Below are 133,153 nucleotides of genomic sequence, written 5' to 3'. Positions count from 1 at the left end.
ATCATGCAAGTATTTGCGACAATTTTTCGTCAAATAATGTTTAAAATAATTTTATTGCAAAACTACGCAATTAGGCAGTTCTGTGTATTGAAAAAAAATGAGAAAAAAATAAAATAATGACTTTTTTACTTGCTATAGTTTCTATATAGTCACTCTTTCAAATACTACAATATCAGAAATGTTAAATAAATGAGAATTAAACATATTATTACGAGAACACTTTGCAATAAGTATGTGTATATATATATGACATATATGTCATATATATATATGACATATATGTGATATAACTTACATATAATATATTACAGAAATAAAATTTATTGTGAAATATTTTCGTATAATATGAAATAAAGTTTTATAACATTAAAAAAAAGAACAAAAAACGGAGTGTTTAATTAACATTATTATCCATCTAATTTTTAAATACATCAGGCTCTCAATAATTGCTGCAAAATTTTAACAACAAAAGTACATGTGCACCGCTGATATAAAATCATTTTGATAAATCATTCTAGTTTATTGTGGATTTTCTAAATACATCAGCAAAACACAAAATTCATCTAGGTTTTCATTTATGTCTTGCATGTATGTTGAGATAGGTACTGCACCTCTCTGGCCACCTTCTAATGCATAGAGCATACAGTCTTATCCAATATAATACCGACTTTATTTTGGTATACTATTTAATATCTTATTAATGTTTACTGTGCTTTTCTATTATTCAATTTTATAATTTTGTAATTTTTATTTATAACTCATATTTACCTATAATATATAAAATAGATATTATTTTCAAGTTACATCATATTTTAATCACAGAGAATATGACAGATATATTTATAGCATTATTTACTTTAATCTTACCATTGATAATAATGCCAAGGAGTTTGGTGTTGAAAATTTATAATTACTTCGACTGTATATATAATTGTATATAAAATTGTATATAAAATCATTTTGACAATAAATCATTCAAGTTTATTGTAGATTTTCTAAATATATTAGCAAAACACCAAATTCATCTATGTTTTCATTCATATTTTCTGCATAACTATAATTATAATGTATGTAAAGAGTTACTGCATTTCTTGCACTTCTAATAATTTTTTTCCTTGTAATATAAATAATGAATGATGTATAACATAATTCATTTTATTTGTATGAAAATAAATAAGCAAGCAACAAAAAAAACGAAAAAAATTATTAGGAACTATATAGGAGATGGATTATAATGCATTCAATGTACAAATCTGGATGGATGTCGTTCTAAAAATTTTTAATGCAAATCAAGGACCTATTAAAGGATTCAAATCCATGTTAATTGCCAGTATGAAATCTACACATGTGTCACAAGATTTTGGGACGTATATAGAAAAAGCAGTGACCGAAGCTACTAAATTTGCATTCAGACATTTAAAAAAAAATTGAGCTTACTAATAAGAATGGATAAGCGATTATACTTGTTAAAAATTATTATATTATTAGCACAAGAAATACATATAATTGTAATAAAATCATATTTTTATCTCTATCTTTATATAAATGAATGTATGTGTTTGTCCGCTATGCAAATCTACAGTTTTGAAATTAAATCAACCTAATTTGGTATACTATTTTATGATACTCTAACTTAGACCGTAGACATATTTTGAGAACCGCATCATTACCGATTTTTTGGGATATCGGTTCTAAAATATTTATAATGTCTGTCTGTCTGTCTGACTTACCTACTGCGAACTACTCATTTATTAATGGAACGATTTACTGGAAACTGGTGCCAAAATTTGTCTAACTTTTCGGAAATAATGTACTAATATATAACATTCTTACGGTGGTGTGTACGTATGTTTGGACGTTACATTTATATATTTTATGTATATTTGTCAAATAAAGAAATATAATAAATAATATAATATAAATTATGTCACTCTTGGTCGTGTTCCAAAACTGCCAGTACTAAAAATCTATAGGTCACGTCACATGTATTACAGATTTTCAGCACTGGCAGTCAATTTCGGAACACAGCTCTACGGCCTGTATTACAATATATTGTACAAAATGTTTAAAATAGTCATTGGTAAAGAGGAAAATAAATTATTATTTGACGAGGTATTCAACGTACGTTGAATGTATACGGACGTAATGTAATGTACGTATTTCATGTTAGTTTTTCAAGATAAAAACGGGTTTTGAATGACAGTTCTTTAAAACGTTGTTTTTTTTAAACAGCTGTACATAATTTTGCACAAAATTGTACTTTTAAGTACGACATTCCTATAGAATGTTTCCCTTGGCAAAATCAAACAACTTTTTCTATTTTAAAAATTGTGTAAAAAATGTAGAAGAAATATATATATTATTATTTCATTAAATACATATATGTATATATGTGTATTTAATCCGTGGTTATAAATTAAGTTTTATATCTGTTTTTTTTTGTAATAACATTATTTATATCGATTTTGATTTTATTATAACATATTTCTTTTGTTAATTTCAAAAATTGGCTGTAGTCGTAATAGTTTGGATGATTTCTGAAATATTTTTGCTATAAACCAGGTAGCAGACAGTCGTCATAATGACGTGATTTTTACGTCATTTTATGACGTATGTTACGTCATTTATTCCTAGAGTTTAACGTAAAAATGACGTATTTTACACGGTCCTAAGTCACATCCCAAAGACGTCATTTTCTGACGTTTTATTGACGGCAAAAATGGGTTCAATGTACGACATACCGGTTTCTAGAAATGTTTTTTATGAAATTAAAATTTTTAAACTTGAAAATTTTGTCTACTTGATAAACGTTTATAAAAATATGTTCTTTTTCTTTATTTAAGAAAAAAAAAGTTTTTTTAACTGTTTCGTTACATGCCATGTGCATATAGACGCTCTCTCAAGGCGGTCACGTCACCCACCCATCCTAGTACAGTACCGCGTCGGAGTCGCTTGACTTCGATGATCCAGTGGACAGTGACGATCTTCTCACCCTGATGCTTTCTTATTAACTGTACTTATCTATAAAACAGGTACATCTTTAAAGTGTTCAAAAATCTTGTAATAATATCTTCTTGATAGTTATAACACTGCATGAAGTAGTTGTCATAAAACTATAATTACACACGCAACTAGATCCACTTATACCATAAATTCACCACGTCAATCATAAAATTACGAAACACTTTATAAATGTAGGAATATTCCTGTGAAAAATACTGTGAAAAATATGCCATTTTTACGTTAAACTTTAGGAATAAATGACATAACATGCGTCATAAAATGACGTAAGAATCACGTCATTATGACGACTGTCTGCTACCTGGGTAGTCACGTAAACGTCTATATAATGTCATTTTACAAAGTCTTTTTGACGTATTAAAACATGACGTTAAATATACGTCACTTAATCGACGAATGACGTTACTGACCAATTATGACCAAATATTGACGTCAAAATGACGAGTGCTTGCTACCTGGAATGTTATTATTTTCAGTATTATAATAAATAAAACATGTGCATTTTTTTCCGATTAAACACTAGAAATACCAAAAGCTATTTTCAACCGTTTCTATTTTTTAATATCTTGTTTTTTATTGTAAAAGTAGAAAATGTAGATTATAATAAAAAAATTATTCGATGTTTTTAACATAATTAATGTAACATTACTTTTAAAAATTGAAACGGTAGAAAATTATTTGATATTTCTAGTGTAAAGGTTACTTTAGACAATCTAATATAATTCACGTCAGAAGAATTATATAATTCTATTTGTTATGTTTTGTATTTTGTAATCTAGAGAACATTTGAAGATGTATAATTAATGTATGTATGTATACATATGTCTGTATCTGTATATATTTTTTTACATGTACCTCTAATTTTTTGAATGTTTTTTTATATATGCAATTTTGTCACAAACTGTCGTGAATTATAAATCGTGTAAATTAAAACTAATACTCTTTTAATATCTTTTCTTTTTCTATGTTCTGTCCTGTATATTTTTGTCTATCCTTTTATATTTTTTTTATGTCTATCCTTTATACCAATTCTATGTCTCTCTCTATCTTTCTCTTTCTTTGTTCTATTTGTATTCGTAGGAAATGTAAAGAATTGTTTTCTTTAATATTAAAGAAAACAATTTTTACATTTTCTCTTGACGGAAAAGACCACCGCACCTTCTCGCGGTTTCCGTTGAGCAACAATATGTACGTTGTGTCCATGCATTTATTTGAGAACAATTACAATAAATTTATCATATTGTTGCACAAATAATTTATTCCTTTTTTAAATTTTATATTACATGTATTTGCCATTAGCAAAGTAATTATACTATCAAAACAATATTTCTAAAACAAACAATATATAATTTAATGTTTTATTTCACTTTTCTTGTGTTAACAATAATTTATTTTCTACATTAATAACATGATTTTTTTTAGAAGAAAGCGTACATATTGGACAAGAGTGGATTTCTATTATTTACGCCTTTCTGTTTTTTATTTCTTATATACAGTTTATTTTCAAAATAAAGATAATATAGTTTTATTAGATATTATTTATGTAATTGATCAATTTTACTAACATTTTTTGTTATTACTTTCATTACTTATTTTAAATAAGAGACACACGATAGTGTTTCACGCCTAGTGTGGGAAGGGATATTTTATTGTCATATGCAATGTCATAATATATATTTTATTCATAAATCAACATCAGAAGGGAAACGTATGGCATGCCGTTTTACTTTTTAATAGCATAAATAAAATTATACTCAATATAAAAGTTTCAAAAAATAATTGTCTTCAGAAAAATTGCGATTCTTAATAATGAATTAAAATTATGTCTAGACATAATAAAAATTGACGAATTAAAATTATGTCTAGACATAATAAAAATGAATTAAAATTATGTGTACACATAATTTTAATTCAACCCATTTTTATTATGTCTAGACATAATAAAAATTGGCTGAATTAAAATTATGTGTACACATAATTTTAATTCATTTTTATTATGTCTAGACAAAATAAAAATGAATTAAAATTATGTCTAGTTTCTATATCTCTGATTCCCCTAGTCCGTGCCAGTTCTGAGCTGAGCGTTGAATGGCGGCCGAAGAGGACGACCACGACGGCTCGCGCCGCCACGGAAGCCTCGCAGCAAGGAAGATCCGCGGGAGGCCAAGGCACGGGACCGAGCTCGGATCCCCGGGACCGGCGCGAGAACGCCGATCGGTTCACCTCGCCCAGGCCCGGCACGTCAGCCAAACCCGCTTCCCGACCAAGCCCGACACGCCCCGCTCCTCAGAGCCAATCCTTATTCCGAAGTTACGGATCCAATTTGCCGACTTCCCTTACCTACATTAGTCTATCGACTAGAGGCTCTTTAAATGCGGATAAAAATGCGGAATTATTTTTATGTCAGACATAATTTTAATTCATCCAATTTTTATTATGTGTACACATAATTTTAATTCATTTTTATTATGTCTTGACATAATAAAAATGAATTAAAATTATGTCTTGACATAATAAAAATGAATTAAAATTATGTGTACACATAATTTTAATTCAGCCAATTTTTATTATGTCAAGACATAATAAAAATGAATAGAATAGAATAGAATATATTTATTTCTGCCTTCCGGCTTGAAATGGTTACACATACATATATCATACATTTATACATTTTATACATTTATACATTTTCATACAAATTATACATACAAATCAAATCCGACAAACAGAGCAAAATATTATAGCTTTAACAGTTTTCTGTCTCTGCATTTCGTTTTTCTCTTCTCTCCTCCAACTTCACCATCCATCTCTCTCCCTCTCCATTACCATTCAAAATTTTTCTTACTCTCTCCCCTATTCCCCCTCCCATGTCATCGCCCCCCTCCCTCGCGCATCTCTCCAACGTATGCTCCCAAGTTTCTTCCTCTGCCTCGCATACTCTGCAACTTCTTTTCTCATCTGATTCCCAGTACCTCCCACCACGCATCTCGTTTCCTAGTCTGAATCTTGCTATCCTTGTTACCGATTTTTCTTTTCCTCCTCTTTCCAGATACTCAGGTCTTCCTATTTCTGCTATCTCTTTGTACCATCTATTATATTTTGATTCTCTTATCTTTTCGTCTATCTCCTGTACTTGTATGTCTCTATCTCTACCTTCTATCTCTTCTATGCTACTCCACCCTTCTTCTCTTTTCCTTTCTATCTCTTCCGCTGCATATCCTCTACACTCGTAAAACTTTCTACGTTCTACTTCCCATTTTGACTTCTCTTTCCTTACGTCCTTCTTTATTTCCTTCCAGCATGCTCTTGCTATTTCGTTTCCTCCTCCGTTTTCTAGTTTTTCTTCGTATCTCATTGCTCTTTTAGCCGCTTTTGTTCTCATCTTAATTCTTTTAGCCTCTTCTCTTATCATATAACCCGGCGTGCACCAATCTAAAGCTAACGTCCATCTTATAAACCTCTCTTGTATCCTCTCTATATTCTTTCTTTCCTTCCATCCCCATACTTCTGCTCCATACATCGCCACACTTGCCACCAGCGAGTCAAAGAGTTTCATTCTTCTTTTCCAGTCTCCTCCAAAAATTCTTTTTCCTATTCCTCATACTTGCCTCATTGCAACTGTGGCTTTTCTTACTCTCTCTTTTATGTGTGCTTCTTGTCCTCCGTTTCTTTGAAATATGTATCCTAAGTAGCAAAATTATTTTACTTCCTCTATTTGCTCTCCTTTCCACTTCCATTCAATTTCTTTGGCTCTACCTCCTCCTTTCCTGAATCTCATGACTTTTGTTTTTCCAACATTCACTGTTAGTTTCCTTTTATCGAAGTATTTTTCTAACCTCCTTATCATTTGCTTCATTTCCTCTTCTCTCTCTGCAACTGCCACTATGTCATCCGCATATGCAAGCGTCCATATTTTTGTATTTCCTATAACTACCCCTCCCTCCTGCCCTTTTCTCATTACCTCCTCCAAGTCTGCCAGCAGCAGTATAAATAGTAGCGCACTCAGAGGGCATCCCTGCCTTACGCCGTTTACTGTCCAAAAGCACGGTCCTTTTTCTCCATTACACCTAATCACGCTTTTTGTTTCTTTATACAGCTCTTTAATTCTATCTCTCAGTCTTTTGCTTATTCCATTCTTCTCCATTACCTTCCATAATATTTCTCTATCAACTGAGTCAAATGCTGCCTTCAGATCTATAAATGTTGCCACTAATTTCCCTCTTTCCTTGCTAATCGCTCTTCCTATTACATAGTTTAATGTGTATATATTTTCTATCGTTCCTTTTCCTTTCCTGAATCCTGTTTGCGTCTCCGGTATTAGCTTCTTCTCTTCTATCTCCTTCTCTAGTCGTTTGGCTAAAATAGCTGCGTATATTTTGTAGCTCGTGTTCATCAGTGTTACACCTCTGTAGTCTCCTGCTTCTTTTCCTTCCCCTTTCTTTACTATGGGAACAATTATTCCTTCATTCCAGTCTTCTATCATTTCCCCTTTTCTCCATGCCATGTCACATATCTTCCATATTGCTTCCTTTAATCTGCTTCCTCCGTTTGTCCATACCTCGTTTGGCATTCCATCCGCTCCTGCTGCTTTTCTATTTTTCATCTTCTTTATTATTTCTTCTACCTCCTCTCTTCTTATTCCTTCCTGATTTTCGCAACTATCTCCTGTTTCTTGTTTTTCCTTTGCCGTCTCCTGCTTCGCTCCTACGCCTCCTAGTAACTTCTTAAAATGCTTGTTCCATTGTTCTTCGCTTATTTCTTCATTCACTTCCTTTCTATGTTTCCTTTCTCTATTTATGAATTTCCATACCTCTTTTTCATTTTTTGCTTTCCTTGCTTCTTCTATAATTCTTTCTTTTTCTTTCTCTTTTTTTTCTTTTATCATTTCCCTGTATTCTTTCCTCTTCTTTATATATTCTGCTTTTTCTCCTTCCCCTTTTTTCCACTTTCTTAGCCTCTCTTTTGCTTCTCTTCTTAGTTTCACACACTGTCCGTCCCACCATTTATTTTTTCTCTTTGCTTTATTGTCTATTCTAATTTCTTTCCAGCTTACCGCCCTTGTTACTGCATTTTTTATTTCTTCCATGAGCTCCTCCGGGTTCACTCCATCTATGGTTTTTTCTTCGATCTTCTCTCTATATCTTTCTACAGCTTCTTTAGACCAGTTCATTACTTTTTTCGTTTTCTTCTCCTCCCTTTTTCTTTCTTCTATTTTCTCCGCTATTTCTAGTGCTACATATTGGTGGTCTGAATCTATCTGCTCTCCAATTCTTACCTCTTCTGTTCTTTCCCATAGCTCCTGATTTCCTATAATATAATCTATTACTGTCTCTCCTCTCCCTCCGGTAAAGGTGAACTCTCCTTCTTTATCTCCCTTAGTTCCATTTAGTATTCCTAGCCCTTCCTCTTCCAGAAATTCTATCAGCTTTTTTCCTTCTGCATTTATTTCTTTGTCTTTTGATTTTCTTTCTTCTCCAAAGATGTCCATAATTCCTCCTTTTTCCCCTGTTCTTGCATTAAAGTCGCCTCCTATTATTATTCGCTCTCCTATGCCTCCTTCGTTCGTATATTCTTTTATTAATCTTATTTTTTTGTCAATGTCATTATTTACGTATACACTAATAATCTTCCATTCTCCCTCTTTTGTTCTTACAATTCTTTCCACTATTCCTTCCTCTTCTCTCTCTATTCTTTCTTCTACTTCGAGCCCTTTTCTTACTCCGGTAATTATCCCTCCTCTTGCTCTTCCTCTTTTCTTTTCTCTTGTCGCTGGTTGGCATTTCCATACGTATCTTTCTGGCATTATTTTTTTTACTTTGCTCCACTCTTTTTCTTCCACCCATGTTTCTAAGAATGTTATTATGTCCCACTCTTCCACTACCTTCCAAAACCCTTCATTTTTCCCTTTTAGTCCCGCTATGTTCCAGAAGCCTACTGTCATTCCTCTTTGCTCTTCTGCTATCCGCTTCTTCTTTCCTTCCGTTCTTCTCCTTTTTCCTCCTCTTCTCCTTCGTACAGTCTTCTCATTTTCTCATTCTCTTCCAGTCTCCTTTCTTTCTTGTTCTCTTTGAAATCTTCTTCCGTCTTCCAGTTTTTCTTCGCTTTCATTCCATTTCTTTTCGTGGCCGTCTATCCATATTTTTTGGTATCCTAATGTTGCTCTTTTCCCTTTCTCCCTCTCCTCCTTCACTATACTCCATAATTTTCCTTGAATTTTCCTCTCCGTTACTGTCATGTCGTCATCTATGTATATCTTTTTCTCTATCCCCATCTTCTTTCTGTTTATCATTATCTCTCTCTTGTCCTCCCACCTATTCATCCTTACTAGTGTCATTTTGTTTTCTCGTCTGCCGATTATTTGTACCTCGTCCACTTCTACTTCTTTTTTGGTGATTTCTTTTAGCAGCTTTCCAATCTTCTCTCTTCTCTCACTTCCGTCTTCAATTTTCGCTCCTTTTATTATTATATTATTTCTTCTTTTTTTCCTTTCTTCTAATTCGTTTTTTCTTTCTATCTCCTTCATTTTCTTTAACAGCTCATTATATTACTTCTCTCCCTCTCTCCTCTTCTCCGCCTCCTCCATTCTCTCCTCCAGCTGTTTTACTCTTTTTTCTATACCGGTTTTCAGCTTCTCCCATATCGCTTCGCTTTTTCTGTATTCTTCTCTCAGATCTTGTATCTCTTTCATCAGTTCCTCCTTATCTTTCTTTCTTTTTTTTTCTTGATCCTCCAATTTGGTCAGTATTTCCTTCAGCATTTTTTCTGTCTCTCTCTCCATGCTTTCCTTTTCTTCTTTCTCTTTTTTTACTTTGTTTGGTGGTGATCTACTTACTCTTCTCTCCTTATTAAATTTGTCTATAATCTCTTTCTCTGCCTTTTTTATTTCTTCACTCTCCTGCTCTCTTCTCCTTTTCTTTATGTTGTCTGCAATCGACCCTTGGCTCCCTGCTCTGCTTCTTGTTTCTGACAGTTCTGCTGTCCTCGCGTATCTATTCTCTGCGCTCTTACCTCCTTTAAACGATTCTTTATTTTCTTTCTGGTACTTTTCCTCACTATTTTTGCTCCCTTTGCTCTCCTCCTTCTTTTCCTCCATCCGCTCCTTTCTCTGTCCCTCGGTACTCCCTGTCTTCTTACTTATTTCCTATGTGCGGGAGGCGCGACGGCTTGGGACCGTGCTGGCATGCAATCCGTGATCGTGTTCACGCGCCGCGCACGTGCACGCGCACTCGGGGGTCTGACACACGAAAGCTACTTAAAGCTTATAACGTGGAACAACACCTACTGAAAATGATGCGATGTTCGGTCGTGTCTCTAAACACCCGATTTTTATTTCTTATGTCCTTACTGCATTCTCCGGGCCTCTCCTAACCTCCAAATTGCGAGCCGGAGAGCTGGAAATAAATATGAGACGTTATTGTTCTCGCTCTAGGAAACACATTCCCACGTTTTAGCGGGCAAGATACGTGACGATCGTAACGTAACGAATGGATTTTAATCGCTAGCATCCAGCGTGGTCCAGTTTACCTTTTCTGGCAGAGCGAAGAGGAGTTCACATAATAAAAATGAATTAAAATTATGTGTACACATAATAAAAATGCGGAATTATTTTTATGTCAGACATAATTTTAATTCATCCAATTTTTATTATGTGTACACATAATTTTAATTCATTTTTATTATGTCTTGACATAATAAAAATGAATTAAAATTATGTCTTGACATAATAAAAATGAATTAAAATTATGTGTACACATAATTTTAATTCAGCCAATTTTTATTATGTCTAGACATAATTTTAATTCTGCCGCTAGGGAATTTTTAAGTCCATTCTTATGAATCAAGCTTGAATTCGATGTCCACGTGTCCCAGGTTGTCGATGACGAGGTCCAGATAGCGCGCTCCGTAGTTTTCGGTGTCTAGGTGTATTGATACCTTGAATTCGATGTCCACGTGTCCCAGGTTGTCGATGACGAGGTCCAGATAGCGCGCTCCGTAGTTTTCGGTGTCTAGGTGTATTGATACCTTGAATTCGATGTCCACGTGTCCCAGGTTGTCGATGACGAGGTCCAGATAGCGCGCTCCGTAGTTTTCGGTGTTTACGTGTATTAATACCTTGAATTCGATGTCCACGTGTCCCAGGTTGTCGATGACGAGGTCCAGATAGCGCGCTCCGTAGTTTTCGGTGTCTACGTGTATTAATACCTTGAATTCGATGTCCACGTGTCCCAGGTTGCCGATGACAAGGTCCACATAGTGCGCTCCGTAGTTTTCGGTGTCTACGTGTATTAATACCTTGAATTCGATGTCCACGTGTCCCAGGTTGCCGATGACGAGGTCCAGATAGCGCGCTCCGTAGTTTTCGGTGTCTACGTGTATTAATACCTTGAATTCGATGTCCACGTGTCCCAGGTTGCTGATGATGAGGTCCAGATAGTGCACTCCATAGTTTTCGGTGTCCAAGTGTAATAATACGTTGAATTTGATGTCTAATTTTAATGAGGTTTGTTAATTATTTTGGTTAAAATTTAGGATAAACGAATCCGTAATTCGACATGTTGGCCGGTCGAAATTACGAATTCGTTTTTCCCAAATTTTAGCCAAAATAATTAACAAACCTCATTAAAATTAGACATCGAATTCAAGGTATTAATACACGTAGACACCGAAAACTACGGAGCGCACTATGTGGACCTCGTCGTCGGCAACCTGGGACACCTAGACATTAAATTCAACGTACGATTACACCTGGACACCAAAAACTATGGAACGCACTATGTGGACCTCGTCATCGGCAACCTGGGACACGTGGACATCGAATTCAAGGTATCAATACGCCTAGACATTGAAAACTACGGAGCGCGCTACCTGGACCTCGTCATCCACAACCTGGGACACGTGGACATCGAATTCAAGGTATCAATACACCTAGACACCGAAAACTACGGAGCGCGCTATCTGGACCTCGTCATCGGCAACCTGGGACACGTGGACATCGAATTCAAAGTATTAATACACGTAGACACCGAAAACTACGGAGCGCACTATGTGGACCTCGTCATCGGCAACCTGGGACACGTGGACATCGAATTCAAGGTAACAATACACCTAGACACCGAAAACTACGGAGCGCGCTATCTGGACCTCGTCATCGGCAACCTGGAACACGTGGACATCGAATTCAAGGTATTAATACACCTAGACACCGAAAACTACGGAGCGCGCTATCTGGACCTCGTCATCGGCAACCTGGGACACGTGGACATCGAATTCAAGGTATCAATACACCTAGACACCGAAAACTACGGAGCGCGCTATCTGGACCTCGTCATCGACAACCTGGGACACGTGGACATCGAATTCAAGGTATTAATACACGTAGACACCGAAAACTACGGAGCGCGCTATCTGGACCTCGTCATCGGCAACCTGGGACACGTGGACATCGAATTCAAGGTATTAATACACGTAGACACCGAAAACTACGGAGCGCACTATGTGGACCTTGTCATCGGCAACCTGGGACACGTGGACATCGAATTCAAGGTATTAATACACGTAGACACCGAAAACTACGGAGCGCACTATGTGGACCTCGTCATCGGCAACCTGGGACACGTGGACATCGAATTCAAGGTATCAATACACCTAGACACCGAAAACTACGGAGCGCGCTATCTGGACCTCGTCATCGGCAACCTGGGACACGTGGACATCGAATTCAAGGTATTAATACACCTAGACACCGAAAACTACGGAGCGCGCTATCTGGACCTCGTCATCGGCAACCTGGGACACGTAGACATCGAATTCATCGTACGATAACACCTGGATACCGAAAACTATGAAGCGCACTATCTGGACCTCGTCATCGGCAACCTGGGATACCTAGACATCGAATTCAACGTACGATAACACCTGGATACCGAAAACTATGAAGCGCACTATCTGGATCTCGTCATCGGCAACCTGGGATACCTAGACATCGAATTCAAGCTTGATTCATAAGAATGGACTTAAAAATTCCCTAGCGGCAGAATTAAAATTATGTCTAGACATAATAAAAATTGGCTGAATTAAAATTATGTGTACACATAATTTTAATTCATTTTTATTATGTCAAGACATAATTTTAATTCATTTTTATTATGTCAAGACATATAATAAAAATGAATTAAAATTATGTGTACACATAATAAATATTGGATGAATTAAAATTATGTCTGACATAAAAATAATTCCGCATTTTTATTATGTGTACACATAATTTTAATTCATTTTTATTATGTCTTGACATAATAAAAATTGGCTGAATTAAAATTATGTGTACACATAATTTTAATTCATTTTTATTATGTCAAGACATAATTTTAATTCATTTTTATTATGTCAAGACATAATAAAAATGAATTAAAATTATGTGTACACATAATAAAAATTGGATGAATTAAAATTATGTCTGACATAAAAATAATTCCGCATTTTTATTATGTGTACACATAATAAAAATTGTATGAATTAAAATTATGTGTACACATAATAAAAATGCGGAATTATAATAAAAATTGGCTGAATTAAAATTATGTGTAGACATAATAAAAATTGTATGAATTAAAATTATGTGTACACATAATAAAAATGCGGATTTATTTTTATGTCAGACGTAATTTTAATTCATCCAATTTTTATTATGTCTAGACATAATTTTAATTCATACAATTTTTATTATGTCAAGACATAATTTTAATTCATACAATTTTTATTCTTTCTAATAAAAATTGGATGAATTAAAATTATGTGGGTATAATTAAAATTCAAAGTTTGATCATCTAAACATTTATGTATTTAGATAAAATTTTTATTCGTTGAATTAAAATTATGCCTTGACATAATTTTAATTCTGAATTTTAATTATGTCTTGACATAATAATAATTGTAGGATTAAAAATTATGTCCTGCTATAATAAAAATCTGGTTTTATTTTTATACACGTTGTGCGTTGTATTTGAGCATAATTTTAATTTAGTAAATTAAATAATGTCAGGATGCGTAATACAAATTCTAAATTATTTTTATATTTGGACAGAATTTTTATTCGGTAAATTATTGTGTCGAAACATAAATTTAGTTTACCGCATTATTGACTCAACATGATAATATTTTAAAGAAATACTATTTATCTAAACCTTCTTAAGCTTTAAATAAGAAAAGTGGGTAATACGGAAATAGTCTTTTATAAAAATAAGGTGAATAAATTTTTTCCTTTACTAAGAATGGTTTTATAAAGTGATTTACTTTCATAATGTAACGCAAAAATAAAATGCTTCTAAATTTAAATAACTGATGTCATAATAAAAATTGACACGTTTAAATTGTGGAAGCATGTAAATTACAAAATTTAAAAATGCGATTTATTCTGTACATTTTAAATAATGCACGCCTTCAATGTGTTCCTACGAAATTGCATTCAATTTTTCAAAATTTTGCAAAGTGAAAGATTTAATTATGTTAAGACATAATAAAAATGCATTATAATTATGTCTTAACATAAGAATAATGCTACATTTCTTTATAAAACGCTGTGAAACGCCGTTTTATTTTTCAGTAGCAAAAATAATATTTTACTTGATATAAACGTTTCAAAAAATAATTGTCTGAGAAAAATTGCAATTCTTATTCATGAATTAAAATTATGTCTAGATATAATTTTAATTCATCCCATTTCTATTATGTCTAGACATAATAAAAATGAATTAAAATTATGTGTACACATAATTTTAATTCAGCCAATTTTTATTATGTCTAGACATAATTTTAATTCATTAATAAGAATCGCGATTTTTCTTAAGACAATTATTATTCTATCTTTTGTATTGAATGGAATATTTATTATGTTATTAAAAAGTAAAACGGCTCGCCTTATCAATTTTTATTATATTATGACATAATTTTAATTGGATGAATTAAAATTATGTCTAGACATAATAAAAATTGGACGAATTAAAATTATGTCTAGACATAATAAAAATTAGATAAATTAAAATTATGTCTTGACATAAAAATAATACCGAATTTTTATTATGTGTAGACATAATTTTAATTCGTCCAATTTTTATTATGTCTAGACATAATTTTAATTCATTAATAAAAATCGCAATTTTTCTTAGACAATTATTTTTCGAAACTTTTATATCGAGTACAATATTATTTATGCTATTGAAAAGTAAAACGGTGTGCCATCCAATTTTCGTTAAATTTTACTTTGACGAATTAAAATTATGTCTAGACATAATTTTAATTAATTATTTTTATGCCTAGACATAATAATAATGTTTCTAAACCATTTTTCTCTTTATTGTAAATTGGAGAATTAGTTTTTATTTGTATACTAAAAATGTTTGCTATTAAAAAGTAAAACGGCATGCCATAGGCTATAGCTATGGCATGGCTATGCTTATGTATGCGCTCTTCTACCCGCCCGAAGCTGGCCGAGCCGCGCCGAGTCGCCGGTCGCCGCCGAGCGCCCAGCGCACACGTACACGGCTCCGTCAGCTGTGTGCGTGTCCCCACCAGGCGCGCAGGCAGCGGGCAAACAGCACCATTGGCACCTCTGAACACAGCCCTTGTCAGTATGTTACCACGGAAATTCCCCATAAGCTGCTTTTACTAGTGAGAATCGTTTGTCCCAAAGTTTAGCCTAATTACGTAATGAATCTCATTAAAATTAGGCTCATTTTAATCAGTAAGATCAGCCGCAAGCTGGTACAGAGCCGGTTTTGCATTTTGGCTCTTAAAAATTTATTATAAATAAAATACGGACTCGCAGCTGACCCAACCTGACCCGTGTCTAGCTGCGCGTTTCCCCACATTTATTATAAATTTTATTTCGATCCTTTTTCCAAAATCCGGCTCTGTACCAGCTTGCGGCTGATCTTACTGATTAAAACGAGCATAAGTAAAATGAGATTCGTTAATTAATTAGGCTAAACTTTGGGAAAAACGAATCCGTAATTCCCGACCGGCCGACAGAGGTCTCCACTCTTACTCCTGTCGACCCTTAACTTGAATGACGCGACGCGCGACGCGTATAGTGGAAACGCACCCTTAGTCCGTATCCAGGACCCCTATTCTGTAACCTGTAACTCGTAACGACAGTGTCGATATCGTTACGTTGTCGTTGCGCAGGTATACTATATGGAAAAAAAGCTGCGCAACGACGATATAACGATACCGACACTGTCGTTAGAGTTACAGAATAGGGCTTCAGGCTACCGACTGCGAAGGCCGACCCGACTGCCGATCGCGACTGCCGACTCACATCTAGCCAATCACAACGAAGCGCCCGACTGACTGGTCGGCCGACTCGCATTTTATGTTCCGCGGGTGTCCTGTGGATATGGTAAGAGATATTCTCTCTGCTGTGGTGGGATACTTCATGACGTAAAAAGAAAGGTGTTTCATTCCCGAGATGCGCAGTGGTCTAAAATAATGGCTGCTTTCTGACCAATCAAAAAGCCTCCCCAAATGTAAAAAGCAACATGGCTACTTCCGTGATATGTAAGAGGTTAGATTGTTAGCCGCCGCATGAGCGGATTCTCGCTTAGATCCAACCGGCGATCCAACGACTCCGAGAACGTGACGAAGGCGTTGTCGCGCAGTATCAGATGCCTCAAATTCGGCAAGCCGGCAGCCGGCCAGAGAACCGTCCTCCACAAACCGTCCTCCACCAATAGTTCGCAATTGGTTGTCGTTGAGATACCCAGAGTGTGCCCAACTTTTGAAACGCGCCTGGCTCCACCGTGCCTTCGGCCACAAGGGGAAGTGATCCGTTAGTTTCTTGGGCCCAACGAATCTACGGCTACTACGATAAGAGGTTTGTCTTGACCATCTTGAAATGTGCCAAGTTATTATTAATAAGCTACATACTATATTTTGTTTACAGAAACTAGATTGTTAGCCGCCGCATGTGCCTTCAGCCTTCCTTTCTGTCTATGCTAAATGATAATGAGTTACGGGCTTTACTGGATGAAGCTATAACATACAAATGTCCGAAAGATCGGGAAGGAAAGTCTAATCTTTTTAAAGTACGTACGGGCTTTGAAATATTATGTATTGAACATAAAAATGCTATTGTGTTAAGATGTATAGATTGATATGTGTGCTTTGTAGGAACTTTTGCAAGAGGCAGAAGCGGACAAGACTGAGGAAGGCCGTAGAGTGATATCTAATTCACGCTGTCTTCCGGGTTCAAATCGCAGGAGGCATAAACGGGAGTCTGTGTCCGAGCGTTTGACACATGGCGGATCATTGCAGAATTTAGCGCAGCCTATAGCTTCGGAATTCAATAGTAGTTTTGCTTATCTGACGTTTAGTTCGTGTCATACTTACGGAAGTAGTAGGAGAAAGAATAAAAAATACACAGGACTCAGTGTCTCTGCTAGACAGAGAGAAGGTGGATCATTACCGTCAAATGTAAATGCATCGCATAACCTTGCTTCTTTGGCTAATTTAGATCTAACATTCGATAAGAAGGTATTTATCATTAGAGTTAATAATAATATTCATAAATATAAATGTCCTTGTTTTATTAGTGCATGTAATGAATTATATAAAAAATTTCTTTGAAAGACATTTTATTGTCATAATATTGTAACTTTGATGAGAATGTAAGCAACACATTGGAAATTTTCTTATCTGTTTGTGAAGAAGATCTTCTACGAGGAACGGTCAGCTTATGATTGGACCTATAAGGAAAAATCCAAGTCTCTAGACAAACCATCGTACACCAGTTTACCGCGCAGTTTTTTGGGCCCAACGAATCTACGGCTACTACGATAAGAGGTTTGTCCTGGCCATCTTTAAATGTGCCAACTTATTATTAGTAAGCTACATATTATATTTTGTTTACAGAAACAATGCCATCGTGTTCTATAAAAAATTGCAAAAATCGAACATGCGACGGAGATGCAAGAGGAATAACCTTTTTTAGATTTCCGAAAGAAATTCCAATTCGTAAGTAATGGCTTAATGCTTGTCAACAAACTGAGACAAGTTTGAAAGTTGATTCAGGTAAGTTGCTGTAATAAATGTATTTCCTCTTATTATCTTAAATATATTATCATTTATGAACTCATGTTTGATAAGACTTTGATTTGTTTTTGGACATACTATCCAGGTAGCAAGCACTCGTCATTTTGACGTCAAAATGACGGACTTTTGACGTCAATTAACGTCAAAATGACGAGTGCTTGCTACCTGGGTAAATTTCCTTAAAATATTTTAACTTTTTTTTTAACACCCTGTGTAAACTATACATATTGTAATAAGTATATTATGATACAATTTTAGCAAGAATATGCAGTGACCATTTTGATACAAATTGTTTCATAATGGAATTCACAAAACCGAGGTCAAAAAATACACTTGCCAAAGAAGTACGACGATTAAAAAAAGGTTCTGTCCCATGTAAAATGTTAAAACTATGTGCAGGAATAAAAAGAAAAAGAATGTCGCAAAATGAAAAAGATAACGAAAATAATAAAAAGATAAAAGGAAATAACGTATTGTAAGTATTTTCTACATTTTTTAATATATTAATATTTATATATGTATGTGTGTATGTAAATAAAAAGTAATTTTTTGATATTTTTTCAGAATAAAAACTGGTATACCTACGTATGCAGAACTTGTGCAGTATGCAAAAGAGAAACAGGAACTAGACATGTATGTAGCTGTATATCTTTATAAGCTTTCTCTATATACATATATATACACACACACACACACACACACACAAGCACTATAATTTATATAAAAATGTTTTGTATGTTACAGAAATAAAGAGATTAGCAACAATAGTTCAACGAAAACATTACTGATAGAGCTTCGAAACTCTGAGATAGACAAGCAACAATTATTTGAAGAAAATCAAAATCAAAATATTGAAAAAGACAATATAAATGTTGAAGGAGAAACACAAAATATGACACGGGAATATCTTGAAAATATCGAACAAAATGATACAATAGAACTAGATATGTACGTACCTATACATCTTTATTATAAGTTTTTCCCTATTATACTTAATACATTTATATGTATATACATTTTATATAAAAATGTTTTGTATTTTACAGAAATGAAGAGATTAACATGGACAACAATGCGAGTTCAATGGAAACATTAGTAATGCAGCTTCGAAACAGTGAGGAAGAAAAGCAACAATTATTTGAAGAAAAACAACAATTACTTGAAGAAAATCAAGATCTTGAACAAAAAAACGAACAATTAAATAAACAAATATCACAGTTGCAAGCTGAAGTTACAAAAATAATGAAGAATAAACAGAAAGAAGCCGAAGCAATAGCAACCAATGCTTTGAGTAAAGTATTTACACCAGGTCAAATTTCAATATTAATGTCGACACGAAACCGCGTACATTGGTCGCATGAAGACATCATGTCTGCCATTTCTTTACGCTCGTTAAGTCCAAAAGCATATAAATATTTAAGGAATGTTAAAAAGGTATCATTGCCGTGTCTAACAACTTTGCACAATTGGGTAGCTAAGTTTACAGTTTTACCTGGGATTTTAAATGAGGTTCTAAACATTATGTCAAGTAAAGGACACAATCTTTCAACAGTAGAGAAAATAACTGTTTTAACATTCGACGATGTATATATTTCAAATAAGTTAGACATTGACAGAAAGCAACAAAAAGTTTATGGGCCTCATAAGACTTGTCTGTTTATCATGGCTCGAGGTTTATTCAAGAATTGGAGGCAACCAGTTTATTATAATTTTGATGTATCAATGTCCCGTGATATTTTATTTACTGTCATACAAGAGCTATATAAAATAGATTACACTGTTATTGCTGTTACGTGCGATATGGGTTCAAGCAACATGAAGTTGTGGAAAGATTGTAATATCGGAGTTGAAGATTATAGTCGTTCCAGGGATAAAATCACAACAAATATCGAGAAACAATGTTTCATTACGCATCCCGCAAACAACTCCCTAAAAATATTTTTTTATGCAGACGTTCCGCACCTTTTGAAATTAGCAAGAAACAATTTGCTAGATTCTGGATTTAAAATTAAAGAAAACTTTGTGGACAAAACATGTTTAGAACAACTACTAACGTTGAATAATGGTGATTTGAAAATATGTCACAAATTAAGTACACTACATCTTGATGCGAGAGGCACGCAACGACAAAACGTGAAACTAGCAGCTCAAGTTTTCTCAAATAAAAATGCACTAGCCATTAAATGGTGTGGAGAAAATGGTCTTCTTGGCAATACACAATGGAAACATACATCCGAGATATTAAAACTTTTCAATGATTGGTTTGATGTCTTCAACAGCAAATTTAAATATGACAAATGTGGAGTATCAAATGCCTATGGCATTAACGTAGAAGAACAAAATAAGATTATTAGTAATATGAACGAATTTATGATGGAAATGCGAGTTGGGCAAAGAAAGAGTTTATTGCAATTCCAGAAAGGAATTTTATTATGTAACAGATCGCTGCAAGAAATGTTTGCACATTTACAAGAGAAGTACTCATCTGAAATGTTTGACGTAAAATATGTGTTAACGAGAAGATTAAATCAGGACATTCTAGAAAACTTCTTTTCCTACATAAGATCCATGGGAAGTGGATATGATCATCCCACACCCGTAGAAGTAAAAAATCGTTTGAAATGGTATATCCTTGGAAAACACTCAGAACATGTATTTTCTGTACGAAAAAATACTGAAGGAGATGGTAGTTGTGAATCGTTAATTACTATAAGTGATGTACATAGTCCAGATTCTGTTTATCCAGCAGACCGATTGTCTGATGAAGAAGAAGATATATTACTTAGTAATACCCCACAAGTCGGACAAAATGTCGATACGACAATTAGGGAGGAAATATATAATCATAACATACCAGAAGAAACTGGAGAAGGTATGAAAAAAATTGAAACTTTTTTGTAAATACTTGTGTAACTTCCCATCGTATTATATTAATCATTGTATTGTATTAAAAAAGATTCGCCGCCGGTCTCATTATGTTCATGTATATAGTTGTCCTTAACTTTATACATCTATGTATAAAGTTAATGATAAATAGCGAAATTACTGATAAAATTGAGATATATTATTAATGTACCAATTATTCATTTTTCTAGTGCAAAATTTAAGTAATTATGAGCCAAATTAATTAATTATGAGCCTAATTGTCCATTGCGTTCCACCTTGAATTTTTTTTACAGTCGTTTATTAGGATTGCCCTACTTTTAAATTGAGCGCTTTTTAATGTATTATTATTATTAAACTACCGATATCGATATATTATTAGTAATTTAATATTAAAACTTGACAGAGTGACGTAAACCAATTCGCTCATAGTATTATAACAAAGTATTATGCGTTCAAATTCTCGAAAGCTAGCTTCTTTACTATGCTCTCTCTTTATGTCGATCGATTCAGATAAAAATCTCCGAAGTCTTTCTTTCTCTCGCGATATTCCTAGAGTAAAACTGTACAAAAACTCCACGAGAGTGGCGATATTTTTCACGGATCTGGTTTGAGTCTCGGCTCTTGGGGAAGGTACGCATGTAGAAAGAGTACGCCAACACAGTTTATCCTGCTAAAATGGTTATCAATCTCTATAAGTTCTTTATTGTTTACACTTAAATTATAGAATATCTAAACGTTTCTTTTTTTTCGATGTCCTGTGAAATTGTACAATAGAGTTACAAATAAAGATAAAGCCACACTTTACGTATAATCTGATTCAGTCTTTGCTAATGTTACATAATAACGTGCCAAAGAACTAACAGTTAGACTATTTAAGAGGCTATTTAAGAATTTTAATTAAGATACTGAAAGCATAAAACTGTTCAGCTACCTTTACACAAAGATATTGGTCTTCTTCTTTATGAAATCGTCAAATTATGATTATGATACATTTCTACATTATCACCAGCATCGAATCTAATCTTATTTATCGTGATACTCTTGAGAAACTGTTAATCCATTGTCTTAACTCGATCGCGGCGCAGAACTGCGTCCACCAATGTTGTTCCTCTCCCTCCAATCGATTCCCGTAAAAGCTGTCTACATATTGAACAGTCGATACAACGACGGCGGATTAGTCTGAAATTAAGCACACGTTAACAATCACTCTTCTTCCTAAAATCACAATTCTCTTTTCAATCGCATACCTTGATTATGACATAGACCAGCACGGGAGTCAGATCGTCGGCAGCAGGTATGCCTCTTTCCGACGCCATGGAGAGGAGATTCATGATGGTAGTCGCGCAACGAAATACACACTGCAACTTATCCCTAGGAGTCTTATACGCCGATATCACAGCCAATTCAGCCTGCGCCCATGACCAGTGGCATTCGTAATGATGAACTTTTAAAATGTGTAGGTCCTTGTGATTTGGATGAGTTACGACCTTTGCCAACTTTTTGATGTGACCGTGAAAAAGCTGGTCTCTATATACATCTCCATCTTCATTTAGATAGAGCGCATTGTGGTATATCCGTGCCATGACGGTTCTTTCAACCACGACTCGCCAAATCTAACTGGTTGACGCTCGCCGCTGAAAATAAGAAATAAGTTCAGACGTCTCTGAGCACTCCGTTAAGATCAATTGCGAGATAAATAATTATATTCATGTACATTGCCAGATCAGATCGTTATCCATTTCCACGTGGACCTTCCCTAGAAAATTATCCACGAGATCCTGTTTCTCGTCTGCTAACGTAAGCTTTTTAAACTCTTCGCAGAAACGCAGGAGAAAAGCCTTCTTTTTTCCAAAAATACCCTCACACAAACGGATACAAGATGATTATTGATAGCATCCCGATCGCACTTAACTCGCACGCATAATCTGAAAAATATTATTATTAAACGGTTAACATCTTACATTTAAACATCTTACATTTACTTATACGTTACATACAAAGATGATATTTATATATAAACAGTACCTATCTAAGTGAGCTAATGTCGACAGCAATCCCTGACGACATCTGATTAAATATGCGATATAAGGAGATCGCTTTTGATAATCCTCTCGAAGTGATTTGAAGAGCTTTCTACATCCATCGTCATTAAATAGACGCACGCAACGTAAAGTTCATGAAGATGAGCTAGTAATGCTCTATTCTGCAGGTTTATAGCTTCTGCCAATTGTAGTTGTAAAAACGCAACCAGTTCGTTTTCTTTCTGCGACTAACAATGTCTCTGTAATAAAATGTTATATGGCAAATATTTGAGCATTAAATAATTAAGTAATCCATAAAAAAAAATCACACTTTGTTTTGTACGCCATGATTGAAAAATAATACAATAAATACCTCTGAAGTATTCCATGGAATGTGTTGAAGGTCAGCAGTGCTAAGTACCATACGTAATTTTCTTTTAGCATCTGCAAAAGCATAAGAGTTCTACATTATTCGAATCGATTGAAAGTCTTTCATCTTCCACCTCTTTTGTACGGGACTGATTGCTTTCGACCGAAGCTGTATCGCCTAGCTGCGCTTCGCTTTCTTCTGTATTTCGCTAATATATCATCGGTAGTATCTGAAATTAATCAAAAGAACAATTTATTACTGTCTAAAACTTGCAGGAAAACTTTCCCTTTTTTTAAGCATTATATACTTTCCGATTTATCTTCGATTCTACAAAACTATTAAAACAGAAACCGTTTATATTGTAAAAAAATAATATATAATAATTGTTAATAGTTATTTATTAATATCTTACCGCCCGCGACATTATATACCGGATGATGTTACATCTTCAACTTGATGTTACTCTACAAACTTTATATTGCTTGTTTCGAAGAACATTCTCTGTTCCAAATAATACACCTATCCTGTCATCCTCTTTCTTATAACGCACCTGATTTGGCGATGCACCTAGCTCCAGAGCTTGACAACCTTGAGCAATCTTAGAGAGATCATTGACGAGCTTCTCGAAGAGATTCGCTGCTGGGATCGCAATTGTAGTTAACGTAGATGTCGACGACGCTCTGGGCATCCGCACAGATCCTCGTAAGCGCATGTATGACCATCCACTTGTGCTCAAAAGAGCTGCTACAGGTCTCGAGGATGTTCATAAAGATCTCCTTAAAAAACACCTCAATCTGCATCTTGAGGTGCATCTTGAAACGGGCGAGCAGCGCCAGGAACAGCGCTAACGACAGCTCGAACACTTCCGGCATCAAAGACACGCCATTCTTCGACAGCACGACACACAAGTACTGTTTAATGGCGATAACAAACATCTCGTTAGAGCGCAAAATTGGACCGGCATTCTGCAAGATTCCCAGAAGTAACTGAAGCGACAAGATCTTGGAACGGAGCTCGTGCGATATTGGATCGGGAGTGCCGTCCGGCAGCGGTTTCATAGAGAGCTTGCAGAGAGCGCGAAACACCAGGATTGCATCATTTTGCAGCACATGGGTGAATTTTGCAGTTACCATGTTGTCATTCTCAGCGGCTGCCTCGTCACCGTTGTTCTCCGAACTACCGTTCTCCAAACTGACTTTCTCTTCCAATGGCACCACGGATTTTACTACATCAAGAATACTCTTGACAATTGTTTGAGAATCAATGTTATCATTACTAGGAGCATTCTCTGGACTAACCTTGGCTTCAGTTTCGCCGTTTGCTATGACAGAACTCTCCTGCTGATGTTCCCCATCAAGCCTCACGATCTCTTCCTCCGCCTGAGTCTCCATTCGCGCAAAGATCACATTGATCATCTGCGTGAGAGTCGCATGGGCTGTTGTTTGATTCACCAGGTTGCGCGACGCCAAGTAAACGTTGTAAACAGTACGAATTGTTTAACAGTACCGTACTCTCATGTACCTCCACACCTCCGCTGGCTTGTCATTACAGTCAGCAGAGCTTTAATAATCTGCAGTTGCACACCCTCATCGGTCTGTGGACCGGTGAAGCAACCGCAGATTGTCTCGACAATGCGCACAATCAGCAGCATGTTAGGCTCCGTTGAATCAGACACATTGCCAGATGGCTATATGCGATTAACTTCGGCAGGCAGTCCAGTGCTGTGTCACCACAATCCGTAGTGACTAGCTCTGACATGCTGATTCAAATGGCAAGAAGTACTTCTCAGCGGTAATGACATTTGAGTCGCTCAATTGGGCTGTGGCAGGGCGTTTGAGATAACCTCTTTACCCTGCACAGCTGGTACATCTTTGATCTCGTTACGGAGATCCTCTGCAAGACAGAATATTAGTCACAAACTTAATTAGCAACTATCGCTTATAATTACAAGCTTATTAGTCTGTATATTTATTTATTTCACTATAAAATAATTTTTAAAACGTTTATATTAATTCTGATTGCAGACGGACATTCGAGAACACTAGCGCCTTCTTCTTTTAACATAAATAACTAAAAATCTATATTTCGGCTAATTACCGAGTTTATAAATATTTAATTAAAATTATCTGGGTGACTCACAAACCTTTTTAATCACACTTCATAACTCTTCATACAAAATACAAACGATTCCGTATAAAAACTTTTATTAATTTATCTATTTCGGCTAAATATGCATGGTGTAAAAATAATTAATTAATTACAATTAAACGAATGACTCACAAACCTTTTCAATTGCACTTTAAAAGTCTTCATACGAAATACAAACGATTTCATATGGTAGATTCTTTCCCGGATATTCATTTCCGGTCAAATACATATACGAATGGGTCGGCCTTCGCAGTCGGTAGTCTGATACGGGCTTTATGAAACGGACCGATTTTCATGTGGCCAAATGACGTGGTCACGTGAGCGCTCTGTTACATGTATGTATGCATACCATAGACATATTATATCTAGACCGAGCGTTAAGGAGTGGGGGTATAGGCGCACGTAGAAAGAGAGACACTCTGTTGTGTGGCTGTTCGTTCTCTCTCGTTTCGCGCATGCGTACGCAAAATATGTGTGATGGGAGGGAGGTATTAAGAAAGAGGAGCGAGGTGGAACGAGAAACTAAAACTTGGAACATGAAACGGCTAGAAGTTGCTGTAGGACCACAGAGTAAATACGTTTATACGTTTTACATATAAAAAGATAATGCTTTTTACGGCGAGTTTGTTTATCGGTATTTATTCAAGTTTATAAAAGGACGCCAATAAAATAAAGTAGTGAAATAAAGTGCCTGGGGAACGTGAAAACTCTCTTTCTCTATGGTAGATGGTGACTATATATATCAAACGTTAATAGATACTATAAACAGATGACGTAAAAAGCATATTACTCTGTGGTTCTGCAGCTATGGCATAAAGTAAATACCATCAACATTAGGAATAAACACAAGTTGTATGTATTGGTTGTTATATATATATATATATATATACATATATATATATATATATATATATATATATATGAGCTATTATAATCTTAAAATCGTTACTATTTTAAGTGATAATTATTTTTAATATTTTATAGCAAAAGTGTGGCTAAAATTGCCGAAAATTATGAAGTGCCACATATGTTACAAAGAATGGAATCCTTCGTTTCCATTGCAATTTCACAGGTAATGTATAATAAATCTGAGTATGGTTAGATTTTATCACATATATATTTATTTATTATATATAAATATTCTTCAACTTCAAATCAAAATAATGTAAAGTATTATATGTTTATAGTTTTCCAAAAGATATGCAGAAAGGCGGAGGATTCTCATTCAGGGAATTGCAATGTATAAAATAAAGTCTAATTGAATACCAAATAAATATAAATAAGGTATAATTATAAATAAATATATAAAATAATTAAGGTATAATTGAATACAAAATAAAATCACAGATGTATTGGAACTGTTGCTTAGTGTTTATTAGGATATACTTATCGTTTACATATAAACTGTTATAGTATTAATGTGTTACATTAACATAAAATAAATATTAACAATTAATGTTATAGAAACATATAACATTAAGTGTTGTAGTATTAAAAATGTATAGAGTAGTTTTGTTTATATACTTTTAAAATAGCAGAGAAAACTTTAACATATGTATTTTATTCAGTATTATAATTCGAATTTTATTGATTTTGAAAAAGTGTTAATTTATTATTTTTCATTCTTATTCTTCGGGTGGAATTTGTAAGCGTTGTACTGTCATGTTTAAGACGCGCGTTGAAAAAGTTTTCAAAATTAATTTTATTATTTGACTTCGGTGATCAAACAATGGAGACTGTTCATAAATATGTCTATCTGTATTAAATACATATGAAGGAAGTGAGCGGAAAGATTGACATATTAAAACATTTAATATATTTTTAGTTGTAAATAATTTGTCTTGATTACTTCTGAAAGTTTTTTCTGCGTTTTTACATATTATAATAACATCAGGTGATGCTACATACAAACCACCGCGATTTTTTCGCTGTAACAGTTTACCAGTAAATGTGTTTGATTCTTTCTGTGCCTCGCTTGCAATGAGCAATTGTTTACAAAATAAGCAATCAATTTTATGTGTAATAGTTTTAGCAACAAATCCAGACATGTACGTAATAACTTCCTCAGCATATTCAGTTAAGAACCAATTATTGTTTTGATTGAAATAATCATGATCCATAAAAATAGCATTTGCAGCATCTTGATCAGAATCATTATCTGCATTTTGTTGTATACTATGTGCAGTTACTTGCTCGTTTCTTACAGATTCATTATTAGATACATTAAGTAGTACAGTGTCGTCTTGTGGAATGCAGTTTGCACTTAAAGGAACAGACACATTTGCTAAATGTAATATTTTTCTATAAGATGCTTTGAATTGTTTCGCACTCGGATTATTGTTCCAACCGTTCATTCTTCTAATCAAAGAAAAAAAAGTTTCAATATGGTCTTGGGATAATTTGTATGTTAACAAAAACTCTATTGTATTTTCATTAAATAGCTGTTCTGCTAAAGCAATACTATTTTGTAAATCAATAACAAACCCAATAAAGCCTGTTTTTCGTACACTTTGAAGTACAGGAACGTCTTTAATTTTTAAAGATTTAATATATAAAACAAACCTCTCAATGTTATCTTTTAGAATACGTATTTTATCTTTCGTTATTGCTCGTTTGGTTTCTGTTTTATTATTTAAATTTTTAGAATTTAATATGTCAAATACGTCGTTAAATGTCTTGCAAAATGTCGCGGTTGCTGAAGCTCCGGCAAAATGAGGTAATTTTAAGTCATATTCTCCAAACCCAAGTGCAGCAGTTACCGAATTACTGAAAACTTGTGCTGCTAAATGTACTTTCATTTTTTCGTTGTAAAAGTATACATGTCTACTTCTAACTTTAGTCGCAAGGTGTAATTTTTCCGCGTCTTGTAACGAAACTAATTGCCGTATAAATTTCCAACTAATTATATGATTTTCGTTATCACTTAAGTCTTCCTTACCAAGTGCATTTCTAACAAGTTTTATCATGTGACACGCGTCATAAAAAACATATATACGTTTAGACTCATCAGCGGGATGGACAAAATATGGTACAATCTGTTCAATTTCAGTTTGTTTCAAACGTGCGCCCAATTCTTCACACATAGATATATTGGAAGATACTCCATCAAACGTAATACTGACAATATCTAGATCGTTTTCATGAAGTGCACATAAAATAGTCTTTAATAACTTTGCTTTTTCACGGCCATTTAATTTATCAGTGAAGTAATACGCAATTGGAAGTTTAAAATTCTGGTTTATTGCAACTAACATAAAGACAAAAATTTCACTAGCAAGCGGCACTTTATCTTTAGCAATGGCACCGATGTCAACAAAACCATGTGATTTTTGTCCATCCCAATCAACACTTTTTCTAATACTCATTTCATCGAAAGTTAAATTAAACACTATTTTCTTATTTTTTTCGCGAGCATTTCGAACTACATTGCGTACGGTTTTTAATGCTTGGTCAGATATACCGGAGTCGCTACTAATATTTCGCATCCATGTTCGAATAGTAGTTGGATGTGGAAGACATTTTAAAAACGTTTTTCTTAGGAATGAATATGCCGCAGGGGAGTGAAAATGGAGCGTACAAGCAAAACATCTCAAAGCGTGTGGAAAAACTTTTGGCTTTCGCTCATTTAAAAGTCTTCTTAGTAATTCTTCTACAGGACCAGGCACTACATCCTATAAGACATTACGATATTATCTCATTTACCACCCGTAACGTGATAAATTACATCATTTATACTTTACCGAAGTATTCGGGTTCTCTATACGTTTATATACAATTTCGAAATAAAATAAGAAGAAACTTGTTATTTTAACTTCTTACATTTACCTAATTACTTTTACATTTACATAATTACTTACTTTTCTTTACTTTCTTACTTTCTTAATTGTTATTTTAACTTTTAAGATTTACATAATTATTTTTACATTTACATAATTACATACTATTCTTTACCTACTTTCTTTATATTATATCTACATTTACTCTTATTATTGTCCTAAATACAATTTTAATTTCAGCACTGCCGTCCTAAATACAATTTTAATCTCAGCAGTGCTTATATTAACAAATACTTAAGTATAATACTTGCTGGTTGGCAATCTATTAAATGACTTCTGTACAAATATCAATATGAACTGCACATTTTTATGTTATATTTTTATATAATAAATAGGTTGCCGGCCAATAACGAGCAATGTTAGACGTTAAAATTTCAAAATTTATTAATGTAACATTACAAATGGTACGTTTCGGCAACACTGTGCCTTCCTCAGCCAATTTTAACAATTAATTGAAATGCCACGAATCATGTGTCAAGAGTACATGATTCGTGGCATTTCAATTAATTGTTAAAATTGGCTGAGGAAGGCACAGTGTTGCCGAAACGTACCATTTGTAATGTTACATTAATAAATTTTGAAATTTTAACGTCTAACATTGCTCGTTATTGGCCGGCAACCTATTTATTATTTGACACACACGAGCTTGACCTTTAATTATAATTTTATATTCGTAACAATTACTGTTAACTGAAATATAATTTACAAGTATTTTAAGTTATTCGTTAATTACGAAATACATAAAAATCTGCAGTTTCAAAGCATTATTAATTACTAACCTTCAGGGCATTTGCAACATCTTCTGTTACCAAATTTTTAGCTTTCAACATTTGTGTCATAGATTGCAGCGATATTAATTTTTTTTCTAATTTTGATTTTCGTGCAACAGACATTTTGTTTAAATATCTATTATATCGTAGATATTTTATAAATGTTATCCAAGCATTACTAGTGAACTCTGTTTTTTTTAAACATTCTATATTATGTTTACCAGTTTTGACGAAAACCTTTTCAACTTCGTCAATATTACATCGTTTTCTGAAACAAAAGTTTATTTATAATATTTGCAAATTGGAACAAATTAGAATGTTTATTTTTGTGTTTGTCTCACCTTTTCCCACTGCTATTTTTTTTTGAAAGTATTGCTCCATTACTAGTATTATTGTCACCATTATTAGTATCATGTTCGATACCCATTATTAAGTCTTGACTGTCTTGTGTGTTTGTTATATTGCTTGTGTTTTCTCCGTTTGTAGTATTATTGTCACCATTAGTAGTATCATGTTTAATATCCATTATTGAATCTTGATTGTCTTGTGTGTTTGTTATATTGCTTGAGTTTTCTTTGTTTTGACGAGATCTATATGAAACAAAAAACATTTCTTTATATCTGATGCTTTATGTATAAAATATATGTATATCTATATGTACAATTTTTATGTAATAACCTTTTACTATAATAACAATAAATAATATAACCTTAATAAAAGTATAATTTATTTAAAAAAAAAATCGTAATCTTATCTTATTGAAAAGTCTATTGTTACCTTTGCATAAAAATAGATGGAATTGCAGTTTTGTATAATCTTTTACATGGTACAGGTGTGCCACAGTAATAATAATCTTTCTGTGCAAAATGATCACTGCAAATTCTTGCATTTTTGTAAGCACTGATAGTGTACCCAATGCTAGCAAACCATTTTTCTCGCCTTTCTGCATCTTTCGGAAAACTAAACATAATACTATACATTATTTTAAATTAAAGCTGAAGAATATTTTTATACCGAATAATATATTTATTCCGCCAGTGATTATTAACAGAAATAATTACTTTAAACCGACTTTACAATATTTAACATCGTTTGATCTTTCCGATATGAACATCCGATATGAAAAACTGCGAGCCAACTTGGTTTGTCGGACACAGTACTTTTTAGATCAATCGTCGAGATGTTAATTCCGAGACGTATAATATTTTTATATAAAAAAATACACATGTGATAACATCTAACCACTTCCAGATTTACACATTACCTGTGAAATCGTCGTGGAAACGAAGAATCGAATTCTTTCCAACATATATAGCAATTCACCATTTTTTGCAATTTTAGCCACACTTTGGCAATTTCAGCCAAGCTCCTCCGAACTGCGTTTGCGTTTGTGCCCGCGTGCCTGTGTGTGTGGGTGCGCGCGCGCGTCCCCGACGCCGTACGTGCGTCGCGCGTTCTCTGGGTCCTGCGGGTTCCGTGGGTCCTGTGCCGTAACTGCCGCACCGTGCCGCGGGTACGGGATGTAGGGATGGGCGAGCGGGCGGACGGACGCACCACCACGGCCACCACGCACGGCACGCACCACGTCGCGTGTCACTCCCTCGGCCTCGGTCGTCGTCGTCGTTTTCTCTCGCTCACGCTCTTGCTCTTGCTCTCGCTCGCGCGCGCGCGCGTCCTCGTCGTCGTCGGGTCTCCTCCCTCGTGCCACTGGTCCACGGGCTCGGGACACCTGTCGCGATTTCGCGCACCGTGATATCCGGCCTCCGTGTCGGTCCCGGTCGGCGAGTCGGTCGACGGACGAGCGATCGGTCGATCGTAACCTGCCAAAAGTACCAAACTCCGCACGTTCACGCACGTTGTACGCGTTCCAGCACTTCACTTTGCACAACGCGGTTTCCGCTTATACGCACTTATACGGCCATAACCAATTTCAGCACTTCTAGCCGTTCTGTTTCAGTCGTTTCAGTTCCTTGTCCCTTGTTCCACCTCGCTCCTCTTAATGCCTCCCTCCCATCACGCTTATTTTGCGTACGCATGCGCGAAACGAGAGAGAACGAACAGCCACACAACAGAGTGTCTCTCTTTCTACGTCGCCTATACCCCCACTCCTCAAATTTGAGCATATGCTCGGTCTAGATATAATATGTCTATGATGCATACATATGTATGTCATACAACTACCACAGTATATACAGTATACAGTATACCAGTATACCACTACTACCAGGTAATACAGTCGGTCACTCGTTTCGAGAGATTAGTTAGAGGTTATTAAATGGCGATAATCGTGTCAAATGTGAAGAGATCACCGCCACTTGTCATGTGAGTTAATAGGGCGAAGCACGAGGAATCAATGTGTTATTGTGGAAATAGTTGAGATCATCCAGGAGAGAGCGAGCGAATTCGCGAGGAGAGAACATATTGGTGAAACTCGTGCATGTCGCATTACAAAACGAAAAACCATCTCGGCGAATCGACCGCAGCCACATCTGGCCTTGATGAAAATACACAATCAGCTGTCCCTATCGCCTGCTGTTTATATCTCCCGGTGACAACACAGTTCGTCCTACAAATTCTTGCTTCCGCTCGCTAATTACATTCTAATGAATTCTGATGTCTTACCGATTACTAGGAAAGAGACTCGACGAAAGATTATTGATCTTAAATCGCTCGCAACCGAATAATTTCATGAGAGTTACGTCTATTTGTGCCATTTGATCAGCCAAAGTGGCAGGTCCATGAATCCCCCACAAGCCTCCTTCAATGTGACGTGATATACCCTACGTGTCATCAATTTGAAGAGAAACGATAGCGTCCTATGTATAAAAAGATAGAAATAAGCGAGACGAGAAAGGATTCGAGGGAACTCACATGGTGCACTCTCTTTTCGTATTTTTTGTGATAAAATGGGGTCATCGAAATGAGATAGATTAGTTGGAAAGATTTTTGGTGGACCATGTGTGCTACTAAGAGCTTGAGATCTTGACAAAAAAGGAGAATTTATTTTTTTAGCAAACAATGGCTTGCGATGGTCTTATTTGGGGACTGTTGTTTGTGGGATGTAGCATACAGGCATTATGGGCTGTATCCAAAGACGATCCATCGGAATACATGAATAAGGAGGAGAGAGAAACTTTGAAGTTTGTATTATTTACTACCCTACACGATTAAATCTCTATTATGAATTGTACTTTTCGTAATCATACTATTATATTTTATAGAGAGGAAGCGAGGGATATGTTTTATCATGCATATAATGCATACATGGTAAGTAATATTTGTGATTTATATATATATATATATATCTTTATTTTTGGTTTATGTAATTAACCCTATATTACTTGCATAGGTAAGTTTTTTTTACATAATTACTCACATGTGGTGTATTTTGCACTCCAATATTATCTCAATTTTTTTGTCTTTTTTTTATGATTTACAATTAAATAAAGATTGTGATAATATTCTATATATTTTCTAGATTAAGATAAATGCAAAGATTTTTCTTTAAGTAAAACAATTTATGTAGCATTTTTGATCGATAAAAAAGTTTTACTCTGTGAATTTCTAAGACTGGAGTGTATTTTTCATCTCACACAAGTAACGTACAGTTAATTATACTGGTTAATAATAGTAATATCTTATATATATGTAAATATAAGTTATAAATAGCTAAAGTGTGTATATGTTACGGGCAATTTGATAAATTGGGCATTATGCATAATGGCCGGGCATTATGCATAATTCCCAATTTGTTCGGCCAATATGATTAATAGAGAAGAATTAATCAAATTGCCCGGTCATTATGCATATTTCCCAATGCTAAATGGTCATTTTGATAAATCATCTCATTTGAGTTGATTTTCCCGGCAATCTTAAGCTATCTAACCTATACATTATTTTTCGTATATAGTGAACGGTTACTACGTTTACGCGAGCAGATATTTTGTATTTAACTATTTAAAGCGCGTCATCTAACCTATGTAGGTTAGTGACGCGCTTTAAACAGTTAAATATTTTTAAAGCGCGTCAACTAATCTATGTAACTGTTTAAAGCGCGTCACTAACCTACATCTCGCTTCGCGGGGCAGAGCGACACTTTTTTCTGTCAGATTCGGTTGTTTTGTGCAAAAACGCGTCGATTAAGCCTAAGTTTAACGAAATCGGTGAGAAGGCCACTATTCGGCACATTTACCAAATAATTTATTAATTTGTCTGTTATAAATTATGTTTAAACACAAAATATAAAATATTTTAGTGCATGAACTCATTGTAAGTAAGAAAGTTGAAATTATAGACAGACTGCCATTTTTTTTAAAAAGATATTTTAATATGTTAATCACATTTCCCACTTGTCTGTGGGCATTATGCATAATGACCGGTCAGTTTGATTAATTTGAACATTTTTGCTTTTATTATTCAAATGTCCCGAAAGAAGCGGGCATTATGCATAATGCCCGGCCATTATGCATAATGACCGGATTAATCAAATTGCCCGTAACATATATAAGGGAAAACCATTCTTTAAAAAATTGTTACTTCCTGCTTTTCATATTGAGCCAAAATAGACATTCTAATATAGATAGATATAAGTAAGCTTTTCATAACACTTGAAAATGATTGTTATATGTCTATTATTAACCTGTTGTTGCGACAAATATTATCACATGCCTCTAATTAGTTCATGAGGGAAGTGATTGGGATATTATTTTTCGTAACATTTTCTATATATTCTGTATCATTTTCTACATAGTTGCTATATAGCCTAAACTTTGCTAATATGCTAACGAATTGCGTTAGCGTAATTAAATTGATATCAATTTAATTATGTGATTGTGCTGTTCTAACTTTAGTTGAGATTGCATTTCAAGTCGGAAAGTAATAGCCCGTGATTTGCGAAGAATATCAAGAGACACGGTAGTGTCTCGCGCAAAGTATACACGAAGCGAGACCGCACCGTGACTCTTACGCGACGCGACGAGTTGCGAGTAACCCAAGATTTTAAGATCTTGGGTAACCATATAAATTTCACGCGAACAATATTACTAGACAATTAAGATCCAGTCCAGCAGAAGTGGAATTCTGTAACTCTTAACGACAGTTTTGTTATTGTTTTATTTGCGTTGCGCAGGTATTACATATGATAAGAAAGCTGCGCAACGACAATATAACGATAACAAAACTGTCGTTAAGAGTTACAGAACAGCCTGTCGTATTTCACTTACTTGTAATTGTTATAATTTTTTTCAAGGATAATGCATATCCTGCTGATGAACTGATGCCATTAAGCTGCAAAGGACGATATAGAGGCTCTGAACCGAATAGGGGTGATATAGATTCTACATTGGGAAAGTAAGAAACTAAATTATTTATAAAAGTATCTATATGAAATATGAATTGATTATATTTCTGTAATAACTTTATGCTTCTGTTAAATTCTTGATAATTATTACTTCTTATTAATATTAATATTGCTACTGATAACATAACTTATTCTAATTTGCGTACTATTATTTGCAGTTTTTCACTTACTTTGGTAGATACACTGGATACATTAGTGGTAAGTTGTAACAACAAATATTGTTTGATATATCAATGACACGTAGTACTAATTCTACTTATATATTAATTTTATTTTATATATATTAGGTACTGGGGGATTTGGAAGAATTCGAAAATGCAGTCAAACTTGTTGCTAGAGATGTAAGCTTTGATACAGATGTTATTGTTTCCTTATTTGAAACAAATATTAGAATGCTTGGGTAAGTGAGACTATTGCAATCAAAATCAAAGCTTTTATATATCAAGTGTTTACTTAAAAATAAACATTATTTATTATAAGATTTTTATGTTAAATGGTATCTGTTTTGCTGTTTTTTTACAGAGGTCTTCTTAGTGGTCATATATTGGCCGAATATTTACAACAGAGAGCCGATATAATGCCATGGTATAGAGGAGAACTTTTGGACTTGGCTAAAGATTTAGGATTTAGATTTTTACCAGCATTTAACACAACTACTGGAATACCTTATGGCAGAGTAAGTTTGATACATAATGATATGCAACGTATTTTATTGGAGTGTTATACTGGATTAATGTATCAACATACATTTATCAAGCGGTACGGTACTGTGATGCCAAAGCTAAAAAATATGACTATATTCACTACGATTATATTAACATAGTCATTACAACATGGTACTACTAAGCTTATCTGGAGTTTTTACATCAAAATCAAACTTTTAATTAAGATATCTTAGAAACTATAGGCATAATAAAACATGTATCGTCTTTTTTTTACATAATTTTTATCGCGCGCGTAATTTGCAACCTGTCTGATTAAGATCAATACAGTCAATCTTGAGACCTCGAAATCTCAACAGCAAAAATGTCACTTTTTTCGCAAAGCGAGTTCAGATTTCAGTCACACGTACACACGCAAAACTAGTTTTTCTCTCAAGTCCCATTCGCAGCTCTCACATATGGACATACGTGCACATTTGAATATATGTGATATATATATGAACTTAAGTAGGCATATATTTTCTTGTACATTTTCAGCGGTCTCACAACTGCATTGAAGCACATATTTGAATGAATGTGCGATGTATGTACATAATAAGCATGTACACATTATTCTTTTAATACGTTCACGGATGACGATTAATAGCGCCATAATGTTAATGAGTTTTTAAGAAGAAAAGATTGAGATTTTTGTTTATAAAATAAGATCTGATTAATTAAAATGATTTAATAATGTTTATATATTTGCACACAACATATTATAACCATTCCCTTTCTCTTTCTTCTTCCTTTTTTCTGGGAGGGAGGAAAGGAGAAAAAAGGAGAGAGAAGATAATTAATAAATAATCTTGCAGATAGAATGATACAAATTTTTTTTATTGTTATGTAAATGGTTTTAAATCAAAGAACTTTTGTGTAATAGTATATTACACTACAAGGGCCGAAAGTTGAATTTTCGGCCCTGCGCGTCATGATGCCGCGAGGCGAAGCCGAGGGCATCATGACGAGCAGGACCGAGATTTCAACTTTTGGCCCGCGTAGTGTATACGATTTTTCTTCATAGCCGGTCGAAAGTACGTTATTAATTTTACTTTTTTTAACTTTAAATGTTAATAAGCATGTTTTTGATGCCTGCCCCCGACATTTGCGGCACGAGCGAAGCGAGTGCTGCTGGTCGGGGGGGGGGGGCAGGCATCAAATACATTCCAAGAGTCAAGTTAAAATACACAACCAAATTATTTTCTTCACAGTTTGACAGTGAAGTTTTGTGTTCTATCTGCCACTTTTTATACGTGTCGTAAACAAGATTGTATCGATCAACATACTTCTTTGGCAACGTATCTGTATTTATTATCAATCGCGCTTCTGCATCGAAATTTCGTATAACTTCTTCCTCGTCTACGGATTCATCAGATGACATATTGACAGAACAATATTGATGACTATTTTTAAGGTTAAAGGGCGTTAAGGTTTAAAGTTATAGAGAGCGTGCGTGTACTTTTCACAGGGAGTAAATGTTAAACTTTCGTCCCTGCTATTAGGGACGAAAGTACGTACTTTCGACCGAGGTATGAAGAAAAATTATGTGTACACATAATAAAAATGCGGAATTATAATAAAAATTGGCTGAATTAAAATTATGTGTAGACATAATAAAAATTGTATGAATTAAAATTATGTGTACACATAATAAAAATGCGGATTTATTTTTATGTCAGACGTAATTTTAATTCATCCAATTTTTATTATGTCTAGACATAATTTTAATTCATACAATTTTTATTATGTCAAGACATAATTTTAATTCATACAATTTTTATTCTTTCTAATAAAAATTGGATGAATTAAAATTATGTGGGTATAATTAAAATTCAAAGTTTGATCATCTAAACATTTATGTATTTAGATAAAATTTTTATTCGTTGAATTAAAATTATGCCTTGACATAATTTTAATTCTGAATTTTAATTATGTCTTGACATAATAATAATTGTAGGATTAAAAATTATGTCCTGCTATAATAAAAATCTGGTTTTATTTTTATACACGTTGTGCGTTGTATTTGAGCATAATTTTAATTTAGTAAATTAAATAATGTCAGGATGCGTAATACAAATTCTAAATTATTTTTATATTTGGACAGAATTTTTATTCGGTAAATTATTGTGTCGAAACATAAATTTAGTTTACCGCATTATTGACTCAACATGATAATATTTTAAAGAAATACTATTTATCTAAACCTTCTTAAGCTTTAAATAAGAAAAGTGGGTAATACGGAAATAGTCTTTTATAAAAATAAGGTGAATAAATTTTTTCCTTTACTAAGAATGGTTTTATAAAGTGATTTACTTTCATAATGTAACGCAAAAATAAAATGCTTCTAAATTTAAATAACTGATGTCATAATAAAAATTGACACGCTTAAATTGTGGAAGCATGTAAATTACAAAATTTAAAAATGCGATTTATTCTGTACATTTTAAATAATGCACGCCTTCAATGTGTTCCTACGAAATTGCATTCAATTTTTCAAAATTTTGCAAAGTGAAAGATTTAATTATGTTAAGACATAATAAAAATGCATTATAATTATGTCTTAACATAAGAATAATGCTACATTTCTTTATAAAACGCTGTGAAACGCCGTTTTATTTTTCAGTAGCAAAAATAATATTTTACTTGATATAAACGTTTCAAAAAATAATTGTCTGAGAAAAATTGCAATTCTTATTCATGAATTAAAATTATGTCTAGATATAATTTTAATTCATCCCATTTTTATTATGTCTAGACATAATAAAAATGAATTAAAATTATGTGTACACATAATTTTAATTCAGCCAATTTTTATTATGTCTAGACATAATTTTAATTCATTAATAAGAATCGCGATTTTTCTTAAGACAATTATTATTCTATCTTTTGTATTGAATGGAATATTTATTATGTTATTAAAAAGTAAAACGGCTCGCCTTATCAATTTTTATTATATTATGACATAATTTTAATTGGATGAATTAAAATTATGTCTAGACATAATAAAAATTGGACGAATTAAAATTATGTCTAGACATAATAAAAATTAGATAAATTAAAATTATGTCTTGACATAAAAATAATACCGAATTTTTATTATGTGTAGACATAATTTTAATTCGTCCAATTTTTATTATGTCTAGACATAATTTTAATTCATTAATAAAAATCGCAATTTTTCTTAGACAATTATTTTTCGAAACTTTTATATCGAGTACAATATTATTTATGCTATTGAAAAGTAAAACGGTGTGCCATCCAATTTTCGTTAAATTTTACTTTGACGAATTAAAATTATGTCTAGACATAATTTTAATTAATTATTTTTATGCCTAGACATAATAATAATGTTTCTAAACCATTTTTCTCTTTATTGTAAATTGGAGAATTAGTTTTTATTTGTATACTAAAAATGTTTGCTATTAAAAAGTAAAACGGCATGCCATAGGCTATGGCTATGGCATGGCTATGCTTATGTATGCGCTCTTCTACCCGCCCGAAGCTGGCCGAGCCGCGCCGAGTCGCCGGTCGCCGCCGAGCGCCCAGCGCACACGTACACGGCTCCGTCAGCTGTGTGCGTGTCCCCACCAGGCGCGCAGGCAGCGGGCAAACAGCACCATTGGCACCTCTGAACACAGCCCTTGTCAGTATGTTACCACGGAAATTCCCCATAAGCTGCTCTTACTAGTGACAGAGAGAAACCTGAGAGAGGCCATCCCGGCATTTTTTGTCAATTTTTCTGTGTCACATTTTCCGACGCGCACCCTGATAAAGTGCGTATCAACTACGTCGTTTCGCTCGGTAACCGCACATGGTTTGCGTCCGTGCTAATGGTTCGTGTCCGAACTAGCCAGTTAGTGGGGATATGCTGCGGCCTCGCTCGGCCACGCTCGGCCGCGCTCGGCCGGCCCGGCGCCTCGGCAAGCTTCGAGCGAGGAGAGGACAGACATACGATTTACGATTTACTGTCTCCGTCTATGACTGCTAGCTGCCTTGGCACGCGCCGGCTATGCGACGTCGCCACGATGCCACGCATTTCGGATATCGCGTACGGTGTCTCGCCGAGTGCCGAATCTCGAGTTGTTAAATATATATATATATATATATATATATATATATATATATATATATATATAATATATTAACATAAAAATTAAAATTTGTTAACGTAATACTATTTTTGTTAAGTAAGGAAGGAAAGGATTTTTAGAAGTCAGAGGAACAGCTACGCATAAATAAAATATATCACCTATATGTATATTAATATTGTTATTTTATTTCAAAGTAAATTAAAAGAAGTACGATATAAAAGTATGATATAAAAGTTATATATTATTTCTCATAGTAATGAATTTGGATTCCGGTGATTTTTTTATCTTCTCCTGCTGCGCCTCTGCCTCTTCCTCTACCTCCACCTCGTCCTCTGCCACTGCCTCTGCCTCTGCCTCTGCCTCTGCCTCTGCCTCTCCCTCGCATCGCGTTGTATACCGCCCGCACCAACGAGCTTAACGTTTCAGGCTGTAACAAAAAATAAATATTTTAAGTAAAATGACATTTTCGTGTATATATATATACGTAAATAAATTTCATTATTAACACTTTGTCGAACGCTGTCACGTATGCGTCACATGTGATATGTGCGATTGCAAAGTGTTAATAATCATTATCAATAATGATAAGAAATTATCCCATTATTTCAACACTTACGTTTAATACGATCGGCTGAGTCGCCGTCGGAGCCGTTGCTGTGGTCGACATCGTCGCCGTGGCTATGGGCGCCGTTACGACCGCCGGGGTCGTCGTTGACGTCGTGGCTCTAGAGGCCGTCGCGGCCGCCGTCGGCATCGTGATCGTGAGGGGCCGTCACGGGCCTCGGGGTCGTCGTTGCTGTCGTCGGCATCGTGATCGTGACGGCCCCCACGGCCACGATGCCGACGACGGCCGCGACGGCTCCTACGGCCACGATGCCGACGACAGCAACGACGACCCCGAGGCCCGTGACGGCCCTCACGATCACGATGCCGACGGCGGCCGCGACGGCCTCTAGAGCCACGACGTCAACGACGACCCCGGCGGTCGTAACGGCGCCCATAGCCACGGCGACGATGTCGACCACAGCAACGGCTCCGACGGCGACTCAGCCGATCGTATTAAACGTAAGTGTTGAAATAATGGGATAATTTCTTATCATTATTGATAATGATTATTAACACTTTGCAATCGCACATATCACATGTGACGCATACGTGACAGCGTTCGACAAAGTGTTAATAATGAAATTTATTTACGTATATATATATACACGAAAATGTCATTTTACTTAAAATATTTATTTTTGTTACAGCCTGAAACGTTAAGCTCGTTGGTGCGGGCGGTATACAACGCGATGCGAGGGAGAGGCAGAGGCAGAGGCAGAGGCAGAGGCAGAGGCAGTGGCAGAGGACGAGGTGGAGGTAGAGGAAGAGGCAGAGGCGCAGCTGGAGAAGATAAAAAAATCACCGGAATCCAAATTCATTACTATGAGAAATAATATATAACTTTTATATCATACTTTTATATCGTACTTCTTTTAATTTACTTTGAAATAAAATAACAATATTAATATACATATAGGTGATATATTTTATTTATGCGTAGCTGTTCCTCTGACTTCTAAAAATCCTTTCCTTCCTTACTTAACAAAAATAGTATTACGTTAACAAATTTTAATTTTTATGTTAATAAATTATATATATATATATATATATATATATTTAACAACTCGAGATTCGGCACTCGGCGAGACACCGTACGCGATATCCGAAATGCGTGGCATCGTGGCGACGTCGCATAGCCGGCGCGTGCCAAGGCAGCTAGCAGTCATAGACGGAGACAGTAAATCGTAAATCGTATGTCTGTCCTCTCCTCGCTCGAAGCTTGCCGAGGCGCCGGGCCGGCCGAGCGCGGCCGAGCGTGGCCGAGCGAGGCCGCAGCATATCCCCACTAACTGGCTAGTTCGGACACGAACCATTAGCACGGACGCAAACCATGTGCGGTTACCGAGCGAAACGACGTAGTTGATACGCACTTTATCAGGGTGCGCGTCGGAAAATGTGACACAGAAAAATTGACGAAGAATGCCGGGATGGCCTCTCTCAGGTTTCTCTCTGCTAGTGAGAATCGTTTGTCCCAAAGTTTAGCCTAATTACGTAATGAATCTCATTAAAATTAGGCTCATTTTAATCAGTAAGATCAGCCGCAAGCTGGTACAGAGCCGGTTTTGCATTTTGGCTCTTAAAAATTTATTATAAATAAAATACGGACTCGCAGCTGACCCAACCTGACCCGTGTCTAGCTGCGCGTTTCCCCACATTTATTATAAATTTTATTTTGATCCTTTTTCCAAAATCCGGCTCTGTACCAGCTTGCGGCTGATAAAAACGAGCATAAGTAAAATGAGATTCGTTAATTAATTAGGCTAAACTTTGGGAAAAACGAATCCGTAATTCCCGACCGGCCGACAGAGGTCTCCACTCTTACTCCTGTCGACCCTTAGATGGAAGCACATAAAATTGCAGGAGCCATGAAAGCAGAAGCTATACGCGCATGCGCTATGGTATCCGTAAAAACTCTAACAGATACCATCGCGCATGCGCATAGTTATGGTAGCATGCGCATGCGCTGCCAAGCTATAGTGACAATAGGCGGCCGATACTGAAATGTTTAATTTGTTATTTTTTCAATAAAAATGCAATAAATCATTAAAATTATGATGGAGCAATAAGGAACAATGAAGAAGCAATCGTTCTATGCCCTATAAAGTTGCATAGATTTATTATAAATATGTTTTTCAATAAAAATTAGAAATTTTTCGTTTTTATTAAATATCTCAAAAAATAATAATTTTAAAAGGGGAGCAATCGTCGGTTCTGAGGGAGCAATTAGGGAGCAATCGTTTGAGCTATAGTAAATTAAAAAATATGAACTTGCAGCGCCAACTTATTTCCGGTCCCGCGATTTGCCTATACCCAAATCCTGTCGGTATGTGCACGTTTTTGGTTCTCTTCCGTGCTGTGTCTACTATTTTGTGGTAATGTCAACGATTTTTGGGTTCTCTTTTATGTTATGTTCACAATTTTTTGGTTTTCTTCCGTTAGATTCATGATTTTTTGGTTTTATTTCCAAAGAGAATCAAAAAATCGTGGACATAGCACGGAAGAGAACCACAAAAATGTGCACATACCGACAGGATTCGGGTACAGCCAAAACGCGGGCGACGCTGCGTTGCCACATCTACTTACTCGCGAATGCTCGCGAACTATAACTATCAACTGCTATTTCAGTCTAATTTTGATCGCTTTAACTTGTAATATATTTGTTATTAGATGGTGAATACGTGTTTTCTTGCGTTCTAAATGTTCCCATTAATTTACTGTACGCGTAGGCACGTTTTTTGAGCGTTTATATAGTAGATATTAAAGAAAATTGGGATCAATCATTGCCGTCAACGCCAACGCTTTCTCCATATAACCCCATGTAAAACGACGCATTTTTGGAAATTAATATCTCAGCTTCTGGATGGTCAATAAATCTGAAATAATTCTCACACATGCGGTAGATCCTACACTATCATATATATTTTTTACAAACTAAAATCTAGAGTTGACCAAACTGCTTCAACCTCCTAGCGTCATCTTGGGATCTGAAGCTCATGGATACAGATTTCTTCGTGTGTTCTAAAGTTTACGTTTACGGAAGTTGTTATGCGAAGGCGCTTACCTATCTACGAAAAGTGACACGATAATTACTAGATACCTAGTAAAATGATAATACAAGGTCAATTGGAGTTTTCCAGTTTTATTTACAAACTTATTTATTAATTTATAATACATGCATTCTGATTTATTGTAATTTTTATTTTATATAGGAATAGGTAATTCTTTTGCAACTAATACCAAGATTTGATCTACACTGAGACACCAATTTGCTATATTTTTGGATACTTTGCACCAATGTTCGCCGTGATGAGGTTCTGCAGCGATACATCTTTTCTTTATATCTTCTTGTTGCTCTTCCGTGCCATTCAGTAATTCAAATTTGTAAAAATATGCCCATGCATCTCCTAAATCAGGATCTATTTTCACCGTCCTGTTGAACCAATCTCTACACTTTGAAATCTTATGTTCGCACCAAAATAATCTGAAAAATGTGTACAATATTCGCATTATTTCACAAAGAGAGAGAAAGAGGGGGGGGAATATAAAAATACTTTACTATTCTAAGTAAACTTTTACTACGTTTACGCGAGCGTTACTTCTGTAGTAACTTACGATATATCACTCTTTTACGCGGAGTAAATTATCGTAAGTTACTACAAAATCCCGTTTACGCGAAGGAATTATCGTAAGTTACTACAGAAGTAACGCTCGCGTAAACGTAGTATTTGAACAAAAACTTACTTCGATACCGCCAAAAGAACGTGTGGATCATGTTCGCATTTTTTAGTGGCATCAATACTTTTAGTTTTTCGTTGAGGTCGCGGTTCCATAAAAATTGCCTCTGCATAGAGTAGACCCGATGTAGGACATTCTTGTAATGCCTTAGCCATTAGTGTATTGGCCATGTCGCGCGCGCCACCGTTTCTTAATTCATTCCGTATAGCTTCCAGCCATAATTCTGCATTTTTAGGATTCTTAAGTCTCGCTTTCTCCAAAACTGAACGCGCTTTAGTTACTTGGTTTTTCTTGTGCTCCAATCGCGCCAGCAGACACCACAAAGGTATCGAATTTGGACATTTTTTGATCTGATCATAATAAAACGTATGAAAGTAAATATAACATTTCTTTGTATAACATTTCTTGCATTATTAAATTAGAGGAAAGTCACTTACCGCTTGATTATACGTTTCTATCGCTTTGTCTAAATGACCCTGCTGTTCCTCAATTTGACCTTTCATTAACCATAATTTAGGAAAGTCATCAAAGGCTTCTAGAGCTTCCTTTAATAGATGCAACGCTGCGTCAAGATTATTAAGGGCCCATTCCAATTTCGCGCTTTTCATCATCACTCTGGGCGTCGGTGCGGATGCTCTGGCTTTTGCCAATAAACGTCGCGCTCTCTCATATTCTGAGTTTTCAGATTCAAGCTTCACTGCCGCCAGCCAAATCTCTTCGGAATTTGGATTAGCTTGAAACGCGAGAGATAAGATACCTCTAGCTGCTGGTACATCACCCTGAGAAAAAAATGAAATTGGAGGTAAGAAACAATGATTAAAAGAATTAAATAAAATGGAATTAATGATAATTGTGCACATGATTACATGATGAATCTACTTACAGCCAGCCATTTTGATTTAGCACCCATCAGCCAAAGCACTTCGCTCTTGGGACAATGAGCAACTGCTCTTTGTAATAAAGTTTCCAAGGATTCTCGCGTGCCGTATGTCTTTTCGAAATAAGCGGCGCGCAACCATATTGATTTTTTACTGGGAAATGCCGTTAACGCATACGCATAGACAGCTCTGGCGCACTCCAAGGCTCCTTGTTGGGCGCACTGCAACCAATAAATATCTCAGCATGGGTATTAATTTTCGTGCATTTATATCGTGCGTTTGTATTACATAGAAAATTACAAAGAGCCTTACAGTCTCCGCATCTTCCATCCAAGTGTGTTTCCGGTCTTCTTCTTCTACGCCAAAACCAATAATGGCTTTAACTATAACTTGACAACAGTGTACCGCTTCTGCTTTTTCAGCTTCCATAGCTTCCTTGAACCAATGTTCTCTGTTGATCTCTACCCCATTCACGCTCAACGAGGATATAGCACGTTCGATGATCTTCTCTACCATGTGTTTGTTGCCATTTGCTTCCTCCAATTTGGCAGCGGTAGTCCAAATTTGTCTATCAGTTGGGATATTCTCTCTGGCTTTGTTCAAGACTTTTCTCGCATTATCGTAAGTCTCCAATCTAGCAAGAGCGAGCCACAAGTCCACGCTCGTCGGACAGCACTCAACCGCACGACTGAGCAAGATGCGCGCGTCCTCGGGCTCTTCCAACTCAACGGCCGCTTTCCACAAACGCACCGAATTTGGGATATGTTCCAGCGCCTTTCGGTATACTCGGCGCTTCGCTTTCACTTCTATCTCCAAGTCCGCGGCCTTTATCCAAATTCTGACAGACGTTGGAATGTGACGTACCGATTGTGCTATCACTGCTTTCGCCGTGTCTGGCGGTTGCAGTCTCGCAGCTTCCAACCACAGATCCTCAGAAGTGTTGTTTACTTCGCATCCCTTCATTATTAAGTTTCTCGCTGCTTGAACCTTTCCAGTCACCTCTTCTAGACGCGCAGACGCAATCCATGCAGGAGGATGATTAGGGTTAGTCTCCCGTACGGATTTTAACAATAATCGAGCTTTCTTTATGTCGCTACAAAGATAAAGATATTGTGTGTTAAATATATAAATATAATCCATTTATAAGTTTAAGTTTTTTCAAGTTACATACGTATATAGTATATAATAATCATCCTTACTTTATGTCACCACCATAAGTAGGTATCATGCTCTGCAAATCTGTAAGGTATCCTTTTGGATCAACCACGGTTTGACCTTCCACAGAATCGGATACCTGATTCAGCTTGACGTTCATCAATGTGTTTCTGGCCTGTCCGATCTTTCTGAGATCAAGATCTCCCGTGGGAGTCAACATACCGGGTGTTGCCACACCTGGCATCATAGAGGCCAGACCGCTAGTTGGATCAATACTGGTGGACGTCTCGCCTCCTAAATTTCTCGCCAGTACAGAATCTGGTAACGGGGTGAATTTCTCTGCTCTTGGATTACGCTGTTTACGATTTCTGGCATCTCCCACCTCAGGAACGTTTTTCCATTCGTCCTCGGTTACGTTAACCAATTCTCTTTTCAAATCTGAGAATTGCTGTTGAATCTTGGGACGTTCCTGACGATAGCGCTCCAATTCTTCCCTGAGGCGCTTCTCTCTGTATTCCTTACGTTTTTCATCCATTCGTTTGTCAATAGCTTCATAAATCGCATCTGCTTCTTCGTCATCTTTATCATAAGGATCCTAGCAGGAAGATGAGAACATTATTATGTGTAATTATTATCGGAGACAGCTGTACTTACCTTACTGAAAAGAGAACCTCCATATCCTGAAAATTCATCATAATTTGAATCGTTCAAATCCTCTTCATCTTCCTCCTCCTCTTCCTTCTTTTTCGCACGTTTCGTAGGTGGAGCGTGTCTGTCATCTCTAGAATTCAGAATAAATTATTACGTATAATAAAAATCTGCAAGTCTGACATTTCCTTATTTGTACAAAAATTGTAGTTTACTACTTACGAAACGTCATTAGCATCTCGAGCAGGACCGATATCAGACCGTGTTGTAAATCCTGTTGCTCTGGTGAGTAGAAAAAGTGAGGTTAATTACACATATCACAATCGTTAATTCATTGTAGTTGATATTAGAGACAAATAATTGCAAATGCTATATATTGAGTCAAAACTTACCCTCTACCAACACCGGCAACATATCCCAAAGGTGCAGGTACACCTAAAAAATGCTTTTTATTTCGCGTATTCAGCGAAACCGAGGGAACCGCCATCTTGACGTTATTGATTCTCTTTTTTTCTTCCTCTCTGGGCTGCGTTCCAAAATTCACTCTAGTTAACTAAAATGCTACAGTGTACGTGACGTAAACTATAGATTTTAGTTACCCAGAGTGAATTTTGGAACGCTACCCTGTTTAATTCCGTTCCCGTTCGATGGCTATGGGTCCGATCCTTAAGCCCGGTGTCCACGATGCAAGAACTTGGTCCAAGTTTTGGTTTAAGCCAATGAAACTGCTGTTTTACTGTAAGAGCTGAAAGTTGATTGGCTTAAGGAGGTTGAAGCGATCCAGTTGAGTCAATTGACGGTTTAGAAAAGTTTTTTATTAGGTTATTAAAAAATCTGTATTAGGTATCATTTTATTCTCCATACGCTGCTATTGCATAAAACGTATAGTAAAAATATCATATTATGCATCTTTATATTTTAATTAGCTAAAAACAAAACATTTTTTTGCCAATGCCAACTTGAAAACTTGTGGTATTGCTAATTATTTCAATATAAAAATGGCATAAATATATGTTTTACCGTTGATAGAATGAAATAATGATTCTTACTGGTAGCTCCCTTGACAATTATATAAGCTATCGATTTTTTAATAACTTTCCGTCGATTATATTAAATACGATTGAAACTTGGCAACGTTTCATTTTTATGGGGTTGGTAGCAGTACTCGCCTCCGTGTTGAAGCTCCGGTAACTTAGCCGGTCAACTTCGACTTTATTAATTTTTATATTTTTTTATCGTTTGTTGGTCGTTTGTTGGTGATTGTTGGCCTAATTACAACGTTTGTTAGTTTTTAATTTTTTTTAAATTAAAAAAAAAATTAGCATTAAGTTAGCCGGAAAAATTTTATTTTTAATTTCAAAAAAGCCTAATCGATGCGTAATCGTTTGCTGATGATTGTTGGTCTAATTTTAGCGTTTGTTGGTTTATTATTAGTCTTAAGCCTGATCTACAATGTGCTCTTTGCTTTCTGTTTTTTGCGCTTAACCTGTTTGCGACTATCCCGTATTTCGCAATTGCGTCGCGTAACGCGATGTTTTTTGTTCTCTGTCGCCTAAGATAAAAATTGACGAACTTCAGAAGAGACAAGAAACGTCACGTTACGCGACGGAATTGCAAAATACGAGATAGTCGCAAAGAGGTTAAGAGCAAAAAACAGAAAGCAAAGAGCACATTGTAGATCAGCCTTTAAAAACGAAAAAAACGAAAAATTATCTCAAATATTAAAGTAATCGAAGATTGGGTTTATTTGCCTACGACTTAAACTTTATTTCTATCAATTTAAGGCTAACATCTATAAAACTGCCATATGAATACGGGCCTTAACATCGGCAGAAAATCGCGAAAAGATATTCGTATGTATTTGACATGAAGTAGTATAAAGAGACATGACTCCGTAGTCACGAAGTGGTCACAAAAAATGTTCCGTATGGAGGAATGTTTGCTAAATGGAATAGCTTGCAACATTTCGTCGCCTTCTTGAAATTGTGACAGCTGTTGAGACACGAAAAGGTTAGAAACACATGATCACACGTGTATACGGTAGAGAGCCTCGTAGGGAGAGAGTGGCGAACTTGTCACGTGACCCCCTTTCCTCTGATTGGTCGCGGGCGTTAAAGCTCCTTGTGACGTAAAGAAGAGGTTAAGGCAGGTTAATGTTTACAAACTGTTACAAACTAAGGGTCCGTCGCGTTACAGCAATCGAGTCTCCGTAAGTGATACATTATTATTAATACTGAAATTAATACTGAACACGAAAAAATTTGCCCTCTTCGATTTTATATACATGAAATAAATTCAGTTTTCAGTGTTTCCTGCATATTACAAAATGCCTGGCAGGTGCAATGCTCCAAGATGCACAAATTTAAATAAAGAAGGATTTTGTTTAACAACATTTATTCAAGATCCTAAATTAAGGCAACAGTGGATCGATGCTGCTGGAATTCCGGATTCGAACCTTTCAAAATCAGCTGTACTATGTGAAGTTACAAAAGAAAGAAATAGAGAAGAGAACTTCTTACAAATCTATAAGGCAATGCAAGTAAAGTTAAAAAATGTTGTACAAGAAAGTGAAGTTTTAAGGGAAAGAGTTCATTGTTTACAAGATGATTTAATGCATATTAAGTCATTTGGATCTCACATATAACGCACTAACTCTTTGATGATGTTTGTTAATTCTAAAGGAGAGTAATAATCGACGCTGACTGGCAATAGCAATATATAAATTTATTATATATCTCTGTGAGATATATATATAATAAATTTATATATTGCCAGTCAGCGTCGATTATTACTCTCCTTTTGATTTATTCACTGGCAAAGAAAAGGTTTATTCTTTTTTTGATTGTTAATTCTGTATATATATTTCAATTATATAAGTTTCGTCTGAAAGAGATAACCGAATTCGATCTTGTACTTTTAATACTAATAATAATATTTGTACTATAAATACATATTTGTGCTATAAATGCATATTTGTACTATAAAAACATATTAAAGAATAAGTTATTATTTAAATATTTGTTTTTTTTACACCAAAACATTGTTCTTTATAAAGGAAAAGTTTTCTTCTCTTTCTTAAAATAAATTTTGTATTGTACAAAAATTACATGTTGAACATACAAAATTTCATGTAAAAGATATGTATTTTAATAATTAATATAGGACGTTATATATATTATAATATTCTTATGTTGCTTTTGCCATTCCATGAACAAATAATAAATACATAGAATCTATTAACAATTATTATTATATAATATTTATAGTTATTAGGCTTAAATGTAAGAGATTACAATAATAGTCAATCAAATAATGAGTTTAGAAAGTTCTGGAAGTTAATAGTAATGGAGTATCGACGATATCATTAATTTCATCAAGATTTCAGAAATAAAACCTTAAATCTATGCATCATATTTTCAACATTAAACTGTTAATAAAATATGTTATAACAGAATATGTAATAAAATAATTTTTAACAAGGAAATGTTATTTTATTTTTAGTCATGAAAAGTTTCATTTTTAGTCATAAAAGATTAGTTATAAACATTAGTCATAAAAAATATAAAACATTTTTCTTTTACACTTACTTTTTAGTATAAAACATTTATTTATAATACATATTTGTAATAAATTCGTAACGTTTTATTTTATAGAAAAATACATATTAGATTATATATCTCTTTATACATTATATACAACATATATTATATAACATGTATTATAAAGATATATATTAGAACGACAACACATATATAGCCACATCTATAAAAAAAAAATCCTGAAATAACGAATTACATATAATATGGCCTTTAATATAATAACTACTTAGAACAAATAAAAGATATTGCTAGCAAAGAAAAATATTAATGAGATCATTTGTCATTTTAAATATTAATTTTAACATCATATATGATAAAATAATATCACATAAAATAACATCATATATGATAAAAAATTATATCACAAAACTATAATACTTTTGTTTAAATATTACATTAGAATAAGCTAAACAATATCACAAGACAACTGTAATACTAGAATAATACTTTTGTTTACACTATATAAGAATAAACTTGCTTTTCATTTTAATATCTTCGTGCATATTTTTTTTGTTTAAACCTGTCAGCTAATAATCCTGCTCCCATTGTCTTACTTGCAAAAGCTGATGATATTTTCTCTGAATCTTCTGTAATACTTAAAGGAACTGACAGTTGTTTTAGACGCATTGACACAAATCGGGATATTAATTTTTCAATGTTCATATCGGAAAGACGTTATATATATTGCCAGTCAGGTCGATTTAAATTACTTTAATTGTTATTCTATATACTGGCGAAAAGAAATTTATTATTCTGTTTATTATACACCGTCGACCTAGTAATCGGTGCTCCATCTTACAGTTGTTATTGCGATAAATATTACCACAGCCCCAGTGGTCGAATTGGCACGACACCCGCACGGTATACGAGAGGTTCCAGGTTCAAACTCTGGCTGGGGTAATATTTTTCGCAATAAAATTAAAAACTATTTAATTTAGAAATTACATCAACGGACCAAAATTATGGTCAAAATTAATAATGTCTCGATATTGATCTGAAAAAAGTGCTGTGTGAATCCGACAAACCAAGTTGGCTCACAGTTTTTCAATGTTCATATCGGAAAGACGTTATATATATTGCCAGTCAGGTCGATTTAAATTACTTAAATATTAATTTTTGTTTAATATCATGGCAAGTGCTTAAAGGAAGATGTTTCAAAGCAGTATTAAAATGGGATATAAATTTGTTATTCAGAGATTTGCCTAAGAGTAATAATCTAGACTTGGATTTCCATATAATTCTTTCTGTCCCTTCAAGAATATTAAATACTTCTGTACTGACTTTTATTTGAGCTCCAGGAGTATAATCTGAAATAGCTACAAAAGCAGATAAAGAGGATGGTGTATACGTAAAATCAGAATTGTCTTGTAATTTTAGGTAACAGTTTTCACATTTGATTGAGGCTCTCAACTTGAAAACAACATACCCACACATTCTATAAAATATTTTTTTTACATTCTCTGACATAGGTTCACAATCACTTAATTTAGGGAAATTGCAGTGTGTTTCTATAGTTTCTTCTTTTTCATTTTCGTTCAATTTTGTAAGAAGTACAGTTACAAGGGAAGGTGCTTCATCATATGTATAACTAGAAGTAGATATTGCTCGATCTCCGCCTGAGGGTGCATCCCGATGGAGAAGAAATAGCGGAACGGAACAGTAACGGAAAAGAGATATGGTGGGGGGTTAACCAATCAGAGTAGTTCCGTTTCAATTCCGTTCCGTTATTTAGTGAGTGGGTTCCCTATGGCACGGAGCTGTTACGGAACGGAAAAGAAACGGAAAAATTTCTAACCTATTCTGTCGAAAGTTCGCAAATAAGTGCAGTGGATCGATTGCTTTGCAACATTTTTATTTTTGCAAATAAAGAGCAATATGTCGTCATCGGTAGGTATTACATGTGAAAATAAAATATATATGTTAAAATCCTATGCTAATTAACCGAATGTGATATATTTCATTAATTTCCAGAAATTCAAATGTGGATATGTTCAAAGCGTCCTGTTCAAAGAGCAACAGCATTAATTCCTTCCACATCAACAAGTGACAACCTCAACGTAGATGATGATCTTATTCCCATCATCAATGACAATCCTACGTCACTGTCTCCAGTCTCTCCGGCGTTATTGCTGTTATTCTCACTCTCGACGTGTGTTTCTAAAGAATCTAAATAATAACAGATTTAGTTTTACAACAAATTTATATATCATTTACATATTCTCTAACCATTAGTTATATTGAATATATATATTGCCTCTCTTGTACACAAATATACGTACCATTTATAAAGAGATTTCGATCTTTATCCATTATTAAATTCGCATGATTTGCTAAGCAAGGATGTGAAAGTTTTCCGTCTTCATCGAACCAAACAATCCAGCGACAATATCCACATTTGAATTTCTGGAAATTAATAAAATATATCACATTAATTAGCATTAACATATTAATAACATAGGATTTTAACATATATATTTTATTTTTACATGTAATACCTACCGATGACGACATATTGCTCTTTATTTGCAAAAATAAAAATGTTGCAAAGCAATCGATCCACTGCACTTATTTGCGAACTTTCGACAGAATAGGTTAGAAATTTTTCCGTTTCTTTTCCGTTCCGTAACAGCTCCGTGCCATGGGGAACCCACTCACTAAATAACGGAACGGAATTGAAACGGAACTACTCTGATTGGTTAACCCCCCACCATATCTCTTTTCCGTTACTGTTCCGTTCCGCTATTTCTTCTCCATCGGGATGCACCCTGACACACACATCTGTCTTAATCTCGATTTGAATTGAAGAGCAGTTGGCTTGGAGCATCCTCTACGTACATTTGCGAAACCACTTTCTAAACTGTCTTGACTTGCTCGGCCTGGAAAGAAGAAAACAAACTCTTCCTCGTTTAAAAAACGATCTTGTAGTTGAATCATTGATTCTGTGGTAAGTATTACATGAGTCTGGGATGGTTTCCACGAACCACATCCAACTTTCATATTTTTGAAAATGTGACAAACTAGTTTTAAATGTTCTATTGCATTATTGTATTCTTGAGGATTGTGAAAACTTAAAGCATGGTAGAGATTTCTTCCGGTCATTATGTCAAACCATTTTTTAATCAACCTGATAAACCAGGCTGTTGTTTCCATTTCTGGAATTCCATCACCTTCTTGGACTAGAAATTTTAATGCATTTGCAGTGGAATAATTTATAACGCTAGTAGAATTTGAGACTTTCATTCCATTGAAATGGCTAGGTCTTAACACTGCTTTGTTTAACTTCGGCGCAAGTTTTATCTCTTTGTAATTTTCAGATTGATATGATTCTAACCATTCAACATGACCCATGTCAACAACATTACTAGGTAAATTGTATAGTTCTATAACATCTTGTGGCAAATAAATAAATTGACTTTCCATAGCCATTTCTTTCAAATTCTTAAATACATGAACAGGATCTGGAATCAACTGTAACGTAACCGCCGGATCGCAAGGATGTGGCACAGCGTACACCATATCTGCCTTTGTAGTCTTGAACCCCATTTTTGTGAGCAATCCTCTGTTTCCCATGTCACAGACTAAAATAATTACTTTCAGACCTATATGATGACACTTTTGAAGTATTTCTATAATAACCTCTTTAACTGCATCATTCATTGAAGAAGGTGGAGTGAAGTGGTAAGCTACGTACTGCTTCCAATGAAAACCAAGTCCAAACCCAGTTGGGTTGGCAAATAAGTTCGTTCGGTTTTTTAATCGGAGTAGGTTTACTATCTCTTTTCTACAGCGTTATCGCACAACGCGCCTGCGCAGCTGAAAAGCGACGTTCCACCTAACCTATTTGTAAACATACGCCGGTTAATACCAGAGTATTGTGCGTACTGCACGGTTGCAAATATGGAAGAAAAAAACGTCCATTTTCGCCATATTTTACTTTTTTATTTCAAAAAAGACAAACGAGCTGCGGAAGCTCATAAAAAGATTTGTAATGTGTATGGGGACGATGCTTTAACAGAACGTGTGTGTCAAAAATGGTTTGCCAAATTCCGTTCTGGAGATTTTGATGTTAGTGACGCGTTCCGTTCTGGTCGTCCAGCAGAGATTGATTCAGCTGTAATAAAGAATACCGTCGACAAAAATCCATCGCAAACAGTACGAGAAATTGCTACGACACTTAATATATCCCACACAAGTGTAGAAAACCATTTGCGTCAGTTGGGATACGTTTCTCGTCTCAATGTTTGGGTGCCGCACGAATTGACCGAGGCCAACTTAACCGCTCGCATTTCCATCTGCGACGCGCTGCTGAAACGCCAAGAAAACGATCCATTTTTGAAGCGGTTGGTTACGGGAGATGAAAAGTGGATCGTCTACAATAACGTAGTAGGTAAAAGATCATGGGGAAGCAGAAGTGAACCACCACAAACAACCTCGAAGGCAGGATTACACCCAAAGAAAATTATGCTCTCAGTGTGGTGGGATTATAAAGGTATCATTTATTATGAGCTCTTACCATCAGGCAGGACGATCGATTCAACTGTATATTGCTCCCAATTAACGAAATTGAATCAAGCAATACGTTCAAAACGTCCAGAATTGGCAAATCGAAAAGGAGTCGTCTTCCACCACGACAATGCCAGACCCCATACTTCATTAACTACTCGGAACAAATTATTAAGGCTAGGCTGGGATGTTTTACCTCACCCTCCTTATTCACCGAACCTGGCACCCTCTGATTATCATTTGTTCCGGTCGCTGCAAAATTCTCTGAACGAGAAAAACTTTGCTAATAATGAAGCTGTTAAAACGCAACTGGATCAGTTTTTTGCCGGTAAACCTCAGACGTTTTATGAAGGTGGGATTATGAAATTGGTAAAAAGATGGCAAGAAGTCATAGAAAAGAATGGTCAATACATTATTGATTAGTATACATTTTGTATATTAAATAAATTGTATTTTATACCAGTCAAAAAAACCGAACGAACTTATTTGCCAACCCAACCTAACTGGAAAACTAAAGATTTACATGCCAATTTCTCTGTATTGCCAGGCAACGTTACATTTCCAATATACATTCCTGTACTTGTATCAAATTCAAGCTGCGTTTTAATCGCCATCTCATCAAAAACAAGACCGCAAATCTTCCATCTTGGCGGAATAAGAGGAACGATCAATTCTAGATATTTAAAGATATCTTCAAGTATCCCTGGTTGAAATTTGATGTGCTCTATCTTTTCTCTTAAAGTTCTTGATGCAGGGAATGGAGCAACAAGCTCAATTATCTGCTTATAACCGTGTGATCCACATGCAAAGTGTAATTTCAGTCCCTTTTTGATTGTTTCATTCGACCACTTGGAACCTCTTGTAGTACCTTTTAAAATTGCTTCTTGTTGGTCTTTATTAAAAACTTTATTAATTATATAAGTACTTTTTTCGACTTCTTTTTCTAAGTAATTAACTCTACTTTTCAGGGCATCTTTTTCCTTCTCAGCCATTTTTAATTTTTCTTGTAATAGTTTAAAATCCTCTGGACTAGGTAAACTCTCCGTCGACAATATTTTATTTCGAATAATTTCTGGTGATGTATTTATGTCTTCGACTGTATCAGAATCTGATCTAGAATTTTCTTTCTCAGACAATGCCTTCTTCAATGTAGAATCCTCTACACTAGGCGAACTCTCCGTCGACAATATTTCATTTCGAATAATTTCTGGTGATGTATTTATGTCTTCGACTGCATTAGAATCTGATCTAGAATTTTCTTTGTCAGACAATGCCTTCTTCAACGTAGAATCCTCTAGACTAGGCGAACTCTCCGTCGACAATATTTCATTTCGAATAATTTCTGGTGATGTATTTATGTCTTCGACTGCATCAGAATCTGATCTAGAATTTTCTTTTTCAGATAATGCCTTCTTCAATGTATCTACAGTAATGGGTTTCTTCTTTATGATACAATCTGAGGTATGAACATATCTCTCAGTTCTTCTTTTCTTATAAGATTGAAACGTAGTACATTCAGTATTTTTGCGAACAGAAAAATAATTATGTTCTTTAAATTCATTGACACACTGGCCTTCCTCAAAACTTTTATTTTCTTGCTCAAACTTGCTTGGGAAATTATTCCTTGAAAATACTTTTTTATGAGGAAGAGATTCAACTAATTCATTGCATTGCAGTTCTTTCGACTGAATTTCTGCAAGAGGTTTCCTCTTTATAGATCCATCACACTTGCAAAAGAAACTTGGTATGATATTCTTTTTAATAAATTTCTTGTTGCCCACGCAGTATAACGCTGATGGACGAAAATGAACCTAAAATGAGAGGTACAAGTACATTAGAGAAAAATATCTGTTATACCAAAATACATTTATACATACATACACTTCAGTACTAACTTCGCATAATACAGCTGATTTTGGAGGGTTCCAATCCGGAATTCCAGCAGCATCGATCGATCCACTCTTGTCTTAATTTAGGATCTTGAGTAAATGTTGTTAAACAAAATTCTTCTTTATTTGAATTTGTGCATCTTGGAGCACTGCACCTGCCAGGCATTTTAATATGCAGGAAACACTGAAAACTGAATTTATTTCATGTATATAAAATCGAAGAGGGCAAATTTTTTCGTATTCAGTATTAATTTCAGTATTAATAATAATGTATCACTTACGGAGACTCGATTGCTGTAACGCGACGGAACCTTAGTTTGTAACAGTTTGTAAACATTAACCTGCCTTAACCTCTTCTTTACGTCACAAGGAGCTTTAACGCCCGCGACCAATCAGAGGAAAGGGGGTCACGTGACGAGTTCGCCACTCTCTCCCTACGAGGCTCTCTAGTATACGGTAATAAATGTAAAATATATCAGAAATGTGTTTCATAAGTAAATATAATATTTTATAAACGTATAAAAACGTTTTTCATTGGGCCTATACTAAAATAAATAATAATACGCATAAGTATATATTATATAATTATAAATAAGCAAAAATAAATGTTAAAATTAAAATGAAATATATAATTTAAATACGTTTACCTTAATTAAAATTAATATAATTAAATATATTTTAAAAAGACGAATCCCGGATACAAGTAGAGAAACATAAGAAACTTAAGAATAAAACACAATGGAACATAAGAATAGACATATATATTTTAAATATTTGCAAGATAATTTGGAGTTGATAACTCTTCCGTCTACAGAGTGGAGTTATTCAAGAGGAAATGAAAAGTTTTTTGGTTTCCAAAAAGTAGAAAGTGATTATAGTGTAAAAAAAAGAATTGCTTTTTTTATCAAATAGACAGGTTAATATTTATATAAATAATGAAATTCATTCTTTTTCAAAATTTATTGTAATTGTAAATATTGAAATGAATTGTTACAAGTTGTTGATAAATTATAAGAAAAAAGTAACAATCGTGAAATTAAGATAGCTTAAATGTAAATTTAATTGTAATATGTAATATTTATTTCGATAGTTCAATTCATATTAGATACTGAAATTGTTATATTTGTACGATCATGAAAGATCAAAGAGTATCATATCAGGTATTATGTTATTTTAATGTAAATTATGTATACATATTTACACGTGTATGTATATAATTATGTATATATATATATATATATATATATATATATATATATACACATATGATTTTTATAAAGAAATTGGAAATTAAATAAATGTCAAACAAATCATATTATAAAATAATTGTATTATAAAATAATTGTATTATAAAATAATTGTATTATAAAATAAAATTGTGTGCTTTAGTTTTTAAAATAAACATTTTGTTTAACTTGGTATTAAACTTACAAAAAAATATAGGTATAAAATATATGTATATTATAATTATAAACAATTAATGTTTTCAGAAAACAAGTTTTTATTATTTTTTTAGTTTTATATTCTTTTTGTAAAAATGCATCTTCCTTAATAATATCTTCGGACTTGAAGTGCAACTCACAAATTCTACTACTTTTTTTTATTTGTACATTTTTTGTACACATAATATTGTACCATGAGATAAACATATCATTCTATAAAAAAAATTAAATTTTTGTTTTGAAATAAAATAAATAACATAAAAGGCATGTTTGTTTATTACTGACAGTTCATTGCCAGTACTGTAAATCTATAGTTTATGTCATGCACATTATAGATAGTGAACTGTCAGTAATAAACGAATATGCTTAAAGTAAATATACTCAAGCTTACAGCACACAATACTATTTTATGTGCTTTATTACTTGCCGGCTCCTGTGCTAGCGAATCAATAGACAGAGTTGATAATCATTTTGTCTGCCAATTCGCTAGCACAAGAGCTTGCAAGCAATTTAGCAGGCAAAAAAGCATCGTGTGTTTCATTCTAACTGTAGAAAAAACTTGAAACAAAGTACTTCTTTGAATATAAATACTTACTGTACGAGGTGTAAACAAACTTTTCTTTTCGTCTCCTTTTCTGCCTCCTCTGCTGCTGCATCCTTTAACGCAACAGGCCATTTTTTTCAGAATTTACTTTATCTATAATGTAATCAAAATTAAGAGCATTAAACTTGAGACATCTAAAGTAAAACATCTCTATTATGAGTAAAAAGTTGAAAATATTAATACAGCAAAAATATACTATTTATATTAATGTGTGTTTGGACTTAAAAAATATACAAAATCTAATTATTAATAACAAAAAAAATATTGCTCAAAATTAAATATTAATAATTACTTAATTTAATTTACATGGAAATAATTTTAGGTTATAAAAGCTTCTTCTTCCTTACCTCTCAACGAAGCTGGCACTTGATTTCTGTCACACAAGATGACACAATACGGCCTGATACGGCCACAATTTTTAAGTCCTTTTGGGACGAATTGACCAAATGCGATTGCATCAGTAACCTTTACAAATCAACAGATTCACACCATGGTAGAAATACAAGGGTATGCTCTTGCGCATATTTCCGAACCCAGCCAATCAGCGACTTGTTCAAGCTTACGTCACACTGAGCGGCACATTTAAGCAGCGAATCTATAATAGTCATTTATAAAAGCATTTTGAGCGGACAATATGTGAATACAAAATAATGTTGATCATTTATGTGAGAGAAAATTCTGTTTTATAAATAAATAAATATATATAAACGAAAATATATAAATATAAAAAACGCACGTGACATACGGATAAACGCTCATCGTTTCCCGAATTTGTCTCTCGTTGTAGATGTTAGAAACGTTATTGTTATTTGACGAATTTTATAATTATTTTATGTGGGTTTGTCTAAATATATGATATTACAGAAAATATTATTATTATTAAGAAAAAAAGAATTGTGTGCATTGAATAAAAATCATTGCGACGTACGGAAAAATTTCACATAAAACGAGATTTTAATTTCCAGTCATTTATTATTAAAATTCTGCGAATTATTAGTTTTAATCAAAACTGGTCGGAAAACGATTGGAAAAGAATTGTCAGCTGAGACGCAAAACAAAAATATATTGTGGCGTACGACATAAAGAACTATATATGCAGAGGAAATATGCAGATAAAAGATCAAATAACAATAAATGCAAATATTTAATATACAGGTTTTTTATTAGTAAATTTTGACATCTTTCTTTTTTTTTGCCTGTGATTTGCGATTGCAATCGCTCGGTTCATTTCGCGCAGCCTAATATATGTCCTAGTCCTAATGAGGCATAGTAATGCCTCTCTCGGTATTTTCAGTGCGGCTACCTGGGCTTCTAGACGACGTCTGAAAGCATAAAACTATATAGTGCTACTTTTAAAACTACACCCAGCAAACCAGAACTATATATATTTATGTATTAGTAATATAATAACGATATGTAATGTCAGCACATTTATGTGGTTTGTTATGTAACTGTGTAAATATGGTTGAGCTGACATTACATATCGATGTTATATTACTGACACATATACGGTTCTTATTTGCTGGGTATACTTTGTGCTTGATGGGAACAGTAATTTATAACTTACATTTGTAACATGATAGCTTCTGTACTGGACGATGCTGGTGTCTGTTCTTCTGTACTGGACGATGCTGCTGTCTGTTCTTCTGTACTGGACGATGCTGGTGTCTGTTCTTCTGTACTGGACGATGCTGCTGTCTGTTCTTCTGTACTGGACGATGCTGGTGTCTGTTCTTCTATACTGGACGATGCTGGTGTCTGTTCAACATCCATCGAAACTTCATTTGATACAGGCAAAGGCATTGTTTCAGCTAACACATTTTCGTTTGATGTTAGTGGAGGTACTGCATGGAGATGCAACGTCGGGATAGCATCAGGATGTATCTTCCTAGTTCGTGTAGGTGAATAACCTAGTAGATGTTCTTGTAAGGGCTTCGTAAAAGCTTCATCAGCAAAATGCTTCGAACATATCCTAGCTGAAGCAAACAAGGTTTAAGATTCTTAAATATATGCTTATAATAATAAACAAGAGAAATCTGTGGTACAATATTAGTTGCTTTTCCATTTACATCAAAACTCAGATAATTCTCACTTGTGACGTCATAACTCAGTTAAATGCACGTTCCTTTTGCATGATGGCAAGTGAGATTCAGCTGAGTTTTTATCCACAATCGAGACTGTTGCGATAATCTGGGAACGCACGGTTGCGAGAGATAGGGTAGCACAGAGAAATCAGACCGTTATGTATGAAAGTCGCATTTATTCTGAAGACGATACACACTCGCACGCCGGTAGCTGATATCTGCGACAGAATTCGGAGCAGGAGCACAGGTGATAAGAGAGGGGTGGTTTGGTCTATCCCGGCCCGCCTCGTGCCGACCTCGTGTCAGCATTCCGATCGCGAAAGTTCGAGAAGCGCGAAAACTAATCGTCCTCAACAGAGACCATGTGCTTTAATGAATCTAATAAACTCACATTAAAAGTGAGGCTATGGACCGGTATTATTATTATGCGATAGCTTTGTCACCAAAATAAGCAGGTAAATACAAAATGACATATCTTACCTGAGTATAAAAATACTCACATATCTGAGTGACTCAGATCACTTGAGTGTAAATGGAAAGCAACTATTACTATACAAAAGTACATACCATTTTTTGGTGAAATATTTTCTTTTCCGCATGCTTGACGCCACTTATTGCACAGTGCTGGATCCTTTGGGAAGGAAAAATATTTTATTTTATTTCCTTCGATCTTTCTGGTCTTTGCCAGATAGTTCCCACACCCTTTCACATTACACGTCATTGCGTACACTGTAATAATCACAAACTGTATGTCACAATCACTGTAATAATCACGAATTACTCGACATAAACAGCGAACCGAGCGAACGCAGCCATTGCGAATCACCGAGTACATCCGATTCATTCCGATGCTACACGAATATGACGTAAGCTTAAACAAAAGTGGTGGGAATGCGCAGTGGTCTGACACGGTATGAGCATACCCTTGTATTTCTACGCAGCAGCTACATAAGCACAATTCACCCTGACCAATCAGCGTCATCTCACGATCACGTGATCATTGGCGAATCTCTGTTACACTATAGGATCTCTACCCAAATCCCAAATATGTATTTGCGTTATTTAAAAAATCACTAACCTCCAGCGCTCCAGGTGGTGATGGTGTCAACTACATAAAATGACTTCAGACTTCACTAAGCGAGTTCACCCCCCACTAATAGAGTTTCCAGACCTGTATTCACGACCGTGGTCCGTGGTCCCTTCTGTAACACAACAATAATGGCATACAGCATACTCATTCATTGATCACGAAATGTCAGCATAACAGTTCTTGTGTGGTTATTATCTGCTTCCTCATATTTACTTACATTACACGAATAAGATTTGGCTTCGAAAGTGACGCTGTGCTAAGCGTCAAGTTACGCATTTGTGTTAAAACGTTCGTGGGGTAAGTGCGACGGAAAAACAAGATTTATGCGTGATACGTAACGATTTATTTATATGTATTATATTGAATTTTGTCCATATTGATGTGTGAGCTTTCCTATCATTCTTATATAGAAATTAGAAATTGAAAGAAGAGAAAGGATATATATATATATATATATATATATATATATATATATATTTATGAAGAGTGAGTTTTTTAAAAAGTAGCTTTGTCCTTCATATTTTCAGAGCTTTGTATAATCGCAGCCAAAAGTTTAGTCAGTGTTATTCAGAGTGATTGAATCTCCATGTTTTAAGAATTTTTAATACCTTCTTTGTTTACAAACTAAAAAAAAATTTGTCATTTAAATAGAAGGATGTCTTGATATATCAAAAATATGGAAACGTCTTTTTTCTATAAACTAAATATTTATTTTTTATATTTATGGGAGATTAGGTAATATCACTTTATCAGCTCATGGTAGGCACCAGCGTCACCAGCGTGGCTGCCAAGTTTAACCTATAAATATATTGCTTTTATTATAAGCCGCAGGGGGAAGTGATCCGCGCAGTTCCTTGGGCCTAACGCACCCACGGCATTACCGAGTTCAAAACACCGCGGACATACACGAACAATTATACATACACCCATACACGTACACAGTCTAGAGTGTGAGGAATTACGAGTGAATGAGTCTATACTGCGCAGTTTTAGTCATTATTAGTTTTAGATCAATTGTGCCAAATAGCCTAGTGCTGAAGGCGCCTAATCGTCCTCACCCGAGGACAAACTGGAAAAAACCCCCCTGCTTTTATTATATATATTATGTACATTTGCTTATATTTATGTCGCATACTAATTTTGATTTACTTCATAATATTTTATGTCTTGAATATTATAGATAGAACTTTTACTCAACTATTTGACTTTAGTAATTTTCTTGCAATTGTGTCTTCTAACAAAGTTTCAGATTTAGAGAAAAAGATTTAACTAGCACAGATTTACAATCAATCGCACGTTCCTGTTCTATATTTGTTTATAATAAAAAAACTTAGAAAGGACTACTTGACATTGAATTTTGATAAAGATGAAATTAACATTGCTTATTTGTGTTTTTTTATATTAAATATACATAAAATGTTTATGCAAAGAAAATTTGAGAAAAAAGAAAATAAGTAAGTGTAAAAGTAATTTTTTTTATATATATAGAACTAAACGATCATTAAAAATTACAAAAGTAAGGCAATTCGCTAGAGTATCTGTGATTTTATTTGTCGAAATCTAATAAATCTGTTCACTTTTGTCATTTTTACCTTTTTTCAAGATAAGTACACAATCGACCGTCTGTGTCCTGATTCTGTAACTCTTCATGACAAGGTCGTTATTATTATATTGTCGTTGCGCAGGTGTACTATATGGTAAAAAAGCTCAGCAACGACAATATAACCGATAACGATACTTAGAGTTACGGAATAGGAAAGCAGTTACCATCTATATATACATGTGATTGGTTAAGATTTTCTTACTATTTTTAAGAAAAATGATTTAAATGATTATTCAGCAGTTCAAGTTTAATAAATTAAATTTTTATTGTGTCTTGGTATTTCTTTTATTAATACAAAAAATTAATCTGATCAATTTTATTTAACTCTGTATGAAAATATGCAGCAAAGTTTATAATTACTGTTTAACAAAGGCTCTTTCTAAGCAAATATTATTTATCATATATCGTTTATCCAAGTTTTCCAGAAAATGAATTTGAATGTTTTGAATCATTAAAAAATTTTGTAATATTAATTTTAAAAGTGATATAAGCTGTTTGTTTTAGCTGAACTTCATAGTTCATCTTTTCTTCTTTTCTCTCCAGCACGAGAAAAGGAAAAGAGGAAAGATGAACCGTGCAACAAGTTCAGCTAAAACAAACAGGCCTATGGCCTATGGTATAATAACTGATTGTAAAAGAATAAAAGTAGCTACGTATTAGCTTTTCTTTCAGTATTAAATTCTTATTCTTTTGCAGACAACTAAAAATGACAATTTACGAGTTATATCATTGTTAAAGCAAATGAGCAAGAACAACTTTTTTACCAAAAAAAAATATTGAAATATATTAATTATAGAAAAAACAGAATAAAATATAGTTAAATATAGTTAAAAACATAGTTAAATTATGCTTTATGTACACGCATTAAAATTTTTTACTTACTCTTCGTGATATTTATAGTTACTTGTATAGAAAAAAAAGATTGCCTCTTCTCTAAATTGTAGAATCATGAATTATTTGTACGTTCTCTTATACATGTCGCTAATTTTTTAAAAACGTTTATTTTTTATATTTTACAGGTAAAGGAAGAAGATGAAAATAAAGCGCAGTAAGTCTCTTTCTCCTGAACCATCTAGTAGCAAAGATACAAAACGTATAAAACTTGAAGAATTTGCAAATTTTAATGGAAGAACGTCATCTCTAAACATTCTTGAATTCTCGGATGATGTTTTACTTAATATATTGAAATATTTACATCCGCAAGATCTCATGGCGATCAGTTTGTGAGTTGCATTTATTTCTATCATATCTTCTATATTAAACCTTTTATGATGGTTTTTTTTTATAATTGGTTTCTTTGAATCACAGATGTTGTCAAAGATTTGCGCAGTTAGCGCAAGACAGAACTCTGTGGAGAAGAGTAGATTTTCGAACAAACCCTATACTTTTAGATAATTTGAATCAGTACATGAAGTTTTTACAGCCAATAACAATGAGTCTAGCAATACGTGGCAATCTGATTTGTCGCGAAGGTTCATCTCTTACACAAAAATTTTTTAACAATGTGAAAACGCTATGCGACCAACTTAAAGAATTGATTATTGAAGAATATTACATCAATGGAGATAAGGTATATTATAGAAATGTTTATAATCTCATATCATATTCTTGTGTTTAAAATGTTTATTGATATAAAAAGAAGGTGTTTATTTTCTTTTTGTCTTTCTCTTTCCTTCTATCATAAAAGAATATATATTTAATCTACTACAATGCGACTTTTACAGATTCATATAACAGATTTTCCATGTACTATCGAAAAGCTTTCATTAAAAGGCTGCAAAATGAATTACTTACAGAATAATAAGTCTTATTTTTTTAAAATGGATCTTCACATGCCTAATTTGACAGTAAGTTGATATTTTATATGTAGATACATATATAGATCTTTTAACGTCCAAAATAGTACATTGTTTCTGTATTTTTGATACTATGAAATACATTTACTTGTAATATATATTTGACACTCGATTTATTTTTCAATAATTAAATTATTTTGTTTATGATTTTTATATACATATTTAGTTTTTGAAATAAAAATTCGTCTATGTGGACAAAAAATTATTTCAAAACATGATAAAATAAATACACATGTATGCATGTATATACATGATATTTATTCATCGTTTCTCTCTCTATGCTGTAGGTTATAATTTACAGCAGTTGTATAGTATTAAACATTTAATATTATTTTTAGTGTTTGATCTTAAGTAATTGTGAATGGTTTACGCCGCATTCCTTACTAGTTATCAGCAAAATACCAAAACTTAAGGAACTCAGATTGAACTCGTGTCACCGTCTGGGCGAGTGTGTTGCTTATGCTAGTTTAGCAACTAGATTTGGATTCAAGACATTAGAGGTATAATATTTTTCTTATTTATATATATTTTAATTCATACTATAGCAATTATTCTTAGGCTTAATCTTACTGGAAAAACATTTTATTTCCACTGAAAAAGAGATATTTTTATGTTTTATATTTTATATTTTATGTTTTATTTTTAGGTTTTAGACTTACGGGATACAGCACTTGGAGATAGTGAAGTCGGTTGTTTTAGTAGTACTAAAACTCTAACGCATCTCTATTTGGAATGTCCTTCTACATGGAGAAATGAAGAATCGCCCGAAGCGGTTATACAACAACAGGCTTTGCGATTACCCATTTTTGAAGACGGCAATCTAGCACAGGTATTTGAAGAAAGTATATTTATAAGTATTGAATACAACGATAAGTACATGTTTTTTTAAGTATAAAATGCCTGATAACATTATAAAAAGAATTTTTTAAATTTAGTTTTTAGTCGAGGATGCATTTTCTTTTGAGAATTATGGATTTCAACGATGTTTGATATCAGATAGAGCAATCTGTGCACTTGGAAGTGATACTTGCGATAGGGAAGTAGTAAATAGCTTCCTTGCTCCACAAGGAATGATAATATTACGAGAAGATAGGCGGATATCTAATAATCCAAATCTTAAAACATTAGTCGTTAGGTAAGTCATTGATTTACTTGACAGGAAATACCGAAAAATTTAAAAACTCTTAAGAAAAATAAATAGAAAATACTTTAAATGGTTCTTTTTCAGAAATTATCCACGTGTAACAAATTCGAGTCTTATCCATTTGGCTTTAAATGCATCAAGATTGGAATACTTGGATGTTACTGGTACTTCTGTGACAAGAGATGGTATCGAATCCTTCAAATCACAAAAAAACAATGTTAAAGTAGTCTCGTCATTTGATGAGACATAGTTAAGGTCATATATCTAGCAAATTAGGAATTAATGAATATTTATATTTTATTAATACTTTTCGCAATTTAGAAATTATAAATACTTTTCGAAAAGTATTAATACTTTTATATTTGAATACATGTTATGCTTCGAGATTAAGATCTGTCTAATGTTCAAACTATTTTCTATAAATAAATAATTTTGATTAAATATAATTTATTTGAGAAAGTAAGACAGAGATAGGTAAAATTTGTTTTTTTTTTACGAGCCTGCAGTATAATTATGTTATGAAATATCAAATATTATATATATAAGTACTTTCTAGATATTGATTCTAATCTTGACGTTTTATTAATTATGATATAACACTTTATTATAACACTCATTACAATTATTATATCTATTATTGTGTTATCTCTCATTGTGGCTTTACTTTTTATTTATTTTCAGTATTATTACTATTATTTTTAGTCTTCTTTTTCTCTTTCATTATCTTTGTACTGTCTATACTATATTTTGACAGTCATGTAAGATGGCTTTTTGTATTATTATGGAATTATTATTTTAATAACAAATAAATAAATAGATAAGTGAATATTATATATAGATATCATTACTGAATATTATTATCTTGATTTATGCATGAAAGCGTACATAAAGCGATATATTTAATATACCTATGTAATGGACGTTAGTGTGTCTCATACTTGCAAATACATATATGTGCTGTATTATATTATTTCAAGTTTTTAAAAATTATTATATCATATAAATAAAGAATCATATAGAGTGTATGTATATTAAATATATTAGATTTTTTGTGAATAAGGTGCAAAAACATAAGAAAACAAATATATATGTTTAACTGGTATTTAAAATTCAACATTATGATATTCTAACACATTGTACGAAACATTGACTGCATGCTTATAAAATGTAATCTTGAAAAAAGAATATTTTAATCTTTACAGTTTTACAGGTATAAATTGCCAATGTAAAATATAAAATAAAAGCTTTATGACACGGCTAAAATTGAGAATAAATCGAGTAAATTAACGTTTTAGCTGGCAAATTAGAATTATCCATCACTATTCTTTAGAAAATTTATTTCTATCAAAAATAAAGTGTTAAAAATTGATTGGTTAATACCTTGTACATACGTTGCAGGGTTTGTATTGTAAAGAGTGTATACAACTTAATTCGAAAGATAAATATATCTTAAAAACATTTCAAGTCTAAAGAAATAATATAAGAAATATATTTCTACAAACATAAGAGTGCCATACTTCTTCTTGAAATCAGAAACATAAGGGAGGTTAATCTTGAATTTGTAGTGAAGAGAGTTATTGATATACAATTAAGTAGCCAGGTGATGATTCTGTATATTTTCTCATGTAGGACTTATTTTTGAGAAAAAAATAAACTGAAAAGATTAGAAGATTCATGATCGTTTTGATTTTAAATTGTGAATAGGCATGTACATGTTATCATGCTTTGATAACGAATTATCAATGTTATCCAAGATACAAAAAATATTTAACAATTTATTTAAAACTAGCATGCCCCGCCGGGCTTCGCCCCGGCCCGTTTTTTCCCCCTTTTCTTTTAAGTTATTATGCTATTTGGGGCGGAGACGAATCCAATAAATCATAGATCATTAAAATCTGTCCAGCCGTTGTTGAGTTATATGGTGTAACTAACCCGACTTTGTTTTATATATATAGATATATTTTGTATGTGTGTGTGTGTGTATTTATTTAATTTTGTGCGTGCATGTGTGAGAAAATAAATCAAGCTCATATTACATATATCATATAATATAATATCAGAATAATGGCATATGTTGTGTAGTGTGACTAACACTACAAAAGACTTTGTAGTGCTGTAATGCTGTAAGTTTCGTAGTGTTGTCCAGTTACTATTATGATTAGATTAGAAACAGAAAAGAACAACGTACTACATACATTGAACCAATTTATCTGTCAATTGTTAGTTTTATATATGTATATTATATATATATAACTCTTTAATTTATGATATACCTCAATCCGAAAGAATATATTTGTCTTCAGAAACATTTATGCTGTTCAAAAGCATCTATCGTAAGAATTTAAATCTGATAAATCAAACAGATAAAATATATAGATTTATATGAAATTATATGATTTAAGGAAATTTAAATCAATTGATTTTTTAGAGTCGAGGATCACGTAAATACATCACGGAATTTTTGCGTATCATGATATACATATGTACAAAAGTTTGAGCAAGTCTTTTAAAATATCTGAAGGCAAAATGGAGCATTGTAACATGAATAATGGCATGCGTTTAACTTCCGAATATAAGAAAGAATTATCCATCACTATTATTGAATACCTTGCTTTTACCAACGGGTGCAATGTTTCAAAAAGCGAAGGAACGTGATAGTGCATTATTTTTAAAGCACACATTATTCCAAGTAAATCAGAATGCATTTACAAAGAATTGTAATATATTTATTTAAGTATTATATATTTGAAACATTTATATATTAATTTAACACTATACATTATGTATTCAAAAACAAGCATTTCTAAAACTCCAACGACACTCACTTTAAACCTTCGTATTTTCTATAGTTTTAATTTTTGGACTTTGACCCGTGGAAACTTTTGATCAGCACCACCTAAACCACATTTTTCAATTTCAGCCAATTTAATCGGAACCACCTATAAAATGTGCGGAATCCTTCGTTTGGAAATGGTATTAAGACTTAATGATCCAAAATTAAGAATTTCTCTTCGCACTTAAATAAAATTGATGTAGAAAAGATCAAACAATTAATATATGTACCTATATTATTAAGAGCTACTTATGTGTAACATGAAAAATTAATACAAACTTATATATATATATATATATATATATATATATATATATATATATATATTATATATATATAGAGCACAGGATAAAATAAAAATATACTACTTTATGAAAAATTATTGATTTATAATATGTAATACTTCATTATATACAGTATTAATCGATCTGATTAATCCATAGAGCAAAATATATGATTAATCTTCTTATATAAAATAAGCTTGATCTGCTCGTTTGTTTGGGTAAATCAAGAACAAAGAAAGTTGAAAAGCTGACAAAATACAACCCATAAAATTTGGTATTTGTATAAATTGGTCACTGAGCAGACATCCATATGCGAACCACTGGCAGGATACTATCATGGAGGTCATTATGACTGGAAATGGTAAACTTTCTGTGCTTTTCATTCTCATCACATGTGCCTATAACAAATTTACAAATATCGATTACCGATGCAGTATATATAATAAAAATCAGTATAATATAAAAAAGAAAAGATCAATTTTCTAATCAAAAGTTTCATTATTTGAACACTATTCAATAAGATTTTGTGAATACATATAACAAGATGTGTTATTTCATACTTACAAGTGATATCAATGGCGATGCAAAGAATAATATAGTCAAACTGCAACTAAAAAATCCTACATATCTCTCAGCTAAAACTTTGTCTCTTTGATAAATACTGTACAGATATACAAGCAAAACCAAACAAATCGCTACTGTAAACTGCTTAATAGTAGTTGATCTTTTTACGTTGTATAAAATATGAATTAATACATAACATATTTGTAATATTGTTCCAAATATATTTACAGATATAATGAATGAATCTCCAATAAGTATTCCATATCTTAGCCACAGACTACAACTGTAATGATAACAATAGAATTCTAAATTAAAGTCGTTATTTACTAATATTGGCAAATATTGCTTGATTATATATTACGATACGTACGACATGAAACACGTCACAAAGGCCAATCCCGAGTTATCCCCAGTTGTACCATTTCTAATATATTTCTTGCATACCAATCTAAATAAGTACAAGAAAATTTATTGACTTTGTTTGATAGACAAATCCAATAGAATTTAACTATTAGTACTATTACTACATGGTAAAATATAATGTAGTTTCATAAGATATCCAATAAAAGTATTAATTTAACATTTTATTAAATCTTTTTAACAAAATGTGCAATTATGTCAGTGTTATGCTGAGTAAAAAATGAGTAAAATAATATATACGATAAATTACATTTGAATAAAAAAATACGTAAATTAATAGGTCATACGAAAAAAAATAATCCTCTAGATTAATATGTAACGTTAAATTAAATAAATTTTTAAATAAGTAAGACATAAATCACGATAATAAATTTTTTAAATAAATAAAAAATCAAATGCTTAGTAAATTATCAAGGTTATTTGTTATCGTATTATACTCACACGCCAGCTAGAAACTGTAAAACTGTACAACTTGATGCCGATAATGCAAGTACATCCTTAATCTCCATCAATGATTTAGAACATGCATTTCTTCCACATTAATTATCATTTGACAATGTATTCAGTTTATCTAATCACACTATTATGCCCGATCTACAATAGCTGTAGTAAGCTGTAGTAAGCCTCAAGATGTAAGAAATTGACCAATCACAGTCGATTATTCTCCTCACATTCGCCTGTAATTGGTCAATTTCTTACAGCTTGAGGCTTACTACAGCTATTGTAGATCGGGCATTATGCTCAATATCAGAGAAATCAGAAACGTCCCTTCTGTCACAGTATATACTGTGCTTCTGTCACAGATTAAGGCTGAGTTTCCACTGAGCGCGTCACGCGTCGCGTCGTCCGAGTTGAACCAATCAAAACATCCCATTTCGACCCCGTCACAAGAATGTAATGAAATGGGATGATGGAAACTCAGTGGAAACTCAGCCTAATAGACAGATAGCCAAAGATCATTCGTATGTATTTGACCGGAAATGAATATCCGGGAAAGAATCTACCATATGAAATCTATTTCGTATGAAGACTTTTGAAGTGCAATTGAAAAGGTTTGTGAGTCATTCGTTTAATTGTAATTAATTAATTATTTTTACACCATGCATTTAGCCGAAATAGATAAATTAATAAAAGTTTTTATACGGAATCGTGCCGAGCCATAGTTACAATAGGCGGTCGATAGTGAAATGATTAATTTGTTATTTTTTCAATGAAAATGCAATAAATCATTAAAATTATGATGGAGCAATAAGGAGCAATGAAGGAGCAATTGTTCTATGCCCTATAAAGTTGCATAGAGTTATTATAAATATGTTTTTCAATAAAAATTAGAAATTTTTCGTTTTTATTAAATATCTCAAAAAATAATAATCTTAAGGGGATGCTAAAGCCGTCCAAATTACCGACAATTCATTTCAAAGCTCTCATTTTGAAACGGCTTTACAGATCGCAAAATCCTTTTACAGGGATAAAGTAGAGGTACTAATGAAGGGTGGGATTGTCAAATAATTAGTAATAATTGAAAAAAATTTTAAAATGCTGTCACCTCAAAACCTTATTTTCTGATATAAACAGTTGTATACGTAATATGTACGAAATTAAACTTTCCCACCCTTCAGAAGACGTGCACAAACAATAACGTACCTTTGAAATTGAGATTGAAAGCCTGGAATAAAAATGAGAGCTTTGAAACGATCGTGTATATTTTTCACAAAAATATTCACGCAGAGCAGCAATTATGTCACAGCAGTAGTTCACGGATCTTGCGAGAGATGGCGCGATGGCGCACGCAGCTGTGGGCAGTTTCGGGGTTGGCTACATTGTCTGGTTCCTACACAGCAATCGAACCCAGGACAGATATATGATACAGATATCTCGTTAGGCATTTTTACATTTCTTGCAATTATTACTAATTATTTTACAATCCCACTTTTCATTAGTACCTAAACTTTACTCCTGTAAAAGAATTTTGCGATCTATGAAGCCGTTTCAAAGAACGAACTTTGAAAGATATGTGGTATAGTACAGATATCGCGTTAGACATTTTTACATTTTTTTCAATTATTACTAATTATTTTACAATCCCACCCTTCATTAGTACCTAAACTTTACTCCTGTAAAAGGATTTTGCGATCTATGGAGCCGTTTCAGAGAACGAGCTTTGAAAGATATGTGGTACAGATATCGCGTTAGACATTTTTACATTTTTTTCAATTATTACTAATTATTTTACAATCCCACCCTTCATTAGTACCTAAACTTTACTCCTGTAAAAAGATTTTGCGATCTATGAAGCCGTTTCAAAGAACGAGCTTTGAAAGATATGTGGTACAGATATCGCGTTAGACATTTTTACATTTTTTTCAATTATTACTAATTATTTTACAATCCCACCCTTCATTAGTACCTAAACTTTACTCCTGTAAAAAGATTTTGCGATCTATGAAGCCGTTTCAAAGAACGAGCTTTGACAGATTAGGGGCCCGATTTTCTATCTACAAACGTATGCGTAAACTCTGCTCTAACAGAAAAGCTGCAAGCTTATTGGCTAAAAACTGTGCGACAGAGCAAATCAGTTTGCAGCCTTTCTGTTAGAGCAGTGTTTGCGCATATGTTTCTCGTTAGAGAATCGGGCCCATGTGGTACAGATATCTCGTTAGGCAATTTTACATTTTTTTCAATTATTACAAATTATTTTACAATCCCACCCTTCATTAGTACCTAAACTTTACTCCTGTAAAAGGATTTTGCGATCTATGGAGCCGTTTCAGAGAACGAGCTTTGAAAGATATGTGGTACAGATATCGCGTTAGGCATTTTTACATTTTTTTCAATTATTATTAATTATTTTACAATCCCACCCTTCATTAGTACCTAAACTTTACTCCTGTAAAAAGATTTTGCGATCTATGAAGCCGTTTCAAAGAACGAGCTTTGACAGATATGGGGCCCGATTTTCTATCTACAAACGTATGCGTAAACTCTGCTCTAACAGAAAAGCTGCAAGCTTATTGGCTAAAAACTGTGCGACAGAGCAAATCAGTTTGCAGCCTTTCTGTTAGAGCAGTGTTTGCGCATATGTTTCTCGTTAGAGAATCGGGCCCATGTGGTACAGATATCTCGTTAGGCAATTTTACATTTTTTTCAATTATTACAAATTATTTTACAATCCCACCCTTCATTAGTACCTAAACTTTACTCCTGTAAAAGGATTTTGCGATCTATGAAGCCGTTTCAAAGAACGAGCTTTGACAGATATGTCGTACAGATGCTTCGTTAGACAAGGACAGATATCTCTCGTATTATTATTCCTTTCTCTATGTATGTAATTTGCATGCACCCATTTATTCCTCTCTCTCTCTGTCTCTGTCTCTCTCTCTCTCTCTCTCTCTCTCTCTCTCTCTCTCTCTCTCTCTCTCTCTCTTTCTCCCTCTTTCCCTCTCTCATTGCTGTCCCTCTCTCTCTTAATACACTGGGTAGCGTACACTTAGTATGGTAAAATCAGGATTTTTTGGAATTCTAGGATATATTTGAAGAAAAAAAACGGTAATGTTAATTAGGACAAAAAACTCTGTTTAATATTTCGATGATAAAATGTTGAGAAATATAAACGAAAATACATATATAAATGAAATATATGTTATTTTTTTTATTGTTACTGTCGAAAGTAAATAATATTACATATAAAACCGTAATGCAATTGAACATACATATTCATACACATGCACACGCATACGCAATCGCACGAGCACGATACGCATACGCACATAAATATATTATTTTTTTTTTTTTTCTGTAGGCCCCAGGCCCCGTCCACGATGACGATATCACGGACATGGGACTTCTCCAGGATCATGCTCCTATTACTTTGTACTAGAACAATAAGAATAATTCTGCATAAATTTTTATTTTGTGCCTTTATATCATATGTATTTTTCAAGCAAAGTGCATTTGCAGAATTTATGCGATGGAAGATGTATACACACACACACACACACACTACGTTAACGCGAGCGTTACTTCTGTAGTAACTTACGATATATCACTCGTTTACGCGGAGTAAATTATCGTAAGTTACTACAAAATCCCGTTTACGCGAAGGAATTATCGTAAATTACTACAGTAGAAGTAACGCTCGCGTAAACGTAGTAACAGACTCACACACTACACCATGTGTTTATATGGGGCGTTCCACGCCAAATCGGACACCATTTGGGTTTTGCATCTTCGATTTTTTTGAAAATTTTTTATGTTATAGTATTGGTTGAAAGAGGCCTCCATGATTTTTTTCAAATTTTTTTGTCGAACCGTTTTCAAAATATCGATTTTTGAAAAATTACGTTATTTTTTTTAAACGCCCATAAATTTACGAAACATGGGCCAAATGGAACGTTTTTTTTTTTTTCAAAAAAATTTTTTTTAATTTTTTTTAACTGTATTTCTATAAGATTTTGAAATTTTTGACACAAATTTTTGATTTACAAAAAACACGTACTGATCGATTTTCTCCAAAATTTTTTGTAAAAAACTATCATCGATTTCACAACTTTTAAGCCTAAATTTATAATGAGATAATAACGGGATCTATTTTTTTTTCGATTTTTTAAATTTCCATCTTTTATTTATCCGTGCTGAAAAATATCTGAAAAGAAAAAATAATGTACACAGGAACTACTATTAATAATTATCTAAGACATAGTGATTACTTACTAAATAGTTTACAAATTGATTTCAGAAAAAAATACAGTGAAATTAAAGCGTTTATTATTTATGCTTGATAAATTTTTTTTTATTAAGTAGCGTTTATTTTTTTACACGTTTAAATATTTTAAAAATTCGAGATTCAACAGATGATGAAAATTGTTTAAATCTCAAAGTGCCTTCTCCGTCTGGAATTACACAATGATATTTCTGCGTTCCTGTTATTGTCTTAGCTCTAATATATCGCTTGTCTAATGATTCTTTGCTCTGAATATAATCTTTGTTAGAGAAGAATTGCGCATAGATATTTGGCAAAAAATTTAATTTTATCGCCCAGTTATATAGTTCTTGAGGAGTTGAGATTTGTTCGTCATATGGAAGTTGAAGACTTGCTCGTGCCGCTATTCTCTTAACAGTTCCTTCTACTCCATCACAAGGACCTTTGCCATGAGCTGTTGCAAAATAATGCTATTCAGCCAAAGTCTTCTTCATGAAAATTAAGATTTACAAAATTTTTATAATTTTTAAATTGTTGAGGTGCTCCGTCGGAAAATTTGCCAAATATCTATGCGCAATTCTTCTCTAACAAAGATTATATTCAGAGCAAAGAATCATTAGACAAGCGATATATTAGAGCTAAGACAATAACAGGAACGCAGAAATATCATTGTGTAATTCCAGACGGAGAAGGCACTTTGAGATTTAAACAATTTTCATCATCTGTTGAATCTCGAATTTTTAAAATATTTAAACGTGTAGAAAAATAAACGCTACTTAATAAAAAAAAATTTATCAAGCATAAATAATAAACGCTTTAATTTCACTGTATTTTTTTCTGAAATCAATTTGTAAACTATTTAGTAAGTAATCACTATGTCTTAGATAATTATTAATAGTAGTTCCTGTGTAAATTATTTTTTCTTTTCAGATATTTTTCAGCACGGATAAATAAAAGATGGAAATTAAAAAATCGAAAAAAGAAATAGATCCCGTTATTATCTCATTATAAATTTAGGCTTAAAAGTTGTGAAATCAATCGATGAGTTTTTTACAAAAAATTTTGGAGAAAATCGATCAATACGTGTTTTTTGTAAATCAAAAATTTTTGTCAAAAAGAACCCCGCACAAAAACCTATGGAAATGGGTTCTCGGCGAATTTGTCTGAAACTTTGGGAAAATGTTGTTCATGTCATCTTGATCAAAAGTTCTCATGGCAACAACTTTCTTTAAAACAGAATTTTTGCTCCAGGAGACCTCAAAGATGGATATTTTATCACGCGATCACAGATGATTTTACCCATTCAGCTTTTAGAATAATGATTGTGTGTGTGTATTGCATAACCCATGAAACCTGAGAACAAAATCGGTCCTTTTCAGGGCCATAATAATGTGCAAAATCCGATCGCGCAACCTTCTTGCGGTGCACATTGGATAACGCTAATCCCGACGGTTCATACTGTTATTACTGTTATTCATCAATACATTAGGTTATTAGGTTTTATGGGTTATGCAATACACACCCAAACACACACAATCATTATTCTGAAAGCTGAATGGGTGAAATCATCTGTGATCGCGTGATAAAATATCCATCTTTGAGGTCTTTTGGAGCAAAAATTCTGCTTTAAAGAGAGTTGTTGCCTTGAGAACTTTTGATCAAGATGACATGAACAACATTTTCCCAAAGTTTCAGACAAATTCGCCGAGAACCTATTTCCATAGGTTTTTGTGCGGGGTCCTTTGAAAATCTTATAGAAACACAGTTTGAAAATATTTTTTGATATTTTTTATTAAGTGTGTTTAAAAAAAAATTTGAAAAAAAACGTCCCATTTTTTTGGCCCATTTTTCGTAAAATTATGGGCGTTTAAAAAAAAAGTAACGTAATTTTTCAAAAATCGATATTTTGAAAACGGTTCGACAAAAAATTTGAAAAAAATCATGGAGGTATTTTTCAACTAATACTATAACATAAAAAATTTTTTAAAAAATCGGAGATGCAAAACCCAAATGGTGTCCGATTTGGCGCGGTACGTCTTATATATATCTTCCATCGCGTAAATTCTACAAATGAACTTTGCTGGAAAAATACATGTGATATAAAAGGCACAAAAGAAATTTATGCAAAATTATTCTTAGTACAAAGTAATCGGAGCACGATCCTGGAGACATCCCGTGTCCGCGATATCGTCATCGTGGACGAGGCTCCGGGCCCAGAGAAAAAATAATCGTAATACAAACGATAGACCCTCGATATTGTCGTACAAAATATATGTGTATCTATCCTTATAGCTTCTTCTCCTCTCTATATTATAATGAAAGAAACGTATCCTACTGAAAAAGGCCCGTTTAGCGAAATAGGAAGCCGATGCCAGCTAGTCTCACGCGAAAAGCGAACGTCGAATTTATAACACAATGGCTGTGTTCGGGAAGCGCGCTATTAGCGCTATTGCATCATTCTATCTTTATCGCTTCATCAGGTGTAAAACAAGGATAAAATAAGCAAATAGCACTAATAGCGTCTTCCCGAACGCACCTAATAAATTAATATTTAGCATCTCTATCGAATTTCTATCAAAAAACGAGACAGGTCATTTTTTTGTTTTCTAAGAGAATTCAATCACTCTCTCTAACCGAATTTCACTAATATTTAAACGTCAGAAACGCACGTGGTCCGAGTTAGCACAGGTCCGACAGATTTCTTTCTATAGACGGCATAGTTGCCAAAATATATTTCATGAAAAGAAAATTAATCTACAAAAATCAAATAATATTATGAGCATTGCACAAAAAAATATACACGAAGAATGTATTTTGAGAATCAGAAAGATTAAAAAAATGCGACAAAGTTTTTTCCCTCCGGATGAAATTCCAACGTGCACTTCTAAGGTCAACGCGCATCCTTTGCTAAACGAATGAATTCATACACGTTTTGCAGCCAGATTTTTATTGACGTGATACAGACGGGTGTACATCTGAGCCTCAATAAAGCGCAAGTTTAATCGTAAATCAGTTATGCGAAAGATCTTAGATCTTATATTTGTCAATAAAGTTATAAAATCCGCAAATAATGCGAAAATTTGCGCATAGTCCCTCGTGATCGAATATAATTGGATCGCGTCGCTTCGCTAATGATCGGATGAACATTTTCTAAAAAACGCAACAAAATATTTGCTCCACGAAATAAGCTCGCACAAATCGCATCTGACAAAACTGAAATTTAACAATTATATGTAAAATCATAAAGCTATAAATTAGTTTTTGTTTTTAACAAGAGAAGTTGAGACACGTAGCGATAAAATTGAATGAATTTCCAACACGATAAAGATAAGTTTAATAATTTTCTTCTACGGTTTTCATTTCTTTTTTAAAAAATAAAGATGTTAAAAAAAATCAAAATAAAGTAATATGTAACAAAAGTTTCTCTTGGTGTAAATTTTTAAAAGGAGAAAGCAAGTTTGAAAGAATAATATGATGAATCAACATTCTCTGAATACATATAGAAACCATTCAATTTTTTCCCGACGCGTTGTGGAAAATATGACGGCTCCGTATAATCGTTAATTACCGCTAACGAACCGTCGTAAGCAAATTCCTCGAAACGTTCGCTACAAAAGAAAACGAAAACAATTTTGGGACAAGAACGGAAGCGTTCGTTTGATCGTCATCGTCTTCGTTTCTAAGCCGAAAAGATGTACGTACTCCACTAAGATAAATTATAATTATTCTTGATATCAGCATTCGCGGCACCCTAAAGTCCCGATGGATAAAAACTAAATACTTAGTAGCATCCGAGTTTGATTTAGTCGGGCAACGTGAACACAGTTACACGTTTGCCCGTCTCTGTGAAAAAAAAAACGCGACGATCACCTTTTTTCTTTCTTTTCAAGTACTCTGTATACTTGTAAACTATAAATGTATAAAAACGATTAGGTACTCGCCGCGATAGAAAGAAAGTAACACAATACAATTTCTTTATGATTCTCGAAATCAAATCTGTTTGGATTTCTAAGCACAAGGAAAAACATCTCTTTTGCTTATGTATTATTCGACAAAGCAATGATACTCTTCATGGAGTGCAGTAACGGCTGTCGCATACTAACAATGGAAACGAAGACGAGGGCAAAAACGGATAAAAGATTGAAAAGCGCACTCGGAAGGGAAATGAAAGCACCGCGAGTTTCCTCTTCTCGACGGTCCTTCGACTTTATTCGCGAGGCAACGATACTTTACGCAAATATCCAGTATTCTGTATACAATCATAATTAGCTAATCATCCGTCGACGAAACATATCGCTCGCGTTAAAACAGCCGCTTCGGCGTAAACTGCACACGTTATGCAGTTATAGATAATTAACAAACTGAATAAAAATCTTAATTCTTAATATCATTATGTTATAATAATTAAGATTTTTATTCAGTTTGATATCTATACTGTTCATCAGCTGCGTTACCCTCTACTCTGATGCTAAGAGACTGAGTGTAATAAATCAATACTATATAAATTTAATATTTATTGCATTTGTGTTATAGAAGTTATTGTTTTACCCCATCAAGAATGGATCGATAGATCCTTTGAAATAGTTTTACATCATTCATTTACATTACAAGAAAAAAATTATTTGAGGTGCAAGAGATGCAGTAAATTGCCAAGTCTAATAAGTACCCGCGTCAATATATACTATGTATACTAATTCACATTCTCAATTGTGCTACTGTTATTATTTGTCATCAGACAATTATAAACATACACATAATAATTAGATAGATATTATATATATATACGCATGTGTGCATAAGAATATATGTAATTTATAAAAAGCGGGTGCTTATCAGCCTTGATACGTTACTGCCTTCTGCTACGCGGACGGCCAGAAAGCATTTTCAGGTTCAGGCCGTATTGCTAAAGAATCCAAGACGCGGCAACGCCGCGCGGCGTTGCCGCGTCTATAGCATATGTCTCTCCACCGTGCGTCCGTGTGAGCAATTTAGTGGTGTGTGTACGTGTACGGACATACACCACTTCATAGAACCTGAAATTAGTTGGTAACACTGAAACCGGAGTTTCGTGTTGTCACCACGCGAGGTCTCCAATATCAGTTCGGCCTTTGCTTTTAGTTGACAGAGTTGACATTACCGACGTCGAGGAAGTTCGGCCTTAGCTTTAGCATCCCCTTAAAAGGGGAGCAATCGTCGATTCTGAGGGAGCAATTAGGGAGCAATCGTTTGAGCTATAGTAAATTAAAAAATATGAACTTGCAGCGCCAACGCCGCCAACTTATTTCCGGTCCAAAGGTCCGGGTTGAGACGAGACCAGCATTTCTCACTGGTTTCAGCGCCATACCGTGTAGCGGCCAATGCAGTAACTACGTTCTTAAAATAAAGCGGGTCATTTTCGGACAAAGTCGCTAATAGTCGATAAGTCGCGTCGTTATTTTCTGTTATTATCGTTGTGCAGATATAATATATGATAAAAAAGTTGCGCAACGACAATATAATGATAACGAATTGTTGTTAATAGTTATAGAATTAGAGCGCACTGATCTCTAAGCCGAGAACTCCGCATGACGTACGTGTTAGAGAAGTTATATTGCAATCAAAATTAAGTATGTTAATAATTATTGTTAGGACTTTCAGCCCTTAGAAATTTGTTATGTCAATTATAGTTAAAAAGATATTGATGATTAACAAATGGTTGTTCGAGTCGACGTCGAATCGACGTCGATAAAAGACATCGATCGAGCACATCGATTCAATGTGATTTTGTCTCTGAAGTCGATGTGTTTTCGATATCGATGGAATTTCGATGAAATTTCGATTTGCATATGTTTTGAATCCCATAGCAAATATCAGGTTACGCGTGTATTCAGACATCATTGTGACATTTAGACTCATTACATAGTTTACTTTGTCATCTTCGAAAAGAGGTCGAATCGACGTCGAATCGAATGTGGTGCACCCTCTCCCCTCATTTTCCTTTTTCCTTCCCTCCTGATAACATCAATAAACAGAACAACCGGCCATGTATGTGAATAAAATATGATAATACCTTTGGAATTCAATCGAATTATAATCTTTGATGTGGCATCATTGCCTGTTTGAATCAAGAGGATTGTGTACAGAAAATCAATTTTGAGATTAACATCAATTTTAATGATCACATAAAGAACATTTTTAACGACTACAATTGAAAATATGCATACATTTATACATTTGACTATAATGAGATCAATGAAACTAACTGAAATGACCACAGAAAAAATAAAAAATGTTAAAATGTTAAAAATAAAAAATGTATACAAGAGCTCTTAAAAATTAGTAGAGTAAACAAAAATGATAAAAATTGACAAACCAGTTTTGGTTTATACAAGAAAACCTATAGGAGAAAAGGAATCAAATTTCTGTACGAAGCATGCATATCTATTTGAATATTTTATAAGGAATGCCATAATGAACAGAAAAAAAAGTATTTTTTACTTTTAATGAACTGTGATAAACATAGGCAAACACTAAATTTAAAACAAATATAAGTACTAATTTACAATCTTGTTTTAAAAAAATATTTTAGCTCTAATCCATAAGCTGTGACTACAGTCAAATGTAAAGAGAATCGACTGTGATTGATTACAATTTAGCATTAAGGCTTCAGAAATTTAAATGATTGCATCTAATGTCAGAATAAATCTACTGTGGTAATGAGATGACAGACAGTTTGACTCATAGGAATAACATGCTAAGTACCTCACAGCACAAATTTCTTAAGTATTTAAAAATAACTACTGTATCTGAACAAATAAAATTTTTGTTACAATAAATCTTCCCAAACAAATAAAATAACTAAACATATTACAATAAAACTTCATTAAATCTTCTCAAAAATTTAATACAACCTCTGACTATGTTACAATAACTAAATAAAAGGAATAAAATAATATATATAGGTTTTAGTACGAAAATAGATATATTCCAGTAAACACAATGTTACATGTAATGTAAATGATAGTTGTAATTTCCTACTCAACAATGTAACTATTATATAACATAAGTGTTACATTACATTGTTACATGTTAAGTTATATTGTTGAATAGGAAATTTTAACTAATATGTACTTTACATGTAACGTTGTGTTTACTAGGATGTCATCCTACACATATTTTAGACAACAACATTATTGAATTATAGTAGCTGCATATTTGGTTGAAGAAGTACTCTCTTCACTACTACTGCTATAGTTCTGCCTCAATCCTTTTTCTTTCCTGGTACTTTTTTTCTGACTAGGACATGGCTGCTGACTAGAAGTACTAGTGCTACCCTCTTGATCTTTCCATTTGGCATCTTTGAGCCAAACTTGTACTCCTTTTTTACACGCTGAGAAGTCTGTATCATCTATTTTTAAACTGACAGCACCTGAATAAGGCAAAAGCACAGATTGTATAAAGCTGTACACTAATTTATGTTTGTTCAAACTACAAAACAAATGCAAAGGAAAATTATTACTCTTTTTAAACATTATATTGTTTTATGTAAAAGTAAATCTATGCCCATAGTTAAAATAAAAAACTCCTATACCCAGTTAAATATTAGTCAGAAAATGAACTCCAACTTTCACTTCCATGAAAAATAAAAGCAAATAGGTAAAATTGGACAATTAAAACAATTTAACACTTTACATTTCTTTATTGACAGAAAACCTACATTTTCATATCAAGGCTTATTAAATAAATAAAAAAACACTACTTCTGGATAAACTAAATACTAAAACATAGAATTTACAGTACATTATAGTTTAGAAACTTTTAAATCAAATGCATTTATTGAACTAAGTCCTCAATTAGGTACAAAATGAAACATTGAGCAATGATGCATTGGAATCAATACTTGCTTTAACATGAATTTTAACATGTACTGAAAAGATCAATCTATTGAGAGATGTGAAACACATGTTTCACTAGAAGTAAATAACATTCTCACCTTTGAGGGCAGTCCACAATAACAGGTTCTCAAATTTGCGTTTGCCTGCTAGACCACTAAAGCTATATTCACTACCAACAATATTAGTAAAAATCTGCGCCATCAATTTCATTGCAGATGTCCTTTCCAATAAAGGATTTTTGGAGACATATGAACTCAGATAAATGGACTGAAAAGAAAAAAAAGTATTAAGTTTCATAAATTAAACTTAATGAAAATTAACAGATTAAAATCAGTCTCAGTTACTACACAGGATATTACACTTTTAATTCAAGTAGGAAAGCATACATACTGTGCATGAAAAATTATCTTCATCTTGTACAAATGTCTCCATTTGAGAAACTTCCCTTAAAGTCTTCAATGGAAGAGTTGGCATGCCTTTAGGTTTTGACAATACTTTTTCATTTGGCAGTATATGTATAATTAGTTTTGCCACATTGCTTGAAACCGTTTCAATCTTTCCATTCAGTTCTTTAAGTAACTTCAGCACATCTTTTTCAAAATCTGAAATAAAGATGTATCAAAACATCAGTTTAAGTTAATCAAATGAGAGAGAGAAAGAGAGAGAGAGAGAGAGAGAGAGAGAGAGAAAGAGAGAGAACAATAAAATTTAATTATGCAAAGGGAAATAGAACATACCTGAAAAATATGATTCATGCAAAGATTGCACTTCCTTTACAGGTGAAATAGACAGCTGCTTTCTTACTTTCTTTATATTAGAGTCTTTGCCTAAGATTTCTGTGTTCTGAGTAAAATCATCAGATAGGAAATTATTTTGCTCATCTTTATGTCCAGATGACAGTGAATGTCGTGCAGCCTCCCCTTCTTGCACAAAAGATTGTGAATGTTGCGAGGCGTTTCCTTGTCCAGGTGAATGTGAATCACGTTTAGTCTTCCAGTTGGAAGAAATACTTTTCACAGGGAGCGATATCTTTTGTTCCATTTGCTTCTTTCGTTCTAGAAGTTTCGCCCTAAGTTCCGCTGTAGATGAAGCATCAGAACCCCTGTTCTTTCTCACTATCCTCATAGCTTTATCATTCTAATTTTGCCTATTGGAAGTATTGACCTCACAAACTTTCACAACAGACTTCACTTTTGGTTGAGCATTGAATCGAGAAAATTCTTTACCTTTGCTTGGTAAAGCAATGTTTTTAAAAGGAGCTACAATCTGTTTCTTTAGAGGAGGTTCATTTTCATCTTCAGATGAAGGTATCGTTTTCCGCCCTCTCCTTCTGTGACCTCTTTCAAGTTCCTTCTCAGTTTCATAAGAGGAATCATTGAGTCTATTTTTAGCACCTAGATGAGCAGTCAAGTAATCAGCTAGAAAAGAAAGAACAATGAATGAGACACAGTGAGCAAAAGATAAAATAATAGATGCTATACTGTTGTTGATACAAACCATAAGATGATTTTATTTCGCATGGTAAAAGAGTCCATGAATTATCATTAGGTGGTGGTGTGTGAATCTTGATCATTTTGATAATTTCATGTTCAGTGAAAGATTCAGGAGGCCAATAGCATTGATATGTGTTAGTCTCTTTTTCAAACAAAAGCCATTTACTGCTTGCCACCTCATAATATACATCATCAGATTCATCAGGGTCAGAAGATTCTTGAACAAACTTGACAACAATAAACTGAAACAAGGAAAAAGGACATTAGTTACAAAATACAAATCTTGACACATTCAGTACAAAGCAAAAACATATGATTATATCAAATATTTACATACATGTCTATTGAAGTGTATCAACACAATTTGAAACTGAAATTTAATACAGAAGTGGAGTAGAATGTAACAATGGTACACATAAAAAACAATCACTATCCTTCATAAGCCAACACTTTCCAAATACATCTTCTAGAGAGAAAGATTCACGAATATCATTGATTCCCCATACTTTCATAATGCCTAGCTGTGATGAATTCATTGGATAAGTGTAGAAGTCATCTGAGTGATTAAATTGCCTACCAATGAAGATTACAGTATTCCTCCTTCTGCTAATTATGTTTTCTAGTATAACAACAGTCCCTTCAGTGGTCATAAAGCAAGAGTCCTTCTCACCAATCTTCAAAATAATGTTGTTGATACAAATTTCTCCAAACTGCTGACCAGGTTCTATCTCATCAGGATTTTCATGACGATGCAAAAGTTTATTTGAGTTATCTTTCTCATTCAATAGCACTTCTACTTTGTTGGTCTGTTCTGAGACTCGTTGAGCAATTTGGTGAAGTGGTAAATAGCCTGTCTTCAGCATTTGCTTGATTGTCTTTAAGGCATTTTCATATGGGAAAGCACTAAACGATTCGAGATTTCCATGGTCTCTACATTCATCGACTAAGTGCTTTAAGGAATGAACATTATATGATACAAAATGCTCTCCATACACTTGTACAGCATGATCAATAAACGTATTTATTAATATTTCTGCCTACTCATTGAAAATTGGCAACAAATATGAGCTAGCTAATATGTACATAGCACACTGAAGAAGAAGAAACTGATTGTAAATGGCTGGATCTAAATGATCTCTGAATACAAGCATTGCATCATATAACAAAAAACGTCGAAGCTCAGTGGCTTTATATTTGTACCAATCTTCAAGATTCTTGGGCTTCCTGTTGAAATCTCGCGGACAAGTGGATTTCAGCTGATGCAAAATAACTGATATATTCTGCATCGTATCTCTATCCAAATTCCATGGTTCTTCCCATGTAAATAGTACTTCAAGAAATCTCTTAAAAACTCCTTCATACACTAAATGCATAGAATCCAGTCTAAATTGTGATACCATACCGATTCCTACGAGCTCCAAAGGCGAATGGCCAGTATGATGAAGCCGGTCCACTTGGTTGACATATAACTCATCACTGCGAGGTTGACAGTCAATACCAACATTTGCAAAATGAATTCGCTTCTCTGCATGAGCACCTACAACTGTGCATTTCTCACATGCACCATATCCTGTATGTCCAATGCAACACTTGACGAGAGAACGAGCAGGAGCATCAAGAATAAAATTTCTGATGGAGAAAGGGTATTTGAACACCATTATAGCTGTAACCATTATTTTGTAACTCTTCTATCTCTAGAATAAAGTCTCCTAAAAATAGATCAACATCCCTTGGATCTTCTCCATAATGAATTGCAATGATGAAAAGATTATTCAAGGTTCCAACTAGTTTACCCAAGATAGGCCAAAACTTTTTCTTGGAGTGAATACTGCTCTTAAATAATGGGAGCCCATCTATATTCACATCAATGGAGATAGAACCTTTTTGCTGAAGATAAGAATCCAACTGATACTTGTTCAAACTCTTCATGATACCATGATACCACATTAAATGATCTTCCATATCTTGGACATCTGCTTTTTTATCAGTACTTAGCAAAGTTTTGTAACTCTTTGGCATTCTCTGAAATATTAACAATAGTCTACCTAACAATTCGTCAAGTTTTCTCATTGACAAAACACCACCACTAAGGATCCATTGACGAATAGATTTTATAATATAATCTTCCTTCTCTTCCTCAGTAAGGTTTTCACCAACTCCTATTTCACTGTGAGATGATGCTATATCTGATTCATGATCACTATCACCAACCAGCTCATCCACATTCATATTCTCTGGTACGCTGTAGACGTCACAATCATCCTCAGTGACAGTAATATTATCTTCCATACCTTGATCATTTTCAAAGATACTGTCTGAGTTACTGGTACTTGAAAAATTTTCATTTTCTCTTTCATTTTCACTCTCAATGTTACCACTGCTATTACTACTATCACTGGCAGGACTGTACCGAAGCAATCGTTGTCGCAATTCAAGAAACGCCTCTCGATTTTGAACAGCTGTAGCAGCCCTGCGTCTAAAAGTTTTTCTGCACTGATAAACACAAACAGTTTATAGTACATAATCAGAACACCTCACGAAAATAATTTAAAATGAAATCCACGGGCTAATATATTACAAACGCTCCTGTTAAATAATAAGTACATGTATCAAATTAATCTATCAGCTTCAAAGGAGGCTAGGCTGACAGGTTTCGTCCGTAAATCGCTAATGAAATTGATAATAAAGTAAACAATACAAGTTGAAAAGTCCACAAAAAGATTACTAGTGAACAAGAGACATTCCTACTCAAAAGTCAGCCACCAACACAATCCCTAACCTCAACATTACGCCATGAACAGTAATAAACTACCTACATGAATATTTTAAATAATATTCATGTAGGTAGTGAAATAATTTAGCACGAGGGTAATTCTTCAGTTTAGCTACAGCAGCACAAAAAACGATGAACTTAGGTTCATTCGACGCGTTTTTGCACGAAACGAAAGAATCTGGCAGAAAAAAGTGTCGCTCTGCCCCGCGACGCGAGATATTAATCGTTAAAGTTGACAGGAATCAGGTTATGATTCCTGTCATACCGACGACATGTAGCAACACTGAACGTGCCCTGCGGCCACATGCGCATGCTCAGTGGTCGCACGCGCATGTAAAACTGCGCCAATTTTAAATGAATCAATCGTGCAGAATAACCAAGCATCTCGATTCAAGCAGTTAGGTCTCACGCTGAGAGTTTCTTTAGTTTAATTATGCGTGGGAAGCATGCATGTGCTTTATAATTTCGCCGAAGGCCCCCCTCGCACCCCCCGTGTGTGTGTGTGTGTGTGTGTGTGTGTGTGTGTGTGTGTTTTCCCCGCATAATTAAATTAAAGAAACTCCAAGCGTGAGACCTAATTGCTTGAATCGAGATGCTTGGTTATTCTGCACGATTTATCTGTTTAATGATTTTCGTTAAAGCAGGGCACACACACACGTGTGTATGTCCTGCTTTATAGAAGTTGTGATTTTCGTAAAAAAAAGCGTCATTTAATCTATTGTACATAAGTTAGATGACGCGCTTTAAACACTTGGTAAATATGTATAATAGCGGACCCAGCCCCAATGACCTTGACCTTGACATGTGTTGTCAAGGTCACCCTCTTGAATGACCTTCGGAAGGTTTTAGCCGTCGCTCGTTACTCGTTAAAAAGTTATAAACAAAAAAAGTTTGGAAAATATAGCAGCTATTTTGAGTATTGAAAAGTTCACGCATACACTTTCCACGCGAACCTAGGTCCACCCCCACCCTTCCCCTGCTTTCGGGGGATGTGCGGTAGCCCGTTCCTTGTTTACGTGTATACTGTTTATGCATACACAATATATATGTCGAAATAGTTCACGCATACACTTTCCACGCGAACCTAGGTCCACCCCCACCCTCCCGCTGCTTTCGGGGGATGTGCGGTAGCCCGTTTCTTGTTTACGTGTATACTGTTTATGCATACACAATATATATGTCGAAATAGTTCACGCATACACTTTCCACGCGAACCTAGGTCCACCCCCACCCTCCCCCTGCTTTCGGGGAATGTGCGGTAGCCCGTTTCTTGTTTACGTGTATACTGTTTATGCATACACAATATATATGTCGAAATAGTTCACGCATACACTTTCCACGCAAACCTAAGTCCACCCCCACCCTCCCCCTGCTTTCAGGGGATGTGCGGTAGCGACATATTATTGAGGGGTGTCCTCCCATTTAATGCGGCCCTGAGTCGGCCGAGTTCGTCCGAGCTTTACCGAGCGAGATCATCGGGTCGCGCTCGAGACCGGTACGAGTCAGTCGAGATCTGACTGTCGCTCAAGAGTAACGTTTTCTTGTCAATTACACGTCGAATAAAGTTATAGTGCATAGAACTATCGAGAACATTAATTCGTCTCCAGATCTGTCCTCTCCCTATCTGGCCACCAAGCAATACTCTGCGCTAAAAGGTTATGGGCCCAGATACGGTAGTCAAGTAATATTGTTTCTGCCGGAAAAGAGGTGAGAGAGACAGGGAGATTCGCGGTCGCGAAACGGTGGTTGGCGAAGGCGTGCGGAACGACAGTTCTGGTCGGAGCGGCCATCTTGCATATCGAGCAAGGCACGTGGCGCGAGTCACAGGTTCCGAGAGAATCGGGGCATAGTGCGAGCATCGATTGCAGAAGAAGTCGGAAAGACAATTACGTGGTGATTTCGCGATCTTATCGAGGCGGACGTTCGTCGGGCAGCCAGTGTTACCTCGGTTTTCACAGCTCGGTTTATCGGCAGGGTAAAGATGCCGGACGACGGTCTAATTAAGTCGGTCAAGCGTTTTGACGGCACAAATTTCCAAGTGTGGAAATTCCAGCTAACTGCTGTGTTGGTGGCAAATGAAATCTTCGACGTAAATCGTAGACGGCTCAAGAACGAGACCGCCCGATGCGGAAGGAGCAAACGCGGGAAGAATGAAGACATGGATCAAGGACAACGCGAAGGCAATGGCGATCATTGCGTCGGCGATGGAGGACGAACAAGTAAACAGCGTCATAGTCTGCGGTACCTCAAAGGACATGTGGGACAAACTGATCACGATGCACGAGCAAAAATCGGCATCTAACGTAGGGACGTTGACCCAGAGGTTCTACTCGTACAAAATGAATCCGACGGATTCAGTGATACACCATGTCACGTCAGTGCAGAACATGGCAAGACAACTGATAGATCTCGGTGAGAAAATCTCTGATTCTGCAATCGTCGCAAAAATCCTATCCAGCTTAACATCGAAGTACAGTGTTTTCAAGACGGCTTGGGACAGTGTCGATCCCGAGCGGCAAACGGTCTCGTATCTACTAGAGCGACTGATAAGAGAGGAACAAAGTCTCAACGATGAGGGCGATTCGGCGGGCGCATTGGCAGTCGCGAGGAAGAGTAATTCGAAAGGAAATCCGCGATCTAAAGACGAAAGCGACAAGAAGAAGAAAAAGAGATCTAAGATGAACGTCGAATGCTACAGGTGTCAGGAGAAAGGACATTACGCCAGCCAATGCCCAAAGAAGAAGGAGATAACAGCAACAATAACAATCAAACAAGTGCCGGGTGCGCGTTCGTGGTCGGGTCGCAAGAAAAGAGCGGGAAAGTGCCTTCCGCGAGTGGCAAGCGGAGTCCAGTGTCGGTCGAACAGGTTCGGGAGTTGCTCACGGCCGACATAAAAGACGTCTGGATTACCGACAGTGGCGCGTCTGAACATATCACGTGTCGTCGGGAGTGGCTTGAAGATCTGCGGTCGGTAAAAGGTGAGAAAGTCTCGTTGGGCGACGACGGCGAGTGCGAAGTGACCGGCATAGGGAAAGTTCGCATCGAAAAGCTCGTGGACGGCAAATGGGAGAGCGGACTTATTGAAAACGTGCTACTCGTTCCAAGGGTAACCAAGAATCTTTTCTCAGTCGGGGTGTGCACTAAAAAGGGTTTTCGCGTCGGATTCGAAAACGGCACTGTCGAAATATCGCGCGGAAATAGTGTCGAGGCGACAGGTGTCAGACAATCAAACTGCTTATACAGAATGTTTTTCCGAAGACCGAGCGCGAGAAAAGAGATCAACGTGACGGCGTTGGATCTCAAAGTGTGGCACGAGCGACTCGGCCACATCCACAAACGTGCATTGTGTGATTTGGTTAAGTGCGGATCGATAGACGGAGTTAGTGTAAAGAACGTAGAAGACTTTTTCTGTGAGGCTTGCCAGTACGGAAAATTACACAAGCTACCATTCAATAAAGAGAGCACGAAAGCAACGACTCAGCCGGGCAAGTTTATACACAGTGACGTATGCGGTCCGGTACCAGTCCAGTCACTCGGTGGTGCGCGATTCTACGTACTTTTCAAGGACGACGCAACCGCGTTTCGGTTCGTGTTTTTCATCCGGCATAAAGCGGATGTCTTTGAGCGATTCAAAGAATTCGAACGGCTAATCCAGAACAAGTTCGGGCGTAGCATAAAAACTCTACGCACTGACAACGGAACCGAGTATAGGAATGCCAGGATGGAAGGTTACTTGAAGGAGAAGGGGATCACTCTGCAGACAACGGCTCCGTACACACCGGAGCAGAACGGGCGCTCAGAGCGGGACAACCGGACCATCGTCGAGTGCGCAAGGACAATGTTGCAAGCGAAGCAGCTGCCTGCGCAACTTTGGGCGGAAGCGACGGCAACGGCTGTCTACACACTAAATAGGACGGGACGGTCGTGCGGGGGCGGAAGCAAAACGCCATATGAACTGTGGATCGGGAAGAAACCGAATCTCGGCCACATGCGGGTGTTTGGCTCGGACGCCTACGCGTATGTGCCTAAGCAGAAAACGACCAAGTTTGAAGCCCGAGCAAAGAAACTGGTCCTTGTGGGATACGACAACGAATCTTCCAATTATAGGTTGTACGATCCACACACTAAATCTGTATCTATTTCCAGACACGTTGTATTTAACGAGCGGGCAACTGGCGAGAATTCAATAGGGCCGGAAACGGAGTTCGAGGTATTCCTGCCATCGTCCGAAAAGGAGGAAGACGACGAGCACGAGAACGAGAACGAGGAAGCAGACGGTGACGAAGCTGTCGAAGGCAACGCAGATGCCGACGATGCGACCACCGTCAATGAGGTGCGAGAGCAGGCAACACTTGGTGACGGCAACGCGGCTGAAAGAAGCCGCCAGCGGCAACAAGTAGAGTCACCTCGCACGTTGAGAAATCGATTAACGTTGCGTATGCCTGCACGCTACCAAGTAAACCTCGTGGAGTTCAACGTGCCGTCAACGTATCAGGAGGCGATATCCGGTCCGGAAGCTTCTCAGTGGAGAGAGGCAATAGAAGAAGAGCTCCAAGCCCACCAGAAGAATGGAACGTGGCAGATCGTTCCACATGTTCCTGGGGAAAGACTCATAGACTCCAAGTGGGTCTTCAAGGTCATACGAGACAACGAAGGAAGCGTGCCACGATTCAAGGCTCGGTTGTGCGCGCGGGGGTTCATGCAGCGACAGGAAGTCGACTACTCGGAGACTTTCTCACCCGTAGTGAGATATGACTCCCTTCGAGTATTGCTGGCCATCATCGCGCAGGAGGACCTCGAGGCGGTGCAGTTCGACGTGCGAACTACATTTCTACACGGAGTGCTCGATGAAGACATCCGTATGGAATTACCAGAGGGGCTCGACATCAGTGAAAAAGATAGCGGGCACTCGCGCGCGGTGTGCAAATTGATGAAGTCGTTATACGGGCTAAAACAGTCTCCGCGCTGCTGGAACAAGAAGTTCTCCAGTTTCTTGAAACAGTTTAATTTAAAAGAGACAGACGCGGACAAATGTATTTTCTTCGGAATCCACGAGGATTTCAAGGTGTATCTCGCGGTGTTCGTCGACGACGGTATTGTAGCGTCAAAATCGGCGAAAGTAGTAAATAGTATAATTAAAGTTCTCAGTGAGGCATTCGAGATAACGTTAGGCGATTGCAGCACGTTTGTCGGGATACAAATAGTTAGAGATCGAGAAAACAAATCCCTATTTATACATCAGGCCGCATATGCAAAAAGAGTTATCGAGCGATTCGGTATGAGCCAAGCAAAGGGGGTTTCCGTACCGGCGGATCCCCACGTGGTCTTGTATCCAGCGGAATCTAAAGAGACTGAACATCTCGTGCCGTACCGCGAAGCAGTCGGATCTCTAATGTTCCTCGCTATAGTAACTCGTCCAGACATCGCGTTCGCGGTTAACGCGGTAAGCAAGTATCTAAACGGTCATGACGAAAGTCATTGGCGGGCGGTGAAGCGAATTATCTCCTATCTAGTCAATACGGTAGACATGGGTATCGAGTACCGAGAAAAAGGCTCGAAGGTGGAACTAACCGGATATTCAGATGCGGATTTCGCGGGCGACGTGGAAACGCGTAGGTCGACGACCGGATACGCGTTCTGCATCGCAAACGGAGTTGTTACGTGGTCGTCCCAACGACAGAGACTAGTATCCGTCAGTACCACCGAGTCCGAGTACATCGCAGCTGCGACTGCGACAAAAGAGGCAGTGTGGCTTCGCACGTTGCTAAGCAATATAGGGCATCAGTGTAGGGAACCCACTAAGCTGTATGTAGATAACCAGAGCACGATTCGTCTCGTTCGAAATCCTGAATTTCATAAACGGACGAAACACATTGACGTCAAGTTTCACTTCATTCGCGAGAAATCGGAGAGCGGCGAAATTAACGTAGTATTCGTGCCAACGGAGTCCCAAGTGGCGGACATTTTTACCAAAGCTCTAGCAAAAAATCGTTTTCTTGGTCTCTGCGACAGTTTAGGGATGCGCATTAAACGATCAGACGGCGGAAGTATTGAGGGGTGTCCTCCCATTTAATGCGGCCCTGAGTCGGCCGAGTTCGTCCGAGCTTTACCGAGCGAGATCATCGGGTCGCGCTCGAGACCGGTACGAGTCAGTCGAGATCTGACTGTCGCTCAAGAGTAACGTTTTCTTGTCAATTACACGTCGAATAAAGTTATAGTGCATAGAACTATCGAGAACATTAATTCGTCTCCAGATCTGTCCTCTCCCTATCTGGCCACCAAGCAATACTCTGCGCTAAAACATATATATTGTGTGTGCATAAACAGTACACACGTAAGCGAGAAAGAGGCTACCGCACCTCCCCCAAAAGCAGGGGGAGGGTGGGGGTGGACCTAGGTTCGCGTGGAAATAAGTGTATGCGTGAACTGTTTCGACATATATATTGTGTATGCATAAACAGTATACACGTAAACAAGGAACGGGCTACCGCACATCCCCCGAAAGCAGGGGGAGGGTGGGGGTGGACCTAGGTTCGCGTGGAAAGTGTATGCGTGAACTACAATATTTTGACATATATATTGTGTATGCATAAACAGTATACACGTAAACAAGGAACGGGCTACCGCACATCCCCCGAAAGCAGGGGGAAGGTGGGGGTGGACCTAGGTTTGCGTGGAAAGTGTATGCGTGAACTATTTCGACATATATATTAGTTATTTATGCCTTTCAATATTCAAAATAGCTGCTATATTTCACTTTGCATGCGCGTGCGACCACTGAGCATGAGCATGTGGCCGCAGGGCATGGTCGTTAGTCGCTGCATCTTGTCGGTATGACAGGAATCATAACCTGATTCCTGTCAACTTTAACGATTAATATCTTGCGTCGCGGGGCAGAGCGACACTTTTTTCTGCCAGATTCTTTCGTTTCGTGCAAAAACGCGTCGAATGAACCTAAGTTCATCGTTTTTTGTGCTGCTGTAGCTAAACTGAAGAATTACCAGCACGAGATATGCTTGAATTTGACCTTGTAACAAAAAATACTTGAACAATCGCGAAGTAGCATCAGGTATTTTACCTCTGAGGCTGAACTTCCACAGACATATACTTCTGCATTGCTTTTAAGACAAAATGTAAATATTTCTAAATGCAAGACCATGATCGAGAATAACTTACTGGTAATAGTTGAGCCATGGCAGTAAAACATTAAAAGTAGCATCCAAACATAACCAAACACAGGCCTCAAGAAGCAACAGGTCAATCAACGCCGGTGGAATGATTCCAATATGATTACCGGCGTAAAGTCTGTAAATCAAATTCATGATACAAACACGAATATTTAAAAGAAAATATAAGTAAGAATAAGGATAAATTAAAGTCTTGAATTGATATAACTGTAAAATCTTGTACCGCGTGCTCACGCTCCCGCGGATGATCTACAACGTTTTCTCGCGATCGGGCGAGTCGAGAAATCAATTACACTGTAAATGTCTAAATTTTCTGATTTATTATTGCAAGCACAAATTACGAGATCGAGTCCCGAACAGCACCAGGAATATTACGAATAAATTATGAGATTAAAATGGCGAACACGTGCAAACTACGAAGGTGCCGAGATAGCGAATCTGAGCGAGTACAGCGGTCCGGGGCCCGGCGGCGTAGCGAATATGTATGTATACATATATATAAGTAGAGGGCGGGAGTTACTTACCAAATTCAAACGACTGTCGGCTGATCCAAAAAGAGTTTACATCTTCAGTCGAAAAACGTATATAATAGTAACATGTTTCGTACATATTTATTTCAACTCACTGATTAATTTAATCACACAATTTGCGAGCATTTCGAATTCTCACATTTAATGATATTGCATCGATGTCGAATCGATGTCGAATCGACATGTTAGTATTTGTATGTATTTTTAAAGTGAAAACGCAAAGTAAATGAGAAATTCCGAGACATATTATTGAAATTAGGTATTTTCTCATGTCTAAACAATTGATCGAAAACACATCGAAATTTAGTTAAAATCGATCGTCGATGACCACTCGATCCCTTCGAGCTCGAATCGACGTCGACTCGAACAACCATTTCTCACTGGATGAGTTTATTGCATCAAATAAGTTGCGACTTACATAGACCATTAATTAAGAAGCTATATGAAATTTTTTGTTATTCAAACTTAAGAGTTTTTTAGGTTGCTAAATATTAATCTGATGTTAAATTCAGTTGATAAATTTAAAATGTTGGAGCCATATAGCGGCTGGATATCAAAAGTAAAAATTCTATCATTTTTATTTTTAATATCCGTTATTTTTAATTAACTTTGCCATTCGATTAATATTGCGGTTATTAAAAATAAACCCTTAATTTCGAATACATAATTAAAAAATAATTCATAGATTCTGTGTTAATCTCTGTGTTAATAATCATGCATCAATTATGTATTATTTTTAATCATAAATGACATAAAAAATTTTTTTTAAGAACAAATAACGGATAAATATGGTAAATATGTATAACCTCGAAAAAACTTAAGTAACAAGTGGTAGACTTTTATATCTCGAAAAATCTCGAAAAAATCTAAGCAGTAGTATCTTTATTTCCGAAAAATTATAACTCAAGTGATACACGTCACAAAATTATGTTTCCTTATCAAAAAGAAAAGTCGCGCTTCAAGTGATCTATTACAATTACAAAAAAGAAATGATATTTCTTTAAATTAGAGTGCCAATTACAGAGAGAACATGTATATTGCCTCAAAAAATAATTGTTGCACTACTTTGAAAAATCTTTACATTGTGTCAATTAGAAAAGAATGTATGATAACAATTTTATAAAATTAAAAAATTTTATTTAAATTTAACAAGAGAATACAAGATATTTAAATACAAAGTTTACATGTGTATTTTTTAATGGTCACAAAGAATTACAGAGGTAACAGTACAAAATACAAATATTTTATTAAAATATTTAATCCAACGAGGGAATACAATTTGTATTTAAATATAAATTTTATATATGTATTTTTCAATAGAATAAAATATTTAATCACAAAGAATTACAAAGGTAACAGTACAAAATAAAAATATTTTATTAAAATACATAAATTTTTTTTGTAAAAAAACTTGGCGCTGTTAGACCTCGAAATTTTAAATAAATAAGGACAACAGTAAATAAAAATAATTCAGAGAAAAATGCGATGGGAGTAATATTAAATGATTATCAGCGTGGATGTGGGAGTGAATGATATGGGTGTGCGTGACGACGCGGACGGCGGATAATGTGGCTTATAATTAAGTATAGAATAAATTTATTTATTTATTTAAAATTTCGAGGTCTAACAGCGCCAAGTTTTTTTACAAGAAAAATTTATGTATTTTAATAAAATATTTTTATTTTGTACTGTTACCTTTGTAATTCTTTGTGATTAAATATTTTATTCTATTGAAAAATACATATATAAAATTTATATTTAAATACAAATTGTATTCCCTCGTTGGATTAAATATTTTAATAAAATATTTGTATTTTGTACTGTTACCTCTGTAATTCTTTGTGACCATTAAAAAATACACATGTAAACTTTGTATTTAAATATCTTGTATTCTCTTGTTAAATTTAAATAAAATTTTTTAATCTTATAAAATTGTTATCATACATTCTTTTCTAATTGACACAATGTAAAGATTTTTCAAAGTAGTGCAACAATTATTTTTTGAGGCAATATACATGTTCTCTCTGTAATTGGCGCTCTAATTTAAAGAGATATCATTTCTTTTTTGTAATTGTAATAGATCACTTGAAGCGCGACTTTTCTTTTTGATAAGGAAACATAATTTTGTGACGTGTATCACTTGAGTTATAATTTTTCGGAAATAAAGATACTACTGCTTAGATTTTTTCGAGATTTTTCGAGATATAAAAGTCTACCACTTGTTACTTAAGTTTTTTCGAGGTATAATACTACCACTTTCATTTTTTTTTAGGTAACAACATATACACTACTATACGTGTACTTGGCGCCTTTTTTTACCTTTTTTAGAAAAGGTAATTTTGTGCGGATATCACGCCTTTTTGTAGTATATTACGCATTTTATAAACAGTATGTACAGGATAAAGCTATTTGGAGGTACAATACTACCACTTTGTTTTTTTCGAGGTAACAACCTAACAGGGTAACAACATAATACATATACACTACTATGCGTGTACTTGGCGCTCTTTTTTACCTTTTTTTTTAAAAGGTAATTTTGTACGGATATCACGCCATTTTGTAGTGTTACGCATCTTAATCTTATGAACAATATATCTTATAATCTTATAAACAGTATATAATACAAGGTATGAAGCTAAAATTGTTACGGACTATTATTTCTAAAGAAAACAACAATTTAATATTTTGCTTAGTTTTTTTAAAATAATAATCTGTAACCCTTTTAGTTGTACACCTTGTATATATTTTTCAATTTCAACATAAAACATAATCGCAATAAAGCATGATTAATGTTAATAAATCGTTAACTGTAAAATTCTTTATTTATTTTTATTTGCGTGTCTTACTGAATGTTGTTCGCAACTGTATATGTATGTACCAATATCTTCAGGTATCGATATTTTTGATAATTATTTTTACGTCAGACATAATTTTAATTCATCCAATTTTTATTATGTCTAGACATAATTTTTGTCCAATTTTTATTATGTCTAGACATAATTTTAATTTAGCAATTTTTATTATGTCATGACAATTCTAATTCTGCCGCTAGGGAAATTTTAAGTCGATTCTTATGAATCAAGCTTGAATTCAATGTCTAGGTGTCCCAGGTTGCTAATGACGAGGTCCACATAGTGCGCTCTATAGTTTTCGGTGTACAGGTGTATTAATACCTTGAATTCGATGGCCACGTGTTCCAAGTTGCCGATGACGAGGTCCACATAGTGCGCTTCGTAGTTTTTAGTGTCTACATGTATTAATACCTCGAATTCGATATCTACGTGTCCTACATTGGGTGCGTTCAGCCGATACTCCTCTAGCCTAGCAATCGTGAGCAGACGCTCGTTTTCGCTCGTTTCCTCTCTTTTGACCTAATGGATTAAAAGGAGAGGAAACGAGCAAAAACGAGCGACTGCTCACAATTGCTAGGCTAGCGGAGTATCGGCTGAACGCATCCATTCAAATTTAAAGTTATTAATACACCTAGACACCAAAAACTATGAAGCGCATTATGTGGACCTCGTCATCGGCAACCTGGAACACGTAGACATCGAATTTGAAGTATTATTACACCTAGACACCAAAAACTACCGAGCGCGCTATCTGGACCTCGTCATCAGCAACCTGGGACACCTAAACATCGAATTCAAGGTATTAATACACGTAGACACCGAAAACTACGGAGCTCACTATCTAGACATCGTCATCGGCAACCTGGAACACTTAGACATCGCATTCAACGTATTATTACACCTGGACACCGAAAACTACGAAGCGCACTATGTGGACCTCGTCATCGGCAACCTGAGACACGTAGACATTATATTCAACGTATTATTACACCTGGACACCGAAAACTACGAAGCGCACTATGTGGACCTCGTCATCGGCAACCTGAGACACGTAGACATTGAATTCAACGTATTCTTACACCTGGACACCGAAAACTATGAAGCGCACTATGTGGATTTTGTCATCGGCAACCTGGAACACTTAGACATCGCATTTAACGTATTATTACACCTGGACACCGAAAACTACGAAGCGCACTATGTGGACCTCGTCATCGGCAACCTGGGACACGTAGACATTATATTCAACGTATTCTTACACCTGGACACCGAAAACTATGAAGCGCACTATGTGGACTTCGTCATCGGCAACCTGAGACACGTAGACATCGCATTCAACGTATTCTTACACCTGGACACCGAAAACTATGAAGCGCATTATGTGGACTTCGTCATCGGCAACCTGAGACACGTAGACATCGCATTCAACGTATTATTACACCTGGACACCGAAAACTACGAAGCGCACTATGTGGACCTCGTCATCGGCAACCTGGGACACCTAGACATCGAATTCAACGTACGATTACACCTGGACACCGAAAACTACCGAGCGCGCTATCTGGACCTCGTCATCAGCAACCTGGGACACCTAAACATCGAATTCAAGGTATTAATACACGTAGACACCGAAAACTACGGAGCTCACTATCTAGACATCGTCATCGGCAACCTGGAACACTTAGACATCGCATTCAACGTATTATTACACCTGGACACCGAAAACTACGAAGCGCACTATGTGGACCTCGTCATCGGCAACCTGAGACACGTAGACATTGAATTCAACGTATTCTTACACCTGGACACCGAAAACTATGAAGCGCACTATATGGACTTTGTCATCGGCAACCTGGAACACTTAGACATCGCATTCAACGTATTATTACACCTGGACACCGAAAACTACGGAGCGCACTATGAGGACCTCGTCATCGGCAACCTGGGACACGTAGACATCGAATTCAACGTGTTATTACACCTGGACACCGAAAACTATGAAGCGCACTATCTGGACCTCGTCATCGGCAACCTGGGATACCTAGACATCGAATTCAAGCTTAATTCATAAGAATCGACTTAAAAATTCCCTAGCGGCATTTTCTGCCAAGCGTAGAGAATCTTCTTTTCCCTTAAAGCTGAAATTTCATGCGAGCGAAGAAAAGCCAGCGTTTATCCCCACTCCACCTCACTGTAAAGCCAGCGTAGAACAGCTAACGCTATCGCCCCTATCATTTTCATGGAGCGAAGAAAAGCTGGCGTTTATCCCCACTCCACCTCACTGTAAAGCCAGCGTAGAACAGCTAAAGAAGAACTGTGTATAATAAAAATGGAGTACTCCAATTATTATAGACAGTACATCGCGTACGTTGAATATTATAGACGTACAGTGGCAGCTGCAGTTGCAGCAGAGGTTGTAAGGCGACGACGCATAGCCGCTACAGCTGCAGCTATATATTTAATGAAAAAGAAAAGAAGATACGCGAAGAAAAGGTTTTGGGTAGCACCCATTTTTGAAAATCGTGATGTACATAGTTTTTTCTTTGCGTCGGTCCCGAAGTTAATATTGGAGGACATACGTTTCCACAATTATTTTCGGATGACCGCAACTCAGTTGAAAGAATTGTTGGGCATGGTTGGACGAAGATTGCAAAAGCAGGACGTCATTCGACAAAGTATCTCACCAGCTGAACGGTTGGCATTAACATTGAGGTTTGTTTTGCTTGATCCAATTTAATTTTTAATTTAGTGTTTTTTGTAGTGTATAAACGTAACAACGTCATACATTTTTTTTTAATGCGTGAATATTGGTATATTATATATTAAATATTATAGATATCTTGTGTGTGCTTCCGGGGACTCCATGATATCGATGTCCTACCAATATCTCGTGGGAGTGACAACAGCGGGTAATATCATCCATGAAACCTGCAAAGCAATATGGGATGTTTTATGCCCTTTAGTTCTTTCGGGTCGACTGGAAAAAGGAGACTGGGTGAATATCGCCAATGATTTTAACGAAAGATGGAATTTCGTTCATTGTATTGGAGCCATTGATGGCAAGCACGTCACCATTCAAGTACGTAAAATCATTGTTGGTATACGATATAATTTAATAAGAAGTACAATTTGAAATAACAATTCTTACTTTTAGTGTCCCAAAAATGCTGGATCAGCGTTTTATAATTATAAACACAGTCACAGCATAGTTCTCATGGCTATCTGCGATGCAAATTATATAATACGTTTTGTGGATATCGGGGCATACGGACGACGAAGTGATGGTGGCGTCTTCAAAGAAAGTGCTATGGGGAAAGCGTTCGAAGAAGGTAGAATGAATATTCCACAACCAGCAGCGCTTGGAGAAGGAGGACCAATTTTACCATACTGTCTTGTGGGAGATGAAGCCTTTCCTTTGAAGCCATACTTGCTTCGTCCGTATCCAGGTAGAGGACTGACACCAGAGCAAGAAATGTACAATTACCGTCTGAGTCGTGCGAGACGAATAATAGAAAACGTATTTGGTATACTCGCCAGTCAATGGAGAGTATACAGAAAACCAATTATCGCCAGTCCTGATAACGCAAAGTTAATGGTTCAAGCAACTGTTTGTTTGCATAATTGGCTTCGCCGGCAGGACATTGATGAGAACGCATATGTGCCTCCGGGTTTGATCGATGTCGATGATCCGCACTGTCCAAATGGCTTCAGACCAGGGTCTTGGCGTGTCATCATGGAAGATGGATGCGCATTCAGAGACATCTCAAACTGTGGATCGAACATGAGTGCCCGACAATGCATAGAAATTCGAAATAAATTTTGTCGTTATTTTAATAACGAGGGAGCAGTGCCGTGGCAATATGAAAGATGTATGTAAATAAATGTGTCTGTGTCTTTTCTATTTAAAATGCATTTTTTTTTTAAGCTAAAAAACAGAACGATTATTTTACCTTATGGATGTATTGTAGCGGAAGGCTGATCGCAGTTTCAATTTCTATTATCTAAGCTAGGACATATTGGATATAATAAGTTATTTTGTATATAAATTTTCTATTTTTATTGTATTAATTTTAATTTTAAATATAGTAGCTATGTGCGAATTATATAGCAAATACACAAAAATATAAACAAAAAGTGTTTTTACAGTCCAAAATCATAATTCAAGTTAATTTGTTAATAAATCTACAAATAATATGCTGTTGTTAAATGAAAATAAAATTAAAGTCTATAACATGAGATACGATAATATACACGAGCGTGATATAGATACATATACCAAATTTAAGATTGCGCAACGGCCACCATCTTCTCTTGATAAATTAAATGTATAGTATGATTTACAAGGCCCATCAATTTTGATAACGAGCCCCTGTATCTAGAAGAGCAGCTTGTTCTTGCGTTCCAGTAAAACGGACTACGCCAGCTGGGCGATCTGTACGCGCGCTGATTACTCCAGTCTCTACCAAATTGCAAAGACATGCTTCTGTTTCTTCAGTCGGAAGATCTAGTAACTCAGCCATGCGAGTTAATGTAATCTTGGTGTAATATTTGGCCATAATCCTTATGTTCTAAAAAAATGTTTCTTTATATATCTACATTCTGTGCATGATATTATTAAAGTAAGACTATCGTCAAATAAATATTTTACTATTTTATATTTTTCAACTAAATTTCGAATATTGACAATTTTGTATGATATAACTTAATACATATATACTTTTCATTATTATTTAAACACGTTCTGAATAATATATAAACTTACATGTTCTACAACACGGTTCCGCAAATCTGCCCACTGTTTGCATCCTTCTCGATTATACTTTTTTCGCTTTAGTCAGAATTTGCATCACTTGCAGCATAACATCGTCCACTAGCCGAGGATTGATTTCTCGAAGTTGGGCAGCAACGAGATTGCCAAATAAAGCCGCTTTGTCAGTCGGTTGTGTTGGTGGAGGAGGAGGAGGAGGAGGAGGTACAAACGGCGGAATGTTAATTGTAGGTGAACGACCGAGAGCATCAACCAATCGATCAAAGGGTCCGTCTTCATCTAAACTGAGACGACGCTTACCTACAACCATTCACAGATCCTGTATTTTCTATCTATTAAAATTATATTCATAAGTCAAATAAAGGGTACTATGTAGTAAACTTGTTAGTTTACTCACGTGATCCACGACTGCTGCTGTTACTGCCAATGCTGCCACTAGGAAAGATGTCTTCACTATCATTGGATTCTTCACATTGGTTTTCCAGACCTTCGGACGCCGGAATATTGGTTGCAGTCCTGTAACATACAGTTTTGCATTAAATTTGCATGCAATAAATATAAATAAAAATGTACTAGTGCATTGAGACACGTTTGTACGCTCGTAAATTCATACATACGTACTCGGTTTGAAGCTGCATATCGTTGATAAACTGCATCCGCTCAGCGTGCACCCAGCTGCTTCTTCGTGTTCCCGCTGAGCCACTCGGTTGGTGCTGCTTATTTTTATGGATTCTGTTGGCATCGCACAGAGATTTCCATTTTTTTTTTTATACTTGCAATGTCCATCGTAGCTAGAAAAGATAAAAATATGTTTATAACACACTAATAAATTTTATTCCAGTCAAGTTATAAACGTAGAATATTACAGTTCATTGCTGCAATTATTTCTTCCCATAGTTTGTTTCTGGCTTTCAGGGCTCGTTCTGCGAGAGGACGACGACAATCGTACAGCGGGGGACGCTTGCGAACTTCTTCGATAAGCTGTTCCTCTTCTTGAATTTTTTTGCTTCGCCAATTGCCATCAGCCTCTTGGTTTAGGATTTGGGTGGTCTCCTCCCTCGGCTCCACCACCATCGCCTCCGTACCGTCCACCAAACTTTTACGAATAATTTGTCCGTCATCTGCACATTACAATATCCACTAATACTACTTACAAAATATGTATAATAAAAAAAAAAGGCATTAATACTCACCGGTTTGAGGATATAAAATATGTAAATCGTTATTTATATAAACATGAGTAAATCCCTGAAAGCAAGGATGCAGATCTACTTCATTTTTATGAATGACATTTTCACATATGTCACAGGTGTACAATAGAGTTTCCTACAATATAACAAATACAAATTAACACAATATAACAAATAAATTTATATTACTTAAATAAATAAGAAATAAAAAGCAACCTAACCTATAAGTATGCTTAGTACTGTATAATATATAGATACTAACTTCGTTTGTATTTTCTGGCGATGTAAAATTATCGTGCCCCGCCTAACCGAGTAAGTAAGGAAACGATGAAAGTAGTGGTATTTCACCGGCGATGTTGCCATCTCCCACTTATGCTACACCTCTCATGTCTCCTTACAGTGCCAGACTAGAGTCAAGCTCAACAGGGTCTTCTTTCCCCGCTAATTTTTCCAAGCCCGTTCCCTTGGCAGTGGTTTCGCTAGATAGTAGATAGGGACAGTGGGAATCTCGTTAATCCATTCATGCGCGTCACTAATTAGATGACGAGGCATTTGGCTACCTTAAGATTAAGGTAGTTACTGCGGCGGGCGCAAAATGCATTTTTACAATAGTCACTGCGGCGAGCGCAGAATGCATTTTGACAGTATAGTCACTGCGGCGAGCGCAGAATGCATATTATTACGCGACGGTCGTCTTTATGCTTAAAATGTAAAAATTAATTTAAGTGGAAAACTTTGAGTCATAAGTTGGGACATAATATATTTTACATATGTTTTATATTTCTCAGTTTTTGACATTTTGTCTTAATTTCTTTTGATTTTCTAGCTGCTGTATTTATTCCTTCGCTTCTTTCAGTGTTATTTTTTTCTGCAATTGCATAATTTTAACTCTTAACATAAAGTCTAACATTTGGATTCTATGTGGATAACACTCGTTGTTCTGGTCAAACCAATGTTCATCTGCATGCTGGACGTGTTCTATACAAATTTCAAGAAATTTTTTCTTCACATCTTTAAAATGCCAATACTTTTCGTAGCATGAGTTGAGCTTTAAATTGAAGAGCGACAATATTCAAAAATGTATCCGTTGGTCTTGATAGCCATTCAACTTCAGGTCCTTCTTCGTCTTCGTGTTCATATTCACGTAGCTGAATATAGATCTCATTATCGTTTAATCCTTCCATCGGTGTTTTTTTCATATTTGTTTCACGGCAGCTGTCACACTTAGTTTTTTCGTAACCGTAGCGAGCAATGTACCTTGCAAAATATGCAATTGCATTTTCTTCATTGTCCCTGGTAAATTGAAGTTGTTCTCGTCGATCGTATTCATTACTGGATTGTCAGAGTTCTGTTCTGAATACCTAGTAATTTCTTCAAAAACTGTCGCAATGAGATCATCATTACCGTCGTCAATATCCATTTCAATTGGAAAAGTAAGTTCTTCTTGTAATATGAGACAGTGTTAGTTTCAATTTCACGGACTATCGACGTACCATCCGTTAACGAAGAAGTTTCTGGACAAATTACATATTGCCTCTGTTGCTTCCATAAATATATCCGCTTGATAAAATATGGCGTAACGTTAACCGTACCATTCTCGCAGTTGGATTACGGTTGAATCCTCCGCGTCCTCTAACTTTTCCGAATGTATGCTCTACGGAATCCTGGTTGCACAGTGCAGTGGCGAGCTTGAAGTTTGGATACTTTTGTTTGATAGAACGATACATTAATAAAATTGCTCGTAGAGTTGTAATCATTCCATCAAAGCACGGAGGTCTAGCTGGTTATCTTATTGGGAAAAGTACTCCAGTTTGAACACCATTCAATAAAAGACGTTAATATCTCTTCAACTATTGTATTATCATCTGATAACGGTCCCTTTTCTCCTTTCCAATTATTTAAACGATATACATTAATAGCATCTATTACTTTATTCATTTTGTAAGCAAAATCCGCGGATGCTTTCCATGAAGTACTTTTCAATACATTACTTTGGCCTGCTGTCGATATTGCTGCAGCGAATCTTGCACTTAACATTTGAAAAGCTCTTTTGACATTCATGGCTTCAAAATTGTTTGGATAAAAGTGCGTGTAAGTTATGTGGTTCAATAAATTTGAAGTACTTAACTGTTTGTCAAATTGCCACGTTGCAAATAAGTCATGAAAAGACATAATTACTTCTCCATTAATATAAATATATTTATGCGATCTCAATTGGCTAATCAATCGCTTGATAAGATGGGGCCAATCAAAGGAAGCAAAATAAGTTTTATTGTTCAATGAAAAAAACGGTTCTTCTGGTGAAATTTTCCATTGACCGAAAGCTTTTTATTTGGTCCACCTTGGTCACATGTAATCAATTGTACATTTGCCCCTACATTTTTTTATTTTTCTAAACATATCTCGGTGAGTTGAACAATCTCTTTGTGCGTTGAATTTTTTCCTGTCAAAAAGTACGTTACTATTTGTCGCCAAGGATTTTCCGCATTAATACTATCAAGACAAAATAGTAAAACATGTACCGCTGGTTCATTGCTTCGTCCCAGGGGTCCGAGATCTGCTAATCTTTCAATAAGGTCATATTTTACGCTGTATTCTTGAAATTTTTTTATCGACATCTCATCGAATTTTAAACAGCAAGTTGTCTGAGAAGGTGGTAGTTTGGAAATATTTTCTTCAATTTTTGAAAATATATTATCACAGAATCCTGGTCGAATTTCTGTTTCAAAAATCCAATTTCTGACGGAAGATTCTGACGGGAGATTTAATCCAGCCTTTCTAATTCGCGAATATCCACTTGCGGAATAATAAAACATGTGTTTCGCAAGATCTTTTTCTTCTTTCGTATATTCTGATTTTTCCTTGTGCAGTTGAAGTTTTATCATGGTTCTCGCAAGTGGTTTTCGACACTTCTTTCCATCCAAAAATTCATTGACACTGTGTTTGCAAATGTTCTTCTTTTTTAGAGCTTCAGTATGACGACGTTTTAACATAGCAGTGGTATTTTTTTGTTTTCTTTTCTTTTCCATAAGAAGCGTTTTCAATCTCAAATTTTCTTTTTTTAATTTTTCGATTTCAGAGATTTCATCTTTAGTATATATTTTTTTGGAGGCTGACTTTTTTTGCCGTTTTTCTTTTTGGTTTTTCTGAGTGTTCACTGTCATTTCTACTTCTCCCTAAGAGTAATTATCATGAAATAATGGCAATGGATTTCCATTATTGAGCCATTCATCGTCGTCTGCGAATTTATCTCCAAAATTGCAGAAAAGTTTTTTTCCAGAAGGATAACATTTCCTAAGTGTCGTCATTGTTCTTGTAGCAATTTCTTTATTTGTATTCTTGGTGGTTTCCGCAATCTCTACTTGAAAGTCGGTGTAAGTATCGACTTCCATCGGAGTGTATTCTCGATCATTTGTATGGTCAACGACATTTTCTTGTACAATTTCTTCAACAGTTATGGTTTCCTCTGTTGTATTTTTATCATTATCCTCGACAGGAGAAATCCCTGTATCCTTTGGGATCCATGGTATAGGATTTCTTCCAATATGCAACCTTGTACGGCTTTTAAAATCGTGTTTATTAAAGTGATCTGCGCATAATCCTGCTTTTTGAATTGATGCAGGGGACCACTTAAGTCTTAAATTTTCATTACCTGTTTAAGCATAAATGTAGTTTATATACACAAAAAAACATCACGCATTTTCAACACGTTGCGTAAATAAATTTTATTTCATTAATCAAATAACAACAACACACAGATCGACAAATGGTTCGAGGTATTCTAATCACTCTTTTATGAAAGATGAAAAATAATTATAATAAAACGTATTAAATGTATGTGAAAAAATTAGTAAAATTTTTAAAGTAATCTGTATTTTGTACAATTTAGAAATTCAAGAAGCCTGTTTTACGCTTGGAAAAAATATTGATTTTTTTTTAATAATGCTACTTTAATCTGCCATAGAAAGAGCAACGAATTCAAGATTTCACGCTGAAGATACCTCGAGCCATTCGTAGTGGCTCGCAACGGGACAGCAACTCGCGCGCGGATTGAAGCGTCCTGGAGATGACATTTTTTTTTATCAATCTTTAGGTATAACGTATGGTTTCTATAAATTTTTTTCTGCAGAATTCGAATTTGTCGAGAACATAGCCTAACACATATCGTTTTATAGTTATTTCTGTTAGGTTTAACCGAAATAAACCAACACGCAGTGGTATAATTGTACGAATATTTATTAGTACAGAGAATACACGTTCCACCTGGAAAGGCGCGAGACAGAGAGAGAGCCGCGCGTTCCGAAACTCATCGATTACAAGCATAAAGGAGATCGGCAACAATACTGCCAATTTCTCCAGCGGTGTAACTAATCTTACTAGAATAACTGCACTCTTGCACCGATAATTCATTGCCTTTCTTCACACTCACTCTCAATGGATTATTTCATAAAACACAAACAATAAAAAATAAACTGACTCTTTTACAATCATTTAACACGTAGTAATTATCTTAATCTACCATACTACTTACTATGTTCTCTCACTATTCTGTATTAAGGATCTTATCTCTAAACTTTGTAAACAAGTTACCTCCCAGTGGTTTTGTAAATATATCGCCTATCTGTTCACTAGTACATACATATTTAATATTGATAATACCCGCATCTAACTTTTCTTTTATAAAGTACTGTTTAATATCTAAATGCTTGACTCTCCTATTTGCAGGATTATGTGCGATCTTAATGGCTGACTGATTATCTTCGTATAAAGTTATACAATCGACAATAATATCGAACTCCGATAACAATTCCTTGAGCCAGCACGCTTCGCTAGTCGCAGTACTTAGAGCTGTATATTCTGACTCTGTAGTTGATAATGCAACTGACTGTTGCTTCTTTGACGACTATATTACCGTACAATTGAATGCCTTAAAACAATAACCTGTCGTAGATTTTCTATCCTGTGGACTACCTCCCCAATCGCTGTCCACAAAGCCTTCTACAGCACTACGATCATCTCTCTTATACACTAGATTTAAGTCAATCGTACCTTTTATATATCTTAATACATTTTTTAATAGTTTATATAACATTGTACTTGCACATACTACGTTTACGCGAGCGTTACTTTTGTAGTAACTTACGATAATTCGTTCGCGTAAACGGGATTTTGTAGTAACTTACGATAATTTACTCCGCGTAAACGAGTAATATATCGTAAGTTACTACAAAAGTAACGCTCGCGTAAACGTAGTAACAGTCTTGAAATCTACTTAACATTGTAACAGTTGTGCATAAATCAGGTCTAGAACCCATTACAGCATACATAAGACAGCCTATTAGTTTCCTACATTCAGTCTCTATCTCTTTACTTTCTGACGTTGTTCTCTTCAAAGTATCAAATTTAAAATTCTTATCTATAGGTAACGACAAAGGTTTACAATCCGACATACCATATATTTCTAAAATATTTTTCAAGTATTCAGTTTGACTAATTCTGGTTATACCTTTCTTAAGATCCTGCTCTACGTTCATACCTAAGTACTTTGTTATCTTTCCCATGTCTTTCATTTTAAAAAACTTAGATAATGCTTCTTTCAACCTTTTTAACTCAGTATTACTATTTTCAAACAATAAGATGTCATCAATAACATACAACAATCTTTACTTGATTTAACATAGCCTTCTGATATCATTACTTCATCAAACGTTTGGTTCCAATCTTTTGGAGACTTCTAAAGACCGTAAATCGACTTATTTAGTTTACACAAAGTACCGTCTGGAAGTTTTAAATAGACATCTTCTTCGATTTTACTATTAAGAAACGCGTTACATACGTCCATTTGATACACCGGTAAATTCAGTTTTGTAGCTACAGACATAAACACTCTAAACGTATTTAACTTTGCAACAGGAGCATACAGTTCATGAATATCAAAATTATCTTTCTGTTCAAATCCCCTAGCTACTAACTTAGCTTTATACTTAATTTCATTATTACCTAGTCTCTTAATCTTAAATACCCATTTAGTATTTATTGCTTTTTTACCTTCAGGCAACTTATTTACTTTAGTCCATGTGTTGTTCTCAATTAATAACCTTAGTTCCGTATTTACGGCTTCCTTCTATTTTTCCGTATCCTTTCTTTTCAGGGCTTCTGCATAACTCGTTGGTTCGTTATCAAGACTTACGACAAAGCCAGTTTCGTAATCATTAAATCTCTGTGGTTTCCTTACTCGTCTTCCACTCCGAGTTGTACTCGTAGGTGTATCTATCTCTTCATTTGGTGTATTGTACTCTTCAGCACTTTCTCCCTCTGTTTCTTGAATTTCTTCAATCTGAGGTTCACTTGCTTCTTCATCGTCGATATTTTCTTGAATTTCTTCAATCTGAAGTTCACTTGCTTCTTCATCGTCGATACTCTCTTCAACTTGTTCAGATTGTCCATCCTCTAATCGATCCATTATGAGACCATCTTGCAGGCATATACAGTGTTGCCTATCTTCTTTACAGCTTTCCTCTTCCTTTGGTGTAACAAACACTACATCCCGTTTAATCTCTATCTGTTTCTTTTTCTAGGAAATACACTCTGTATTCTTTTGTTGTTTCTCCATAACCTACAAATATTCCTTCCTCTCCCTTGAGGTCCCATTTCTTCCGTTTTTCCTTTGGGATATGTAATAGACTTCTGTACCAAACACCTGTAAATTCTTTAGATCAAAGTCCTTTCCAGTCCACAATTAAAACGGCGTTTTTTCTTGCACTCTGCTTTTACAGGTTCTGTTTAATACGTATACTGATGTATTCACCGCCTCCGCCCACAAGTTTTTGTTCATCCTTTTTGCTTGCATTATGGTACGCGCTGCCTCTACTATTGTCCTCATGTCCCTCTCTGCCTTTCCATTTTGCTCTGGAGAGTAGGAGACAGTTGTTTCATGGATTATACCTTTTTCTTCCAGGAGCTTTTTCACTCTTGTGTTGACAAACTCTCCGCCATTATCAGTTCGTAGTATTTGAATCTTGTTGTGGTGGTCTTTGCAAACTTCAAGAAATGTCTGATCTTCTCTTCTGTTTCTGACTTATGTGACATAAAATATACTGTGCGATAATTGGAGTAGTCATCCTTCAACAGCAGGAAATATCTGGAACCTCTAATTGAAGTTTTCTCCATTGGTCCACACACATCCACATGAATCAGTTCACCCACCTTTGATGTAGATGATTCGCTTCTCTGGAATGGGAGTTTATGCTGCTTCCCTTCCAAGCGTGTTGACCCTTCCTGAAAACTTGATATTATTATTCCTTAATATGTCCTTGACACACTCAAAATTTTGATGTGCCAGCTTTTCATGCCAGTCTTTCAAACTGTACCCTACATTTGCTGATACATTGTTTGAACTATCACATTTAAAATCCATTATATAAAACTTTCCATCACGCGTTGCAATAGCACTTATTTTATTGTCTTTTACGAACTCGCATTTATTACTGTCTGCTTTCATGCTATAACCTTTATTTACCGCGCTTGCCACAGAAAATAAATTCATCTTCAAATCAGGCACATGCAATATGTTCATACAGTCTTAATATAGCACTTTCCATTAAACGCTTTCAATACTATCTGTCCTACACCAACAGCGTCTAATTTTGTTCCGTCACCTATGATCACCACACCAACCTTTTATTTAGCAGCTTGCTGTAGCTCGCAAACAAGGTGCGATCAAAAGTCATGTATTCGCTAGCGCCACTGTCTACCAACCATTTATTGTAACACGCTTGTCCATCACCAACCATGGCTGACACTATAAATGCATTACTCTCCTTCTTATTCTCTGCTTGTTTTTTATTGTCATTGTCACTATTGAACCAACATTCACTTTTCAAGTGTCCCTTTTTATTGCACACATAACAACGCTTCACATTCCGATTATCATTATTTTTACAGTCTTTCTTAAAATGGGTAATTATTCAGTTTACACCCCTCATCTCCGATTTTGATGAACTTAGGCTCAATCGACGCGTTTTTGCACGAAACGAAAGAATCTGGCAGAAAAAAGTGTTGCTCTGTCCCGCAACGCCAGATATTAATCGTTAAAGTTGACAGGAATCAGGTTATGATTCCTGTCATATCGACGACATGTAGCAACATGAACGTGCCCTGCGGCCACATGCGCATGCTCAGTGGTCGCACGCGCATGTAAAACTGCGCCAATTTTAAATGAATCAATCGTGCAGAATAACCAAGCATCTCGATTCAAGCAGTCAGGGCTCACGCTGGGAGTTTCTTTAGTTTAATTATGCATGGGAAACACACACACACACGGGGGGTGCGAGGGGGGGCCTTCGACCCCCCCTTCTCCGCACCCACCCCGCCGGTAGGCAGCGTCGACCTCGCTTTACAACATAAAGAATGTACATGCTAAGTTGTAAAGCGAAATTATAAAGCACATGCATAGAGGGGTGCAAGGGGGCTTACATGCGTAAGCGCACGTGAACAGGAAGGCTTTTCTCCCCTACACCTCCCCCCCATGCATGTACTTTATAATTTCGCTTTACAACTTAGCATGTACTTTATGTTGTAAAGCGAGGTCCACGCTGCCTACCGGCGGGGTGGGTGCGGGAGAGGGGGGCCGAAGGCCCCTTTTCGCACCCCTCCCCGTGTGTGTGTGTGTGTGTGTATGTGTGTGTGTGTGTGTGTGTGTGTGTGTGTGTGTGTGTGCATGCATCTACAATTTAAGACCTAACTGCTTCAATCGAGATGCTTGGTTATTCTGCACGATTGATTCATTTAAAATTAGCGCAGTTTTACATGCGCGTGCGACCACTGAGCATGCGCATGTGGCCGCAGAGGACACGTTCAGTGCAGTTCAGTGCTGCTACATGTCGTCGGTATGACAGGAATCATAACCTGATTCCTGTCAACTTTAACGATTAATATCTCGCGTCGCGGGGCAGAGCGACACTTTTTTTTGCCAGATTCGTTCGTTTCGTGCAAAAACGCGTCGAATAAGCTTAAGTTCATCAAAATTGGACGTGAGGGGTGTAAACTGAATAATTACCTTAAAATGTCCTGATTGTCCACATTTAAAGCACTTTATATTTTTCTTCACTGCTGACATCGCAACACTCTTCTCAGATGTATCCATCTTCGCTTTCAGCCGTTCTTCCTCGACCAACAGTCTCGCTATTAAGTTATCTACTGTCTGTCTTTCTTCTGATGTCGACTTCCATGCTGATACAAAGTGGCCGTATCCCTCAGGCAAGGACATCAAGATCTTTGTCATAACAAATTTGTCTGACATTTCTTCACTCAGCTGTTTCAGTTTACTCTGAAACTCCTGTACTTTTGATATGAATAGCGACATGTCCATACCTTGAGTATATTTCAGTTGAAAAAATTGCTGTTGCACCATATGAATGCTGGTGTCACTTCTCTGCTCGTACAAACTATGCAGCTTTCTCCACATTTCTGCCGCACTTGTGCATGTCAGGACATGCAACATTACAGATTATGACAGTCTTGTAACGATTAGACTTTGAGCTTTGGAATCTTCTTTCAGCCATGATGCTGTCCGCTCTGGTTCTGCCTCTGGTTTTATCCTCGTACCTTCTGCGATCTCGAAAACCCCGAGACCTCGCAGCAATACACCCACCTGGAATTTCCACACATTCCAGTTTTTGGCTCCTTCCAGCTTCACGACGTCCACTGTTGCCGATGTTAACTGATCCATTGTTTCCCGGATCGCCAAGCAGCTCGTTTCGTTTTAACCGACACGCCAACGACAAAATGTCCGCCACGGTTGTTCCGTTACACGAGTACCGCACTGCCTTCTTCGGCATTCTTGTAGATTTTTTACCTCTACCTCACTTACAATCACAGTTATAAGCATTTAGCTGGGCCCATAACCTGTTAGGTTTAACCGAAATAAACCAACACGCAGTGGTATAATTGTACGAATCTTTATTAGGACAGAGGATAAAATAATACACGTTCCACCTAGAAAGGCGCGAGACAGAGAGAGAGCCGCGCGTTCCGAAACTCATCGATTACAAGCATAAAGGAAATCGGCAACAATACTGCCAATTTCTCCAGCGGTGTAACTAATCTTACTAGAATAACTGCACTCTTGCACCGATAATTCATTGCCTTTCTTCACAATTTCAACCTAAAAAAATCCGAAAAATGGTCTTTTTGGCTCCGAAACCTGACGTGATAAAGCAATTCGGAAAACAAATTCGATTTCAGCACGTCAAAATCATTCGAAAACAACTATTGAAATCTGAGGGTGAAAAAAAATCGAAATTTGTCGGCTTGTGTATAATAATACTATTGAATAATGATTGCAAGAAAATATTATTTTTTTGACACTACAAGATATAAATAAATCAATAAAATTTTTATTTATTTTTTATGTGTACATATTGTTACTCTAATATAAATAAATGTATGTTGTCTAAAACAAATTCTCCGATAGGGAAAAATTTACAAAAGTGTGACGAGAAATCTGAATGAAACTTAAAATGCTGCAATTATGTGTATACATCATATATTTCGAATACATGTAGAAACGTAGTCTTTTTATTACATATAGAAATATATTTGCACAATGCATTTTTAAATAATACGTCAGCAATACAGTAGCGTTATGGCAAATCATCTTAATGTAATCATTATGTTTGATATTTTATTATGTTGAACTTTAAGACTCTGTGTTCGGAATGAAATCTATTACACCGCGTGAAATAAATTAGTAATAAATTTTTTGCTTCGGATATTAATATATAATTTCTGTTTTGTAATATTAAATGTAGTAGATATTTTGTTCCGGGAATAAACGGCATATTCCTTGAAAATAGGGGTTGAAAACGTTGCTTGTTTTTGCCTGTGGCGGCTTTTCCCTGTGCCTCACATTGGTGAGTTCCGTGAAGTTGGCACCCGACTTTAACAAAATGAATTGAAAAAAAAGGAAATTGTAGCATTTTCTTTGTAGTTGTTTGTAGTAACAATAATTTCGTTTGTAGTTTTACCGATTTTGCAAAAACAAAGATTTTTAAAAATCACTCTTGCCTATCGCTCGATTAATTCTGTTGGTCGCGGAATATAATCTTTATATTTCTGTACAAATTTTGTACAGACATACGATTTTAATCATCGTCCAATATTTTTAGTATTGTCAAGAATTTTGTATTTTTACTTACTACAGTTTTTTATTCAAATGTCAAATCTTGTATCAGTCTTCCGTGGAAAACGAAACAGTTTGCAGTTCTCTGATCTGACATTATTACAGTCTTTATATGCACATCTATCGAATATCGTGATTTTCTTCACACTATTGTTATCCATTTTTATCTATAATCAATCAAATACCAACAACAATCCAAAACAAACCCCCGGCTGTGAACGGAAAACGCCGAGAAAGCACGCAATCTCCGCGATTTTCCACGAATCTCGTAATTTTTTTAAAACTACGTTTTAAAACTGTAGATCAGATCACTGCACATTTCGCGTCACAATTTCCGAAAACACCTTTCAGTAATTACAATATAAAATCGCAAGAAACTAAAAATTGGAAGTAAAATATCTCACAAGCACTACGAAATACGTTCTAATGAGACAGTCAGTATGCGGTTACTCAAGAACGCCAGATGCTCGCAGAAGAAAAACAAGCAAAAAATCTTTTGCGTTGTTCATTTGTTTGGAACAGCTATAGCTTTGTCGGCAACCTTGTCGCTGTCGCTATCGCTATCGCTGTCGCCTATTGTGCAAAGGGGCTTTAAAGATCCAAGGTTTCCGCGAACAAAGTTTGAAAACAAATGGAATATTCAATTTTTATATCACGTATAATCATCGATAATTTCGAGAACTTTCTTTTTTTGAAAACTATAAATTTTCTTCAAAAATTAATTATTAAGACTGTATATTTGACATTAAATTAATATATAGTAATATAAGAACGCCATCAAGTCCGAGCTGGAATCTAATTGTAAGTAGCAAATAATTTCCGGGTGAATTTCTAATACTATTTCCAACTAAACTGCGCGCCAACAAATTGTCGGTCGAAACAGTATTTTCGTTAAAACAGTAAATTCACTTAAATAAATCGCAAATCGCAAATTTATTGCGAAAAAATATTATTATTACAATCAGTCAGAGTTTTTTTTGCAATACATTTTTTACAGTAATATTCGGGGGAAGGGGGGATGTTAGATACGATTTGTCAGCATCAAAAATTAAATTGATTTGCGATTTATTTAAGAAAATTTACTGTTCTAACGAAGAAGCTGTGTTTCAAGACCGACAATTCGTTAACGCGCAGTTTGGTTGGAAATAGTATTGAAAATTTACACGGAAATTATTTGCTACTTAGACCCTAGCTCGGACTTGATGGCGTTCTTATATATTAAATTGATTTTAAATCTTAGAATTCTATTATTATTATTATTACTCTGATGGAAATATTTTGCTGAATATAATAGAAATTTTACTGAAATTCTCTGTCTCAATTGACCCAGATGAAAATATTTTGCTAAAAGTACTATGAAATTGATGATAAATAAAATGAAAGTTATTGAAAAATTACTGAATATATTTTAAAATAAATCATAATTTTCTTTATAAAATTTAATGTAAATACTGTTGTTTGAAATCAATGTATAAAGAGAGAGAGAGAGAGAGAGAGAGAGAGAGAGAGAGAGAGAGAGAGAGAGAGAGAGAGATTGTGTTGGTGCAGCCATCTATGGCGTTCATCTTGCGGTAGGTCGGAACGCGCGAAATAGGTCCCGACCGCGTAGTAACCCAGGCATTCGAGAACGGCCGAGCGCGGGCTTTCCGCGCGCTTGCGTGAGCATGTTAGGAGGGGCGCGCAGCCCGGGCGAGCGAGCATTCGTCTCCCAGACATCGTGCGTGATACATAAGTTTGAGTCGAATAATTGCATCATTTTTTCGCAGTTAAGTTGTAAAGTATCCGAGATCGTGCAATAAACAGGATAATTGTGAAACATATACGAATCAAAAAAGGACAACAACAATCGTCACCGAGAGGAAGCCAGTGAGATACGTCCTGGCGAGCCATGCCGACACGTGGAAGACTCGACGAAGGCAGCCATTTTCTGGAACGTTTGAGAGAGCCTTTTCGGCATGAGATAAAACGCCCTTTCGAAGTCTTGGATAAACGAGGTTTTGGCTTGGTACTTTCAATATATACTCGTGTGTGAACATCCTATATGATGTTATTATCAAACAAAAGGTAACCTGTTTAAATATACTTGAGTGGAAAGGAGTTCGGTTTGAGCCGCTATAGTGATCGGACGTGTTTCCGCTCCTGTCCCGTGTAGAGCTTTGATCCTAACCTTGTTAGCTGTAGCTATTGAATAATTCTGCTTTTTGTAGTGCCTGAGTAGCCTCGCTTCCGTGGCCGTATTTGCTGCTAATAGTTGCCGCGCTCCCCTCTCGGAGGGGGAGCTTCTCGTTTGATATTAAAAAATTGTAACGGATGGCGGATCATTTGGATCCCGTGACGAAGGAAGCAGGGTAACCCGCGTGCTCTTAAAGACAATGCCATCAGAAAATCGTGTAAAAGAATGAGAACTGGTGTCTCGGAACAACAATTCGAAACGGTGGTAAAGCAATTGTTGGAGGAGGACTCGACAATGGATCTCGAAGAATGTACATACAACGATCCAACGCGGGATTACACTGCCCGAGGGATAAAGGGGCGAAGGTCAGACAAGTGACACGCCCCAGCTAGACAAAGACATTGAAAGCGACGATATGGAGATAGAGGAGAGTAACGTAGTTAATAAGCCTGACGCCCGCGCACGCGAATTTTTGATAAAAAAAGCGTGGTAGAAAATTCTAGGATAAGCGACGATTCTCTATCTGCACATAGTTGCGCTAGTAACAACGGGAGTGCCAGCGACTCTCGTTCACGTGATCTGCCGGTGAACAGTGATATTGGAGAGGTCAAGGAGATATACTGTTAGTAACGGTAATCTAAGAGAGTGTACACAACAGCAAGCACGCACGGTGATCACTAAAGCTGGGTTCCACTTATCGCTCACAACGCTCGCGAGCATCATTTCGTCCTTGTTTAACATTTGACAAACAACAAGGATGAAATGATTCCACGAGCGTTGCAAGCGATAAGTGGAACGCACCCTAAATACGACAGCAGCTTTCACGGCAAGGCAAAGATAACCATAAAATTACCCCCCGACCAAACTACTGCGAGGAAGGGAAAAAACTTAATCAAAATATAGATGTGCCTGACGAACAACCGAATCCGCCCGTCCAACGTAGAAATGCTGAATCACTTCACAGCCGAAGCGGAATTTACCGATTATTTAGAGACCAATCTGGCCTTGGAGGCTATAGGAAAAATTCCAAACAAACTCAAGGCTTTTGTAGAACAACGCTCCATGATCAGGAGAGGAGTTATTGCGGATTGGCCCTCAACCATTAAGGACTTATGGTCGGTAATACAGGACAAATCCGGTATCATTGGTATGGAACGGATGTACCGACGTAAATGGAACAACACGCTAAAGAAGACTATATACATTATCGGAAACAGATAATATAATTGTAACGTTCAAAGACGTGGGTATTAGAGACCTAAAGATATTTACGAATAACGTCGGTTTGAAGGTTAGAGCGTTTGTACCGCAGACCAGGCAGTGTTACAATTGCTATAGGTTTGGACATACAAAAATATCCTGCAAAAGCGAAGCAGTTTGTATTATTTGCGGAGATAAATCTCACGGCCAATGTGAGGAGTCTATTAAATGTCGCAATTGTGGTGGCCCACATAAATCTACATATAGAAAGTGCCCGGTTTTTGAAAAGAATGTACAAATCAATATTGAAATGGCTCGTAGAAATATTTCTTTTTTCAGTGCTAGACGTATTGTGGAGGGAGGCGATCGTCCTATTGCCCCTTCGAAGGAGAGCTCGAAAGATACAGACGCCTGGCCGAGTTTGCCACCTCCGAGGGCGGCTTCGTACCCTGGGGTCACTCGTACCCGCGATAACACTGGATATAGCCAGCAACGCCCTACAGGGGGGGTTTCTTAGTCCCGTCGTATGGAGCCGATTAAGTGAGCGACGGGACTTACCCGCGGGAAACCCCGGGAGCCCTCGGACGGTTCTAATCAAGAATATTACAGGCAATTTGACTTACGCTCAGAGGAAATTAACAAGAACAAACAAGGTATAATGTTCTCCTCGGCCAAGAATGGTGCCCCCTGGTCGAACTCTGAAAAGTCTCGGGCGACGGGGGGAACTCGTCGTCGGGACACTCATCACAGGTACCACAAGATTTTAATAATGGAATAAAAGAAATGTGGACGCTTCTGCTGCGGTTATCGAGTGATCCGGACTTCCGCGCATTGATGGACCGCATTGGCGATAGGGGTATATAATGCCCATACAAAATAAAATATTTAGTATAAGAGAAATAAACGAATCAGCTGATCGGTCGGATTTACTGGAAAACGAGAGGGCTAGGCCTCTCCATTCGATATAACATTCAACCTCCTATTATGGAACTGTCGTGGTTATGGTGTGACCGGACGGCACGAGTTGAGCCCGATTCCGGCGGATAATATTCCTATCAAACGGTCGCCACTCGGTTTTATCTTAGTCTACCGAGAAGGTAAGTTTGCATCAACGCCCCGATTATTTGCAAGACGTTAATAGGATTTATTTGTTTCAGAAGGATGTCCCTGATGGATCACCGTTGCTGCTTCTCATCCCTGGATCCTCGCTTTACATCGCATACCAGATAGAGGTAATTAAGGATAAAATTATTATATCCTATTTATTTGAATTTTTATTTCAGACTGATGTCCCTGGTGGATCACCGTTGCTGCTTCTCATCCCTGGATCCTCGCTTTACATCGCATACCAGATAGAGGTAAGTAATTATAAAATAATTATGTAATAATTATTTTATGGTTTTGTTGCAGATCGACGCCCGGAATGGATCGCCGTTGCCGTTACCTGTCTCTGGATCCTCGCTTTACCTCGCATACCAGATAAGGGTAAGTCCCAATAATTAAGTTTTAATTATGTACTAATTCGCTTCTTTTCTTTCAGGTTCCCGTCTCGGATGGATCGCTGCTCTGTTGCTGCTCTGCTTCCCCGGATCCTCGCTTTACATCGCATACCGGATTGCCGCTGGCCAACGTTGGATCATCGTCGAAGGACAAGGTAAGTAGAAGGTAAGTATCGATAAATTTTTATAATTAATCAGAAGAATTTGTTTCAGAATTAATTAATCTTTAATTCCAGATCATCATTTCAACGTTACAGGCCGTTTCACAATATCATAAAGGTGTCTCACAACGCGAGTTTCTCGCCTCGGTGTGGATGTCGCTTTATCTAATAAAGTTGCCCAATGGTTCAAATTGCGTATCTCGGCTTATTTGTTTAGTCGTTACGATGCTTTTATTCCAGATAATTATTCCGATTGGAGGACTCTATGTCCCACGATTGTTAACTATGATCACGCACTCGGCTATGATCATCACTCTATTATACAATGTTCGTGCGCAGTATTAACGAACGAGTATTCGGTGGTTAAATGCACTGATTAATAATGTCCGCACAATATTCCGTATCCGCGTGACCCAATGCCCGTGGTTGTTATATACTCGATAATTGCACTTCCGTTAATTAACAATGTATCCGAATTTCAACTCGCGTATTGTTGCTTACACTCGATTGTATTTGGCAATTAATTGCCCCTCGCTGATAGTTAAGACGAGTAATTTAACGCGATAGTACGCGGGAGTTCTCGGTTGTAAAGTATAACGCGTATGCCGATCGTACAGAATGTGATACGTGTGTTCGCCACGGCTATACCCGAGAGACTGCCTCGAGCGGTCGCTCTCGCTTGGGCTCCCCACTTATGCCGGCGCGCTCCCACTCCTCGGAACTTTCTCGATCGTCTATTGTTCGCGGCCGGCACATCTGGCGCGATCCCGCGAAAACACGATGATTTTCACTACCCTCTCGCGTGCCCTTTTGCGCATCTCCCGTTTACGCCCGTTCTAGAAGGTTCCCGTGGAAATTTCCACGCGCAACGCAGTGCGAGAACCTTCCCTCCTTGGCACCGCTGCACCAGGTTTTCACTCGCGATTAAATTTCGACGCGGACGGCGTCGACCCTTGCGCACCTTCCTGGAGATGCTCCCGATGACGAATATGGGTGTTCTTCCTGTAGAAGATGTCCGGGTGACGTCGATGTCGTCGGCCGTTGACGCCGACTCTCTGGCGAGGTTTCTCGGGACCTGGTATCGTCGTTCCGGGCCACTGTTCCCGTAGATGGTGCGTTTTCTGGGGATCTTTGCCGGAGCTCGACGTCGACCTCCTTGGCGGGTGTCCCAGGACCTCTCGCGACGGATTACGTCGTTTGTTCCCGGGGAAGATGCGTTTCCCGAAGAACTCGTCTGACCTTGACGCCGACCCCCTGGGAGGGTGTCCCAGGTCCTAGTAAGACCATTGGATGGCTGAGTTCCTGGCGAAAATATGTTTCGCCGTGAGTTCGCCGGACGATGGCGCCGACCCCCTGGGAGGGTATTCCAGGTCCTGGTAAGACCGTTGGATGGCTGATTCCCTGGCGAAAATGTGTTTCGCAGGGAGTTCGCTGGACGATGGCGCCGACCCCCTGGGAGGGTATCCCAGGTCCTGGTAAGACCGTTGGACGGTTGTTTTCCTGGCGAAAATGTGTTTCGCCGGGAGTTCGCCGAACGATGGCGCCGACCCCCTGGAGAGGCTCCTCCGGTCCTGGCGAGTCCGTTGGACCTCTCTTTCCCTGGAGAAGTTGCGTTTCCCGGGGAGTTTCACCGGGTCATGGCGCGCACCCCCTGGAGCTATGTCCCAGGTCCTTGGATGACACTTCGGCCTGGTTGTTCCTGGAGAAGATGATTTTCCCGAGAACTTGGTCTTCTCCCGGCGCCCACCTCATGGACGCTCGTACCGGGTCCGAGGGATATTCCTCCGTGCCCCCAATACGGATTACCGCCGTCACTTTATGTCGGCGTTTTGCTCGAACGCGCTTATCGACATACGATCTTTGTCGCTTAATCTATACCGACAACTGCTAAGTAATCTCATATCTATTTGATCGGCGGTGGTTCAAAGTTTCAACTAAACTTGGTTTTAACCTTATCGGCCGGATATGACTCTTAAATTAAAATAACGCGCGGTCTTTGCCGTCTTGCCGAGCCTATCTTAATACTACGCGAAATCTAATTGTAACTGGCCGTATGGGCCTCTTAGCGCAACTTAATCCTATCTCTCTTAGGAGTCGCGAATTATTACCGTAAGTGTAACCTTAATTAACCTAAATAAACGTGAATGAACAAAACAATTTCCGTCGCCAGCGAATAATTCAAATAAGTCGTTTTATTTTCGACCCAACTGGCCAATTGAAAACAAATTGCACAACGTTTCGACCGAATTCCGGTCCTTATCAAGTGCTTTAGGTTACACCGATCCGCATAACAAATTTACATGTATCGTTGACGTGGTGTCCTGACAACGTCAAGATAAACGCAAAACTAAACAAAAGACAAAATAATACATTTAACAATAAAAAACTATACGAAATCGTCATAATATCGCGCCGGTCAAAAACAATAAATTAATTAACATTGTAAAAATAAGTTAAAAACTTACAATTCTTATGCGCTCCAAAACAAACGGTGAGATCAAAACGTCACAAGCCATATCGAGGCACAACGTCCGAACAGTAAGACAGTCAAAGCGAAATGAAATTGTCAAACGTAATCCGCGGATAGCAAAAGGTGCTCTGGTGGGAAAAACGAGCAGAACCGAATATACAGGGCCGACTAAGTAATACCAATGACACGGTTATAAATAGATGGCAATTCTACAAAGGACCAACCGTCCTTAACATATGATTCAGGTTTAGGAACAGATTTTTCTAAAATATTTTGCAAACGACTGGCGATATTATAGAGCGGACTGCCTGAAGTGGAAACAATTATACGTAATGGTGAGCCAACTTTATGAATCTTCGGGAGCCCGGTAAATGCAAGCCGGGAGCCCGGAAAGCAATGGTAAATTGAGTTTCCTTGATACCACGGTCATCCGCGAGGGAGGCGCATTGCTCACGAATTGGTTCCGTAAACCAACTTTTTCGGGCCGGTATATGAATTATTTTTCAAATCGTCCTATGAAATATAAAATTAACATCGTAAGGAATTTGGTTGATCGGGCGATTCTTTTGTCCGACGCGCGGTTTCACAAGTCTAATATTAGTGAAATAAAAAAGATCCTTATTAATAATTGTTACCCGAAGAAAATTGTTGATAAATATGTCAATGTCCGACTTGGTGAATTGCGAAATCGTAACAACAATGATCCTGTCAGTAACGAAGTGGCCCAAGATCCTCGAAGGTGCATTACTGTACCTTACATAAAGGGCCTTAGCGAGAACGTTAGCCGTACAATGCGAGACATGAACTTTAGAGTTCTTCACACCATCCCGAAGAGATTAGACTGTGTCATTAGAAAGGGCAAGGACGGATTGCCGAATCTCAGCCAGACAGAGTTAGTTTATAAGATTGATTGTGCAAATTGTGATGCAGTATATATTGGCCAGACAAAAAGGCATTTAGAAACGCGTATCAAAGAACATCGATGTGATATCAGAAAAAATGTAGACAATCATTCGGTTGTGAGCAAACACCGTCTTGCACACAATCATGATTTTAAGTGGCAGCATCCAAAAATTTTATACAAAGAAAAACATTTAAAAAAAAAAGAAATATCCGAAATGTTTTTCATTAAAAAACATGATTGCACAATCAATTTACAAAACGATACTGAGAGCCTGCCATCTATTTATAACCGTGTCATTGGTATTACTTAGTCGGCCCTGTATATTCGGTTCTGCTCGTTTTTCCCACCAGAGCACCTTTTGCTATCCGCGGATTACGTTTGACAATTTCATTTCGCTTTGACTGTCTTACTGTTCGGACGTTGTGCCTCGATATGGCTTGTGACGTTTTGATCTCACCGTTTGTTTTGGAGCGCATAAGAATTGTAAGTTTCTAACTTATTTTTACAGTGTTAATTAATTTATTGTTTTTGACCGGCGCGATATTATGACGATTTCGTATAGTTTTTTATTGTTAAATGTATTATTTTGTCTTTTGTTTAGTTTTGCGTTTATCTTGACGTTGTCAGGACACCACGTCAACGATACATGTAAATTTGTTATGCGGATCGGTGTAACCTAAAGCACTTGATAAGGACCGGAATTCGGTCGAAACGTTGTGCAATTTGTTTTCAATTGGCCAGTTGGGTCGAAAATAAAACGACTTATTTAAACGTGAATGGCCGAACATACAATCTAACTACATGTACTGAATGACCATTTTGGCAAGAGAGTTATCAAAACTCAAATCAAAAGAAATAATTCTGGCAAACAACTAAAATTCAAATCAAACAAACTAAATATGTATTCTATATCTATGTACGCGCTACCCTCGAGTGCCTCTCTGGCCTCAGGGATCCTGATTCGCCGAGCCGTGTCTCTTTACTTGGGCTCCCACGCCTCGTCATCGTCGCTCTCGCTTTCTCCCGACGGTGATTCAAAATCGTCGGATGGCTGGTCATTCGGGCCGATCGGGAAATCATATCCCACGAATTCCGCGATCGCGTCTATCAATGGAGGAGGCGCTGGGGTCATCGTGGGGACCTGTAATGCCGACATTAACGGCGTGGGTGGCATACTGGGGAGTTCGGTCTCCCGTGATGCGGATGCCGCTAATAAGTCCCTTTGAGATGGCTGCGCTTCTGCTTCCGCTCGCCCCGTCTGTGCCGCGCGTGTCTCTGCAGAATTACACGCGGTGATTGCTTGATTAAGCGGCGCGGCTGTTGGGAAGTGCTCGGTCGCAATGGTACCAGTAAAAACAAATTAACCAAACGTGTTGCAGAGTATGACATTGTGATCCTGACTGAAATTAGATGTACGGAGAATAATATAATTAATTTTTCAGGATTTGATACCGTACAGAGTAAAAACCTGTTAAATAGTGGCGGCGTATCGATTTCTATCCGGAGGAATATTGAGTTCGACGTTATACCGAATCCGAATGATGCACCCTACGGATACGATAGCATAGGCATCAAGACTAGAAACTTAGATAATAACTGCAATATCATGGCGGTGTACGGACACCCCCGGGACCCCATCACAGCGCCTGATGTCAGATCGGTGGCTGGACAGTTACCTAGCTCTGGAAACTCGATTGTGTTGGGTGATTTCAATGCCCACAACTCTGCCTGAAATTGTGAGCTCACTTCACAAGACGGCGAAATCCTCCACGACACGTTGATGGACATGGGTTTTATTTGCGTAAATACTGACACAAAATTCAGAGCCGGCCTACGCAATCAACGAGATTCAAATATTGATCTAGCATTTGGCACAACCGGTGTGTTGGATTATTCGCAACAACATATTAACAGTTCATAAGAGCAAATATGCGGTCGAAACTAGACTGCTCATTTACTTACTGAAGAAGGAGCAGAACATGAAGATTGTTTTGATATAAATCCCCTCCCATATTGGAATCGCCGGGAATGAAATGGCGGATGAATTAGCTAGGGAGGCGGCACAAGAGCCTCCAGATATGAATATTGAGGTCTCAATCGGGGATCTGATGGCGGTTGCTAGAGAGGAAACCTGGCTCGCCACGCAAGCCTCCATTAGGCGGGACTCTACGTATAAGGGAATATTCTATTTCACGAAATTTTATGACGAGAAGGCTCGTAAGCCATGGTTTAGTAAGATTAATGCCGAGAGATATTTCGTTACCCTCATCAACAGGATCAGAGCGAACCACTACAATTTGGGCTTATCGCTATTTAGGAAGAATTATGTAGACACCCCGCGATGTGAATGCGGATATGAATGTGAGGACTTGAGGCACGTTCTATTACAGTGCCACAAGTATGATGATCTTAGGATCAAACTAGACGAAGATCTTAGAGCCGCGGGTTATCTCGCGGAGATTGACATATATACAGACTAATTAAAAATAAAAATTGGAATTTGCTTTATTTGATTTTCAAGTTCTTTAAGGGAACAGGCAAGATAATTTAGTTTGCATGTAGTATTTACTCCAATATTCCCAGTGGGAAAGGTTTACATTGTTTGTGCTGGATTGTCAGGAAACAAAAAGCACTTTTACTCCCTCACCCGAGGGAAAAACCAAACTCCCCCCCCCCCCCACTTGAGTGGAAACGTTAGACATTCGTCTATCGTTACGAGAAAGAGATAATCAATCCTTTCAAGGTTACCCTTTGCGGTTACAACTTGCAGAGATCACGAGAGCAAGCGAGAGGAAGACTTCCTCGTCTTTTAAAAAGAGATTAAAAGTTCATTTCGAGTCTAATTGTGTTTCGTACAAGCTTGCGCAGGAGCCAAGGCTTGAGATTTAATGAATAGATGAAACGACACATACAATTTATTCTTTGAGGGAGAGATCATATATTGACAAATACAATTAAATATTCCAAAAGTAAAATTTAGCAAACTTGTTTGAATTAATACATATATAATATAAATAGCAAGTCATATAAGATATAATACGTCTCAGACGAATGCGGTCCTTTGTCAATTTGCCTAAGCAAATACACTTTACTATATTCAGATCATACAATAATTTTTTGAAGGTTGATCTCTCAAAAAAGTAATATTCTTTTAATCTTTTTCAAGACTGGATATAACTTCAATCATTGTTCGTAACCCAATCAGCAAAGAAATGTTTTTTTAACGTTTTTTAAACGTTTTTTTTTGCAAAAAACGTTTAATAAACGTTTTTAAAAACGTTTAATCAATGGGATAGATTTTTTTTATTCATTAAAAAAAACGTTTTTTAATGTTAAAAAAGGTATTTTTAACATTAAAAAAGGTGTTTGTAATCTAAAAAATTTCAAAATTTTTACACCCCCCTATATACCGTACTCCCGAAACCGCTCGAATGTAAAATCTGAAAAAAATATAAATCAGAAATACTTAACCAATTTTTGTATTGTATTTAGCAAAAATACACAACATATAATACAAAGTATTTAATTATATGTATTATAATTATAAAAGTATGTAATTATATGTATATAATATATGTATATAATTATATGTATATATATGTATATATATATATTATATTATAAAAGTTAGAATAAGTATATATAGCTTAGTTGGAAATTTCCAGTGTTTTTCTGTCGATTTTCAGAGATCTATCTCTTTATTATTATCGCTTTTGGAAGCATCACTACTACTTGCATCGCAATCATCGTCGCTTTTCGTACATTTTTCTTCATCGTCGCCGTTATTGTTACATCTCTCTGCATCACAATCATTGTCGCTTTTCATATCTTCTTCCTCATCGCCGCCGTTATTATTACATCTATAATGATAAAAAATAAACGTGTAGGTATAAAATATTATGAATACGGATGCCTCATTAATCACACACGAAACAAAACTCACTTCTTTTTTTGTATCCGTGAGGGGGCTTGAGACAATCATGTCCCGGCTTTCCTGCCAAATATAATCTCATTAATTTTCGGGAATTTTTCGGCCACTATTTCTGTAAATAAATATTACATGAAGATATCGTAGATAAGATCAAATACACGTCTCACTTTAAAACAATATCAGTTTACCTATCATTAAGCATTTTAGAGAAAAATGTTTTACACAAAAGTGGTATGGTCTGAAGGGGGACAAATAATGGTAAAATGATTTTAATAAAAGAAATCAAACAATTCCATTTAAAAAAATAATAATGACCTTCATGACCTTGAAAAATCGACTTTTTCCGAAAAATAATATTACCATTATTTGTCCCCCTTCAAACCATACAAACTGAAACATTTGTCTCTAAAATGCTTCGTTTCCGAGATAAAAGCTGATAGGTTAGGTTAGGTTAGGTTGTAACGCCAGACAAGCGTCGTAATTGTAAAAAGTTCAAGCTGAATCAACGACATACGATGAGCTTACGATAGCGATTATGACGAGCGTTACGACTGCTTACGGTGAACATGTAGTTGTAGCCTTAAATACGTACTAAAGATGTATACATACTGTTGTATCTCCATCCGCCTTGTGCTGGACGGTGTGATGAGCTTGGACGCTCCCGGCTCCCGCGTGTGCACACCGGTTAATTAATCCTGGGGCGACGCGGTCAAGACACTGAACACTGAGTCTTTTGATTTTATAACAGTTTATTTCTGTCTTATAATCACTCTCGCACAAGAAGAAAACGTCCGATCGATACGCTCGCTGCTGAGTTTCTGCCGCTAGGGCGGAGAGGGTACGGAGAGGGGAGAGGAGAACGAAAGATGAAAGATTTGACGAGCGAGTCGGTACACGCGTGGCGCGCGATGAAAAATGGCGCGGAAAATTCCGTTGAATCCGAAAAATCCCCCAATAAAGAGATTAATCAAGTTTATAACAACGTCTTTAGAATATTTCTAGGATATTTTATATATCAATTCATAAAAATTATAGTTGCTTTATTAAGGTGCAATTTCACGATGACGCTCGACGCTGGATTCGAGCGTCAAATCTGGTCACGTGACTACATTTTACGCTCTATCTGTGGAGGGGGCAATAGCGTCAAATAGCCAGCATCTATGCTTGTTTGAGCGTCTGCGGAGTCTATGTGAGTCTATGAGTATTGCGGTTAGTGGTTGTTAGCGGTCGCAAACGAGTGTCGTTACCATTCCTACAACGTTACGATTTATGGCAAGGGATTGCGATCCAACGACGGGAATACCAGACGCGGAACAAGGATACCACGACGAATATATGGTAAAAGATCAGTTTTAATGATATATCAAAAAGTGACTCATATAAATACTTCTGCGAGCAATGCATTAATACAAAATTAATATAATTTCTTAAATCTCATGAGAGAAAAATGCGCTTGTTTATAAATATTTATTATATCAATGAAATTATTATTCACAAAAATAACGTTATTTATTAATTTGTATATAAATGTAATTTTTTTAGTTGGAAAATTTGGAAGTGATTCTAGCTGATCAAGTACGTGGCGTTGGTAACAAAGGCATGGACTTAATACCGCTTGAGATACATACGCTGCGAAAGGATTTGTCAAGCTAGAGGAGACATTCGCTTTGGGAGCTACAGTGACGTCTTTAGAAGAAGCCGGAGCGGATAAATAATTAAAATTATAATAATCATTCCAATGTTTAGTGCATACAAATATGAGGCATGGATTGCTGAGTGCCAGAGAATTATTGACAGAGAAAACAAAAAGAAATTGAAGCTAAAAAGAGTTGCGGCAGCTTTTATCATTAATGAAATGAGAAAGAAGAAAAAGAGGCCTTATAAAAAGAAAAGTTTTTGGATTCGTCCGTTATTTCTACTGCGACAGATTCATGGCTTTTACGAAGCCATATTTCCCACACTTTCTTTGGACAAAGACATGTTCAAAAAGTATATACGTATGACACCTAGTCAATTCGAGGAACTGCTTGGTTTGGTTGGGCCTCTTATTTCTAAAGAGAGTGGAATAAGAAATCCTGTACCTGTTGCAGCACGATTGGCTATGACATTGAGGTTAGTTTCTTATAGCAATTTTAATTCATTATTTTCGATTGTCTACATTGTTAAAACTAATGAATTATATGCAGATACTTGGCAACAGGTGACTGCATGACTTCGACTGCTTACCAGTATCTTGTTGGGTTTACTACAGCAAGTAACATTATTGGGGAAACATGCGAAGCCCTTTGGAATTGTCTCAGCAAAGAAGTACTGCCGTTTCCATTGAAAACAACAGACTGGTTGAACATTGCTCAAGAATTTGAAAATCAATGGCAGTTCAATCATTGTATAGGTGCTATTGACGGGAAACATATATTAATTGAGGTATGTAGAAATATTAAACAGTTTAATCATCCCGAGTTGCCTTCTCACAGAATGATAAATTGCATCAGTGAATAATATTTTTTTGTAGTGTCCTGACAATGCTGGCTCTGCATATTTCAATTACAAAAATGCTCACAGCATTGTATTGTTGGGAATCTGTGATGCCAAATATATATTCACGTTAGTCGAAATAGGTGCCTATGGCCGTCGCAGTGATGGCGGAATTTTTAGAGATTCCATAATGGGCCAAAAATTCAACGAGAGACAAATGAGTTTACCGAAACCAGAACGGCTGACAGACGATGGAATGCCTTTGCCGTATGTTCTTGTCGGTGACGAAGCATTTCAACTAAGTGATTACTTACTTCGGCCGTATCCTGGCAGAGGAGGTCTTAGCCAAGATCGGAGTATTTTTAACTATCGTCTCAGCCGTGCTCGAAGAACTATTGAAAATGCCTTCGGAATATTGGTCAGTCAGTGGAGAATTCTTAAAAGACCCATCAATGCTACTGTTGATAACACAATTAACATGATTAAGGCCATTATATGTCTCCATAATTGGCTTCGAAAGCGTGACGATACAAATGAATATATTTCACCAAATACGGGTGATCAATATGGTTCTAACGATTTAATTTCTGCATCTTGGAGACAAGAAGTAGGGGATTCGGCAGAATATGTGTTTTTACGCTGGAAAGTTCTGTGATAGCTGGCTACATTTTTGTACGCTAATACAGCATCATAAAAGATATGTATATATAAAATTGCTAAGAAAATTTAGATTTTCAGGGGATTAAGATTTGTAAAAAACTTATTTTTCACGCAAACTTTATAAAAAAAGCGTGCAAATTAGAAACTTGCCATTGCTTTCTCATCAGTTCAAATCAATTTCGTTCTCAAAGCTTCCTCCAGGAGGAAACAAAAATTGAAAGATCCTCTTGCTCAGAGAGGTTTTTTATGATCGAAATAAAATAATGATGCAACGTGCAAGTTTCTAATTTGCACGATTTTTATATTGAAATATCTATGAATTTCCCATACTTGATATTGTGGTGCTAATGTCATCTCTGTCGTCATCATTTGGTGTAGTTGTATGATCAGCTTCTTCTTGCAAATCCTGACTCACATTTGTGTGGGTTCTACCAAAAAAATTGTAATAATAATAATTATTACTATAAAACCAACACTAATAAGATTTAAAGAAAGAAGTATTACGGTCGTAACAGGCAAGAATCGCGCAGAAATTCCATCGTGTCGTAATATTTCCACTTCTCCTTGATGTCAGGTCTTGCGGAACCGCTGGCATGCTGCTCAGTTTGAACAAATTTTCGAAATGTGTCTCGCAAGCTTTTAAATTTTTTTTGAGCTTCTGTTCCATCTAGTTTGCCTATAACGGTAAATTACAATCAAGACGAGGCTCAAATCACTTATGTGAAGAGACATATTATTCCTCACCATTCAGTTCTACGGAGACTTCATTCCAGAGACGCCGTACAGTCTCTCGATTTCTTTTCTCCAACGGTGATGAGATATCCCATAAAGGAGTCCGTTTCTGCACTTCCAGGATGAGAAGTTCCACTTCTACATCGGTCAGTTTTTTGTTTCGGGCAGTTTTCGCGATGGGTACTCCAGTCGATTTTTTGGAGAGTCTGACCGGTTCAGCTGCAAAATGACAAATTACAAGGATTTGTCATTCTCAAAAAATTTTCTAATAAGTGTCTGGTTGTGCGGCAACCGCACGAATAACTATATATTAATGTCCGAATATAAAGTCCGTAAATATTGACTAAATTTAAGGGGATTTTGCCAGGACAGTGATCTCTGCAATGAGACGGGATAAGACAGACAGGCAGGGTAAGTGGAAACCACTCTCCCCTCGTACGATCCTGACTGGGACCGTTTTTACTAACGTGATACATTGCACGGGGCAGAAAGTTAATTAGGCAGGTAGCCCGGTTAAATTAGAGCCCATTGATAATGAAACCGAGGTAATGAATCGGCTCGGCTTGTCTATCCCGCAAGCTTACATCTCGATTTACATCCCTCGTGCTTGAACGGCAGATCTCTCATTTGGGCATTGTATGTTCGTGTATCTATTCTAATCCATAAATATTATCGTCATTTGATTTTAGAAACCGTGTGTGTCAGACTGTGTCAACATGATAAACTACGAAGTTCTTAATAAGTTCTTAATCACAGTTCACTTTGTGCATAAAATATAAAAATATAAATTTTAACGATTCAGTATTAAATAATAAAATGTTTAGTACGAAAATATACCTTTATGTAGTATTCAGAAATTTTAATGTTTTACATTTTAAACTTTACATTGGTAATAAGTTTTGAATAACTTATACATTAAATATTAATGTGTAATAAAATGTTAAAATTTCTTATTACTGTACAAAATCACATTAATTTTACTGGTATTTTTTTAAATATTATATATTAAAAATGTGAATTCTGGAAATTTATCCACAAAATATTAATTTGCAATAAAACATTAAAATTTCTAATTATTGTATAAAATTACGTTAACTTATTGACATTTATCATTTTCTATTGAACCATACCGTTGAATTAATGTTTAGCATTTATATTCTTATTTTTTATTTG

General features: G+C 35.9%; 12 protein-coding genes, 4 long non-coding RNA genes and 2 pseudogenes across 35 annotated transcripts in view; 6 read left to right on the top strand and 12 right to left on the bottom strand.

The window, feature by feature from the left end:
• Positions 1-6,718: 6,718 nt before the first annotated feature.
• On the bottom strand, positions 6,719-8,962 carry LOC143902767 (uncharacterized). Its single transcript, XM_077415936.1, has one exon. The coding sequence runs from the start codon at positions 8,960-8,962 to the stop codon at positions 6,719-6,721; it is 2,244 nt and encodes a 747-aa protein (XP_077272062.1).
• A 12,703-nt stretch (positions 8,963-21,665) lies between these two features.
• On the bottom strand, positions 21,666-22,577 carry LOC143902882 (GTPase-activating protein and VPS9 domain-containing protein 1-like). The gene is made up of 2 exons (XM_077416095.1): positions 22,242-22,577; positions 21,666-22,173 (listed from the first exon to the last, which is right to left on the bottom strand). The coding sequence occupies exons 1-2, from the start codon at positions 22,575-22,577 to the stop codon at positions 22,135-22,137; spliced, it is 375 nt and encodes a 124-aa protein (XP_077272221.1). The 3' UTR covers positions 21,666-22,134.
• Positions 22,578-22,851: 274 nt separating this feature from the next.
• Positions 22,852-25,808, bottom strand: LOC143902867 (brefeldin A-inhibited guanine nucleotide-exchange protein 2 pseudogene; annotated as a pseudogene). 4 transcript variants are annotated; one of them, XR_013258522.1, is made up of 6 exons: positions 25,670-25,808; positions 24,684-25,278; positions 23,936-24,610; positions 23,389-23,614; positions 23,020-23,275; positions 22,852-22,919 (listed from the first exon to the last, which is right to left on the bottom strand). The product of XR_013258522.1 is annotated as a brefeldin A-inhibited guanine nucleotide-exchange protein 2 pseudogene, transcript variant X3 (transcript). The 4 variants fall into 4 exon arrangements; XR_013258523.1 differs by lacking the exon at positions 25,670-25,808 and adding an exon at positions 25,529-25,646; XR_013258520.1 differs by lacking the exon at positions 25,670-25,808 and having other exon boundaries at positions 23,798-24,610; positions 24,684-25,409.
• Positions 25,809-25,915: 107 nt separating this feature from the next.
• Positions 25,916-27,205, top strand: LOC143902897 (uncharacterized). Of its 3 annotated transcripts, none has more exons than XR_013258528.1 (4): positions 25,916-26,255; positions 26,339-26,385; positions 26,518-26,605; positions 26,721-27,205. It is a non-coding gene; the product is annotated as an uncharacterized LOC143902897 (long non-coding RNA). The 3 variants fall into 3 exon arrangements; XR_013258525.1 differs by having other exon boundaries at positions 25,916-26,262; XR_013258526.1 differs by having other exon boundaries at positions 25,916-26,281.
• Positions 27,206-27,928: 723 nt separating this feature from the next.
• On the bottom strand, positions 27,929-32,224 carry LOC143902851 (uncharacterized). Its single transcript, XM_077416039.1, has 4 exons — positions 31,404-32,224; positions 30,917-31,099; positions 30,481-30,729; positions 27,929-30,407 (listed from the first exon to the last, which is right to left on the bottom strand). Exons 1-4 carry the CDS (start codon positions 31,463-31,465, stop codon positions 30,137-30,139), a joined length of 765 nt encoding a protein of 254 aa, XP_077272165.1. The 5' UTR covers positions 31,466-32,224; the 3' UTR covers positions 27,929-30,136.
• A 154-nt stretch (positions 32,225-32,378) lies between these two features.
• LOC143902824 (ER degradation-enhancing alpha-mannosidase-like protein 3) lies at positions 32,379-41,805 on the top strand. 5 transcript variants are annotated; one of them, XM_077416005.1, is made up of 9 exons: positions 32,379-32,687; positions 32,772-33,013; positions 33,152-33,279; positions 33,361-33,406; positions 35,388-35,488; positions 35,657-35,696; positions 35,786-35,898; positions 36,021-36,174; positions 41,544-41,805. In XM_077416005.1, exons 2-9 carry the CDS (start codon positions 33,011-33,013, stop codon positions 41,727-41,729), a joined length of 771 nt encoding a protein of 256 aa, XP_077272131.1. In that variant the 5' UTR covers positions 32,379-32,687; positions 32,772-33,010; the 3' UTR covers positions 41,730-41,805. The 5 variants fall into 5 exon arrangements, with proteins under 5 accessions (XP_077272131.1, XP_077272137.1, XP_077272146.1 ...); XM_077416011.1 differs by having other exon boundaries at positions 32,379-32,698; XM_077416028.1 differs by lacking the exon at positions 41,544-41,805 and adding an exon at positions 36,698-36,899 and having other exon boundaries at positions 32,388-33,013.
• LOC143902891 (uncharacterized) lies at positions 40,456-41,291 on the bottom strand. The gene is made up of 2 exons (XM_077416108.1): positions 40,907-41,291; positions 40,456-40,717 (listed from the first exon to the last, which is right to left on the bottom strand). Exons 1-2 carry the CDS (start codon positions 41,042-41,044, stop codon positions 40,532-40,534), a joined length of 324 nt encoding a protein of 107 aa, XP_077272234.1. The 5' UTR covers positions 41,045-41,291; the 3' UTR covers positions 40,456-40,531.
• A 339-nt stretch (positions 41,806-42,144) lies between the features above and the next one.
• Positions 42,145-44,221, top strand: LOC143902909 (uncharacterized). Its single transcript, XR_013258532.1, has 3 exons — positions 42,145-43,792; positions 43,867-44,014; positions 44,106-44,221. It is a non-coding gene; the product is annotated as an uncharacterized LOC143902909 (long non-coding RNA).
• Prp6 (pre-mRNA processing factor 6) lies at positions 44,020-47,856 on the bottom strand. The gene is made up of 9 exons (XM_077415946.1): positions 47,705-47,856; positions 47,535-47,594; positions 47,319-47,445; positions 46,709-47,259; positions 45,822-46,602; positions 45,515-45,730; positions 45,069-45,410; positions 44,638-44,981; positions 44,020-44,377 (listed from the first exon to the last, which is right to left on the bottom strand). Exons 1-9 carry the CDS (start codon positions 47,797-47,799, stop codon positions 44,098-44,100), a joined length of 2,796 nt encoding a protein of 931 aa, XP_077272072.1. The 5' UTR covers positions 47,800-47,856; the 3' UTR covers positions 44,020-44,097.
• A 622-nt stretch (positions 47,857-48,478) lies between these two features.
• Positions 48,479-49,708, top strand: LOC143902907 (uncharacterized). Of its 3 annotated transcripts, none has more exons than XR_013258530.1 (3): positions 48,479-48,595; positions 49,097-49,521; positions 49,612-49,708. It is a non-coding gene; the product is annotated as an uncharacterized LOC143902907 (long non-coding RNA). The 3 variants fall into 3 exon arrangements; XR_013258531.1 differs by having other exon boundaries at positions 48,554-48,568; XR_013258529.1 differs by lacking the exon at positions 48,479-48,595 and having other exon boundaries at positions 48,606-49,521.
• Positions 49,709-52,371: 2,663 nt separating this feature from the next.
• LOC143902914 (uncharacterized) lies at positions 52,372-53,202 on the top strand. Its single transcript, XR_013258535.1, has 2 exons — positions 52,372-52,798; positions 52,883-53,202. It is a non-coding gene; the product is annotated as an uncharacterized LOC143902914 (long non-coding RNA).
• Positions 53,203-55,802: 2,600 nt separating this feature from the next.
• On the bottom strand, positions 55,803-57,488 carry LOC143902783 (uncharacterized; annotated as a pseudogene). The gene is made up of 2 exons (XR_013258476.1): positions 57,310-57,488; positions 55,803-57,225 (listed from the first exon to the last, which is right to left on the bottom strand). The product of XR_013258476.1 is annotated as an uncharacterized LOC143902783 (transcript).
• A 3,004-nt stretch (positions 57,489-60,492) lies between these two features.
• LOC143902806 (uncharacterized) lies at positions 60,493-62,331 on the bottom strand. Of its 2 annotated transcripts, none has more exons than XM_077415986.1 (3): positions 62,001-62,331; positions 60,917-61,321; positions 60,493-60,671 (listed from the first exon to the last, which is right to left on the bottom strand). In XM_077415986.1, exons 1-3 carry the CDS (start codon positions 62,030-62,032, stop codon positions 60,494-60,496), a joined length of 615 nt encoding a protein of 204 aa, XP_077272112.1. In that variant the 5' UTR covers positions 62,033-62,331; the 3' UTR covers position 60,493. The 2 variants fall into 2 exon arrangements, with proteins under 2 accessions (XP_077272112.1, XP_077272105.1); XM_077415979.1 differs by having other exon boundaries at positions 60,917-61,325; positions 62,001-62,324.
• A 231-nt stretch (positions 62,332-62,562) lies between these two features.
• On the top strand, positions 62,563-69,024 carry LOC143902788 (uncharacterized). The gene is made up of 8 exons (XM_077415966.1): positions 62,563-62,820; positions 65,146-65,349; positions 65,435-65,696; positions 65,851-65,973; positions 66,321-66,482; positions 66,629-66,811; positions 66,918-67,117; positions 67,211-69,024. The coding sequence occupies exons 2-8, from the start codon at positions 65,159-65,161 to the stop codon at positions 67,374-67,376; spliced, it is 1,287 nt and encodes a 428-aa protein (XP_077272092.1). The 5' UTR covers positions 62,563-62,820; positions 65,146-65,158; the 3' UTR covers positions 67,377-69,024.
• Positions 69,025-69,841: 817 nt separating this feature from the next.
• Positions 69,842-72,001, bottom strand: Slv (sugar transporter SWEET1). The gene is made up of 5 exons (XM_077416044.1): positions 71,980-72,001; positions 71,669-71,810; positions 71,178-71,255; positions 70,808-71,090; positions 69,842-70,641 (listed from the first exon to the last, which is right to left on the bottom strand). The coding sequence occupies exons 2-5, from the start codon at positions 71,734-71,736 to the stop codon at positions 70,426-70,428; spliced, it is 645 nt and encodes a 214-aa protein (XP_077272170.1). The 5' UTR covers positions 71,737-71,810; positions 71,980-72,001; the 3' UTR covers positions 69,842-70,425.
• Positions 72,002-82,218: 10,217 nt separating this feature from the next.
• LOC143902918 (uncharacterized) lies at positions 82,219-88,769 on the bottom strand. 2 transcript variants are annotated; one of them, XM_077416174.1, is made up of 6 exons: positions 85,631-88,769; positions 85,298-85,535; positions 84,538-85,218; positions 84,191-84,402; positions 83,899-84,067; positions 82,219-83,334 (listed from the first exon to the last, which is right to left on the bottom strand). In XM_077416174.1, the coding sequence occupies exons 3-6, from the start codon at positions 84,923-84,925 to the stop codon at positions 83,096-83,098; spliced, it is 1,008 nt and encodes a 335-aa protein (XP_077272300.1). In that variant the 5' UTR covers positions 84,926-85,218; positions 85,298-85,535; positions 85,631-88,769; the 3' UTR covers positions 82,219-83,095. The 2 variants fall into 2 exon arrangements, with proteins under 2 accessions (XP_077272300.1, XP_077272309.1); XM_077416183.1 differs by lacking the exon at positions 85,631-88,769 and having other exon boundaries at positions 85,298-85,620.
• A 14,628-nt stretch (positions 88,770-103,397) lies between these two features.
• On the bottom strand, positions 103,398-105,155 carry LOC143902627 (uncharacterized). Of its 2 annotated transcripts, XM_077415708.1 has the most exons (6): positions 104,856-105,155; positions 104,597-104,729; positions 104,270-104,524; positions 104,025-104,194; positions 103,801-103,919; positions 103,398-103,703 (listed from the first exon to the last, which is right to left on the bottom strand). In XM_077415708.1, exons 3-6 carry the CDS (start codon positions 104,296-104,298, stop codon positions 103,683-103,685), a joined length of 339 nt encoding a protein of 112 aa, XP_077271834.1. In that variant the 5' UTR covers positions 104,299-104,524; positions 104,597-104,729; positions 104,856-105,155; the 3' UTR covers positions 103,398-103,682. The 2 variants fall into 2 exon arrangements, with proteins under 2 accessions (XP_077271834.1, XP_077271842.1); XM_077415716.1 differs by having other exon boundaries at positions 104,270-104,499; positions 104,597-105,155.
• A 10,093-nt stretch (positions 105,156-115,248) lies between these two features.
• LOC143902603 (uncharacterized) overlaps positions 115,249-133,153 on the bottom strand; it is a 19,258-nt gene continuing 1,353 nt past the window's right edge. For 3 of the 4 annotated variants that reach the window (XM_077415664.1, XM_077415674.1, XM_077415655.1), the window contains exons 5-8: positions 131,993-132,199; positions 131,753-131,924; positions 131,579-131,676; positions 120,890-122,507 (exon numbers count right to left, since the gene is read on the bottom strand). In XM_077415664.1, coding sequence (XP_077271790.1) covers positions 122,083-122,507; positions 131,579-131,676; positions 131,753-131,924; positions 131,993-132,199 — 902 coding nt within the window. In that variant the 3' untranslated portion in view covers positions 120,890-122,082. Of the gene's footprint in view, positions 115,533-120,889; positions 122,508-131,578; positions 131,677-131,752; positions 131,925-131,992; positions 132,200-133,153 lie in introns of those variants that run through there. The other variant, XM_077415684.1, reaches the window with a different exon arrangement.

The sequence above is a fragment of the Temnothorax americanus genome, unplaced genomic scaffold, assembly GCF_048541705.1.
Source record: "Temnothorax americanus isolate GAGA-0224 unplaced genomic scaffold, ASM4854170v1 Scaffold102, whole genome shotgun sequence".
NCBI classification, from domain to species: domain Eukaryota; kingdom Metazoa; phylum Arthropoda; class Insecta; order Hymenoptera; family Formicidae; genus Temnothorax; species Temnothorax americanus.
This window is presented reverse-complemented; position numbering and strand designations above follow the sequence as displayed.

Coding starts and splice junctions, on each gene's coding strand:
- LOC143902918 (XM_077416174.1), bottom strand. CDS start 84,925: ATGAGGATAGTGAGAAAGAACAGGGGTTCTGATGCTTCATCTACAGCG. Junction 84,068..84,190: donor AAGATAATTTTTCATGCACA/GTATGTATGCTT, acceptor TTTTCTTTTCAG/TCCATTTATCTGAGTTCATA. Junction 83,335..83,898: donor ATTGTGGACTGCCCTCAAAG/GTGAGAATGTTA, acceptor TGCCTTATTCAG/GTGCTGTCAGTTTAAAAATA.
- LOC143902851 (XM_077416039.1), bottom strand. CDS start 31,465: ATGGTGAATTGCTATATATGTTGGAAAGAATTCGATTCTTCGTTTCCA. Junction 31,100..31,403: donor TTTCCACGACGATTTCACAG/GTAATGTGTAAA, acceptor TATTATGTTTAG/TTTTCCGAAAGATGCAGAAA. Junction 30,408..30,480: donor AAAAATAGCAGTGGGAAAAG/GTGAGACAAACA, acceptor CTTTTGTTTCAG/AAAACGATGTAATATTGACG.
- LOC143902891 (XM_077416108.1), bottom strand. CDS start 41,044: ATGCCGACGGCGGCCGCGACGGCCTCTAGAGCCACGACGTCAACGACG. Junction 40,718..40,906: donor CTCAGCCGATCGTATTAAAC/GTAAGTGTTGAA, acceptor TTTTTGTTACAG/CCTGAAACGTTAAGCTCGTT.
- Prp6 (XM_077415946.1), bottom strand. CDS start 47,799: ATGGCGGTTCCCTCGGTTTCGCTGAATACGCGAAATAAAAAGCATTTT. Junction 45,731..45,821: donor GGATGGAAGATGCGGAGACT/GTAAGGCTCTTT, acceptor TATTGGTTGCAG/TGCGCCCAACAAGGAGCCTT. Junction 44,982..45,068: donor TAGAAACGTATAATCAAGCG/GTAAGTGACTTT, acceptor TATTATGATCAG/ATCAAAAAATGTCCAAATTC.
- LOC143902767 (XM_077415936.1), bottom strand. CDS start 8,962: ATGACAGTAGGCTTCTGGAACATAGCGGGACTAAAAGGGAAAAATGAA.
- LOC143902788 (XM_077415966.1), top strand. CDS start 65,159: ATGAAAATAAAGCGCAGTAAGTCTCTTTCTCCTGAACCATCTAGTAGC. Junction 65,350..65,434: donor GATCTCATGGCGATCAGTTT/GTGAGTTGCATT, acceptor TTTGAATCACAG/ATGTTGTCAAAGATTTGCGC. Junction 65,974..66,320: donor TTCACATGCCTAATTTGACA/GTAAGTTGATAT, acceptor TATTATTTTTAG/TGTTTGATCTTAAGTAATTG.
- LOC143902806 (XM_077415979.1), bottom strand. CDS start 62,277: ATGAATCGGATGTACTCGGTGATTCGCAATGGCTGCGTTCGCTCGGTT. Junction 61,326..62,000: donor AAATATTTCACCAAAAAATG/GTATGTACTTTT, acceptor TGTTTGCTTCAG/CTAGGATATGTTCGAAGCAT. Junction 60,672..60,916: donor GAAGCTATCATGTTACAAAT/GTAAGTTATAAA, acceptor TTATGCTTTCAG/ACGTCGTCTAGAAGCCCAGG.
- LOC143902627 (XM_077415716.1), bottom strand. CDS start 104,298: ATGGGAAGAAATAATTGCAGCAATGAACT. Junction 104,195..104,269: donor AATAATTGCAGCAATGAACT/GTAATATTCTAC, acceptor TATCTTTTCTAG/CTACGATGGACATTGCAAGT. Junction 103,704..103,800: donor CAGCAGCAGTCGTGGATCAC/GTGAGTAAACTA, acceptor GAATGGTTGTAG/GTAAGCGTCGTCTCAGTTTA.
- Slv (XM_077416044.1), bottom strand. CDS start 71,736: ATGGAGATTAAGGATGTACTTGCATTATCGGCATCAAGTTGTACAGTT. Junction 71,091..71,177: donor TTTGTGACGTGTTTCATGTC/GTACGTATCGTA, acceptor TTATCATTACAG/TTGTAGTCTGTGGCTAAGAT. Junction 70,642..70,807: donor CATCGCCATTGATATCACTT/GTAAGTATGAAA, acceptor AATTTGTTATAG/GCACATGTGATGAGAATGAA.
- LOC143902824 (XM_077416005.1), top strand. Junction 35,697..35,785: donor ATACACTGGATACATTAGTG/GTAAGTTGTAAC, acceptor TATATATATTAG/GTACTGGGGGATTTGGAAGA. Junction 35,899..36,020: donor ACAAATATTAGAATGCTTGG/GTAAGTGAGACT, acceptor GTTTTTTTACAG/AGGTCTTCTTAGTGGTCATA.
- LOC143902882 (XM_077416095.1), bottom strand. CDS start 22,577: ATGGCACGGATATACCACAATGCGCTCTATCTAAATGAAGATGGAGAT. Junction 22,174..22,241: donor TGGTCTATGTCATAATCAAG/GTATGCGATTGA, acceptor GCTTAATTTCAG/ACTAATCCGCCGTCGTTGTA.